Genomic DNA, 116,351 nt, shown 5'->3' with positions numbered 1-116,351 from the left:
ACTGGGATCGAGCCTGCACCCAGGCATGTGCCCTGTTGGGGAATCGAACCATGACTCCTGGTCATAGGTGACGCTCAACCACTGAGCCACGCCGGCTGGGCCTTTTTATGTTTTAAAAATTAATTTGTAGAAGTTCCTTGGATATTCTGGACACAAGCTCTTTGTCAGAATTATGTGCTGACATTATCTACTCAATCGTGGGTAATTTCTCTTTTATACCTTTCAGTGTTTTCCAATGTTTTTTCAATTTACATATATTACTTTTATATTTTAAAGTATCTTTGAAAACAAAGTTTTAGTGGCAGACGGACAGTGAGAGCGGTCTGCAGAGTTCAAGTATCAGTGGGTGTGAGGGAAGGAGACAGCCGGTGCCGGCAGGCAGCTAGTCACTGGGAATCAGTCACTGACCTGGACATTCCAAACTCTTGTTTCTTTGGGAACTTAAGAAGCCGTAATCAATCAGGTTCTACTTTCTGTCCCAGATTGTGGAGATGATCCCAAGGATAACCTATTATGTTCCCTCCCTTCCCAAAGAGGCTTCCCTCTTTCCCAGAGATGTAAAGACTTTCAGTTCTATTGTTCGCTTGCTCATAAAAAAGGCATAGCTCAGAGCAGCGGTCGCTAAATGGTGGTCCATGGACCACTGGTGGTCCGTGAGGTCGAAAGGTTGGCGACCACTGGCCTAGAGCTCAAGATGTGAGTAGGAGCACTGTATTTACCTGTAAGTAACTATATTTATTTGAGATCAGCAGAAACATCTCAATAATCTCTAATCAATGTCCCCTTTTCAGTGGTTTCTTTCAGAATTGGTTTATCTTTGTTGTTGTTAATTCTCACACGAGGATATTTTTCTGTTGATTCTTAGAGAGAGTGGAAGGGAGGGGGAGAGACACAGAGAGAGAAACATGGATGTGAGAGAGACACATTGATTGCTTGCCTCCGCACGTGATCCGACTGGATGGGGGATCCAGCCTGCAACCCAGGCATGTGCCCTTAACCAGAATCGAACTCAGGAGCCTTCAGTCAGTGGGCCAACACTCTATCCACTGAGCCAAACCAGCTAGGGCCAGAATGGGTTTAACTTTGTTATAGGAAAGCTTTGTCCATTATGAGCCCTTCACCAATTATCCTATCAGATAATAAAAATGTTTTCAGATATTTGAATTCTTGGTTCTTTGTGGTCCTTTAGGACTTAACCTAAAACTCTGTCCTGGTAGAATTCTTAATTTTTTCAAAGCCCCAAATAATGTGAACGAAATAATATTATTGTTGAGGTCAATGTACATTTTTAAACAGTTTAACAGGGGTAATAAATTAAAAAGCCTGCAGATTTTGTCTTTCCTACTTAGCGTCTCCTGGAACCCCACTGAACAATTTCTTTCCTAACCTCGCCCCTGACCTGGCCAGGATCGACGTTTCCAGCCACCACATGAAGAGGAAACCTTTTGATACTAAATGGGTCACAATGTGAGGTCTCCTCACAGCAGAGGGCCGCTTGCGCCATCTGCTGGGGACAGTGATAGACCCATTCCTTCATGAAGCAATTGGCCTGAGTCCTTAATTCACTACCTCATCAGCTTCAGTATTTCTGAGTGACAATTACATACCTTGAGACACTCTGTCTTTAATTTTTATTTATTTATTTATTTTAAAATATATTTTATTGATTTTTTACAGAGAGGAAGGGAGAGGGATAGAGAATTAGAAACATCGATGAGAGAGAAACGTTGATCAGTTGCCTCCTGCACACCCTGTACTGGGGATGTGCCCGCAGCCAAGGTACATGCCCTTGACCAGAATCGAACCTGGGACCCTTCAGTCTGCAGGCCGATGCTCTATCCACTGAGCCAAACCGGTTAGGGCGACACTCTGTCTTTGGGATTATGTTTCAGATAAAAGCAAAATATAATTTATCCTGGAGATAAAAATAAGTTTAACTCAAAATATGCAGTTATCCCAGCCATTGCCTGTTCTGATCCCCAAAGGATGCCCTAAGGAGGGGCTAAGATAGTAGGTATAGCTGGAAAAACAGCTAATTTCTTCAGAGCAATCGTAGAGGTGTATTCAAGTGTTTCCACCAAACCAACTTCTTTCCTTCCTCCCACTTTTTCCTTCCTTCCTCTCTTCCCCTCTTTCTCTCTCCCTCCCTCCCTCTCTCTCCCTCCTCCTCCTCCTCCTTCTTCTCTCTCTTTCCCTCCCTCCCTCCCTCTCTCCTTTCTCTTTTTCCCCCTCCCCTTAATTAAAAAAAATGATTTGAGCCTCTGCTATGCATCCAGAGCAAACACCATGAGTTAAATAGTTCTATGTATAGTCTCCTATTGGCAAACTTCCCAGGCTTCAAAATCATGGCAAGACTATGATATGCACTGAGGAAACACAACTGGCAATTAACTCGGTGATCTAGGGTGTTGGTGCTGGGCTCAGGAAACCCTGTTATTAGCCAAGCTGTTGGCCCTCCGCTCCCTAAAGAGACAGACAGGGCCAATCAAGGACCTGGCTTGGAGGTTCACAACGAGGCCCTGATGACTTGTTAACAATACCAACTATTTATCTAACCACTATTTAGCCTGCAGAAATACTGAGCCCCTGAACTCTATACTCTCAGCTGGATTCCTGCTGCCTCCTCACCCCAGCCCTTTGCCCCACATCTGCACTCCTCTCTGTCCCCACCCCTCCCCTGAGAGCACCCTTCCTGTGTGGGGGTCTGGATGGCTGGCCTTCTCAGCCTGGCCTTCTCCGTTCCCACTCGTGGGCCCTAGCCAGACCCTGCCCATGGGTGGACTCCATTTGCTCTGTGCTCCCTCTGACTCTGAAAGAGCTGGGAAAGTTCCTCAGCTTGTAAGAACCCAAGTGATTAAATTGGGCCCACTGGGATAATCCAGAATAATCTCACCTCAAGGTCCTGGACCTTCAGCACATGCACAAAGTCCCTTCTGCCATTTAAGGTGACTTATTCACAGGTCCAGAGATTAGGATGGGACAACATTTTGGCTTGCTGTCCCTCCAGGGAGCACGCTCACGCCTCTTCCTTCCCCCTCCTCACTTCCCCCCTCCCTGCCCAGGTGAGGTACCTTTGCCTTTCTCACTCCTAAGCTCCAAAGGTCCTTCTTTTGCCTCTGTAACTTGTTTCCTGAGCCTACACCCCCCAGCTGGTTCACTTCTACTACATCTATAACTTTAAGTAAACTTTCCCTTACCATTTGATTTCTGAGCTCTGAATTCTTTCTTTGCTGAACTCAAGAATTGAGGTCCAATTTTGCTGCCAACACCGCCGGTAACAATAGAACGTGTTGGAGACAGAACTATTTTGTTATACAGAGGTGCTGCTCATTCCTCTTAATGTCATAGTCTCTATGTAGTTCTCTACCGATGAACATGTTGGTCCGATTCTTTTAAACAAACAACACTGAACAAATACTCTTCTTAGGGTAAGTAACCGTAAGTGACATTTCTGAGTCATAGACTGTTCCCTTTTTTGGTTTCAATAGATAGAGACAGATCTCCCTTCAAAGTGGTGGTACCAATTTTCACTCACCCCCACAGCCTCAACAAGTTTTTTGGATTCCCCAACCCCACCCACTGCCCTTGTCCAGAGACCACTCACTCTGCCTTGTTGCAACGTCTTTTAACTGGGCTCCAATCCTCACCTGTGCATATCCACTCTGCAGTCAAAAGAGCTAATCCGGCCACTGGCTAATTAATATTTCTCAGGGGCATCCCATTGCTTTATGAATAAAATCCATGTCCTTAGAATAAACTTGAAGGCGTCTCTTGCTTTGGCCTCACCTCATTTCCAGTCCCTTCCCACATGCCCACGTGTACCATTGTCTCCAGGCATATTGCAAGCTTCCAGTTTGGTCTGGAATGTTCTTTCTGCTCCACATTCTTTCCCTATATCTGGGAAATTCCTTTCTCTCAAGGCTTAACAAACAAACAAGCCCACATATATTAACAACATTTTGCTAATATTGTGTTTTTTTTTCCTATTTTTTCCCTGGAGTATTAAAACAAATTTTAGAAATCATAATTTGCCTGTAAAGACTTTAGTATGTTTCTCTAATATTTAAAAAACAAAAAAATCCATGACCACAAGAGCATTATTATAGCAAAATTGCCATTCTTTAGTTCATCTAGTATCCATTCCATGTCCAAGTGTCCCAGGCTTTTAAAAAATGTTTTTCTTTCTTTAAAAAAACAAACACACACACACACACAAACAAAAAACTAGTTTATCTTAATTATAACCCAAACAAGGCCCACAATCTGCATTTGGCTAATGTGTCTGTCTCTCAAGCCTGCTTTATCACAGATCTCCTCCCACCCTCCTTCCTTTGCTTCTGATGCTATTTATTGAATAAAGAAATTGGGTCATTTGGTCTGTAGAATTTCCCACATTCTGGATCGGCTGATTGCTTCCTGGTGGGCTACCATAATATGTTCATTTGGTCACTACATTTCCTTAAGCTTGTAGTTAATTATAGGCTTAACTGGGCTTACCTTCCTTTTTCCTTTTCTTTTTTAGTTCGTGGGGATACATTAGAAGTGAGGCTGCATACTTCCTATTGCATATCAATGTGCACATCGAGTCTGGTTGTCCAAGTTTTGGTGATGTTAACATTGTTCATCTGGACATATTTGAAAATATTATGATATTCTTAATTAATAAAGAAATTACCTTTTACTGTTTACTCACCATATATCAGGCGTTTTGCTGGTTGCTTTCTGTATGATTTTCTCACATTGCATCTCAGTACATTAACTATACTCATAGATGTGCGAAAACATGCCAGCCCTGGTTGGTTGGAAGACTCTGAATTACTGCTCTGATCTGCAATTTACTCCTTGTAACACAATGATTCCTGCTGACTTACGGTAAGGCTTATTTTGAGGATTATTTGAGATAATGAATGTGAAAGAACTTTGAAAAGTAGATGGGGCTATGCTATACTGTTACACATTAGTAACATGAGTTAAAGGAAAACAGAAAGAAAACCCAGAATAGTCCCTGTGACCGTCTCATTTGTTCATCACACTTTTCTTGAAGGCACTTTGCCAGGCCCTGAAGTCGGACCTCCAGGAGCGCGGTGTAGCGGGCGGAAGGCAGAGGGAGCTCGCAGCCAGAGGGACAACGCCACAATGAGGCCGGAGCCACTCGCTTCCCGCGATCCGCTCCAGTGGGAGCCAGCGATCCCAGGGACAACGCCACAATGAGGCCAGAGCCACTCGCCTTCCCGGAGGGCTGCTCCCGGGGACCCGCACACAGTCCGCCAGGTGCGCCTTAGCCCGCGGTGGTTCTCAGCGCGCGGAGCCGGCCTGCCGGGGCTCTGCAGGGAGCGCGGCTCGGCCAGACGCGGAGGGCGGAGCGCACTGCCCGCGGGAGCCGCCTCTCTGGTCCGAGCCGAGGTCGTACATTAAAGAAAGGATCACTCCAGCCTCCGCGGCTGCCTGGCTAGATCGGGGGGCCGAGCGCGTGGCAGCCCCGCGCCCGCCGTTTCCCGGCCTGGCCGGAGGCAATCTTGCGTCCTAGCGGCCTTTCCGTGCCCAAGTGACCTCTCCTCCGTGCGCTCCCTGCGCTTTTCTGGGGGGGTTGCTCTTGTCCCGGGCCTGCACCCGTTTGCAGCGACTTCCCGGGGGTTCGGAGGAGCGGCAGGACTCAGGACTCCGCCTGGAAGACACAAGGATGGCAGCGGGGACCAGTCGTTGAGGAAGGAGCAGCCGTGTGTATGTTTTGGTTTTTTTTGGATCTATCGTTGGAGTTGCCAAAGGAGCCCGGACTGTGCTTCCCTTCCCGGGGTCGCAGGCCAGCCCGCTCTGTCTGCAAAGCTAGCGGGGTCCGGAGCCCCAGTTCCAGAACGTGGGTGCCGGGCGGGCGGGCCGGCCGGGCGGGTTTTTCCGCCTTTTGAGGTCGCAGGGGCGGGGTTCCAGGGCGCCCGTGACACGCCCGGCCACGTTGCGGAACAGGAAGCGTCGGGGATGCTCGGCGGGTTTCGGAGGACAGGGGAAATGTTGGGGTCCGGCTCACCTCGGGTGCTGGGCTTTCCGGTCTGCATTGTGTCGTGCTGAGCGCCGGTGCAAGTGGGATTTTACAGGTATCCTCGTAACCGTGTGATATAGTATTTATGCTTCTAGGCTAATTGCTATTTCTTGTTTCTGCAAACTGGAACCTCCCTGCCCTTTTAAGGTTGCAAGTTAATCTATTAGAAAAAAACACACCCACAGTATTAGTTATTTGCTGGGAAATCACTATTACTTAAGTAAGGCCCGTGTTATTAAATCGTAGGGGTTTCTCACTTCTTAGTTTATGATATAGATAGAAAAAACATTTGTTTTAAAATACCATTTAAGATAGAAATTTTAACCACAAATAGCCCTTGACGACATTGTGGTAATAATATACTTAAGATAACCAGCAAACACGAAAAAATTACAGGTCAGTGCATAGTAAACATTTAAAAAATATGTTTTTATTGAATTTTAGAGAGAGGGAGAGGGAGAGGAACTCGGATGGCTGCCTCCTGCCCGCCCGCTATCGGGGATTGAGCCCTTATCCCAGGCATGTGCCCAGACTGCAACCAGCAACTGCTTTGTGCACTGGAGGAAGCTCAACCAACTGAGCCACACCGGCCAGAATGTAAACATTTTTTTAATGCTTTGGAGTGGGTAGGGAAGGAATTTAAATATTCAACAATTTTGAAGTTAAAAATCAGTCAATAGATAAAATATTTTGCTCTCTAGTATGGATTGCAGCTACTATTCTTATGTGTTGGGCAGTACAGAACAATGCTGCACACGTGTCTTACAATTACAGGGTGGGGGGAAATTAGGTTTACAGTCCTGAGAATGGAAAACAGTTTATTCTTATATTATTATTTATAGGATTATTTTTCATATGAACAACTGTAAACCTACTTTTGCCCCATCCTGTAAAAAAAGTACATATAGTATTCTCTCAATATATAATTTAAAAGACCCATTCTTGAACAATAGCATAATATCAGTCATTTTTCTTTAGCTACGTGCTTCTCAGCTTTTTTTTTAAACTTTCATTGTTGGTTAGGCTCATTGTCTGTGTGCCACCGAGCAGCAGTCATGTACCTTCTAAGAAGTGGTGCATTTTCTACTTAAAAAAAATAAAAATCCTCGGCCTGCGGACTGAAAGGTCCCAGGTTCGATTCCGGTCAAGGGCATGTACCTTGGTTTCGGGCACATCCCCAGTAGGAGGTGTGCAAGAGGCAGCTGATTGATGTTTCTCTCTCATCATCTATGTTTCTAACTCTATCCCTCTCCCTTCCTCTCTGTAAAAAATCAATAAAATATATTTTTAAAAAAATCCTCACCTGAGGACATGTTTGGAGAGAGGAAGGGAGAGAGAAACATCCATGTGAGCTACACCGGCTGGGCTACATTCTATGGGTTTTAACAATGTATAATGACTATTATAACAATGTATATCCACTGTTATACTATCGTTCTAAAAATACTTTGTGTTCTACCTGTTCATCCCTCCTCTCTTCCCTCCCAATCCCCTACCCCTGCCCCCAATCCCTGGCAATCATTGATCTTTTTACTGTCTTCATAGTCTTGCTTTTTCCAGAATGTCATATAGGAGGAATCATACAGTATGCAGGCTTTTCTCATTAGCTTCTTTCCCTTAGTAATGTGTATTTAAGGGCCTTCCATGCTTCTTTCATGGCTTGATAGCTCTTTTTTTTTTTTTTAGCACTGAATAATAGTTTATTGTCTGGATGTAACAGTTTGTTTATCCATTCACCTGCTAAAGGACATCTTGGTTGCTTCCAAGTTTTGGCAATTATGAATAAACCTGCTGTACATATCTGTGTGCAGGTTTTTGTGTGGATAGAAGCTTTAAACTCATTTGGGTAAATATCAAGCAGCACAATTGCTGGGTCATAGGGTAAGTGTTTGTTTAGTTTTATAAGAAACTGCCGAATTGTGTTCCAAAGTGGCTGTACCATTTTTGCATTCCCACTAACAATGAATGAGAGTTGATGTTGCCAGTCTTTTGGATTTGGGCCATTCTAATAGGTATGTAGTGACATCTTATTTTAATTTACATTTCCCCGATGACATATCACGTGGAACATCTTTTCATGTACTTATTTGGAAAGGTGGCTGTTAAGGTCTTTGGCCCATTTTTAGTTTATTTTTAATTTTTATTTTTTACCCAGCTACATTGAGGGACAATTGACAAATAAAATTGTATATATTTAAAATATACAATGTGATGATTTGAGATTGTGAAATGATTACCACAATCAAGTTAATTAACACATCCATCATCTCACATAGTTAGCTTTTTGGATGTAGTGACAACGTTTAAGATTTATCCTCTTACTTTTGCCCAGACTTCTGGCACTGCTCGCAGAGCTGGAGTGTTCTGTAGCCTCCAGGTCACCGTCGATTTGAAAATGCTTGTCTTGAGCATTAGCTGAGCAACCTTCAGTAGAATGCCACCTCTATAGCCTATCCCAGGCCATCCTTTTATTAACCTTTCTCGTCAGAGGTGTCAAAAATAGATGCTTTCTTTATAGGATGCAAAGTCCATCTATGACTCAGATGAATCCATAAACATTTAAAGTTTCCCTTAGAGAACCACTGCACATACATGTCTTATTACAGAAGGCCACCCAGAGTTTCAAGGCTGATATGCAGATGAAAAGCCCATATTGTGAAAGTATGTATAATCTGAATGCAGTATTCAGAGATGGTGGCTCTGTCAGACCCTGTCCCCTGAGCCCAGAGCGAGGGAAAGGCATTGCTTGGGTCTCTGAAGCACACTGTGTGTGAATGGTCACTTTTTTGTGTGGAAAAGAGTGTAGAAAAATGATGAATTCACACCAACACATTACGAAGGGCTTATGACTTATTGGTTTAAGGTCCTGGAGGGGTGACTCCTTTTAGGAGTCAAATTACACTTCAATAATATCTGTGGACTTTCCGTTATGTCTGCTATCTAAAGCATCCATCTGACTGATTTTTGTTTAATGATTTCCAAAGTAGTGGTAAAGTTTCATCAGCTGAGTGGGCAGCAATTCTAATAGCGTTATTCCGGCCTACCTGGTTATCAGTAATCAGACATATTATCATTGTAAGAGTAGAGGACCATTTGTTCAGTTGGGAATGTAGATCGAATTCTGTGACTCCTTAGTTCATTAAAAAAAATTTCTTTTTATTGACTTCAGAGAGGAAGGGAGAAGGAGAGAGAGATAGAAACATCAATGATGAGAGAAAATCATTGATCGACAGCCTCCTGCAACCCGGGCGTGTGCCCTTGACCGGAATCAAACCTGGGACCCTTCAGTCTGCAGGCCGACGCTCTAACCACTTAGCCAAACCAGCCAGGGCTCATTAGTTCTTAATGCAGAACCATAACCCAATCCTTTCCCTTTTCCCTGTAGGTTCATGGCTAAGACCTGGACATCGTCTGCACCTTCCCCGGGATTCGATAGTTTCCTCATGGTGACTCCTTGTTGGGTCTGACTCGTGGTTGCTGGCAGCTCCTGGGCCAGAGACATGGCTGCTTTCCGATTTGGGTTTGGAAGGCTGAATTTTCATCTGTTGAAGAAAAGGAGTTTCTTGCTGTTGAAACTCATAGCTTTTGTATGTTCCGTGCTTCTGTTTTGTGAATTTTTAATCTATTACTTAGTGATCCTTCGGTGTAATTGGCCCGAGGTGAAAACTCCAGCCCATGGCGGGGAACAAGAGACTCTCGAACCTGTCCTGAAAGCCATGTTTTTGGCTGATACCCACTTGCTTGGGGAAGTAAGAGGCCACTGGCTAGACAAATTACGGAGGTAGGAGCTAACATCAGGAATCTTTCTGAAATTCTGTAGGCAAAAAGGTATAGTGCTCTCCCCACTGGCCAGGCTGAATAGCTTCAGGATTATTCATTATTTTCCTCTCAAAGGAAAACATGGGGCAGTTGACTTCTCCTTGAACTTACTATTTACTGAGCATCTGTTATATACAAGGACCCAGAGTTTGGAAGGGAGGTCTGGGTCTGAGTCTCATGACTTTGGACAAGTTACTAGGGCCTCTGAGCCTGTCTCTGCCTCCTCGTTTGTATCTGGGTTCACCTGAGAAACGCCTCAGGCTGTGTGAAGAGAACGCCCACAGCAACGCCCAGCACATGGCTGTGGTCAGCGAAGGTACGTTTCCTTTTCCCCTGGGCGGGGCGGACCCTCACAGGCACTGGAGTGCGTTTGAGCTCGCTTGGTTTTGGTCCACTCTGGCAGCAGGAGGAGCAGAGCGGCTGTGGCTGCCTCCTGGGGGAGGATCAGCTCCTGTCTCCACCTTAGACCTGCCCAGCTCCGTCTGTCTGTTTTCCCACAGGAGGCTTTTAAGAAATTTTTTTTTTAAATATATATTTTATTGATTTTTTACAGAGAGGAAGGGAGAGGGATAGAGAGTTAGAAACATCGATGAGAGAGAAACATCGATCAGCTGCCTCCTGCACACTCCCTACTGGGGATGTGCCCGCAACCAAGGTACATGCCCTTGACCGGAATTGAACCTGGGACCCCTCAGTCCGCAGGCCGACGCTCTATCCACTGAGCCAAACCAGTTAGGGCGCTTTTAAGAAATTTTAATGGTGGTGAAATACACATGACATAAAAGTTATCATCTTAAACATCTTTTGTTAAAATCCTCACCTGACAATTTGTTTTTATTCAGCTTTAGAGACAGAGGAAGGGGGTTTGGGGGGGAGAGACAGAGAGAGAGAGAGAGAGAGAGAGAGAGAGAGAGACATTCATGTAGAGAGAGAATCATTGATTGATTGCCTCCTGTACTTGTCCTGACTGGGGATCAAACCTGTAACCTAGGTATGTGCCCTGACCAGGAATCGAACCCGCAACCTCTTGGTGTATGGGATGACGTTCCAACCAACCGACGACAAAACTAGGAACCGGAGAGAGTAGGCAACATTCTCAGAGCTTCACAGCTGGCCGGTGGGTGGAGCTGGGATGCTAAGCCGTTGCTCCTCAGGTTCCAGCTCCAGGCTCTTTACTTTCACTTGCTCACCTAAAGGTGATACTGGCGAGTGTGCTTCTCTCATTGTCTCCCCCACGCAGAAGGCAAGAAGTTGAGGTTCCTTCTCGAAGTGGAAGTTAAGGCAGATGCTGTCATCTGCTCGGTGTCGTGCAGAATCAGTCTACACTGAGGAGCGTTGGCAGCGGCACTGAGCTCTCATCCCCGGGGCTCTCATGACTGAGTGTTGGCTTCGGGGTGCAGTGTGGGCCTGATCTGTGGGTACCATCGGAGGAGTCAGCCTTCGATAGGTGTGGGAGGGGCAGCCTGACTCCCCTTTGGTGCCTTTGCTCCCCACATTTAATCGGGATTCTTTCTTTGGTCCTTCTGGGCAGTGGGTGCGAATGCGAGGATGGTGCCAGAGAAGAAGGAGAATGGGACCATTTAGTTCCCCTTTTAAATGGCCCATAAGACAGCCTGATGCCTTTTCCCACTGGCCTCTAGGGAATGGCAGATGGAGAGAGCCTTCCAGACGGCTCTGTGGTTGTTGCAGCCGGAAGTCGTCTTCATTTTGGGAGATATCTTCGATGAAGGGAAGTGGAGCTCCCCCCAGGTAGGACCCTTCAGTCCTGGCACCCTAATCCTGCTTTCACGTCCTGTACAGGCAGCCCAGCAAATGCATGGAGCAATGTCAGTGAGGGTTGGAAGTTTGCTTAATACTAATATTAAAAATGTATACTCTGTCTTGAAGTTTATTAGGGTTTGAGTCTAATATCTCGAGTTAGGTTGACTAATCTTATAGTAGGAAATATGCCCATTAGCCAGACATTGTTGGAATGCACATTCCCATGAATCTCTTTTTTTAAAAAAATATATTTTATTGATTTTTTTTTTACAAAGAGAAAGGGAGAGGGGGATAGAGAGTTAGAAACATGGATAAGAGAGAAACATCAATTTAGCTGCCTCCTGCACACCCCCCACTGGGGATGTGCCTGCAACCAAGGTATATGCCCTTGACTGGAATCGAACCTGGGACCCTTCAGTCCGCAGGCCGATGCTCTATCCATTGAGCCAAACCAGTTAGGGCCCCATGAACCTCTTTCAAAAGGGGGAAATTAGCAAATGGATGCTATTTCAGTTGTCACCAAATGACAGAATACACAGTGAAATGTAATTTGGCTTCACACTCTTATTTAACCACTAACTTGTAAGAACTGTGCTACATAAGTTACTTGCTACCATCCTCTTATTTCCTTTCTTCTGAGGGAGAGGTGCCGAAGGAGCCCTGAGGGCTTAGTGAGCGGCTCCTCTGCCTTCAGGGGTCCTGAGGCCTCGTGGGGTGTTGAGGTGATGGTAAGAGAGGCTGTTCTCCCCTTAGCTGTCACTGCCTTGCTTTTTACATTTCTGGAATTAATAATTATTAAAACGAGCTCTCCTTGCTACTTAGTTAAAAAAGTTTAGTCACTAGTGGTTTTTGGAAGATATTAAAATCCATTGGTATTTCACAGGACAACCCAAAAGCTGTACAAAGAAAGTCTTGGTCCAGGTGTGATAGAAACCCAGTGTTTATAGGTTGCAATGTTTGCTATCATCTAGTTCAAAATTAAATATGAGCTAATGGAAATGCTATCTGTAAAAAGCAACTAGTTATAAAATGAGATTGGATATCATGTTGCTTTTCCAAATTAAGGGCAACATTTTATGTTTTTCTAATTTTATGTTATTCTGATTTTATATTATTCTAACTCTAAATATTATTTGTTGGAGTGGAGTCTTTGTAAATGCACTGAAGGATTCTATACAGCATATTTCCCTAGGTTGGGCCATACTTAAAACGTTTAGGATAAAGTTGATTTCTAGTCAACTAGGTATTGTCGACCCTAGAGATAACCACTTGATATTTTTAAGGTTAATAAAAATGAGAACTATATGAACATAATTCTCAAGATTTAATAGTTAGATTTTGTTTCTCCCCCATGTCATCAGGCCTCACTTCCTCAGCTGTGGCCACAGTGAAATGCTAAATGCTTGTCCTTGTCTTGGTGGAGATGCATGAATTTACTTAACATTTCCCAAGAGTTTGTTCTTAGAACATGTCCAGATCTGATGTGATTCCCAAGCTGGGGTCCATGTGTCACCTTCAGGGGATATTAACAAAATAGCTGAATAAACCAAATATTTGGGGGAGAGGGTTGCCAGTTAATTTTTTAAGATGAGTATAGCATTTAATTAAATTTTGGCATCAAATTAAATAATTAAAATATTAAGTTAGTTTTGGAAAAAGAAGTTTGACATAAAATTAGACATTCTAAGTTCTACATTAGCTTTATGGACATCGGATTTGGACAGGGGCACTAACTTCTCACCATCAAAATGGGGAGCCACAGAGAAGAGAAGGTTCTCTGGGCCTCACAGTGATTTTATCCCACAGGCCTGGGCGGATGATGTGAAGAGGTTTCAGAAAATGTTCAGACACCCAGGTCACGTGCAGCTGAAGGTAGTTGTTGGCAACCATGACATTGGCTTCCACTACCAGTAAGTAGCTCACGACAGCATGGCCACAGGAGCACTCTTGCTGACTGTAATTTCAAACCTGCTACAGTTTAGGTGAAAGCCTTATTTGGACTGTGTGGAGGGAATCTGTGTAAAGTGTAAGCTCTGGAGTGTAAGCTCCAGGAGGGCCAGGGTTTTTGCCTTGGTGCATCGTACACCCTCAACAGATCTCTTAAATGAATGATTTGTGTGTGCCTTTGGGTGATTCTCACTTGAAACTTGCCTTTAATGGCCAATTATTTTCTTTGGGACTCAGAAAACAAGATGATAAAAACTTGAATAGCTAATATTTATATAGTGTTTATTATGTGCCTGCCTGTGTTAAGCACTTTATTTCCACACATTTACTCATTTAATCTTTACCCTGGTCCTATTATTTTACCCATTGAACCAGTGAGGAAGCGGAAGCCCTTGGGACTAAGTCACTTGCCATAGGCCTGATGGTTATTCAGAAGTGCGGTAGTGGAGCTGAGAGTCCCTGGATAACCTGGGGCCAACTGGAGCTCTGAACTAACAATGCTTGTCTGGGGCTCAATTCCTGAAAGGTTTTTTGTGTGTGTGTGTGTTCATGATAACTCTTAAGAGGTTTTAAAATGCCTTGTTCTGCCCCTGCCGGGTGGCTCAGTTAGTTGGGGCCTTGTTCCCTACACCAAAAGGTTGCAGGTTCAATTCCCAGTCAGGGCATGTACCTAGGTTGCCGGTTTGATCCCTGGTCAGGGCGCATATGGGAGGCGACTGATATTTTTCTCTCACGTGGTTGTTTCTCTTTCTCTCTAAAAATCAATGAACATATCCTAAAAAGCTTAAAATGGCTTGTTCTGAAAAATGTTTCTTTTTACAATTGAATGCAGGATGAACAGATACAGGATAAAACGATTTGAGAAAGTTTTCAATCCTGAAAGGCTGTTTTCATGGAAAGGAATTAAGTGAGTATTTGTGAATTCTTATGTCCTTTAGTCCTTGGGAACTTCATTTTTCAAAGGTGACTGCCATGCTGGGTCAGACCCATGGTCTGTTGGGCCTGGTTTGCAGTCTCTGCTGAAGGTGCCTCATATCCTCCACCCCATCGGAGTCACCACCCTGACAATCCAGTGCATTGGTTAGTCTGTGACTTTGTCTGGCCACTGAGGGAATTTTATTCTTTCTGTCAGCACCATCTGTGGATGATAGAAATTTCACCAGTCCACTTTGTAAAGAAGTATTTTTTATTTGTTCAGAACTTACTTATTTCCTTTGTAAAGGATGTTCCTGTAGTTACGGTGTCCTCGGATTGGACGGCCAGTGTGCTGGCTGTGCTCCGTAGCTCTGTGCCTATCCCCCACTCCCCTCAGCCTTGAGTTTTAGATCACAGCTTCCTAACCCTTTGTCTGACCATCAGCACCAGCTCCCCCTCCACAGGGCAATCCCTTGACCCTTTCTGGTCTCTGTGTTTGAGCACAGTGGACCCGATGGTACATGCACATATTCTAGCTGCGGACTAGTGGGAAGAGAAAAGGCGGGAGAGGAAGTTTTCCTTGTTTTGACCACATCCTTCCTGTGGCATCCAGGACTCCGTTGGCTTTGGCCAGAGCAGCTCAGGGGCCCATCAAATGATCTGATCTGTGTGCAGCCCCCAGGGACCAGGGGTCAGTGGGCTCTCCACCGACGCCCTGGTTCCCTCCCTTTGCCTGGAGGGCAGAGTCTAGCTTCCTTTCCTGAGTCAGAATGGAGACTTGACACAGAGTTTTTTCTCCCTGAGCCTAGAGTTCAAGAAGTTTTCATTAAATACCCCGATCATATTTCAGGTCATTTGATCAGTCAGCTCATCTCTAAAATTCTTTACATTTCATGCAAGCTTTACGACAGGTACCTTCTTCATGCCCAGTTGCTGTGTGTGTAGGAAATAAAAACAAATGTAATGGGAGTTTATAGAGAACAGAACTAAAGCGGTTGCCAAGGAGAACCGTAGTTGGCTTGGTGTGGGATTATCCATACCAGTCAACTCTAACCAGCACCCAGCCCCACCCCCCAGCCCTGCCTGTTTGCTGAGTACACGGACGTCACTGAACATTGCCCATAGTTCACGTTAGGTAATAACAACGCCTAACATTCACTTTCCAGCGGCAGGCCCTATTTTGTTGTATTCTTTCATTTAATTCTCACAATAAGCCGATGGCGTGGGTGGACTATTCATATCCCTGTTTTGCAGGTAAGGCACCAGGAGGCTAAGTAACTTGCCCAGGGAAATGCTGAGCTTAGTGGTATCTGTCCTGAGAGCTCCTGTATGCTTGCATTTCTCCTAAGTTCTGGGTTACAGATCCTTTTACCACTTCTGGACTCCACTCCCGATAATGCCATTTTGTTTTCTTAATATCAACTCCCGCCTAAACACACAGACTAGTCGAGTTGAGATTTAAAGCTGCTCTGGGAGTTCCTTCATCCTGTGGCTGCCTCGCTCCATTTCCTGGGGATGATGTTGCAGGAAGACAGTACCCGGGAAGCCCCTGACTCTCCGCTTGCTCCCTCTGCCTCAGCTTTGTGATGGTCAACAGCGTCGCCCTGGAAGGGGATGGCTGCAACATTTGCTCTGAAGCAGAGGCTGAGCTCATGGACATTTCTCACAAGCTGAACTGCTCCCGAGAGGTAGGAGAGGACCTGAGGGACACAGGTGCCTTCAGTGCTGGGTGTCCTGTGGGCACGGCGAGCGGATCTCAGCTCCCTCTCCCCTTCCTGCCATGCACCCGACACTGGGCTTGCCAGGTCACTGACTGATTTCTGACCGGCAGGAGCAGCACCCCGGCCAGTGTGGGGAGGGGCCGCCGCTGCCGGCCTCGGCCCCCGTCCTCCTGCAGGTGAGGTGGGGAGAAACCGCTCCGGGTGCTGGGCAGGGCCACGCAAGGTCCCGGGAAGCCACGCTGACTCCTCTCTCAACCCCGGGCAGCATTTCCCGCTTTACCGGCGAAGCGACGCTAACTGTTCTGGGGAGGACGCAGCGCCCCCGGAAGAGAAGGGCATCCCCTTTAAGGAGCGCTATGATGTGCTTTCTCGGGAGGCCTCACAAAAGGTTGGGCAGCTCGCCAGGCTCTCACGGGAGGACAGGTGACCCTTGTAGTTTCGACGGAGGGACGGAGGGAGGGTTCTGGCGGTATTTTAGATTTCTATGTCATCATTTTGTTCCTCCCACCCCACCCCCAGTAAATCCACTTCTGTTTGCTAATATCCAGTTAATGACAGTCTCAGCTATTCTGTATTCAGAAATTTCCCACCAACTTAAATGTATTTGGAAATGTAAATGGACCTTAGAGTTAAATTTTTAGGGACTTAAAATGCTCTTCCCTAACTGTATATTTATATAATGTTATTGATAATAGCATATAAACATATTTATGAGGTAAATGTATTAAATATTTATACAAACAGTGACATCGGAGAGGAGAAGAACAGATTCTCTCTAGGAGCCAGAACTTACTTTGAATAGAATCTGAACCAAAGGATTTTAAGGGAAAATCAGAGCAGTCCCACGAAGTGGGAATTTCGGATCTAACTTGATGGTGTCAGCAGGGCGGGCCCGGCGGGGCTCTGGGCCAGCCCTAACCGCCTGTCGCTGTCCCCTGTGCGCAGCTGCTGTGGTGGCTCCGGCCGCGCCTGATCCTGAGCGGCCACACGCACAGCGGCTGCGAGGTGCTCCACGGGGCCGGGGTCCCCGAGCTCAGCGTGCCGTCTTTCAGTTGGAGGAACAGAAACAACCCCAGTTTCATCATGGTAACGTGAACATTTATTGTCGTCTCAAAGCTTTCATAAGTATTTAAATCAACACAGTAATCAACTATCGACTGCTGCAATCTGTAAAAATATACAAGAGCCATACAGAAACTTCCCCACCCCACATGCACACTTAGCTGGATGCACTGCCCCCTGCCTGCCCCCTGCCTGCCATTATTCCCGAGGGGCGAGGGGCGGCGGGAGGAGCCGCTTGCAGAGTGGTTTACCCTTCAGGGACGGCAGTGTCCTCGGTATGAGACTCTCTGTGTTTACTTTTTTAAGGGAACAGGGTCCTTACTTCATTAGCTGTGTGCAGCTTCCTTGTCTTATTTTCCAAACGGGCCCAGGTTCTCTGGCAGAAAAATGCTGCAGCTCTCACACGTCGATGAACACGGGAAGCGCCCAGTCAGTCACCGGTGGCTGACACTGTACTTTCCATCCGGGAGACAGAACTGGCTGGGCGCTTAACGTGCTGAGGTGGTTTCAATCAGCGACACCTGATGTTGCAGCTCCTTTCTTTTGCCCTCGGGTTGCCGCATCCAGTGCCTAATGCTTTTATGCCAGGGACTTGTACTTGATGAAAAGATGGGGAAAACCTCATGTTGTCAAATTCAAAGTCGTAAAGGAAAACATTCCCCACTGTCACCCCACATAGCAAATATGTCTACAAAAAAGAAAAAAAAAGAAAAAGAAAGCCACTGAGATGCCTCTGGCACATGTGTATCTAGGCGACAGATTGCTCATTTTAGCATCAAGAGGCATGAGAAACGGCCTCGCACTCCCGTTCCTCGATGACCGCTGCTCTAAGTCTCCGTGCCTCTCTGACTTCCTTCTCACCACTGCTTGTGTAGGCTGCAGATGTGCCTCCTTAAGTCCCAGGTGGGGAGGGCTGCTCCCTGCCTCACCTAAGGAAGCCAGGGAAGCTGCTGTGTGTGTAAGAAGAGACTGTCGTGTGGGAGCTGTGCATGGAGTGCTCACTGCAGCATAACCTTCTTGTTTCCTTTCCAGGGCAGCCTGACGCCCACAGAGTACGCCCTGGCCAAGTGCTACCTTCCCTTGGAGGACACGGTTCTGACCACGTACTGTGCAGCAGCGGGGTTCCTGGTGGTCCTCATGTTGGTTCACCTTGGCCTTGTAGCCTCACCTGTTCTTTTTGGTTATAAGCTGCTCAGAAAATTTAAGACAGTGTGAAGAGCAGGAGACTTTTTGCATTTAGTAATCGATACCAAAGCCAAAGAAACTGAACTTCAGGCAGTGCTCATGGGAGATGAGACCCAAGTAGACTGTCTTGATGCACATCGCAGAAATGCTATATCATGGATGCAAAGGACTGCAGAATAAATAGTTGATTGCACTGTTCTCATGCTATGAAAATGGAACATGTACTCTACGACAAGTCTGTTTTCTCATTTTTTTTAAATATATGTGGAATCAAAGATTGTATCTGTACAATATGTAAATGCTATTTATTAACGTCATCACTTGCATGCACTGGACAGGCCTTCCTTCCCCGGAGGGAGCCAGCAGCCCTGCGGCACAGGGGGCTTAGGTGCGCACACACCAAACACTGGGTTCGCTCCTGTCCTCCTACGACATTGTTCTCAGAGTCCTATATAGTATAAAGCTGTACAATGAAAATAAAAGTACAGACGACACGAGGAGGAATATACTGTCTACACAGACTTTTTAAAATCAGGGTAATTTTCTCTCTAGCAGACTGAGTTGTTAAATTGGAACTTAATGCCTGTCAATGATGAAAATAAATTTGAAAAATGGATGAGGAAGTGTTTTTTCTGTATTTTAAAAATAAATATCTAGGTAATTTTAAGCCAGATTTGTTTTTTTGTGTGTGTATTTTTTCAACCAAACTTTAAGAAGTTTAGTTACAGGAGGATTGTTGAGTAATAGTAATGCATGCAACAATATATGCCTTTATTTTTTTGTGGGGGCTTTTTCCGTCCAGTTTTCATGTTTTACTTTGAAAGTGCAATGGAAACTGAAAATAAGTTCTGCTTTAGATGTCTCAGTTCAACTGAGAGTTTTATCAAACAGTTAAGGATGAGAGGGGAGCAGGAATTCGGAGATAATGAAATAAAATGTTTGTTGCATTGATTGTCTATAAAGTAGTCATCCTGTCATGTTAAACTAGTAGTATTTAACATTGGATAAGTTTATAAAGGATTATAAAAATGCTAATTATATTATAGAGTAGACTTTAAAATACCAACAAATACTAGAAGACTAAAAAGGGAATTAATGAAGCAATGTAGGCTAGGCTGTCACTTCTCTGGGTTTGTACTGTTGAACTACAACTTTGGACACCGTTACAGAGTATCTCTGACCTACGGACACTACCCTCAAAGCTGTGGCTGCGGCCAGAATAGAAAACGCCTCTGCTACAGTGATTCTTGCTTTCTAGATACACTGTGCCAGAACTTTTGAGGCTGCATTTGCACATCTTTCAAGTTTGAGAAACAGCCATATATGTTGACTTTATATTTCAAACAAAAGGTCTGTCACGTTTCTTCTTCAAAAGGCAAGTGGAAGTGCCATCCTTGGATTCTCCTAGGAAGAATCCAAGACACAAACGTTGACACCCTCTTGTCTTTTTCTTCCTATTTGTTTAAGATGGAACCTGTGGTCAAGGAAGTGGCTCAAAAGCTTTGACAGTGGGAATGGTCAACCCATTTCCACGCAGGGAACATGCAAACATCCTTAAGTAGCAAAATAATCAAGGAACATACTATCTGGAGAGAAAAAACATCTTGGATCCCTGTGTTCCCTGAAGGGAGCTTGTGATGTTAGTAAGCATTATTTCTAAGATGTGGAAGATCGATGTGTATTATACATTTATATATATGTGTGTGTATATATATATATATATATATATATATATATATGTAATTTTTTAAAGTCAAGAAGTATTTTTCAAAGTCCTACCTTGATAAAATGTCCTAAATTCCACAGATACCACTCATTCCCTTCCTTAGAGAAGTGGCAGGTCACGTAGACACTTAGCTGTTCAGCACAATAAAAACACGTTGCTTTTACAGGTGTAGCCATAATCAAGGCACAGAGATCTACCAGGATTTTTCTTTAGAAGTTATACAAAATAATCTTATACGTTGTGGTCTGTACAGTGTAATAAACCAGCAATAAAACAACAAGAATATATGAGAGAAGACTGTTGCCCGAGCAGAGGGAAAGTCTAGAGCAGCGGTTCTCAACCTGTGGGTCGCGAGCCTTTTGGGGGTCGAACGACCCTTTCACAGGGGTCGCCTAAGACCATTGGAAAACATATATAATTACATATTGTTTTTGTGATTAATCACTATGCTTTAATTATGTTCAATTTGTAACAATGAAATTGGGGGTCACCACAACATGAGGAACTGTATTAAAGGGTCGCGGCATCAGGAAGGTTGAGAACCACTGGTCTAGAGACTCATTTTCAGACGGGACACACTTCGCAGTAGTGAAGGTGGTAGGTTTTCTGCCTAAAAAGCAAAGGCTCAAAGTAGCTCTAATTCAAATGCCTGAGGCTAGCAGAGGCTCAAAATATGACTGAGAAAAGGTGTTCTTGCCACTCTGTGGCCTGGGGCCTCCTGAGTCTTGGGCTAATGCAGATCAGAAGCGGTGGCCACTTGTCCGCCTGCAGCTTCATAGAGCTAGAACTGGAGAGCCGTGGCACCCTGCATCTCAGTCCTGCTGGATAACTGGGGGGGAAGAGCGCTTCTCCGCCATCTCTCAAGTTTTTAATGAATGAATGAATCAATCAATCAATCACTGACTAGATGAATAGAAGGGGCCCCACCTAGAGACATCTCACTGCAGTGTCACCCAAGTGAGAGCGGATGGTTGGCAGTGACACAAACTGGGGAGGGTGGGGAACGGCATGGTCCATGAAAACAAAAGCTTCAAACCAAACCTGAGGGGAGCAGAGGTAGCCAGAGGCTTGGTGGTCACGCCCGGGAGCCGACAGAGAGCAGGACAGACACTGGGCGTGGGGCTGGCGGGCAGTCTGGGAATGGGCTGTGGACAGGAGGGCGGGGGGAGAGGGCGCCAGGAGGCGGCCCACCCCGGCGCCTCACAAGAGTTCGTACTGCTTGAGGTGCATCCTCTGGATGATGTCGCGGCAGTCGTTGAAGACCCTGCGGATGTTCTCCGTGTCCACCGCGCAGGTGAAGTGCGGGTAGCAGTAGTGCTTGCCGTCCCCGGTCGCTGTGCTGATCCTCTGCAAAAACAGGGGTGTCTGTGCTGCGGGGCCTCCTGGCCACCTGCCCAGGGGCACATGGGACCGCAGCCCCACCCCTCATTCTCAGAGAAGAACCAGGGCAACACTTGGATCAAAGACTCAGGGCTTGGGGTGTTGTCTGACAGGGAACACAGCTGTAGGGAGTGTCCCACTACTGAACACGCAGCTGGAAACCAAGGCACCTTGCCTTGCTCGGGCCACGGAAGCTGAGGATTCAGTTGAGGCAGGGCACACACGTAAAAGGCAGCCACTGGCTGGTTGGCTCAGTGGTGGTCAGCATTTGCAAACTGCAGAGAACAATAACACTCGAAGGGGGTAGGAAAACAGAGTTAATAACACTGCTTACCAAAAACAGATCCCTTATAAAGAACTTGGCTCTGGTAACTTTGGGATCTTCTCCCGCGTCTGGTGTCGCTGTAGAAATTACAAGTGGAATTTTATTTAAATAACGTGAAACAGAACTACAACGCTATGAAAACTTAAAAGGAATTACAAAGTTGGACTGCGAGCCAGGCTGGTGTGGCCCTGTGGTTGAGCATCGACCCATGAACCAAGAGGGCACTAGTTCGATACCGGTCAGGGTTGTGGGCTAGATCCCCAGTATGGGGTGTGCAGGAGGCAGGCGATCAGTGATGTTTCTCTTTCATTGATGTTTCTATCTCTCTGTTCCTCCCCCTTCCTCTCTCTCTAAAAACCAATAAAAACATATTAAAGAAACAAGAACAAAGCTGGACTACGATATACTCATAGCATTAAAAGACACGTATGGCAACCTGGCCAGTGTGCTAAATGGTTAGAGCATTGGCCTGTGTACCAAAGGGTCATGGGCTTGATTCTCAGTCAAGGGCATGTACCTGGGTTGCTGGTTTGCTCCCCGGCCTGGGCCAGGGTGCATGTGGGAGGCAACCAATCGATGTCTCTCACACTGATTCATTCTCTCTCTCTCTCTCTCTCTCTCTCTGGCGGTAGGGGGATAACTTGCACTCAAATAAAATGACAGCATCTCACTGAACACTGGCCACGCCCGCAGCTGCCTTCACTGTCAGCGGTCTCTGGCGGAGAGAAGACCCCGGTCTCCAGGAGCTGGCACCAGGCCTGTGGCTGCGGCTGCAGGGGTGGATCTGCTCAGCCAGGCCACATTCCCATTCCACCAGCCTTGTTCTTAGAAAGACCCCCTCCTACTGTTCCTACCACAGACTACAGCATCTGCAGCCCCAATTAAAATCAGTGTGGCGCCCGGCCAGTGTGGTTCAGTGGTTGAGCATCGATCTATGAACCAGGAGGTCACAGGTTGATTCCTGGTCAGGGCACATGCGGGGTTGTGGGGCTCGATCCCCAGTGTGGGGCGTGCAGGAGGCAGCTGACCAATGATTCTCAGTCAAGGGCATGTACCTGGGTTTAGTAGTTATACAAATAATCTTACATGTTGTGGTCTGTACAGTGTAATAAACCAGAAATAAAACAAGAATATATGAGAGAAGACTGTTGCCCAAGCAGAGGGAAAGTCTAGAGAATCATTTTCAGACAGGACATGATGTTTCTCTCTCTCCCTATCCCTTCCTCTCAAAAAGATCAATGGAAAAAAAAAATCAACATGGCACCCACTCTGATCTAGGCCCTTCTGAGCCTTTCCCCCATTCGCATTCTGAGTTCATGGAACCAGTCGATAGCTCTGAGGCCCTGTGAAGTTTATTTTCCTAAACTCTAGGCTCCAAATCAGCGTGTTCTCGTCACTGTCTTCCCTTCTCTGTTATGGCCACTGTGGTCTGGGGAGCTCTGCAGGCGCTGAGTCAGCCCTGACCTGGAGGCCTGCCAGGCTTGGCCAGGGAGGTGCCAGGGCAGGCCCGGTGCAGAGGGGAGGGAGGAGTGAGCAGGGGAGGAGCACAGTGTGACTGAGGGTGTGGGGGAGGAGCGCAGTATTGCTCAGGGGTGTGGGGAGGTGCAGCTCTATTTCCTGGACAGGTCAGGACTGGCCTCAGTTTGTGGGAGATTAAGTCAATGTTGATAGGGATCTTACGCAGGTTTGTGAAGTGTTTCAGAAGTCCAAAGAGTTTTCTGAAAAGTTGAGTGACCAGAATCAGGGAGCCTGGGAGAGGAGCTGCACTGACCAGATCCATAGCTGAGATGAGGGTCAGGGCCAGGGCCCAAAGGAGGGGAAAGGAAGCGTGTGTCGTCCTGGGTGGACAGTGAGGTAAGCTCCACAGTGCTGACTGGATGGGTCAGGGAAGGGGGGGCTGGGGACTGGGGAAGTTAAGGCAGAGTCAGTTGTCAGGAGACAGGAAATCAGCAACAGAGAGGGCAGCACCAGGGGTGCTCTGAACACCCCCTGGGGCGGGGGTTAGCCACCTGAGCCCTGGGCAGCACACCCCTGGGCTGCCTGAGGTCCGTGCAAAGAGGCTGATGAATTGTCCCACCTTCTCAGCTGGAGTTTCTAGGAAAGTCCTTTTCATTCTGCTCAATCCAGTGTGGGATTCAAATGTAAGAAGTGGTGTGATTTTGCTGTAAACAAACCTGTCCTCCGGGACTCTGGTGGCCCAGGGTCTGCTCAGAACTGCAGAGCAGCAGCTGGAAACAGCTCTGCCGGGCAGGCCTCCTGCCTTCGCACTGGAGTCCCGTTCCCAGGAGCACCTTAATGGGAATCACCAACGTCGTAGCCAAAGTCACCCCTCAGATAAGAGACGTAAACACGGGGCAGAAAGCCCGGGCTCCGGAGGAAAGGTCCTCACAGGCTCCACCTGAGTGACCTTGAACAAGTGGCTTTACCTCTTTCAGCCTCACTTCCCACAAGAAAACAAACAACGAAAACTCCCACGTAGGGCTACTGGGAGGGTTCGGCGTGCAGGTCCATGTAAAGGGCTGACTGAGGCCCAGGTGAGGCACAACTTACCCCAACGGGTGACAGATTCACCCCCAAACTATCCTCTCTCCAACTGCACAGTTCAGGTGGAAAGTCCAACTGCAATTTTTACAAATGGAAGCCGACCCGGACGTCTTAGGCCGCTCCTACCTTAGGGAGGGGCAGTCGTCAACAGGAGTGATTTTCATTAACTGAGTGTCCTAGAGCCATCAGAACTGTTGGAACTATAGTTATTGGGCTACTGAACAATGAAGTCTTTTCCTTAATCGGGGGAAGCTTGTTTTGAAGCCTTACCATCCTCAGGAACAGTGTAATTTGCATACTCTGGGAAATAATCCTCAATTTTTGACTTCCCTGCCAAGACTTTCTCTGCCAGCATATCTTGTTTGTTCAAGAACAAGATGATAGAAATGGTCCGCAACCACCTGAAAAGGAGAAATAAATACACACATTGCACATCCACTCTGTGGGAAAGAACAGCGAGCGCAGGAGGAACTCAGTGACGAGGGGAGCACTGCGCCTTCCTGGCGGGGATCGGCCTGAGCACTGCCCCACAGACCGATATCTCCATCCCGCACTCGGTCGCCAAGAAAGACATTCTTAAAATGTAACTAAATATGACAGCTGACTCAGCAGTTTTAGCGCCTTCCACCTTATCTTCCCTGGGGACATACACGTACTGGCTAAGGATTACTTATGTAAGAAATACACTTGGATTATTTATGGTGGGTGTAACTTACTAAGAAAGTGTCAGAAAACTAGAAGTTACAGTGTTGTTAATAAGACACAGGACTCCTGAGCTAATCGCACAGAACATAGTTGCGGCTGGCTTGGTTTTTCCTGCCACCTCTGAGCAGGTCTGAGTTCTCCAGACTGGGCAGAATGTTCATCAGATCTAGATCTAGATCCCGGCGCTGGACAGGTCAGGCTGGGGGTGGGGTGGGGGGGCTCAGGCACCGTGGAGGTGCAGGCAGGAAAGTTCTCTGTCTCATTTCGATAGACGCTGGAAACTGGCTTAACACGAGTTCAGTGTGCACATCAGCAAAGCCTTTAGCAAGTCCATTCCTTCGCACAGGAATCTTACCAGGAATTAGAAACACAACCCATTCTTCCCCCACATGGAAATAGCCTTAAGGTTTCTTCCGGTTAAAAAATACACAGCCCTTGCCCTGGCTGGTGTGGTTCAGCTGGTTGGACGATTCTATTCCTGGTCAGGGCACACGCCTAGGTTACGGGTTTGATTCCCAGTTGGGGTGCGTGCGAGAGGCAACTGAGGTGTTTCTCTCTCTCTCTAAAATAAAAAAATATCCTCGGGTGAGGATTAAAAAGATACACAGTCCTTGTAAAAATGAATTTTTAATTATAGAAAACTTAGTAGATAGGAAAAAATAAAATGTAATTACACCCAGAGACAACTATTATGTTTTGACTTTTCATTTTTTTTCTATCCTCACACATATTTATCATGTTTATAAAAATAAGTTCAAGGTGTTTTTAGATCTGCCTTTTCATTTAACAACGTTGTGGTCATTTTCCCATGTGACTGTGTGTGTGTCTATATCTATATCTATAATTATCTCTATTTTAATGACTCCAACATTTCTGTGTATACCCAGTGTTTCTTGACTCGTTCTTTCCCACTGTCTTAATAGTATAAAAATAAGAACAGCTGTTGAGCACTTTATTAGAGAAATATTGGCCTGATAACCCATTGGCCTTTTGCAAGGACAGCTTATGTTTCTGACCTCCATGGTGCTATTTCTCCCCAAATATTTCAGAAGACACTGATTTTTAACTCCATGTGCAGTGTTTGGTGTGTGTGTGTGCCGTTCGCTGCCGTTCGCTCCTGTGTAGCAGTAGCACTTTCAGACAAGAACTGTAACTGATCGTAGGGGTCACCTAGCTGTATGTGGATGCTTAAAACTGGCACTTTCTAAATTCTGAAAACCAAACCAAACCAAACCAAACCAATTTTGTACCCTAGATAATAATCTTAGACTCTTAGGCTCTCAAAACAGAGATTTAAATTTTCTTCACCGCCCTGGCTGGTTGCTCAGTGGTTAGAGTGTTGGCCCTTGCACCTAAGGGTTGTGGGTTCGATTCCCCATCAAGGGCATGTACCTGGGTTGCAGGTGTGATCCCCCGCCCCAGCAACCAATTGATCTCTCTCTCTCTCCCTTCCTCCCCACCTCCTTCCACTCTCTCTAAAAATCAATGGGAAAAAAATGTCCTTAAGTGAGGAATAATGAATTTTCTTCACAAAGCACTAGCAGAGCTCCATCAAGGAACGGTCCATGTTAAGTATGTCTGTATGTGAGATGGACTAAAAAAGCTACTTCCTGCAGGTTTTGGATTTACCGGTAAGGAACGAATGGCTATGTCTGGAAACAATAATAAAAGTGAGCTGAGTGAAACTTTTAATGAAAGGAAATTTGCCATCCAGGGGTGAGACTGAACTTATTATCTTTATAACCTGTTGTTCCAGATGCTTTCGAAAAGGTCCAGGGACTCTCTCAGCCTGTTGGTGTTGTTATCCTCCCGAATCACCATGTTGTAGCTACTGCAGGCTGCCACGTAGATGATGGCGGTGACGTCTGAGGGGAGAAGAGAGGGAGTTAGATGTCACTGGGGGTGATGATAAAGCACACATCCAACTGCTACCCTGTGCAGGGTGACTGTCATTCCCTGACCGTGAGAGAGACCTGAACCAGCACCGTGTGTGCAACTGGTCCTTCAGCCACGTGCCCGGGCAGGAGTCCACCCATATTAGCAAATGGCAGCTGGGAGCTGGGGATACTTAAATTCCTTACTTATGAGAATCATATTTAAGGCATTTTATAGATGATCTCATGCAAAGCTACTTAAACATAGTGGCAGGAGTGAGGGGAGAATCCATCCCCTTTTCTTGAGGGTGCATAGAAATCACCGTTAAAGCACTGGATCCATTTTCTTCTCTCGTCCCTCTGGCCACCGACATCAAACATGCTGTGGAAGGAGAAGAGGACGGTAATTACTTGGGGTGTGAGGACGCACCCTGTACTCTGTGCTCTTCTTCACGCTGCCCGCCTGCAGCACAGCCTGTGCAGCCTCGGCCTGTGTCACCTCGGCCTGCGCGGCCTCGGCAGGCTGCTCGGGCAGCCCCGGGTCTGCACCAGGGAGCCAGCCTGGGCATCCACAGCCAGCTGTTTCTCGGGTCACAGCGCTGGCCCTGTGGTCACGGGGTGGCTTGGGCTCCTCTTCTCAGGGCGGCCTGTGCAGCGCATCCCTCTGCCCGAGTTTCTGGCAGCAGTTTCTCTCCACCTGCCCCACCAATGCCTGGGGTCTTTCTCACCTTCGCAGGCCTCTCCAGTCTTGGATCCCTCCCTTCCCTACACTCACTGCATGCACCTCAGGACCACACAGTCACATTTACTTCTCCGGAAGGATGGCAATCCATTTGGCACTCTGCGGGGTCTCCCGGGTCCATGCCCAGCAGGCCCCAGACGGCAGCAGGGCGGGCTTCCTGCCCACAGCCCCGAAGCAGGCCTGCTCCCAGCAACACACTTACTGAAAGTTCACTTTGTCCACTTGGAATCGGGTCTCAAAAATCCCTGATGTCAGAACTCTGCATCTGAGAAGGTCCTGGAGCAGGAAGAGAAAAGCAGACCAAGGGACACCATTGGTCTCCTTCAGAAGGGACGCCCGGGATGCAAGCATCACGGAGCTTTTCAAATAGCGGTTTCTTCCATTGTAAGAGCAACAGCAGTGCAGTCCTTAAAACTCAGACAGAGGTGCTCTGTCTCCCTCCCCGAGCCCCACCCCGAGAAAGTCACAGTTAATGCACTGGTTTGGTCTTAGAGACTTGATAGCTGTGCTTTTATTTTTTTCAGGATTTTTATTTTTAATCACCGAGGAGCGTAGTCACTGTTGTGCTCCTGACAACCACACCCCTCCCTTAAGGTTGTGGGCGAGATGCTGCCTGCACTCTCCTGATATAACCGATATAACGAGAGCCAGCTGTTCTGGGTTTAGAGCCATTTGGGCGAGAAAGCAAAGGAAGTGCAACTGCACTCACAGATCATGGATGCTTTGGACTGGGTGCTAACAGAGTTAAGATTTCCTCTCTCCCCCGCACACTTCTCTGCTAAGATGAAAGATGACTGTGGCCGGGAGGGGATGAGGAAGCCATAATTTTATAAGCTGACATCTCTTGTATGCTTGCCAGATGTCAGGGTATTTTTTCTGATCACAAATCCATTGTGGTGTTAATGAGGCAGACACTGCAATCTCTCCGGAAGCTGGGAGGTGGTCCTCCCCTCTCAGCCTGGAGAGAGGAGCCTCATGGGAATGCATGACTCAAGGCTGGGAAGGCTCCGTGGCTCTGCCAGGTAACTGAGTGCTCGCTCACAGTCAGCCCCAGAGACAGGTGGGCTTGAGGGATGGAGAGGAGCTCAGACCTCCAGGCCGTGCAGCGCAGAGAAGAGAAGAGCCTCCCTGAGATCCCACGGCAAGGGGGACGGGGAATGGGGGACGCAGACAGGGGAGTGTTGCAGAGGCAGTCTGAACGGAGCCCCCTAACTTCTTTGGAGCTCACTGAGCTCTAGAGGCGTCCAGAGGGCGCTTAAGCTGAACAATTCATGGTTCTCCAAGTCTCTACAGATGCCTGAGGGTCAAAGGTTTGGGGGCCACGGAAGGTCCCTCTCTGCTGCTTGCAAAGGGGTAATTTTCCTGGCTAAACCCCTGGAGAGTGTGCTGTGGTTTGTGACTCAGACCAGGGCCAGAAGCAGGATGGGCAGGGTTTATGAAGCGAGGGAGGCAAAGGTTTAGTTTTCTGTGGAGAGCTCCAAGAGGAATGGGATTGCTTAGTCCTATCCCACAGATAACATTATTTTGATATTGGGAATGGAGAAATTTAGTACATTTCAGAGAGCTAAGTCTATGGGCCATTAACAGGGCATAGCAAACATACCACCTGTACATGCAGGGACAACATAATTTGCAAGGAGTAGTTATTTGAAGAAAATTTTCCTTAATCCATTTAAAGACAATCACTGACTAATACTGACAATTTCTTTGACCTCACGAGGTTCCAACAGGTGGCTCAGCTCTGAGTTCACGTACCTGGTCTGTGGGGGTGTAGTCCACCAGGCTGACGCTGTCGATTCTCTCCAGGAAGCTGAAACGAGAGCCAGCAGTGCTCAGAAAGTCCTCAGATTCCCTTCTCCTGGGTTGTGGGTGACACTGGGACAGCCACACCAGCACAGGACAGGGCAGCAGGAGCCGAGGGAAGCTCCCATTTCCCTTCCCGCACATGTGTCTGCCCAAGTAGTGTAACAGTCCTGATTGACGTAGTCATGTCACCATAACTACCTTCTTCCCTCTGCCTTCCCTCTTCTCTCTTGTCCAATGTTGTAGGGTGGGGGGTGAGGGACCACTCAGAAATTGGAAGGGACACAGACTTCCTTCCAAGGCTAAGCTAGTAGAGGAAGGCCATGGTGGGATGTAAATACAAAATGGGGAGTGAGAGATGTTCCTTTAGCGTAGTAAGTTCCTGATGAGGTCTGAAACCTTAGGAGTGTGTGTGTGTGTGTGTGTGTGTGTGTGTGTGTGTTTAATCTGGGGGGCACACCTGGCGGAAGCTATAAGACTGGTCCCAGAGGTCTGATATGAGACACAACAGGAGGCAGGGAGGAGTAAGCGGCAGGAAAGGAGATCACACTGCACCTGCAGGTGGCAGAAGACAGGTGCGCGCCCTCCGCTGCACCGCCCGCTCACCCGGCAGAGGCACCCTGTGCATCTTGTCTAAGACAGCACCCTTGTCCACCTCCACGCCAACCTGGCTTTATTTTTCTACAAAGTGCTTAGCACGACCTGACATGTTTACATTCATTTGTTTATTGTCTGTTTCTTCCTACAAAACGCAAGCCGCCCAGAACAGGCCTTTGTCTGGCTGGCCCAGGTGTCCCCCGGCACCTCCGAAGACCTGACCCCTGATTACTTGTCTGATGAGTGACATTTGCTCCCCCCTCCTCCTGGAGCTGGAAGAGGTAAGCGAGCAGGTGGCTGAGAGGCCCAGCCCCCAAAGGACACGGGTGGTCAAGACCCAGGAGCTGGTGGGGACTGGTAGCTGGCGGTCAGAGGCCACCTGGGGAAAGAGTGGGCAGCGGGGCTTCAGAAGGGCAGGGGAGCGTGAGGAGAGGGAGTGGGCTCAGTGGCCCAGGTTCTCCTGGCCGAGGATGCCCCTGTGGCCAGGGCGAGGCTCCTACACTGAGGAGAGTGTATGTGACGTAGACAGGGACAGGGGCCGGCTCCCCTGCCTGTCCAACACTGGAAGGTTTGGGCACCATCACTGGGTATGTGAAGTAAAGCAAAGATCGGGCCTTCTCCTAAGCCCTTGTACTTGGGGCATTCTGCATAGCACAGAGGTGCTATCTCCCATCTCTGCTCGATGCCCCACCAGCACCCCACCAGCCTGCACTGCAGGTCTTAAGATGCTTTCAGCACGGGCAAGAGGGAGGCCACGGACACAGCAAGACCACTTAACTGTCGTGGCCACCTTCACTCCTCGCTAAGGACAGTCCCAGTGTCCTGCTGCGGGGATGGCATTTTGGTGCCCCTCCATCCATGTGCCCTTGATTTGGCACAAGGCCCGGCTGCTCCAGGACCAAGACCTACCTCAGAGCTGCAACAAGAGGCAACCAACTCTGCGGCAGGGGAGCCACCGGCAGGCTGTGGCGAGGGGCTAGGGTGGATCTGCTGGTGTTAGAGATATCCGTTCAGAGACAAAAGGCGGTGAGGGCAGTGTCCCAACTGAGGCCATTTCAGCTGGAAGCCAGGGCCAGGCCCACGCAAGGGGAAGCAGCTGTGGGGGGAGGTGCCTGTGACTGCACTGCCTGCTGCAGGAGGAGGTGGCAGTGCCTCTGAGAGGCCAGAGGGACCCTGATCTGCCTGTGGCCCTTCCGGGAGGTGCTGCTCCACGCATACCAGGGGTAGGTGAATTGGCCTGGCGTGCGGGGCTGGTGCCTGAGATGGAGCAGTTTGGACAGAGTACAAACTGAGGAAATGCCACAGGAGGGGACCGCCTGGGAGCTGGAGAATCAGGAAGGCCCCAGGTTTGAAAACCACAATGCCGTTTGGCTAAGTGCTTGCTGGTCTTGAATTGGGTGAAGTACGCACTGAGTGCCTGACCGTCTAGCAGGAAAGGAGCCAAAAGATTCTGTGATGGAGGAAGAGGTTTCTGCCCCTGGAAAGGGAGCTCTGGCCTGTAGCCCAGACCTCCAGGAGGGTCTCGGATGGGGAGCTGAGCTGCTCCCTGCCCCCAACCCCAACCCATGGGCTACAATAACTTGATTCAGAAAGGATCTGTTCTCCTGGCTGGAGATGGATAATCTGACATGTGACACAGAAACCAATAGTCTCTGATTAAAAGGGCTGGAAGGAACTGAAAATTAAACGAAACATGAAGTCTTTGGTTATAGAGTTTAGGAAGCAACCAATTTCTATCAGGATGCAGAGAGGGTGGAGGGAGGTGGGTGACTCAATTAACATGTTAATAAGTAGTATAAGTAGAAACAATGGGATATGGCTAAAAAAATACATGAAAAGGTTCTGATGGATGGGGGAGTACCTTCCTGAATGCTGCTAAAAATACATGGTTCTGAGATGTCGATGACAAAGGCAAAGATGTCAAGTTCTTTTCCCATCCTCAGACTCCAGGATGGGTATTCGAGTTTTTTCCAGCTCTGATGCTTAACCATCTAAGGGAGCTCTGAGAAGCATCAATGAACATTTCCAAGAGCATCTCCTGAATTGTTACTGGTGCTGACTGGTGTTCTGAGTGCATAGGTTTCAAGTTTGTGCAATAAAATAAAAAGTGAAAATTCCCCCAGCATGTGAATGCATCCCCAGTTCTTTGAGACACTCTCTGAGGAATAAAGGAATAAAATAAGAATCTATAAATTTCTGCCACATTTTGCCTAGGTCTTTGGTTCAACCCACATATTTCTCAGCATGTTGTAGAAGTACTTCATATCAGGGCTCCTAAGATAATACAGGGCGTCCCCAAAAATGTATACACACACTCTGAATAATTATAAAGGCAGTTTTATTAAAATACATTTCATTTTCAAAATTGAGCTATCAGCTGTTAAAGTGTGTATGCACTTCTGTGGGGCACCCTGTAAATAGAGATGAGTTTTAAGGGTCTTACTAATTATACACAGAATTTCACATGACTACATTTTAAAGCTTACATAGTCTTCTTAAATATGCCACCAGATTAAAGAATCCCCCGTATAGACCATCCATTCACAATAGATACATAGGTGTAAGGCAATACCGAATTACAACTGTAAAACATCACCCTCATATGGGCACTATGAAAAAGTAGTTAGCCCCAGCTGGTTTGGCTCAGTGGATAGAGCGTCGGTCTGCAGACTGAAGGGCCCCAGGTTCCATTCCCAAGGGCACATGCTGGGGTTGTGGGCTCAATCCCCCCCAGTAGGGGGCATGCAGGAGGCAGTCGGTCAACGATTCTCTCTCATCACTGATGTTTCTCTCTCTCCCTCTTCCTTCCTCTCTGAAATCAATAAAAATATATTCAAAAAAGTAGTTAAAAAGCATTTTATTTAGATTTTCTTCCATTTTCTGCTACAGCTGAGGATATTTATGTTTGCAGAAGCATTTTTATTCTCATCATTTAGATCTTCTTTCTGTTTGATATTGGTTCAAAATAGCAATTCATTGTTTATTTCTCATCTATTTCTGCTCCTCTTCTAAAATAACTTAAAAGTCACAGAGTTCTTATGCCCATGGAATTGATCATGAAAAGGGATACGGAAGGGATCATGAAGAGATGATTTATTTAAAAATCATTTACTTTTAACATATACATTTAAATATATTTAATATTATCTCTGTGAAAAATTTACCAAGTTGGAACTCTGTCGAGGTAAGTAAAAACCTTTTCTCAGTGTTACTGAAATTGATTTCAAGATACTTATTTTCATGATATAAAAATACTATGGAGTGACAAAGAGCAGCATGGTTAAGACCCACGCTGCTTGTATAACCACGCAGAAACCCTATTTTGTTTAATCTGACCTTTTTTCCTTTTTCCACCCCTTTTGATTAAAACTGGCCTCATCCAAAACTCTGACTTAGCCACCTCTCCCGTGAACAAGCCCCCCACCTCCCCCTTAATCATTGAGCCCTCAGAACAAGGCTCTGGTTGGCATCAAACAAAATGGAACATCCCACTGACTAAACCCTGGGGAAACCAGCCAGAATGATGCCATGGCTGACATCAGGACCAGATGCAATGACCAATTACCCACTACCCTAGCAGGAGCCAACTGAGCACACCAGGTCCAGCAATCGTGACCAAGAGAAACACTGTCTGTCCTGTTCCATATGGTTGTAGAGAAACCATCCAGCCATAGAAACAGGAACCTAGGTAAACCAGGCAGGCATTTTGTTAATGCCAGTCAGTTGATTAAAACAATGACAGGGGCTTGCCCATCAGTTTGTTCAATGCCAAATGGCTAGTGGCTTTTTGTCAAAAGTACTCAAAGTCTTGAGTTTTGGATTTTGGCTACAGAAATGCCTCCAAGAGGGTGTTGTGCATATTGCAAAGGAAGAATCTAGAACAGAAAGTCCCTCGCTTCTGCTTCACAATGTGAGATTGTCTGGCTGACCCTGAGACTACGCTCAGTTAATAAGGTTTAGACTGGTACTTATTTTAGGTGTCTCTTTTCCAAATCAAAGACAGCTGGGTAGGTACACAGTGTCCTACAGTCACAGCATGTCTCTATCTAAAAGGTACACATATACATTAACATTCCTTCAAGAAGAAATAGCTTTAGTAAGCAAGTTCTCCAATAGCGCACATGTAATTGAACTGAAATAATCTAAATTGTTCATAAATAAATGAAAAGTATATTCTAAATCCATGTTAGAAACTGTACATTGAAGGCAGAAAAGTAAAAAGGAGAAATAAAGAGTAAAAACTATTAGTAGTTGCATGGGAGATTAACTATTTCCTTAATGTTTGAGTTGGATCCTTTTGAAAATTGTATCTGTTGCCTGGAAAAGTTTCAATGTGAGGGAGAATCTTGTTGCCTTTAATAAACTATCATAATAAAGAAGTAATAGCTAGAAATAGGCTTCTAGAAACGTGCATGAAAATTCCATGCTACCTGAACAGACATTCAGGTAGTGAGTTTGGAAAAATACCAGGCTTTCTGAACCAAACCTACCTCTGAATTATTGTTCTTAAATACTCTTAAACAGAATGCACACTTACATGTAGTAACATGCAGTTTAAGATGATTTATTTGACAAACTTCTGTGGTTTACACTTCAATATTTCATCAACTGCAAAAATAAGGAAATTCATGGGTCTAATATGCTTTCGAAATAATACTTATGGTTCCTAAAAATTTACATCCATATAGTTTAAAATGAACATATTTTAAGAAAGTTCAAGCTTATTCAAGCATTGTTTAATCTCACAAAATAGATGAATATTGTTGGGAATATTTCTATTACAAAAGGGTCATCAATTTACCAAAGAACTCAACACTAAGCTATTTTCAAAGTTTTAATTATTTGTTCCAGTCTAAAGAGGGGTTACAACTCATGCTGAACTCACACAGTTGCCTCTGTGCAACCAGGTGGATGAGAGGAGACATCGAAAGGAGGGAGTTCTACAAGGATGTGGCACAGACAATGGACAGGTGTCCCTTAGAGAAGACTTCAGAACAACCACCAGTCAGATATAAAGACACTTAAATTTAAGGGGCGGTTCTCCTCTACATATACGTGCTGTTTTCTCCCCTTAACCACAGTCAGTTACACTGGAAAACATGTCATTAACAGTGAATCCTTCAAAGGGTCTGGGAGAGTCCCTATAGTTACCTTCTGAAACACTGGTTTTCTCTGTTGGAGAAATCTTCCAGTGAAGGAAAGGAGGGATTTAAAATATCTGTAAGTATTCAAGTTAGATTAACAGACTTGTCAAGGCAAAAGCAAACTGGTGTTCTTCATGTTTTGAGGCTAAGAAGGTTTTGGCTACAGGATTTCCTTTTCAGCTAGAAAATACACCCTGCTCTTCCAGAAGGATGGAAGGCAACACAGGTGAGTCCTAGCCTCAGAGGGTCAAGCACGCTGTCCCATCCTGCATCTCCTCCCCACCCCCCCAAACACACTTCGTTCTGGCTGCGTGGCTAAGTAAAACATTCCAACTTACATTTCCAAAGTTTTTAAGGAATTGTCTTAAGAACAACATAATAGATGCAAATAACTAGAACGTAAAATGCTGTTCTAATTTTAACTCTATTTTTGGTTGTTAAAATCAAAACAAAACCCACAAACACACAGTCTCAGGGTTTTCTCAAACCAATCAGCAGTTCTTTGGCAATGTTAGGGTAAGTAATGTGGCTGCTATGCTAATTAACATTTTATAAGAAATGTAATTAAAGCGTTGAGATAGGAAAATAACTAGAAATGTTAGAGAAGCTCATCTGAAAGAAACTGTCATATGTTAAACCTTGTAAATCTTAAAAAAAATTTACAGAATGTAAACAGTAAAAGTGTATTATGCAAGGATGTCCTAAGGTAATTTTAATATAAGTTATGAAACAGATTAATAGTCAACTGTAGTCTTATTTTGATGGCAAAAAAAAACAAAGGATACACAGAAATGGCACTGTTCATTAAATAAGTCGAATGAGGTGTTGATAACCCTGCCAAGTAATCACTCTCCTCTTTTCATGTACCGCATGTCAATTTTATATATTACCAACAATGACACTACATTCAAAATAAACTTCGATTTTGATAGTTCAGGCAGAAAACGGAATACACAGGAACTAGAGATTTGATCAGGTTTTTGAGGAAGACTCATCTACGCCAAGTTAACGAGTCCTGTTAAAAGGCAGCTATAAAAATACACATTATCACAAGATAGACAGAACTTTAAAATCCAGTTAAGGGTGGAGAGAGCCTGGAATTTCTTAATGTACCCGAGCGCGCTGTGAACCCGAAGGCGGAAGCATCGAAGAGCGTTCAGCATTCAAAGGCTGTAGTGTGCAACCTCTCTCTCCAGCAGACGGAGTGCGTTTCAGACGGGGCCGCCGACGGGAGACCCCAGGGGGAGCTCCGGGGTTACACCTGGTCTCGCAGGCGGGCCAGCCGCTGGGACAGCTCGTCCTGCTCCGCCGAGGCCACGCTCGTGCCCACCGAGTCGGTCTGGCCCTGCGGCAGCTCCATGTTGAGGTCCAGGCCGGCCTCGTCCGCCATCTCCTGGAGCAGCATGTCCACTTGGCCCTGGGGCGTGGTCAGCGTCGTCGTGCTGCTCATCGTGTCTTCCATCTGCTGCGTCTGGACGTCCAGCGTCTCAAACTGGTGCTCGAACTTGTCCATCAGGGCGGAGATCTTCTCCAGGTTCATGGTTTTCAACGTCGCGTCCATCGACTTCACCACCCCGGCCATGGACTTGGTCACCTTGCCCATCGTCACCGCCGTCTGGACCCTGGCGGCCACCGCGTCCACCCGCGCACTCATCCTCAGGAAGTTCACCCCCTGGTTCTTCTGGCGGATGGCGTTCTCCGCGTGGATCTTCGCGACTTCCATGTTGCCCTTCTGAATGGCCTTTTTGATTTTGGCCTTTTCGGCCTTCTCCTCTTTGTCGCATTTCTTGGCGCTGCGGCTCAGCTCCTTGGCCGCGAACTTCAGGTTGAACAGGTGCTTCTCCATGTTGGACATGGTCGGGCGGCTCCTCGGGGTGGGCGGCCGGGCGGGCGGGCGCGGAAGGGAGGCGGCGAGGAGGTCCGCTCGGGGTTGCCGCTCCTTTGTTTTGGTCCTACTTCCTGTTTTTGCTACGCGGCGCAGGCGATGACGTCAGAGCCCGGAGCCGGGAGGTGGGGCCCGCGGGGCGGAGGCACTGGGGGCGGGGCCTGTGGGAGGGACCTTAAGGCCGGACTCCCCCCAGCGGCGAGCTCAGACCTGACTCAGGGGACGGCCCGGCTGACTAGGGCACTTGCTTTCTGCGCTGAGTTCTGCACCCCCACGCACCCCCTTTTTAAAAAAATAATATATTTTATTGATTTTTTACAGAGAGGAAGGGAGAGGGATAGAGAGTTAGAAACATCCGATGAGAGAGAAACATCAGCTGTCTCCTGCACACTCCCCACTGGGGATGTGCCCGAAACCAAGGTACATGCCCTTGACTGGAATCGAACCTGGGACCCTTCAGTCCGCAGGCGGACGCTCTATCCACTGAGCCAAACCGGTTAGGGCTTTAAGTATATAAATAAGCAGATTCATGAAAAGCCATGTTCACACACCCACTTTCTTAGGCTATGTCTGCTGAAATGTGCAGAATGTGTCTAGAGCTGCCGGTAAAAAGTGTCCTAACTCTAAACGTGTCAGGCCTCCAGGTGTCTGGGCAGAGGGCTAAAAACCAGCCATCAGCTAGGTCTGCAGACCAAAGCTTTCTCTCTTTGCACGGGTAACTTCCACTTTCGGAGGGGAACCTGAAACCATGGATTGCTAATACATGAAACTATAAAACAAAAGATGTGTTATTGTCCCGCCTTGCAATCTCTGATTACGGTTTGGGCTGCGGTCCTGTGATATCATTTTTATTTATTTCACCAATGGCTGAAAATACCTTCAAAATCACAGACCACCACATTTTTACCATAGCTGGAAGTTCGGTTTATTGGTGAGTTGCCAGCAGCTATCATCCAAATATCTTTCTGTGATTTCATAATAAAAAACACACACACCATCATTTGCCAACACTATTCTATCTATTTGATGTTTCATAAATACCCAAGGAACTTCACTCATATTTAAGTTTGACAGGCTAAATTGTCGTTTTAAATTATGCAGGCAGAGAACAGTGAAGTATTGGGACCCACACCCACAGGCATACATCAAAAACTGTCACTATGTATTATACCCTTAAAAATGCAGGCTTTAAATGGCAGCAATGTGCTGTAGCTTTTTTCTTTTAGAAAGATTGCTCAGATACAGCAATAACAAAATATAAGAAGGTCCAACCTGCTGAATGAGCTAGGTTGAAAATGATTACTGAGAGCTCATTCTGTTTAGAGATCATTTTGATCCAGAGTCTCCCCATCCCCGTGTGCCTCCTGTGATAACTTGCCAAGTGTCTTGCACCACAAATTAAAGATGTGCTGGTGTTACGTGCATTTTCCTAAAACGGCTCTGATTAGATCACTCTCTTGCTCCAAACCTGGGCAGAAAGGCTGAACTCCTCTATGTGCCATATTGGGTCCCCATCCTCTCATTTCTTTCCCTCCCCTATGCTCCAGTTAAACCAGAATGAAGCTTGGAAATGGAGTATCATTTGATCAGGGTGGAGAATGAGAATTGAAGCTCCACCCTCTGCTGCCTGGGCTTCCATCCCATTCATCTCTGCCTATTGCCCCTCCTCAAAAGCCACCTTCTCCACGAAGCCTCCCAGGGCCCCTGCCTCTGTGGTGCCATTGTACCCGGCAGCTCTGCCAGAGCATACAGGGCAGACTGCAGAGACAGGGTACCTACTGTATCATGAACCTTCTCCCCTGTGGGCAGCAAGTTTTCTGCACACAGTAGGCACTGCATCCAATAAGGTTTTGCTGAATTGAATTGTGATTGGCAGGGATAGGGCATTACCCTCATTAGCAGCTTAGCCAAGATTACTTTTTTCCCTAAAGTAGACTCTTTCCTCACATGTGACATTTCTAGAAACAGAATAATAATAATAATAATAATAATAATAATAATAATACAATAAAGAGAAGAAATCTGTTTGAAGTGGGGCTAGAGGGCCTATGCCTCCTTCTCTGCTCAACCCCATCTTACCCTCTCTTTCTTTTGGGTCCCTGGCTTGCAGTTAGCAAACCAGTTCCTTAACCATGTTCCATGTTCTACAGTTTGCTTAATGACAAATTCTCATTAGGTGAGAGCGTTTACAATATAATCATGAGAGACTGTGATAGATTATGAGCATAATGACAACTAACATTTATTAAGTACTGATGAGCCAGGCATTATTCTGGACACTTTATATGAATTAACTCATCTCATCCCCATAAACCTAAGGAGATAGACACTATCAACACCTCCAATTTACAGGTTAGGAAACCGAAGCACAGAGAGCTAAGCAACTGGTCTGGGACCACCCACCTGCTGAGTGTTAGAAATAGGGTTTCATAGATATACTGGGGACCAATAATAAAAAACAATGGGGAATCCAATAAGTTAACAAAAACAATAGACTGGTCATCTTTGAATTAAAATAAGTCGATTTACCAGTTTTCTTCTGAGAAGATTGAGAAGTTGCATTGACTGCAAGGTTGATATGACCTAAGTAAGGTTGCTAAAAGAAGTTAACATCCCCTGAAACTACGTTCATTGAATAATGGAATAACCGCAAGTCTCCCCTTCAGCCTGGTCACAGTCTAGAGCAGGGTGGGGAAACTTTTTTCTGCCAAGGGTTATTTGGATAGTCATAACATCATCTGTGGGCCATACAAAATTATTAACTTAAAATTAGCTACTATATTTGGTCAAGCATTTAATTAACTCACCCCTAATGCCTTGGCAGGGCCAGACCAAATGATTTTGGGGGCTTTATACGGCCCTTGGGATGGATATTCCCACCCCTGGATTAGTGTGAGGATCAATTTGTTAACTCATATAAGGTGCATAGAATAGCACCCCCACATGGTAAGTTTCAATAATGATGAGCTATTTTGCAGCTACCATTTGAAGCTTAGAAATACAGGACACATCTCTTAAGGTATTCGCAAGCTGTCCACTTTGCTAATAGTAGTAGTGGTTCTCGATGAATTCCTGGGTTCCTTGTAAGTGTTTCAAAGAATTCAGCGAACACTGGAAAGAACTGTAAAAAAAAGCCCCTCATACACACCAATGTCTTAAATGCCATGTTGCAATTTGTGGGGAACCACCAATGGGTTAATTTGTGCTGCTGTTTCTGACTTTTCCTTAGACTTCTTATCACATCTCTACATATGTATATTTTCCTCCCCTCTACATTTTATTATGAAAAAGTTCAAACATGCAACACATTCGAAATCATTTTATAGTGAACGCTTGAATACCCACCATCTAGATTCTGCCATTACCATTTTACTATATTTAAAACCCCCCACATATCTATCCATGTATCTATCTTATTTTTGATGCATTTCAAGGAAATTGTAGACACTGGTATACTTCCTTCTACATATTTCAGCTTGCAGATCTTTATCTAGACGTCAATATTTGTTTATAGTTTTTTAAAATGTAAAATTTAGATCCAAATACACACAAATCGTAAGTGTACATTTGCTGAGTTTTGACACCTGCGTGTATCTGTGTAACCCAAACTGTCAAGATACTATGCACATATTTCGTCTTCTTGCAGATGTGCTGTCTGGAAGGAAGGTTGTAGCAGAGCACTGGCCACGGTTTAGATGGCGCAGCATCTGTCCCCAGTATAATCGGGAAGGGAGGTCCCTGAAGGCACAGAGGATGCAGCATGCTGCTTCACCAAAGGCCATCCCCAGCTCTCACCACACAGTACCTGTCATATCATCAAAGGTGAAAATGTGACACATTTCCACACTAGACAGTATTGTGTCTTTAAAAATGTAAGCATCTTTCAGACTTCACATTTATGTTAGCTACTGTAAGAAGTTGTTAGAGGCTATTAATTCAGCTTGGAAGAAAATTTCTTACAGTCTCCTTTTCACATTTCTGTATAATTTAACTTAAAATGGTTCCTGTGATTATAGGGCAAACAAAGAAAACAAACAAGCAAACCAGTTTTTGCTACCATTTGCTACTACTCATCTACATAAGCCAGAATATTTCCATACACCCAACCCCAGCAGGAAAAAACTGGATGTTGAGCCTACTGCAAAACTCAACTGTCACCTATGAATATTGAAATTCAATGTCATTTTATTCAAAATGGCTACACAGAACTTATAATAAGTACATGTGATTGATGTGAACACCTATAACATTTAATTCTAAAAAAATACTACTTTGGTATGATATATTTATTCTAAGAAAATATCACTTTGACTTGGGATTTGATGTAGACTGCATTTAGTCCTGTGGCTACAAACTTTGGAAACTGGCCCTAGTTTTTAAACTGGGCCCTACGGAGCCTGGTGTGTCTTGGGGCCAACTGAGGGGCCACAGAGGAGTCCGGGAGGGGCTAAGGGCCACTAGTTGGGCTTCTCACCACCACTGACCCCTCCTCACTATTGTTATTTGACACAGAATACTGTTTGACAAAGGGTCTCACTTCTAAGAAATAAGTGGAAAAATATAGCTCTAAGGTATAAAAATATTATTATTATTATTATTATTATTATTATTTTACCATGTATAGTTCAAGGGCCTGATTTTCACAGCCTTCAAAATGAACCTAACAATACCCAGTGAATGGGCAACAGCATCAGAAACTAGTGCGAGGGGCAAGGACTTAGAGCCCCAGCTAGTCCCAGGGTCCTGTCTTCTGTAGGAAGTCTGAGGATTCAATGAGGTGTCCCATAGGAAACCACTGGGATTTTCCACTCAAGGGAGTAGTTTTCTGAAAGATTTAAATAATCCACGTACACAGTGTGAGATAATAGAAAATATATATCTATCTGCCCCTGTCTCCTGGCACAGAGCTCCTGAAACCCTTGTAACCTCCAAAGTTATAAGAGCACTAGAAGCATCTTTTGTTCTACTGTTTGGCCTTTGACTGCAGTTCCTGACACAGAGCTCCTAAGTCCTTTGGAATGTCCTGAATAATAGAGGTCTTGTTTGTTCTGGTCAGGTGACTCTGGGTGGGCTCCTAGAGCCATCCAGGGCTGGTCACCAAAAGGACCAAGCCATGATTCCAGGCCCACCCCCAGTCTCCAGGTAGGAGAGAGGGGGGTGGAAATGGACGTAGTGAGGGATCATGTTTACATGACAAAGTGTCCATAAAAATTCCAACAGTACAGGGTTTGGAGAGCTTCCAGGTTGGTGAACGCACACATGCACCTGAAGGCTAATACACCCCAGCTCCTGGGCTCCAGACCCCCCATCCCCAGGCCTCCCCTATGTATCTCTTCTTCTGGCTGTTCATCTGTATCCTTTAATAAACTGGCAGACATAAGCAAGTGTTTTTCTGAGTTCTGTGAGCTGTTCTAGTAACTAATCAAACTCAAAGGGGAGGAGATCATGGGAACCTCTGATCTGTAGCCAAGTTGAACAGAAGCTGTGGGTAACCTGGGGACCTACTATGTGCAAGTGGCCTCTGAAGTGGGGCAACCAGATGGGACTGAGCCCTTAACCTCTGGGTCTGACCTTGTCTCCAGTAGATAGTGTCAGAATTGAGTTAAATTGCAGGACAACCAACTGGTGTCACAGAGAATTGCATGGTGGGGGAAAAATCCCCCCTCGCATCTGGAGTTAGAGTGCTATGAGCATGGCAGTCCTGGGAGAGTAAAGGAGAGACACACAGGAGGACAAGTGCAGGTTTCCTACTCACATAGAAACATTGGTGCTAAGCAAACCCTCTTAGAAATTCCTTCCGAGGACGAGGGTTTACAAACGAGCATAGGAGACACAGATAACCAGGGGCTGACCGACTTACACTGAGATAGCTGGTCTACCTACTTTGTCCTGCCACTAAGTTTATTCTTCATATCTATAAAAAGTATACGGCACTGCCCATAAACAGGAACATTTCCAACTCCACATATCGAGAAAATAAAACAGAAAATAAAGGTCAAACGAGAGTTCAGAAGAACGTGTATGTGTACCCAGACAGTTGATTATATATTTAATGAATTCAACAGTACATGGTAGTTTCTCTAATTTTAAAATGACCTGCAAAAAATAAAAGTCAACTTTGAAGTTCAAATTTCATTTTTGCTAATAATTTCCAGATTATCCTGAAAGCTTAGATTCAAGGACTTGAGAGCCATGAGCTCCAAGTCAGTACTAGAGAGAGGTTACACGTAGTTGCCAGGACTCCTGACCGATCGCAAAGGCAAACAGGAGACGGAGCAGAAAATCACGTTACCTTTCTCACTGCTCTTTTCTTTTTTCTAGGACATTCTCTGCCTTTGAGAATATTCTAAAAGCAATTATTCAAATGGATGTACCCCTAGAGAGGCTCTTAGCATGTACGTAAACACATTGGTGCAAAACATAAGAACCTATACTCTCAGCTGCAGAGCTTCAGGTTACATTAAGCAAAGTCTGATTTTATAAACCTGCTCTTAAGATCCAATTTTCTCTCTCCCAAAATAGCTGTTTCCATGGCTACATAATCATTTATTATTAGGACTTAGAGGAAATGCATTTTGGGGGATAATGCAGTAGAGATTGTTTTTAAGGTTTCCAGTGGAAAGTGGGGAACTGTGTATCAAATATAATCTCTGGTCATTTGCACAGCTTGCTTGATGCTTCAAATGCACCCATTTTTACCAAAAGTACAATACGTACTGAAAGCTTGGTTATAGTAACTGTTCCACACGCCTCTAGCCATGTCAGTCCTGGTGTGGGAGACTGCAGTCCAGCTGCCCTGGCCTTAACACAGCCTCTGGTCAGGGCCATGCAAATGGCCATTGACTGGGCCAGTGTGATGGGGTGGGGAACAAGGCTAGATGGGAACAGGCTGCCTGGCTGCTAACAAAACTGATCTCCTCTGCTTCCTCTGGGATCAGCAGCAAGGGATGAGAAGAGCAAACAGGAAAAGTGAAGTCAAAACACTTAGCCAGCAGGAACAGAAAAGCAGCTCCCTATAGTACCGCAGACTCACTAGTGGCTTCTGGGAGACTCAAAGCAAATTTCCCTTTCTCTGAAGCTTCCTGAGCAAGTGTCCACTCCTTGCATGCCAAATAGCACAACATAGGTCTTCATGGCCTTTTCATCTGCATAGCATAGACACTTCATCACCGGGGAGCTCCCACTCCCACGTGCATGTGTCTGCAGGCTTGGAGAGCGGCAAGTGTCTGGCTGGTTGAGGATGAAGAAGCAGGCCCTATCAATGCATGCTTAGGCTTTCATCTATAGATGACAAGAGGACCCCTGTTTCCACGAGGAGACTGCCCTGCTGGCCAGGCTTGACCAGTGTTCCCATTACTTTTCCTGCTCTGCTTCTTCCTTCCCTGTTATCTTTCTTTTTTCAGATTGAGATATAACTCACATAATACAATTTCACATAACATAACAATCACCATTTTGAAGTATACAATTCAGTGGTCTTTAGTAAATTCACAAGTTTGTGCAAACATCACTACTATCCAATTCCAGAACATTCTCCATTATCCCTAAAAGAAACCCTGTACTGTTAGTAGTCACTCTCAGTGATCCCACCCTCAAACCCCTGGCAACCACTAATCTACTTTCTCTTTTTTTTAAGATATGTTTTTATTGATTTCAATGAAGAGACGGGAAGGGAGAGGGAGAGAAAGACAGAAACATCAATGATAAGAGAAAAACATTGATCGGCTGCCTTCTGTACACCCCCTACTGGGGACTGAGCCCGCAACCTGGGCATGTGCCCTCACTGGGAATCCAACTGTCACCTCCTGGCTCATAGTTTGATGCTCAACCACTGAGCGCTCCCCTTAGATATCATGTTGGCGTCTCAAACTTAACTTTTTCCATCTCCATAAATGGCTCCATGCCCCACCGCTTTATCATCCTTTACCCCTGCCCCCTTTCCACTGCCGCCCCCACCCAATCTACCTCCTACCTCTGTCCCTTCAGCACTCAAGGCCCAAGGCTCACCTCTATGGCCACCACCTGACCCAAGGAACCCTATTCAGGTCTCTGCCTCCTTTTGTTAATTCTCCGTACAGCAGCCAGAGTGACCCTGAGAACCTCATTCATGGAGCTGCTGGGTACTCCTTGCATTTGGAAGATCCAAGTTCCTTGGCAAGCACTTGGAAGGGTCTGGCCACAGCGACCCCTCTCAGCTGTTTATGACCACCCTTCCATCACCTATCTGCTCCCAGACTGGCTTCCTGTCAGTGCCTGGGACACACCCAGTGCCTCCTCCTTAGGCCCTGCCATTGGCCCCTCTCAGTGCCTGTCACATGGTGATGGTGCCCGAACTCCTAAGGATGAGAAAGGGCTGCTGGTGGCCACACAACTGCTTTCTCCTTGAAATCTGTATTTACAGCATAGTTCCATTAGCTGGTTCCAAATACTGTGAATTCTCAGATTTTATGCTTATGGAATCCTTCAACATGTATGGATTTTTAAAGTTTACAGACTAAAAATATAAAAGTGCTGATTTCTTGCTGCCCAAAGAGTCATATAAAACGATTAGTTTAACACAGTTTTTGTTATCAAACTAGCAAACATATCTAGAACTTCTTGATTAACATTTTCCTGGGGGACCATTACTCTCTAATAGTCATAGAATGAATCTAAAATACCAAGGAATTCCAGGGAAAAGCAATCAGCCAGCCTCGGCACCAGAGTCTTTTCCTTATTTCTATTTCTCTTCATTACATTTCTCACCAAATATTTACTTATCATTGATTTCATCTACTCTCAGGGTCCTAATTCACTTCTGTGTATCACTTTTTGGGGTCCCTGCTACAAAATTAAACTATAATAATGAATATCCCATTACATTATAATTTACACTATGTCTGTAACCCTATAGAAGTCAACATAAATAGAACTGAAAACAATGGTCAGGATAAAAATAATACCACATGCTTCTGATTCTTCCCCAGAACACTGATTCCTACTGGATTTCAATTTCCCATCTCCTACATGTACCTCATTTTGAAAGCTGATTTCTGTAGTGAGACGTTAATATTTGTCCCTAGCATTCGAGAGACGCCAGTGACCCTGGGAGGGCAGCACCCCTGTGGTGCAATCCTAGCCTCGAAGAGGCCTGGGCCTGACTAGGCAGACTTACTATTGTGCACAGTCGATCAGTTGGTATTCGTTTGACCTCTCGAAGCACGCCTTCACGCCTTCATCATCCCAAAGTTTCTTCACATGATCAAAGAACTCCTAAAATTTGAAAAAGTTACAAATGAGAGAATGCATGTGTTATATAATCCTTCAAAAAGTTAGAAGTAAAAAGAAACTGCTCCCCAATGTTTGCAGGTAGCACATGAATTATTTTCCTTGTGGAAGTCTACTTGACACACGGGAAAATGCCCAGATCTTGAGTTCTGTGTGATGAAAAATGGATGCATGTGTGTCATCATCATGCAAATTAACCTGTCAAACAACCTTATCATTCCAGGAAGTTCTCCAAAATAAAAATTGCAAGTCAAAAGTTAATGACATTCATTAACCAGAAATACACTTAGCTAATAATTTTAAAGTTCTTAGTATTCAATAACTTTACTAGTGGCACTGCCACTTTAGTAATGAGAACACATGCCTATTATAAGTTCTGCTACTTAAGAAAAAGATTTAAAATCACACTTTTTGGGGATAGTAATTTATTGCTTTTTTTGCATTAAAAAAACAAAACTATGAGTTAATTGTGAACTGTGATTGTTGGTTCACTCAAATCTGTGTGGACACAAGTGCTCAATTACATCCACTGTGATAGCAGCATCCTTTGACACACTTTCCTTATCGCAAAGTAAAAGGTGGCTTTAGGAATTCATGTTGCTGAATTTACCCAAAGTAACTTAATACTGTCATGGAAGCAAATGGCTATATATTAGTTGCTAAATATAAGTTTTCATTAAAACACTTTGTTAGAATATTGACATCTCTTTCACACCAGTCTTTTGCCCCTCACGGCAACCACCCAAGTTCACAGTATAGTTATCAAAGTTGACTTCCTCTCATTGTGTTCACAACTGACTCTGGCTGCTCAAAAATTTCCTTCTGCATAAATGGACTGAAGTTGCCCTTCATGATCTGCTGGAGTTTGCACAGCCCTTCCAGGGCGATCCCCTGCCGTTCATTTAATTCAATGGGTAGAAAGACGGCCACCCACCACCTCGGCTACATCATCATCTTCAAGAAAGATGACACGACTGGTGTGTTCTATGACAGCACTTGCATCAGAAGCAAAGTAATACCCCACCGCCTTTTCTTCAACAGGGAAAAGGCAAGTTGTGCTGTCCACACTGGAGAGACTGCAGCTTCCTTTCTCATCTTTGCCTGTTCTGTTGAGTACTGGAATTTGATGAGCAGAGAGTTTATGTTCACTTCGTACACCAACCAACAGAGGGCTATCTCATCTCCTGCCAAGTGCTTGGCCAGGAAAATGAACACCTTTAAATACAAGTGCAAAAGCACCTTCCAATTGTTGGATAACTCTCTCCACCAAGGTAGTAAAACTGGTATCTCCCCTTTCCCGGTTGTCATACACGTATTTAAGGAGCTTGGCAATTGTCTTTGTATCTGTTTCAGCTTCAACGTCATAGCCTTTGCTTTCCAAAAAAACGGTTTCAAGTCTTTGTAGTTGGTGACGATTCCATTGCAAATAACAAGAAGTTCATTATTTTACCAGAGCGCTGGGGATGGCCATTGAGAGGACTGGGCTCACCATGTGCCGCCCAACGGGTATGAGCTATTCCAAGGTGCACATCGAATTCTATATCCAAATCCATAGCCTGTTTGTGAACTTCGTCACCCAGTGCTGTTGCTTTCCTTTCTTCTTAATGAGCTGGCTTTTGCAGGCATTGGCTTCCCAATCTTTGTCACTGCCTTCATCAGCTCCCACACTAGCAGAATCTTATCTGTACTCCAATATCCGAAGGCCTTTGATTAGGGCCTCCAAGATTTCTCCTCTTGTGTGAGGGACATGGTAGTTTAAGTAAGCAGGAGGCACGATCCTAAAGGCAAGTGGTGAGTGTCTGGCAAGGCCGGGAGTGCATGCAAACCTTTGGGGCTATCGGAGGGCTTAGGGGATAATTATTTATTCATTCACCAGTTGATGGACATTTGGGTTATTTCTAGGTTTTTTTCTTTTAATTCGTTAGAAACTACTTTTAAAAAATATGTATTTTTACTGATTTCAGAGAGGAAAGGAGAGGGAAAGAGAGATAGAAACATCAATGATGAGAAAGAATCATGATCAGCAGCCTCCTGCACGCTCCCTACTGGGGATTGATACCTGATGGGAATGAAACTGTGACCTCTTGGTTCATAGGTTGACACTCAACCTAGCTGGGAGGGTTATTTCTAGTTTTTGACTGTTATGAATAGTGCCGCTAGGAATATTTGTGCAACAGTCTTTGTATGGACTTTTATTTATTTCTCTTGGGTTTATACCTAGGAGTGGAATTGCTGGGTAAATGGTAAGTGAATGTTTAACTTTAAAAAACTGCTAAATTGTTTTCCAAATTGGCTATTCTATTTCACATGGTCAAGAGCAATGTCTAGGGGCTCTAATTTTTCTACATCCTCACCAATACTTGGTTTTTATCAGTCTTCTTAATTTTAATTACTCTAGTGGGTGTGTAGTGACATCTAATTATGGTTTCAGATCTGCATTTCTCTAATGAGGTTGGATATCTTTTCATGTAATTGTTGGCTGCTTGCATATCTTCTTTTGAAGTGTCTGTTCAAATATTTTGCCCATTTAAAAAATTGGGTTGTATGTCTTGTTAGTTTCAATTGTTTTTAAAAAAGTTAAATTACAGTTGACATTCACTATTATTTTATATTAGTTTCATAGTGGTTAAATATTTATATAATTTACTAAGTGATACTCCGGATAAGTCTAGTACCCACCTGACACCATACATAGTTATTACAATATTATTGACTATATTCCCTATGCTGTACTTTACATCTCCATTGAATTTTATTCTTTTATAAGAATGAGAGACTTAAAAAATTGTTTGATTCAATTCCTTTGTCAACTATAGGTCTTTGAAATATTTTCTCCCAAACTGTAGCTTGCATTTTAATTTTCTTAAGCATTTTTTTGTTGAGCAAAGTTTTTAATTTTGCTGATGTCCAATTAACCAATTTTTTCCTTTTAGCATTTATGCTTTTTTATGTTTTCTAAAAAATGTTTGCTTAACCCAAAGGCAAAAATATTCCTTAAAGTTTTCTTCTAAAAGTTTTATAGTACTTACATTTAGGTCTAAGATCCATTTGAGTTAATTTTGGGGGCTGGTATGAGAAAAAGGTCAAGTTTTACCTTTTTCCATAAAGATATGCAACTTCCTCAGCACATTTATTGAAAAGACTATTCTTTCTCCATTGAGTTACCTTAATACTGTTGTTGAAACTGACCATACACATGTGGGTCTGTTCCTGGACTCTTAATTCTGTCCCACTGATCTATGTTTATCCCTATGCCATACTGTCTTGATTATTAAAACTTGGTAGTATTTTTTTAATTAAATTTTTCAATTGATTTCAGAGAGGAAGGGAGAGGGAGAGAGAGATAGAAATATCAAGAGAGAATCATTGACTGGCTTCCTCTTGCACACCCCACACTGGGCATCGAGCCCGCAACCTGGGCATATGCCCTGACTGATACTTGATAAGTGACCCCCTGGTTTATAGATCAATACTCAACCATTGAGCTATGCTAGCCAGGTGGTAGTAAGTCTTAAAATTAGTAATGTTAAGTCCTCCAACTCTGTTCTTTTACAACATCATTTTGGCTGTTTTAGGTCTTTTGAATTTCCACATACATTTTAGGATTAGCCTGTCAATTTCTATTTAAAAAGGCTGCTGGTGTTTTGATTGAAATTGCCCATTTAAAAAATTTATAGATCAGTTTGGGGAGACTTGCCATCTTAAATGAGTTTTCTAATTCATTAACATGACACATCTAGTTATTTATGTCTTATTTAAATTCTCTCAATAATGTTTTGCCATTTTTAGTGTTAGGTATTTCACATAACTTGTTACATTTTTTTTCTAAGTAGCTTTTTTTGGATGTTATTTTAAATGTACATGTTTTTTAAATGTCATTTTTGGATTTTTTTCATTGTTAGTATATAGAAATACAGTTGATTTCTGCAGTTGAACTTGTGTCCTGCAACCTATTTCATCTCACTTATGAGTTCCAGTAGCTTTCAATTCCTTCCAGTGTAGCCGTGTATAGAAACAGTTACTGACATAGCTCTGGCCTCTCTCTGCTTCTCTCCCCGAAGCCCGCCCCACAAGGCCAGGGCAGGATCAGAATTCCCTGTAGTTTCAAAGGCAGGAGGATTGAGCCAAGGGACCTTCCCTGCCACCATGGCAAGGTTTCATGGTTTTTGTTGCGCTTACACTTTTCTTAAAGGTACAATAAGATTTATCTAGAGATTCTATCTTTTGTTTCTAAATTATAATCTCACGAAACAACTGGGATAAGTATTAAGTTTTAGTAATCAGATCCATCATGACCCAGAGCAGAGAATTAAGTAAATCTCCTCTATAGTGATGGGAACATAATTTTCCTTAAGTACTATTTTTCAAAATAAATTACTGTCTTAGCTTTTGCTTTCCCCCTCCACAATACGCCCACTCTTACACCGAAGATTCTTGCTGTAAAAGTCTAATTCCCTGAGGAAACTGTGCCCTTGGAGCATGCCAAAGACACTCCCCAGAGAAACTGATTTGTGTGGGAACAGAAACAAATAATTAGGTATTTTCATTAGGGATTCAAGGAATCACGACTTTAGCCTTTGCTTCCAGACAAGGCTCTGTCAAGTCATCTGACACAAATTCTCCTTGGAACATCAAGCTGGAGTTACGTAACACTTCACGGTGTTTTTCCTGGTCTTCTTAGTCACTCTGTCTTGCTTTATGTGCTGAGAGGTAAAATGGAGAGAGGAGCCCCTCTTTTTGGGAAGAAGTTTAGATGGAAAGCAAATGTCTTTAGAAGTGAGTTTGTTCTAGTCCCACTGACAATGACATATTTCTTTTGGAAAATTTTAGCGAAAAACATAATAAAGGTGTCTAAGAGGAGTCATACAACAGTATGTACGGTTTGGGCATGGGTGCTGGTATTTGAGTGCCTGGGCTCGGACCCGAGCTGGGGAAACCTGACTGCCGAGCTTCCCTTTTCTCCTTGCTCCACGGGGTGTAACTTCTTCCAGGCAGAGGCTGGCTGAGACTCATCAGTACTTGGTGGACGGGGAGAGGAGCACGTGTGAGGGGTAAGGGACGGAAGGACACAAAGAAAGGGTGGCTGGAAAGACAAAACAAGCAGGATGGGGTTGACATCAGGGAGGGCAAGCTCAGATTCAAGATGGTCAAGTCTGCGGTGACCAACAGTGTGATGTGCTGGTAGTGGTGGCGGTGGGGGAGGGTCTAGGGGCATCCTTCAGCTTTGGACCCGACTCAGTAGTTTTGGTACAACTGTGGCAAGGCCTGCAGGATGCCAACAGGCCAAGAGAGAAACACATGGTGAGGAAACAGAAGTCATGTGTAGGCTTGAGAACCAAGTTCTAGAAACATCTACAGAACACCTGGCGGCATAAGGCATTATGCTCGGTGCTGGGTATAGGAGAGAGGACGCAGGGTTTCTGAACCTGAGGACAGGGATGTGCTCCAGTCAGGCAGGTGGCGGTGTGGCTGTGCAAAGAACCCACAACTCGGACAGGCACGGAGGGACGCCGCTGTCAGTGGTTGACTTTTAGCAGCGTGCTTCCGGTTCCTGGACTTGCCCTGGCCTTTCAGACCTTTCCAGAAAGGCCCCCAAGCTCATGTGACTTGTCTAGACATACTCTTAACAGCTGGTGAGGGAGTGAAGCTGGCTGAATAAAATGCAGCAGATGACTATAAAAAAGGGAAGAGAGGCGCATAATACTTATATGTTTGCTACAACTTAAAAAAAAATCGCCTTGACAGCCATGTGCTATAAACTGAGCCTCCAAATCCTTTGCCCAGGGAGAGGGTGCCAAAGACTGTCACTGGGGCCGACAGCTCACCCCTTCAAGGCAGCTGGGAGGAGTGGGGGATGTGGAGGAGGGACAGGGAGAAGCCAGGAGTGATGATGGGGGGTGCAGGCCCACCATCCCTGTCGTATTAATGAACAGCTACACATATGGCCAGAACCTTAAAATTAGCTGATGATGTCCTCATGGGGATGGACATCGTGTGGGGTTTTGCTCTGTGAACTTGTAGCCCCACATTCTGCGTCACCAGATGGGCAAGAGCCTTTTCCAGAGAGTAACAAACAGCTACAGAGGCATGAGGTGATCAAATCTCCATGTAGATATAAAATAAAAGGCTGCAAAGGCAACCACTGAGTTCCTTAGCATTTCTGCAGCAGCCCTGAGTCTGGCAACAGGCAACTGACATAAAAGGGAGAGGAAATTGTCCAAAAGCCCCCAAACACTTGGCAGTTTCATACTTATGTGTTTGTATGAGATAATCTTTAAGGTTTCTCCCAGTTCTGAGACTCTCCAATTTTAAGTTTTATATCTTCTCTTTCTTTTCATTTTGTATGTAATGATTTAACAGAGATATAATTCATATGCCGTACAACTCGCCCATTTAAAGTGCACAGTTCAGTGGTGTTTAGCCTATTCGTGGAGTTGTGCACTCATCACACAATCACGTTGAGAACATCAGCCTCAGAGGAAACCCCACACCATCGGCAGTCCCTGCTCATCCTGCCCTCCCTCAGCCTCTGGCAACCACGAATCACTTTCTGGCTCTGCCTACTCTGGACATTTCACATAAATGAAGTCATATAATACCTGGCCTCTGTGTCTGGCTTCTTTCACTCAGCATGCTTACCCAGGCATCATTTGACGGACATGGGGTTGTTTGTACCGTTTGGTTATTGTAAACAGAGCTGCTATGAACATTTGTGTATGAGTTTTTGTGTGACATATGTTTTAGTTCTCTGGGCATATGCTAGGAATGGGCCTCCTTCATTTCCCAAGAGAAATGTCTGGAACTGTTTTATAAGAGTTGGAATTTCTGATTCAACATGCTTAATTCATTTCAACATTCAATAACTTTATTAAATACCTAGTTATTTATCCTAATGGACGGATCGTGTGGCAGATGGTTCATCTTATCTAGCTTTTGAATGCATTTCAGATTTAAATTTGAACACAGGTAGACCTGACATTCTTGGAATTCCAGACAAGTAAGAAAGCCTCAAAGACAACCTCGCGGCCTAACACCTCCTCCCCACCCACCCACCCACCCCCTTGCTCTTCTGCTCAAGCAAGAGACAACGGCCCTCTCCTGAGCTCACATCAGGCCGCCTGCGCTGGAACAAGAGATATGTATGAAAAGGCAGAGCTTATAGTGGCCAAGTGAATGTTTGGAAAAAGGTGTCTGGGGTGGTGGGAGTGGTTATTCCTTCCACACTTTCCACAGTGGACTCAATCAAAGCAAGGGGCCTCATTCATTGATTCACTCGCAAATACTGAGGGCGGGAGTGGGTAAGACTTGTGAGGGGGCAGTTAAAAAACTGGTTCTAGGACCCCTGTGGATAGCAAATCTGCAGATGCTCAAGTCCCTTATATAGCCTAAGCATATACTACTCTTATGTATTTAAATCATCTTTAGGTTACTTATACTACCTAACACAATGTGAATGCTAAGTAAATAGTTATACAGTGGGGCCTTGACTTACGAGTGTCCCGACTAACGAGTTTTTCGAGATACGAGCTGTCTCTCGAACGATTTTTTGCTTTGAGTTGCGAGCTAAAATTCGGGTTACAAGCCAGCTTCAGATACCCCACCGCTAGTTGGCGCAGCGAACGTCACAGTGAATGCCACAACATCAGCCCAGCATCATGTGTCTCACTCGTTCACTTTATGATTTGACATACGAGTAATTTGAGTTACGAGCTCCGTCACGGAACGAATTAAACTCGTAAGTCAAGGCCCCACTGTACTCTATTGTTTAGGGAATAATGACAAGAAAAACAAGTCTGTGCATGTCCAGTACAGATTCAACCTGACCACTGTAGGCCAAACTACATAGTACACATCAGCAACAATGAAATATTTTTTTCTATTTTTTATTCCTGGTTGGTTGAATCTGCAGGTAAGGAACCTATGGATATAGAGGGTCGACTGGACTAGTGATTCTCAAATTGATGTCTCCAACTCAGAACTCTCTCCTAAATTCTGGATTTGGATATCCAATTGCCTGCCTAACATGAATTCTAACAGGCAACTGCAACTTAGGAAGTCCAAAATGAAACTCCTAATTTTCTCCCTAAAACTAGCTCTACGTGGTCTTCTCCAGTCAATGGCAACACCACCACTCAGTTACTCAGCCGCAAAATCCTGGAGTCATCTTTGACCCCCCCCTTTCTCTCACACCCACCATGTGATCCATGAAGTCCTCTTGGCTGTACTTTCAGAGCACACCCAGATTTTGACCATGTTGAAGCCATCATCTAGGACTGGCAGTTGCTGCCACAGATGCCCAACTGGCCTCTGTTTCCACCTTTCATACCACAGTCTATTCAACTCGGGAGCCAGTAAATCTTTGAAAACTGAGTCAGATCACATTACAACTGGGCTCAGAACAATCCAGTGCTAACCACCACGTGTCCATTGATGGACGAGTGGATAAACAAGATATGGTACCTATATCCACACAAGGGATTATTATTCATCCCTAAGAAAGAAAGAAATTCTGATACATGCTGCTGTATGGATGCACCTTGAAGCCATTATACTCTGTGAAATAAGTCAGCCACAGAAGGACAAATACTGCATGACTTCACTTATATGAGGGACCTAGAGTAGTCAGGTCCACAGAGACAGAGAAAGTAGAATGATGGTGGCTAGGGGCTGGGGGGAGGAGGAATGGGGAGTTAGTGTTTAATGGATACAGAGTTCCAGTTTGGGATGATGAAAAATGTACTGAAGATGGACAACATGAATGCACTTAAGGCCACAGAATTATGCACCTAAAAATAGTTAAGAAGTTAAGTTTTATGTTATGCATATTGTACCACAATAAATAAGAGTTTCTTAGGAAAACAGCAATCCAATGCTTCCCATCTCAGAGTAAAATCCAAAGTCCCCCATTACCTGCCTCCCTGACACCCCCCCAAACCTCTCCCTGTCTTTGCCTGGCTCGCACTACTGCGGACACGCTGCCTGGGTGTCCCTGCAACATGGTCTCTTGGGGCACTGCTCCTGCTCCTGCTTCTGCCTGGCCACTCCTTCAGGTCTCTGCCCAAATGCCCATGTTATCCTTGACAACCATATAGAAAATAGTAATGCCAACTGCCACCCTTCGGTCCCTATTCCCCTTTATGCTTTTCACCCTCTCCCCCAGTCATCAATAAGTGGTATCCTTACCCATGCAGTGATAAGGTTGTGATCTTATTTGCCCCACAGAATATAAGCTCCGAGAGGGGCTTTGTCTCTTCTGTCTGCTGCTGTGTGCACAGCATCTAGAATTACACCTGGCAGGTAAACATTCAATGGCTAGCTATTTTTGGATTGGACGGATTCTGTGAATGGATGGGAAGTTATTGGGGGTTTTGATCAAGAGAATCCCAGGGCTCTGCTTTAGGAACGTGAATGTGGGTCAGGGACATAAGCCATTAACGCAGGGAGACCAGTCTGCAGGACACTGTGACGAGACGTGTTTTGAAGAGATGACAAATTAAATTTAGAGAAGCTGGGTGACTGGTGGGATGATCAGAGGCATGTCTGGGAGGGAGTTACAGATGGAGGACTGGAATTCAGTTCAGAGTTGAAATGAGACTGGGTACATTTTGGGAAGAATGGATAGGAGGCTGCTGATGAAAGTCACAGTACTGAATGAACTTGCCAAGGGTGAGAGGTAGTGAGAAAAGCGAAGAATGGCAAGGATGGGACCAGACAGAATAACTATATTGGGGGGATTAGAGGGTTGGAAGAAGAAGAGTGAGGAGAAGAAAAATGTACAGTGAGTGAAAATCCAGTACATGTGGGGGCAGGGGCAGCGGAGGTGGAATTCAGCCATATCATCGAGGTACAAGTAGAATCCACGAGAAACAAGGATAGAAAACATCCTTCAAACCAGTTTAGTTATTCCAATAAGAACTAAAAGCAACTTCTGGGGGCTACCCATACATAAAGAAACCCCATACACAGAATGGTTTCAGTTCTTACGCTCTCAATCTTTTAGGGCCAAATAATACAATCAGTGGGCAGCAACAGGATTTTAGGGGGAAGCCCATAAGAAGCATGATTTTTATTTATCAGTTTTTTGCTAACTTGACTTTAAATAATCAAGAAAATGAAATTTTCTTGGCAACTGACCTATTAAGAGGGAATAAATCAAGGGATCTGACAGATTACAGGAAGAAGAAATACTTTTCTTGTAATCTTTAGCCACAACCCAACTTTCTTCCTACCACAAGAAAAGTGTTCCTAAATTTTCAGGGAAACAGGTGACAAGTTCGTATTTGAAAAACCTTTGACAACATAAACCCTGTTATGCTGGTTATGTACCGCTCTGGTGATTACTGTGACGGTTCTAAGGACCTGCCTGGGACCCTCACCTGAGCAACGTCTCCTCTACCACAGAACACTTCCTCAAAAGCACCTGGTACTTAGAGAAGGTGGCGCAGGGCGCTCCGGCGTTTCTCGTCTAATGAGCATCCTAACTCAGCATGTCCAGAAGCGAACTCCTGATCCCTTCAAACCTGCCCTACCTATGACCTTCACATCTAGGCTGATGCCAACTTGGTTTTTCGAGTTGCACAGACCAAGCCATGAAGTCATCTTAACGCTTCTCTTTCTCTCTCAGGACACACCTAATCCATCAGGCATGTATCTAAACCAGTGGTTGCCACCCGGTGGTCCGTGAGGTCCGAAAGGTTGGCGACTGCTGGTCTGTATCCAGGGTTGACTCTCTCCCCACCTGCACAGTTCTCTCAGCACCCAGATGCCTGCACCAGTTTCCTAACTGGCCTCCCCGGTTCCACCCTGCAGTGCTCCTGGAACCGCTGCCAGGACGGTGCTTCGGTGGTGCAGGTGAGCACAGGCCATGCTGTGTTCAGCACCTCCTATGGGCCCTACTCACTCAGAGTCCCTGTAGTGACTACAGAACCCTCTTTCTGTGGGGCCCCTCTCTCCCTGACCTCGCTAGCACGATGTCATCATTCTCCTCCTACTCACTGCTCCAACCACACTGGCCTCCCGCTGTTCTCTGACCCCCCGGGGTGCCCCACCTGTGGCAGCGCCTGGGCACTGCTGTCCGGCTGCCTGAACTACCTGTTCTGATCCCGCTGTGCTCACTGCTTTACTCCTTCGGGCTCTCCTTAACCCCCTTCTCAGTGAGACCCTCTCTGGCCATCCCTGTAAAACTGCAGTCCCCTCCTCCATCGAGGCCCCTCTGCCTGCCCTGCATTTCCTAAAATACTCTGTATTTAATTTATTCACTCTGCTCCATGCCATCGCTATATTCCTCGATAGACCACAAGCCCCACAAGGGCAGGGATCTTCATGCTTTGTTCCCTGGAGTATATCAAAGCACTTACTAGACCTTAACACATTCTAAGAACCCAATAAATCTTTGTTTCATGAGCAAATGGATGAACGAACTTTTCTGGGAAGTCCTCTTTGCTCACTTTGCCTTCTGCCCACTTTATTGCCCTTGTTCACCTCCATGCCAAATGAATGCTCATTAACAGAGTTGAGCATTTGTACATGTTATTTGTTAGCAACTCTGAATCGATGGGAAACTGGTTTGTATCTACATGTGGGTTTTATATTTAAGCTAGAGGGCCAGTGCACGAATTGGGGGTGGGGTGGGGTGGGGGGGTCCCTCAGCCCGGCCTGTGCCCTCTCACAGTCCGGGAGCCCCGCAATCGATCACCCTAAAGAGGTAGGCCCTGCCCACCCACCTGGGGCTTCTCAATGGATTGCCCCAAAGAGGGAGGCCCTACCCACCCGGCCGGGTCTCTGTAATTGATTGCTGTGCAGAGGGAGGCCTGACCCTCCCTCTGCGGGGCCCCCCGACCCCCGACCAATCGCACTGCACCACCTTGGCTGGCCTGGTGCCAGTGCATGTCATAGTGTGGTCGTCCAGAAGGTCATCCGGACGGTCATTCTGCTGTTGGTCATTCGGTTAATTTGCATATTATGCTTTTATATAGATATTCAAAGGCAAGTTTGTTCTGGTTCTGCTCCATGAATATTTTAAAAAGTGACTTTTCTGGAGTCCAAGAACACCATTATCCTCAGAAAGTCATAACTAATCGTGTTATGGTTACTGTATTGACCAGCACATGCAAAAGAGCTTCCTTTTTGACAAACCCCTCCCACAGAAGAGCCTTGCCTCGCTGCACCCCTGGCCCTTTCCTAGTCTGACTTGTGACTGTCACCACTGTTGCTGATGCAGCTTCCTGTGTGCCCTGAGGATCTGAACCCATGGCCATGTAATTTGACAAAGAACAAGTTCTACATGGGTCTGCGGCCTGAGGGACACTCTACCAAGGCAGTAACCTCTTCCTTCCCTTAGCTTCTGCCAGGATTTATGCCTCTCCTTCCTCACCAAATGCTGTCTCTATTCGACTGCAAACTGCCTCCTGCCACTTACACACTTCCCCAGAATATTCATCAAGAACCCGTTATTTCCCAATGATGACTCAGGATCCAAGGATAATAAGCAACACAGATGTTCAAATATCCTCTCAATTTACACTTCCATGCGGCCGGTCACATTAGCCCCACACGATCCTTAAATAATCAGCCTCACTGAGGGGACTGGGGGACACCTGCTGTTTGTCATGTTTGTCATGTTATCCATCCATCCATCCATCCATCCGCCCACCCCCCACCTGCCTACCAATCTACCTCTCGTTTATTTATCATGTATATATTTATGTTTGAAATAAATATATGGAGATAAGAATGTACACACACACACACACACACACACTTTTAATAGTTGTTAAGGCTGTTGATCCACAAGGGAAAAATCAGAACATGGGATATTGGATTTGATTTTAAAAAGAAGGCAAATAATAATACATATGATAATACCACTTTAATTTCATGGTCTGTGGAGATACAGTGGGGCCTTGACCTACGAGTGTCCCAACTAATGAGTTTTTCGAGATACGAACCATCTCTCGGCCGATTTTTTGCTTTGAGTTGCGAGCTAAAATTCGGGTTACAAGCCAGCTTCAGATACCCCACCGCTAGTTGGTGCAGCGAACGGCACAGTGAACGCCACAACATCAGCCCAGCATCACATGTCTCACTCGTTCACTTTTTGATTTGACATATGAGTAATTTCAGTTACGAGCTCCGTCACGGAATGAATTAAACTCGTAAGTCAAGGCCCCACTGTACATGAAAAAAGAAAGGAAAGGGGACAGAGAGGGGAACAGAGACTCACATGGGGGAGAGAAAGACAGTGTCGAGTGAAGAAAAGGGGAAGACAGGAGAGAGGACAGAGGTAAAGAGAAAGACAGGGACACAAGAGAGACAGAGGGTCCCACATACCCAGCAACAAGGAAACAGTGGGACATTCTGTAAATTGTATCGTTTCAGACAATACTACTGAAACCTTAAAACTCCCCCCCCCTTTTTTTTTTTTTTACAAAAACTATGTGCAACAGTAATGACTTTGAGAGGTCAGTTGCTAACAACTGAAGGCTACAACCTGCCTGGGCTGGGTGGGGGCCTTAGTATTCACCGTGTCATTGTATGAAGCCAGTGAAACATTCTCATTGTGGAAATAACAGAACATTTATGTTTAAGACTGAGCAGTTAAAAGATGTCACACAAGACATTTAAAAACGATGCTGTTTGCACCTGTCCTAAGAAGACCCTAGTACTCAGAGCAAAGCCCTCCGGTGCTCTCGGCTGGAGCGATGGTATCTTTCCCTAAGCGCATGCTCAGGTGTACCGATCACCTGGGGCCTGGGGACACAGGCTTGGGATCTTGGGGCTCATTAGTTTGAGGAGTAATTTCCAAAGGTGATGTTACAAAGGGTATATTCATTTAAAACATGTTAAACTACTTAAGTGCTTAATAATCTGACATCCACATTTGATTTTAAACATTTCATTTTATGATATAAACATTGCTAAATAAGAGAGAATGCATCTCAAATCCATACAGGCATTTGGCAACTATCAAAGTTATAATCAAAATATAGTATTTATTTATTTAAGTATATTTGGTATGCAATACATTATTTTTGGGTGTACAATATAGTTATTTGACTTTGTGATCACCACACTAAGGCTAGTAATCATCTGTCATCATGCAAATTTATCACAATCAAAACATACAATTCTGAATGTCAGCAAATCATTATATATACATGTTGTAAATATAAACATAATTCGTACATCTTTGAGGAACTGGATTAGTGTTTGCCTTCCATTGTAAAGATAAGACTGGAGAAAACTTAAATACTAACTACTTTAAAGAAAGGATGGGCCTGGAGAGCATCATGCTAAGTGAAATAAGCCAGTAGGAGAAAGATAAATATCACACGATCTACTCATTTGTGGAATATAATGAACAACATAAACTGATGAACAAAAATAGAGCCAGAGGAAAAAAATATTTTAGAATATAATAGAAGTAATCCTGTTATTTGCAGATTTTTAATATTTTCTACAACTTTTGTGAGATTATACTATGTTAGTACAGTTTTGGTAATATATTTAAAATTTTTTTCTTGAGATATTAATGTTTATTGCATGTAACATTATTATATTTAAAATTGTTTTTCTTGAAATATTGTTTATTGCATATAACATTATTATATTTAAAATTGTTTTTCTTGAAATATTAATGTTTATTGCATATAACATTATTACATTTAAAATAGTTTTTCTTGAAATAGTAATGTTTATTGCATGGAAAAAAAATAAATAAAATTTGATTTACATTAAAAAAAAAGGAAGAGAATTATTGGCTGGTTAGGGGAAGGTCCTATTGAGGTCCAACTCAGAAAGCTGAACTTCCATCGGGTTTGCTGAATGAGAAGTGCAAGAAGCCCTCCTGTGACATTCTATCATCCACCCCAAAGGTCTCAGCCTCTCTCAGGAATGTCACACGGACCCAAAGGTGTGAGTGTCACAAGCCCGTTTTACATGTTTGTTGTTGAAGACTGTATTAGCTCATTATAGATTTGTTATAGGAAAGTATTTGTTATACTTTCCTATACAAATCATACAGGGTGGGGCAAAAGTAGGTTTAGAGTTGTAGTATTATTTATTTACTAGAGGCCCAGTGCACAAAAATTCGTGCACTCAGAGGAGTCACTCAGCCTGGCCTGTGCCCTCTCGCAGTCTGGGACCCCTCGGGGGATGTCCACCTGCTGGCTTAGGTCCCCTCCCTGGGGGATTGGGCCTAAGCTGGCAGTCAGACATCCCTCTGGCAGCCGGGGAGCCCTTGGGGGATGTCCGATTAATGGGGGAGCAGGCCTAAGCCATTAGTCTGACATCCTTAGCACTGCTGTAGAGGTGGGAGAGGCTCCTGTCACCGCCGCTGTGCTGGCCAGCCATGAGCCAGCTTCTGGCTGAGCAGTGCTCCCCCTGTGGAAGCACACTGACCACCAGGGGGCAGCTCCTGCGTTGAGTGTCTGCCCCTTGGTGGTCAATGCGCATCATAGCGACTGGTCATTCCTGGTCATTCTGCCGTAACGGTCAATTTGAATATTACCCTTTTATTGTATTATTTTCCATACAAACAACTGTAAGCCTACTTTTGCCCCACCCTGTATATTTCTTGTAGAAAATCTAACTTACTTGGGTTATAACGTTTACCCCAGTGCTGTGTGATTCATTCGCTAACTCTTTCTCTCCCTCCAGCTCTATGTAATATTTGTTCACAGCTGGTCCAAAACACTGGGCCTTTGTGCTTTGCCTTTCTCTGAGTGGGCCTGTTTCCAAAAACTATGTATCCGATTCTGACAGCATCAATTGTAAACTCCACAGGAAGCTTGTGTCTTTGACAGCACTGTCCAAAAGAGTTATGAAGCATAATAAACAATTAAGTCATTCAAGAAATGAAACCTTGTATACTGTAAAGAAAACATTTTTTGACTGCAAAGAGTTAAAATTAGGTCAGTCCAAAAAAGTGATGTAATATAAATCAAAAGCCTTAAGGATGATATCTCTTTAAGCAGTTCTAGTAGGAATTTATCTGAAGAGGAAAACAAAAGCCAGAGAGATGTAAAAAGCTACCATGTCTATGCAGTATTATATATAACTAGAGGCCTGGTGCATGAAATTCGTACACTGGTGGGGTCCCTAGGCCTGGCCAGCAATCAGAGCCTATCGGGGCTGTCTCAACCCAGTCCCAATCGAGGCCAGGCTGGCTGGGGCCTTCTGGCTGCCAGCTGCTAGCTGCCAGACAGGACCTGCCAGATGGGAGGAGGGATGGGGGGAGGGACCTTGGAGGTTTGCCGGCTGGGGGGAGGGACCAGGGGAGGTTGGCTGGCCATGGGAGATTGTCTGTGGGAGTGCACTAACCACCAGGAGGCAGCTCCTGCATTGAGTGTCTGCCCTCTGGTGGTCAGTGCACGTCATAGCGATTGGTCGACCAGTTGTTCCAATTGTTCTGGTCGTTTGGTTGTAATGGTCGCTTAGGCTTTTATATAGATAGATAGCAAAACCCTGAATGTCTACAATAGGCAGTTTGTTAAATGAGTAATAGGATACCATAGGATGAATACTATGTAGCCATTAAAACTCAGGTTTGTAGAAGCATATTTATTAAGTGCAAAAAATTTCGAGTAAGTTTAGAAGGCAGGGTGTAAATCAGTAGCTAAGATCCCAATGCAATAAAAATGGGTATGCTTGCCTAGACGATGCTGGAAGAATATCACCAACGGTTTGTAGTGTTTATCTCGGGGGTGTGGGACTACGGAAGGATTTTATTTTCTTTCATGATACTTTTCTATATTAAAAATAAAAAATTCTACAATTAAACCTGTGTACTGTTGTCACTTTAAGTAGCATGTTGTTGGTGCTGGGGGTCAGTTATCACTGGCTTCCTGCTTATATGCTCATCTCTAAATAGGTGACATGGCAGAATTAGTTAATGGGATAGAAGAAAATGGTTATTTTACCTCTGAGGCAATAATATTCTCCATTCAGGGGACTGATTTGGTGTCTGTTAGGTGATGCAGCTTAGAAGAACCTCATAGCTGAGGCCTCCATGCCTGCAGGAACCAGCTGCCACCATCCCTGGTCACCTGGAGCTAATGGAATGGAAACTGTTTTATTTTACCCCTCACCCACGGGTGAGACCATTTATCCTTAGAGAAGGCTGTTCTCCTCACTGAAACCTGATGAGATCCAAAGAATCCACGTGAAATTCAGGTCTTCAACAGAGGGCCATGCTTCTCGGCCATGGGACAAAGTGTCAGGAGCAATAGGCCAGGCCGGTAGCAGATTCAGCTGCTATCCAGGTGGCCAGATGCACAGACAGAGGGTCTAAGCATCATAGTTTCAAGGAAATAGCTAACAAAATCTAAACTTTTCTCATAATGGAATTGATATTATTTTAAGTACAAAGCCTTTCATTATATCTGCTCTTATGTCACTGTCCTTAAATCTGTAGTTTAGCATTAATGATACTTGGTAAAAATATGCACGTTATTGATAAATTATTTTAATCTATATTGCACTAAACATACATTTGAAAAAGTTATTTTTTCCTGAGATGGGCACAAGCATTGTTAGATGCCTCTTTATGTATGACTTAGAAATTTTTTAAAATTGAAATGAAATTCACTTAATACTAGAGGCCTGGTGCATGAAAATTCATGCACTGAAGGGGGGTCCCAGCCTGCCTCCTGTCACAGTCTGGGAGCCCTCAGGGGCAGGAGGCGACCCGGCGATCAGGGGAAGGTGACTCCCCCATCACACTTCTGCTGCTGCCACTGCCGGCAGTGCAAGCCTCGGCCGGCCCTGGTTACCTAAACTTCGGGCGGCCCTGGGCGGCTGGGCAGCCGCTATCTGAGGCTTGCCTGTGCCTTGGGCCAGCCCTGGGTGGCTGGGGGGCTGAGGGCGGGTCTGGTTGCACTGTGTGCCTGCTGCACCCCCTGGCTGGGCTGAAAGTATTGGGGGACTCCGGCAGGGCTGAGGGGACTGGGCGCCGCCATCTTTGTGATGGTGTGATGGTCAATTTGCATATTTCCTCTTTATTAGACAGGATAAAATTAATCACCTTAAAGTGTGCCAGCATCATGAATATAGTCACAGAATTGTAACCACCACTTCTACTTCATTCCAAAACATTTTCATTGGTCCAAGAGAAAATCTCATGCCCATTGAATAGTAAACCTCCATTCTTTCCTTCCTCAATAGTGGGTAACCACTGACCTGCTTTCTGTCTCCATGGATTTGCCTATCCTGAATATTTTACATAACTGGAATCACACAAAACTTTTTCTGTGTGTCTCGTTTCTTTCACTTTGCATAATGTCTTCAAGCTTCACCCATATTGTAGCACATAAGCACTTTATTCCTTTTTTGTGGCTGAGTAATATTCCATTGTATTATATACCACATTTTGTTTATCTATTCATCCGTTGGTGGACATTTGGATTTTTCCCACATTTTGGCTATTGTGAATAGTGCTGCTATCAATATCAGTTTACAGATATCTGTTCAATTCCCTGCTTTCAATGACTTTGGAACTGCTGAGTCATATGATAGTTTTATGTCTAACTTTTTGAGAAAACACCAAACTGTTTTCCACAGTGGTTGCACCATTTTATATTCCCACCAGCAGATGAGGCTTCTAATTTTTCCATATTCTTACCAACACTTTTTATTTTTAGTTTTTTAAAATAAAAATTATAGCCATCCTAGTAGGTGTAAAGTGATATTTGTGGTTTTGATTTGCATTTCCTTAATGGCTAATGATGCTCAGCATCTTTTCAAGTCCTTGTTGTCCAGCTGCATATCTTCTATGGAGAGTTTATCTATTCAAGCCCTTTGCTCATCTTTAAATTGAGCTGCTTGTCTCTCTGTTCTTCAGTTGTAAGAGTTCTTTATATATTCTGGATACTAGGCCTTTATCTGATACATGATTTGTAAATATTTCTCCCATTCTATGGGTTGTCTTTCACTTTCTTGATAATGTCCCTTGATGCATAAAAGTTTAAAATTTTGATGAAGTCCATTTTATTTGATTTTGTTCTTGTTGCTTAAGCTTTTGGTGTCATATCCAAGAAATCCAAGGTCATGAAGATTTATCCCTATTTTCTTCTAAGAGCTTTATAGTTTTAGTTCTTATATTTAGGTCACTGATCCATTTTGAGTTAATATTTTTATAGAGGGTGAGGGTATAAATGTTATTTAGAGTTAGTTTGGTCTATATTATTTTTCAAATTCACATGAATTTTTGTTGGAAAATGACTATTTCAATGCTAAAACAAGTTGTTACTACATACACATCAAACAGGGATCACTTGGCCCTGGCAAGGTAGCTCAGTTGGTTAGAATGTTGTCCTGATACCTAAGGTTGTGAATTCAATCCCCGGTCAGCACACACAAGAATCAACCAATGAAGGCATAAATAAGTAGAACAACAAACTGATGTCTGCCTGTCTGTCATCTCTCTCAAATAAATTAAATTTTTTTAAAATAAAATAAAACAAGTATTACCTCTCTCTCACAACTTGTTATCAATGCTCAAGTGTTCCTGAGTACCAACAACCAATAAATCAATCAATCAACAAATACACCAGCCTTGTGCTTGGTACCATGGAGGGATTGAGGAGACCTTAGTGAATGAGAAAAAGGTGGTCCCTGTCCTCAAGTAGTTTGTACTTTTCCAGATTTTGTGCCCAGGACAAGGCAAGGTGCTGGGGAGATGGGCCACAAGTATAAACAATTCCTGTTCTCAAAAAGTTAACACTTTAGTAAGGAGACCATGGCTAAGATAGACCAAGTATTAGAACATGCTAAAGGGCACTGAGTACTGAATATAATATGGTAACTAAAACTATGGTGCCAACTGGGGAAACCACAGGAAGTGAAAGCTGCAGGAATTTGAGAAAAGGCCAGATCAGTCCATTTCAAAACAGATTGGAAAGGTCTCCAAATGAGGGGACTTAAACTCAAAGAATCAGCAGGACACGGAGAATGAACACGATAACAATCAGGAGACTCTGAACAGACTGGCTTAACTGAGTGGGAGAGACCGATACCAGAAAGCCATGGGTGAGGCGATGGTGCCTCGGTGGAAGCCCTGGGAGCTCTGCACACTCGGGTTACTGTAGAGATGGTCACTGGAAAGCAACTTGAGCCCCAAGTCCTCTGTTTCACACATGCTTTTTTGTATCCTCGTAACTAACCCAGTGGAGCAGGAAGCTCCATAAACTACGTTGCTGCTGCAGGAGTCTGGGTGCTTGTAGGTGATTATACCTATCAGCCAACCTGCTATTCTCTAATGTTTTATCTGAATGTATCACATGCACTAGTAGGTTGCCTGTGTGTGTGTATGTGTGTGTACTATATGAGCTTAGTGTCTTAATATTAAATAGTGTGGAGTTGGTTACAGTTTCTTTGCTTTTTTAAATATATTTTTATTGATTTCAGAGAAGAAGGGAGAGGGAGAGAGAGATAGAAACATCAATGATGAGAGAGAATCATCGATCAGCTGCCTCCTGCACATCTCCCATTGGGGATCGAGCCTGCAACCCAAGCGTGTGCCCTTGACTGGAATCGAACCTGGGACCCTTCAGTCTGCAGGCTGACACTCTATTCACTGAGCCAAACCAACTAGGGCACAGTTTCTTTTTCCTTTTAAAAGCTTTTACAATGTTTTACTAAGAAAAACACCCAGGAGAGAAATCAGCTCATTTATTTCAAACAAACAAGCACGATCTCTTGATAATCAACCTTCTGTTTAGAAGGCAAAAAAGTCCCTATGGCTTCTCTGAGCTCCCCTCCCGCCTGGATGGCTCTATGGTGCAACAAGGGAGTGGTTCTGCTGTGGCTACAGAATAACACCCGGCTGTCCCGCTTCTGTGGCTGGCAACAACGGCACAAACGGACAGGGAATTTCAAAGTCACTGTGGCCACTAGATCTCTCTAGAATTGCAGCATCACTTTCACGGAAACCCGCATTAGGATCCTAGCTTATGAATCCATGCAAGTTCCCCAACAGGGAGCTGTCTCTCACGGCTACTCGAGACATCTCAGAGAATCTTGCCTTTCAGATCAGGATGTCTTGCTCTGGAAGTTCTGAGGAGTAGTTATTTCTTTTACTGAGCACTGAAATAGTTTTGATAGAAAAATCAACAGGGTGCAAGACACAGAATTTTACGCCATGTTAAATGCCAAAGGGTTCTCAGAGACAAAAAAAAAAAATCAAACATGTTAACAGACTCATCCCACCCCAGCATGTACCTGACCCCCACGATAATGTTAAGAATTAAAGTAGGTTTTGCAAACTCTTGGTGATCTGCAGAAACAATGAGGTCCCTCTCCAGTGTGAATGCAACACTATCATAAACAACAGCCCCCAAGGACACGGCGCTGTTAGAGTGTTGGGAGCTGGGGATCACATAAGCACTAATGAACGCCCTGGAGAATTCTCCTGTCACAGCAATGGTGTGGCGAGGTCCCAGGGAGGCACATGGCACAAGCCAGGGCTCCGGGCATTCCCATCCCACCCCCCCTACCCCGCCAAGACCCAGCACTCAGCTCCTCATCAGAGGAATGCTTGAGCGAATTATATTCAAACTGTTAAAATAATTCTTCCACTTTAATCTTTACCTTGAATATACCTGGTATCTCATAATTTTTAAAAAGAATACTTTTCCTGGGTCATTGAAAGGCTCTAGAAAACTGAAGCCTGGAACTTCCCTAGAATTTTCTTTTCATTTTCAAGATCAATGACCTGAGCCTCCCCCCCCTTTTTTTGAATTTATGTATTTATTTATGTACTTATTTAATTGAGGGATAATTGACATATAACATTATATTAATCTCAGGTGTACAGCATACTGATTCAATACTAATGTCCCTATTTCAAATAAGCCTTTCTTTCTCCATGCACTCCCACACAGCCCAAGTATTCAGGCTTGTAATGTACTTCAAACAAGATATTTACTTGGAAACATGGCAGCATCTGTGGGTTACAGGCCACATCTTCAAACACTGGCATTTCATAACAAGGCCATTTTCTAGCTTCTGGATCTAAACTTTTCATATATTTTCTCAAAGTCAGAAGAGCATTATTTGTATAAGTAGCATGTAAAACTCGGTGTCAATCTGATTGTTTCCAAATTACGGTAGCAACTGCCAACATAAAAGTGGGGGTAAAATATAAGTAAGATATAGGGAGAAACACAGATACTTTACTTAAAAAAATCTACTTAGAAAAGGATATTTTTGCTTATGTTTGGAAGCCATAGATGCATAATTATACTACTTGATGGGTGGGAAATTGGTTGTGTATAGTCTTCCCCACAAATATGCTTCGCAGGTGCCATAACTTTGCGTTACCTGTACGTGGAGCCCCCCAGGGGAGCTAAGAAGCTGTGAAAAGAAATGCAGAAAGTGGGACTGCAAACCATCTTCCGGCAATGCTGACATGGAGGGAATCCACCGCCCACGGTCTCTCACTTGGAAACCTCGCTGGTGCCAGAGTTTCTAACAATTTACGCTTCTGCTATCACCCACTGTGCACCCAGCTTCAAAGCATGTGAAAGAACAGGACAGTTGCTGTTTCTCATGGGTTCCTCAATTTTGCCTGGGACTAGTCTTGACCAACTTCTTGGCATTCCAAAGCAGTGCCCTAGGACTTATGCTGCTGGACTTATGCCCCTAGCACTTAACCGCTCTCCAACTGGCCCTCTGCGCTTCAGCAGGCCCGGCTGGCGTGAGAGCAAATGACTGGCTGACAAAAGCAGTGGGCCTGCTGCAGGGAGCTGGGGCCCAGCTCTTGGTGGGGCAGGGCCTGAACCCAGACAGGTCTACTGGTGGTATTTGTGGTATGGAGTCCTCTTGATAACCAATCCTTTACATTTAGTTTATCCTACACATTCTGGTTTTAGGTAATAATGCTATTGATGACTTAATGAATCAAGGTTTATTCTGAATTGTAAATATAGAAAAGTTCATTTATTACTATGACTGGGAACTGTAACTGTAGAGCAGGGGCTACGTTGTAAGCCAGGACGTTTGTCCTGGTGACCACTCACAGGTAACCAGAAAGTTCCAGCTCGCCTCAGCACTGACAGGCACAGCGGGTGTTCTGTCATTACTGCCAACCTTGAGGGCGCACAGAAACCTCTGGGAGCTTTTGAAACGGACGGATTCCTCAGAGCTCCCCCTAGAACTCCCGAGTGAAGCCTCCGAGGGCGGCTCAGGGCTCTTGCTCGAACAGCCTCCCAGGTGATGTTGAAGCGCAGCCCGACCTGGGAATAACCCACTGAGCCCTCGGCTGAGAAGCTCTCAGAGCTGCCCGAGATCTGAAAGACCCGACTGTGGGGATGGCTCCAGGTCCCATCACGGATTCGTTTATTGGGGACAGGAGGAAATAAAAAGGGAATTTCGCGGAAGGAAGTAGGAAATGGGCAATGTCAATGGAACCAGGTGCTAAATCCACTTTGTGCCTTTCTTTAGCTCAGTGGTTCTCAACCTTCTGGCCCTTTAAATACAGTTCCTCATGTTGTGACCCAACCATAAAATTGTTTTCGTTGCTACTTCATAACTGTAATGTTGCTACTGTTATGAATCGTAATGTAAATATCTGATATGCAGGATGGTCTTAGGCGACCGCTGTGAAAGGGTCGTTCGACTGCCAAAGGGGTCGCGACCCACAGGTTGAGAACCCCTGCTAGCTGGTCCAAAGCAGGTTGCCATGATCCTATTAAGCAGATACTCCCTAAATACACATGAAAACTTCATTTAGTAAAATTCACCAAGCCAGAGAGATCTCAAATACAGGCAATCCTCCATCCATCCAATCAGGTTTACGGTTTTTAGTTAAATGATGGCTGAAATGTTCTACATCTACCCCTTAGGTCAATGATGCAAAGATTCACTAGTGATACAATCAGATGATGCTGTAAATGCTGAGAACAGCTTCAGCTCATGGCACTGAAGGTCAGATTGTTGCTCCCAGGCACAAGAGCTGTTGCCAAAAAAGTGATGTTATTGGCAGAGACTTTAGCTCTAATATAGGTACATCTTAAGGAGAAATAAAATTCATTGTCTTGAAATTTGTACAGAATAGGCTTTTGCTATTGTCAGGTTCTTATTTTTCCTTTATATTGTTGTCAAGGGAAGTGGAGACAATTTTAAACTAGCATTTTGTTCAATCTTGTGGCCTCTTGATTTTTAGTTTTCCATGAGTGTTGGCCTGACCTTCCTAATTAGACCATCAGCCCTAGAGCAGGGATTATTCAAAAACCTTTTCCATCCCTCTGTGAACCCCTACCCCAAGTCCTTGAATATGGCTGAGCTAAGCGAACATATGTTGAATAGTTTCATAAGCGTGGGATGTACAAAGGTGAGGTAAATTAACAGAAAGTATGAAATGATGTTCATAAAAATATAAAAAGATTTAAATGAAATTTTGAGAAAACCTAGCCCACTACACTTCCTTCATCACAGGTGAAAGAATCATTACCACATACTATTTCTCATTCAGATCTGATCCCCGAATTGGATTTGTTTTCAGTGGAAGGAAGTTCTAGTGCCCAAAGGGATAGGAAAAATCAATGAGTTTTCATTCGCCTTTCATATTCTCCTCTGTATTTCAGTTACTTGGGGTCTTTGAGTAAAACTGCTCTGTGAGGACCGCATCCTAGTCAGCATGGTCTCTCCTCGAGCTGTATTCCACTTGAGAATGGGCACTGCATTCTAGCACACGGGATTTTAAGCTGAAGTAAGCGCACAAAAGGCCGATGAGGTAAACTACCTTTCCTCCTGATTTCTAAAAGTCAGAGTTCCTCACCCTGATTCTGATAATACACTTCACAGGCAGGAATAATAAAGGAGGGGCAGACCCACTTTTCTTCTCCCTCCTTTTCAGAACAGGGAACAGTCATTTTCTTTCACTTTAATAATTTTCTCCCTTCAGAGAGGAATTCAAATGTCGTTCACTTGCCAGGAGAGTGGGAGGAGGTGGGTGGAAATCGTTAAAGACCTTCAATAACAGCTTGACATAGAACGAGCTGGAGGAGCTGGCGCTGTAACCCATTCAGAGCCAAAGACAATTTTTCATATTTGACACAGAACGAGCTGGAGGGGGAGAATTAAATCAGGTCTCTGGTCAGAATGAGCCCTTATGGCCTCACACACACCAAGCTGGACCCAATTTAGGGTAGACACATTGCAAAAAAATACAAAACCCTGAACGGAGCAAAGCGATCTGCTTTTAAATTCATTGGCACTGACTTATTTTTATTTTTTTATTCTCTATTGTTGAAAGTTTTACATATGTCTCCTTTTCCCCCCATTGACCTCTACCCGGCCACTGACTTCTTTTAACCTAAGATAATTAATTGTAGGCCAGAGAGAGACAAGAACCCTTAGGAAGATGGATGGGGTGCTCTCCGGGACCACGTTCTGAGGGCCAGTCCTCACTGGAGGCGCTGGGCCCGGGCTAGGGGAGAGGTGCGCTCATCCTGGGCGCCAGCACTGGCAGACCCAGGCGCGGCTCAGCATCCGTGTTTCCTCTAATCCTTAGGGCTTTAAAATTTATATTTTCCATTTGTTCTCCTTGTTGGGAGGCTCGGGACATACAAGCTAACTACAAAGCAGCCCACACCCCATCTACCCTACGATACCCACCCCACGTCTCCAGTGGCTCCCTAAGGGATGCCATCATGGGGAATGGGCAGAACCCACGTCCACCCACCAACTTATTTTCAACTCTCAGGTACACTCTCACCTTTTGGCTCTCTAGACTAAATTTCTTAATTCCACGGGGGCAAAATCTTGCCAAAAAAAACCCCAAAATTGTCTAGAGGACTTTACTAGATTGAAGCAGGGGAAGAAATGGCAGAGAGGGGATGAAAACAAAAAGTATGAATCACAAGCATTCCATACTTTGGAGAAACTAAAAATGTTACGATAGCTAGAACTTTCTCCCTTCAAATACTATTGTGCTAATTGTCTTCTCACTCCTTGTTTTAAATAGTAGCGACTGAGTAATGCCCCCTGTTGATTAGCCTTTTCCATCTCGAATTCTTTGTATACCATGAATCACGTATTTCCTCCCACTTTTCTGACTTCCTGTGTACAGGACACCAAGGCCCACGCAGCCTTCTCTCAATTCAACATGCACAGTGAGTCCCTTTACGGCTCAGAAACCAGGTACTGGCTTTGCCCCCCAATTCCACTGAGGCTGAAAAAGAATTATTTTTTTCATGTAGCCTATTCAGATTCATAACACAGTGCTTTTAAACACACAGACCAGAGCCAATTCCTTGGCTCAGAGTAAAATGCTAATTTGTGTGTTTTCAGTGAATTACTAAATGCCCTAAAAAGTGCATGCAAAGAAGACAGCGAAAAGAACAAAGTTACTCAATCTGCCTCTTCGTGAGCAATACATAATCATGTGGCTCTTTTTGGACAAAGGTGTCAATAATGTTTAAAAAGCAGAGGGTTAGGCTTAGCACAGCTTTTGCTAACTCAGGATGTCTTTGTGAAGGGGAGGTGAGGTAAGGTCTTGCAGCTGCACCTCCTGCATCTCCTGTACACACGGAGAACACAGCCGTCTGCACCACCACCTATAAATGTGGGAAAAAGCCACGCGGTTGAATTCAGTCCCAATGTCAGGCCAAGGTGAACGACACAGGAGACTTAGATTCAGTCAGCTGGATAGGGTTCATGCCCATTCGCATGGACACCTTACCCAGTGACCTGAAGACAGAAAAGCATTGCAGAGAAGGTCCTATGAGAGCAAGAGGTTCTCGGGTTCTCGTCGGCACTGAGGGGGGGGGGTGGGGGGCGGGGAGGGGGAGGAGGGGGAGGGCAGAGACTAGTGTGCCTGGCCCCTTGAGGGGGAAGCACGGCTGGTAGGCCCAGGCAGTGGCCACTCCTCCGTGAATGCCTCCCTCCAGCTAACAGGGGCTGGGAGGGCCAGGTGGACAGGAGGATTCCAGTGGGGCTCAGAGAAGCACAATGAACAGCCACAAATAGTGCTTCTCACCTGGCCCTGCCCCTGTCAGTATCACTCACGCTGAGGCTGGTTAAGAAGAAATCTTATTTCCTTTGCCCACATCCTCTGCTTCAGCCCTGCCTGTCTGACACGGCAGCCATTAGCGACAGGTGGCTTTTGAGCAGCTGACACGCTGTTTGCTGGAATTGAGATGTGCTGTGTTTGTAGAATACACACTGGATTCAAAAACCAGTGATAAAAAGGATTATAGGATATCTCATTAATAATTTCTAGGAATTGCACATTGAAATAATATTTTGGATATACAGGGGTAGGCAAAAGTAGGTTTATAGTTATGAGTATTATAACTACACAATATGCCCACACAGTCCTTTCAATATCAATAAACAGAGTTTATTCTTGTATTATTACTTACTAATTACTGTATTATTTATTTGTATTACAATTGTGAACCTATTTTTGCCCATCCCTGTATTGTATTAAGTAAAATATATTATTAAATTTTACTTTTTTTTTTACTTTTCAAATACGTGACCACAAGAAAATATAAACTTATACTCGCATTTGTGGCTCACATACTGGTAGTTCTATTTTCTGTGCTTGGTCAGTGCTGGTCTAGAAAACGCATTCATTACAAAGGGCTGCCCCCAGCTCCATGAACGGATGCAGTCACTGTGAGGTCAGCAGATCTTGGCTTTGCAAACACACAACAAAGGTCCCACTACCATGCCCATCTCGAGAGGAACCGGCTGGCCCACTGAGGGCTGCTGCTTGGGAAGGACAGGGCTGCACTCTGCACTTGGGCAGCCCGGCCCCAGGAGCAGCCTTCCTTCCACCACCATTTCTGTGGAACAGGGAGAGTTTAAATAATACTTTAAAAACAACCGGGATATATACATTCATAATAAACAAGCAATGGGAGAGGCACCCACTTCTGGAATTCTAGTCTGATTAACGGCAAGATTAACTGCTGGAATGTGATAAAACCCACAGAATGACGGTTCGTTACTTTTACGGACATTGATTGATCTTCTATCATGTCTTCTGCATAATGGGAATCTGTCTTCATGGAGGTAATGCCCTCAGGAACTGTGTGCCAGCAAATCTTAAAGCACTGTCATCTATCACAATAAAGCTCAAAAAAATATTGTGCCTAACGCCCACACAGTCCTTTCACTATCACCTATGCAAAATCTTCCTTTAAGAGAGGGCAGAACACAAAGAAGAATATATGTTAATACATTAGAAAACTCGAATTTCTTTTTAATGGGGACTGCAGGTGGATAAAATTGGATAATGACCCATGGCCACCATTGGTCCTCTTCTGGTTTATTTTATTATTTATTTGTTTAATAATACAATGAACACCATGAACCCCCTCCTCCACTAGACATGGCCAATAACTGACTTTTACCTACGTGTTCCCTCTCTGCCTCCTCTCCTCTATCCTGTGACGATTGTTCTCTTCTCTTTAAGAAATTTTTTTTAATCAAAGATATATGTTTGCTGAAATAATACAGTGTTTAGTTTTGCTTGTTTTTGAACTGTACAGAAGGGTATTAGATTACATATACCTTTCCAACACTTGAGTTTTTTCATTCAACATTAAAATACTGAGAAATCCATCCATGTTGTGGTGTGGTATAATTCATTCCTTGTCACTGCTTATACCTCATTGTGTGGGTATTCTACATTTCTCTATCCATTGTCCTGTTAGTGGGCATTTGTGTTATTTCTAACACAATGTTACTCATCAACACAGCCTTCTGGTCCCCTTAATTATGTATACATCACAAAGCAGTCTATCATTCTCACAGAAGGCAAGGTTTATCTTCAAAGAACTCAATAATTAATTTGTTCATTATGTAAAATGATGTTTTTAAAGAATTATGCAATTAGTCAAGGAAATGTCTACAACTGCTCTTTTCTTTTTTGGAAGCAATATGATGTTTAATTTTCCATAAAATGCTGTGTTTTCTCCGTTCTTGATGTAGTACTGCTTTAAGAATAGATTTTTGAGGGTGTGGGGTGTATGGAAGGAGGATGCTATCACATTAAATGTGCATATCTATTATAAGATACATGGCAATTTCAGAAATTCTGTATTATTTAAGGTTGCATAGTAAGGCTTTCTCAATACTAGGCTGGGCTCCCTGACTGGAGACACGAAAGAATTTTGAGTCGTTCAGAGCTGTAGTTCAATGGTCAGGTGTTCCAAAACCCATGTTTTTATGAGTAAGTCAGGGAATGCTTTATTTGAATGACCACACACATGGCATGTTGAATATAGAGTAAAAGTTGATTAAAAAGTATTTCCCCTACATTTAAATTCTTAATTTGAAAAAGCTATAAAAACCACTGGTATGTTTTAGTCATTTACTGGTTGATATTTAAAATTTAACTTGTAGAATACAGAATATCAATCTTGTAGTCACAGGCTCTGAGTGGGTTAAAATGCAAAGACACCTGGTAGGGGTAGCTATTAGTAGACTGTGTTCAGTCATTTACACCTTGTTTATTTATGGCTTCCTAAGTAACAGGTTAGCAATGAAGTATGTCAAAGTCTGTGTTTTTTCCAATTTGCATTGTAATTCAAGTCCCTTTCTGTGTCTAGTATTTGAACTTGGCCAACACTAATAACTCACATTAAGCATGTTTTTTTTAACTTATCAAGTTTTTAGAATGCATTCTAATTCATTTTTCAGAGCAAGTCCTTTAGGAAGGCGTTACTATTCCTATTTTACAAAGGCAAGGTGGCAAAGGTTGTGTCTGGCTGAAACTGACTCAACTCTTTTGAATCTGGGGCTCATTCCACTGCACTACACTTTACTGGGGCCAATCAGAATGGTTTTGAAAAGCTGTTTGGATAGAGGACCCATCCTCCAATTTACAGCTGAAAGATTTTTATTTTAAAGAGGCGAACAGGTTCCTGCAACAAATCGGTAAGCACTTATTTTTCGAAGACCTTAAATATTTAAATATCCAGAGTTAACACATCTTAAATTTGACAAAAACTTATCCTTTTGTAAATATTAGGGGCATAAAGAAGGCCTTATGTATTACAATTCAAGTATATAAACAGAATTCACAAGAGACCATGAATGTGACAATGCAAAATTCCTTTCCTGCAGGGAGTGGTTTCAAATCCCTATAGAATAATTTTAAGTAACAGCACATGAAAAGAAATTAAAAGATTAAAAATAGAAGCTTAACACAGAGTTATGTTTATACCACACCCAAGAAATGTAACAAAAACCATCTGAGATCCTAAGAAAGAATCCTATACAATAAAAGCCTAATATGCAAATTGACCGAATGGTGGAGCGACTGGTTGCTATGAGGCACACTGACCACCAGGGGGCAGACTCTCACTGGTGGGGCTGCCCCCAGCCCGCAGGCCCCAGGCCAGTCAAGGCGGGTGCCAGCGGGGCCCCCAATTGCCCTGCTGGTTGCCCCACAAATTGGCCCTGATTGCCAGCCAGGCCTAGGTACCCTACCCATGCACGAATTTCGTGCATTGGGCCTCTAGTCTCTATATATAAAAGGTTAATATGCTAAGTGTCCAACTGTTTGACCATTAGACCAGTCACTATGATGTGCACTGACCACCAGGGGGCAGATACTCCAACTGCTGGGGTCCAGCGGATGGGGACTGGGCGAGAAGGGCCGGACATGCCCTGGAGACCTCTCATGGTCCCTCCCTGGCTGGCCAATCTCCTGCAGTCCCTCCCCAGCCTCTAAAATATTTCTTCTAATTAATTTCCTTCCAATGTGCACGAACCCGTGCACCGGGCCTCTAGTAATAATATAAAATCCAAAGCTGTAAAAAGGTACTAACTGAGCTAATGTACCAGGTTCTGATGGTATATATAGCACAACAGCAACAAATTACTAAAGACATCTCGCACTGGCTTAGTAAGCTGCACAACCCTTCTTCAGGGGAGTGGAAAAAATAATCCCAGGTTACTATTTTCCATCTTGATTTTTCTTAATGACACACAATTAGGTTTTTACAATATGATGCAAGGAAATGAATAACACTGCAAGAGTATTCAAGTGAAACTGGCCGACTTCAGCAAAAGTTTGGTGGATAAGCTATCCTTCGGGGCAGGGACTCTGGTTCACTGTCATTTTCCAGTTTCCTGGCTACCCTAAAGCTCACCTTTGAGGTGTTCAGAAAATTCTACTTGAATGAATGAATGATCCAATCATTCCCATACTTCTATTTCCAACTCCTGCATTTCTGCACCTGAAAGAAGTGAGTGACTACTAGATCTGATTGTTTGCACAATAGCTGGAGGAAGATCCCAGTGAACTAAAAGAACACCCTGATATTCCAGGTAATTTCCCTTTTCAGGCTGCTCCAGGAAGCTGAGCCTCTGCCTCACAAGCTCCTGCCAGCAGGTCCCTCTCTGTAAGGAAGTTTATCCATTAACTCATGGGATGACTGTTATTCCATCCTGCCGCCATCATCAATATCAACATAAGTGTAATGTGCAGTTATGATTTATAGTATGGATACCACATATTTGCAACCTATGGGAAGAAATCTAATGATGGCAATTTTCGGTGCAATGACAAACTACTAGGGAGGTACAGATTTGGTATCTAGAAAAGTTACGGTCATCATAACTACTCCTCGTAATCACTTGCCTTCTGTTTGGCAACACCAAGAGACCCATTCTCCAAGCCACAGTGTGCTTTTCTCCACTCCACTCACTGCACTGTGACTGGACCAGGAAGAGTTGGTTCCTCCATGACATCTACATACTGTCTCTAGTTTTTTCAGCAGTCTCCAATTGTTCCTACTGGTATATATCTCCCATGATGAGAACAGGTAAGAACAGGTTCTTGAGAAAAGCAATTTTTACTTCCTTTTCTTTCTTTCTTGTTAATCCTCACCTGAGGATATTTTTCCATTGATTTTTAGAGAGAGTGGAAGGAAGAGGGAGAGGCAGAGAAACATTGATGTGAGAGAGACACATTGATTGATTGGTTGCTTCCTGCACACACTCCGACCAGGGCCAGGGAACCTGCAACCAAAATACATGCCCCTGACTGGAACTGAACTCAGGACCCTTCCATCAGAGAGCCGATGCTCTATCCACTGAGCCAAACCAGCTAGGGCCGATTTTTACTTTCTATATGAATTTTATCAATGTACCTATTGCACCGATGAAATAATACTTCTGTCATAATTCTACTGGTTCTCTGGGCTGAACAGCCTTTCAGAGATCCCTTGCCTCATGATGCAATAACAGCCCCAGATACTGAGTGATGTTTCCCAAGGTTCTATTGCTGGTACACACCAACGGGAGGAGAAGCTAACTCTTTCTGCAGTGTTTCTCTGTAACATCATACTGCCTCTGCAGATGTGACTACAACCTCTGAGGACTTGAATATGATCTAGTGCAGGGGTCCTCAAACTTTTTAAACAGGGGGCCAGTTCACTGTCCCTCAGACATTCCACACATGCGCACTGCGGGCCCAGGACGAGTCGGCTGCTAAGCAGGACAGGCAGCGGCGGCAAAAACACCCGGCGGGCCGGATAAATGTTTTCGGCGGGCCGCATGTGGCCCGCGGGCCGCAGTTTGAGGACCCCTGATCTAGTGGATGCTCAATCAGTTTGCAGTTAGCATTATTTTTTAAGAAAAACACACACACAAAACAAGACAGAAAACAGAACTAAATAGGTCTTAACATGAACACATAAATAACCTTATCTATAAAACGATCAATGGGTTATGGTTCAGATATTCCAAAGAATTTAACTCTTCCTTGATATTCATCTATGGTCATCTGTTCCAAGGATGAAAATCATAGTGGGTCAAAAAGAAAACTTAAAAAAAAAAACTGATTTGTGAAAGAGAGAGAGAGGAAGAGGGAGAGAAAGAAACATTGATTTGTTGTTTCACTTATTTATGCATTCATTGGTTTATTCTTATATGAACCCTGACCAGGGATTGAACCCTCAACCTTGGTGTATCGGAATGTGCTCTAACCAACTGAGCTACCCAGCCAGGGCCAAAACTTCTTAAGGTTGAAAACGTCTTAACTGTCATTCCATTCGGCTTCAATAGTCACTATTCACTGAATATATGTGATGGGTGGTTATGAGATTCCCTTCCCAAATAGCATGTTTGTAGGCAACACAGTAACCTGTGGGAAGCAAGCTAGTAATGAGAACTTTAGGTACCAAACAAGGTGGCAGGAAGGTATAGAGATTTGGGGGCCCAGCGGGCAGCAGAGTGAGGGCATGAAAAGTGGAGCCCAGGGTCATATTCTGGACCGGAACCCACCATGACTAGCTGTGTGGCCTTCATCTCTGCATGCAGTCTCCTCATCTGTAAGACAAGGACACTAACGGTCTCCCCTGCTGGGGTGTTGTGAGGACTAAGTGAGCCCTCTGGGAAGGGGGAAATCCATGCCAACCTTGAGAACATATGTGGGTGCCCATCCAGCTTACCTACTTGATTTTGGTTAAAGAACTTGCAAAAAAGAGCGTGAAAAAGGCATTAAAAAAAGTCAAAGTGCTTATTATATCAAAGGCAGAGGGTAGGCTATTCTCTCATCTCATGACACTGTAGGAGGGAAGCCTCTTTTTCTCAGCATGCTCTGCAGTCCAACTGCACTGTTCAGATGAAGATGCAGCTTAGAAGATTACTCTCTCACTGCGTATAAGCCTTTTGTAAAGTTTTCATGACAGGCAGCATGTGTTTGCTGTATTCTGAACATACGGCACAATAACATGAAATCCTGTTACCCAGGCCTTTACAGGCAGGGAAGGCACAGTATTGGCACCGTTTCTGAAGTAGGTCAGCTGGAATAACAGTGGGAATTTACAATGATTTTAGGTTGTATGTTTGAAAGCGGGAAGTTCTCACTGAACTTCATGTCATGTGACACGTGAGTAGTAAGAATACTGGTCCTGGAAGAAAGGGATGTCGCTTCTAGTCATGATTGTGCCCTTAGTGTGCTGTGACCTTGGACAAGTCCCACCAACGCCCTGGGATTCTTGCTCCTCATTTGTAAAATCGCTCTAACATTCTCTGAACATATCCACACACATCATAAACTTATTTTTTTAAAATATATTTTATTGATTTTTTACAGAGAGGAAGGGAGAGAGACAGAGAGTTAGAAACATCGATGAGAGAGAAACATCGATCAGCTGCCTCCTGCACACCCCCACCGGGGATGCGCCGCAACCCAGGCACATGCCCCGACCGGAACCAAACCCGGGACCTTTCAGTCTGCAGGCCGACACCCCATCCACTGAGCCAAACCGGTTTCGGCATAAACTTATTTTTTAAAAGAGGCCCAAGTGAAAGAGAGTGATAAAAAATGTATTTGCGCCCCTAACCGGTTTGGCTCAGTGGATAGAGCGTCGGCCTGCGGACTCAAGAGTCCTAGGTTCGATTCTGGTCAAGGGCATGTACCTTGGTTGCAGGCACATCCCCAGTGGGGAGTGTGCAGGAGGCAGCTGATCGATGTTTCTCTCTCATCGATGTTTCTCTCTATCCCTCTTCCTTCCTCTCTGTAAAAAATCAATAAAATATATTAAAAAATGTATTTGGCCTTCTGATTCCTAATGTTGAGGAAGAGTAAAATAGCTTTTTATGTTGATACAACCTTTATGATTTATTTATGTTTGGGGCTACATTTTTGGGTTGATATCCTGGTATGCACAAATGACTATTTAGCATGAAGGGTAGAGAAGTTTAACAAATGGGAAACTGGTGCACAGAATGCAATAACAAATCCTAGTAATGAGTAGAAAGTAAATTTTCAACAAAAAAACTTTGAAGCCTGGCCGATGTGGCTCAGTGGTCCTTAGTTCTTATTGCTCTGCTGCTGAAAATAGTGAGTGCCCTCCCAGAAGCCCACTACCAGGTGTTATTACAAAGCCTTGGGTCTGAGCAGTATGATCCTTACAGATCTTCTCCTCTGAATGGCTACAGAGTTTCTAGTCTATCCCACACACGTTAGCATTAATAAAGTACATATTTTATTATTCATTAATTATATATTGCATATTATATATTACACATATCATGTTACATACAGCTTGTGTCTTCACTAACTCATAACTTTCTTAGTCTAGAATGCATAACTTAGACTTTCTTTGTCCTAAGTACTGGATAAATACCTGACTGTAGCACACATTTCTTGAGCACAACTGTACTCATGCATTGCTCAGTGATGGGGATACACTCTGAGAAATGCAATTTCGTCATTGTGAGGACATCAGAGTGTACACTTACACAAATCTAGGTGGTAGCCTACTGCACACCTAGGCTATACGGTTATAGCCTATTACTCCTAGGCTACAAACCTGTACAGCATGTTACTGTACTAATATTGTAGGCAACTGTAATGCAATGGTAAGTTTATGTATATCTGAACATATCTGAATATAGAAAAGGTACAGTAAAAATATGGAATAAAAGATAAGAAATGATATACCTGCATGGGGCACTGACCATGAATGGAGCTTGCAGGACTGCAAGTTATTCTGGGCGAGTCAGTGAGTGAGTGGTGAGCAAATGTGAAGGCCTAGGACATTACAGCCCACTACTGTAGATTTAATAATAAAGTCTTCTTTCTTCAATAAATTAACCTTAGCTTACCATAACTTTATAACTTTTAATTTTTTTTTAACTTTTTGACTCTTTTGTAATAATAGTTTAAATATAAACATATGGTGCAGCTATACAAACTATTTTTCTTTATATCCTTACTAGAGGCCCAGTGCATGAATTCATGCACAGGTGGGGCCTGGCCAGCCTGGTGGCTGGGGTACGAGGAAGGTTGGCCTGCTGGCCCCGCCCTTGATCAGGCTGGTTGGCCAGCTGCAGTGGGCGTCATAGTGACTGGTCGTTCTGGTGTTCTGGTCACAGGCTTTTTATATATATAGATTCTATAAGCTTTATTCTATTAAAAATTTTTTAACTTAAAAATCTTTTTGTTAAAAACTAACACCACCCCCCACCCCCACCCCCCATACACAATTAACCTAGACTGCACAGGGTCATCAGGATCCCTGTCTTTTACTTCCACGTCTTGTCCCACTGGAAGGTCTTCAGGGGCAGTGCATGCATGGAGCTGTCATCACCTATGATCACAATGCCTTCTTCTGGAACCTTCTGAAGGGCCTTCCGGAGGTTCTTGTTGAGGAGGTTTTGCTCTATTCAGAAATATGTCCATAGAGTTTGCTTGGTTTGTTTCACAGGTTTGTTTATAAGCAGATAATGCACCATGAACATTCCTCTTTATTAATGAAAACCTTTCAAACTTTTTTTTGATTAATCCTCATCCGAGGGTATTTTTCCATTGATTTTTAGGGAGAGTGGAAGAGAGAGGGAAAGACAGAGAGAAACATTGATGTGAGAGAAACACATTGATTGGTTGCTTCCTGCACACACCCCGACCAGGGCCCAGGCTGGGGAAGAGCCTGCAACTAAGGTACGTGTGCTTGACCGGAATTGAACCTAGTACCCTTTGGTCTGCAGGCTGATGCTCTATCCACTGAGCCAAACCGGCTAGGGCAACCTTTCGAACTTTTTAACGAGCTTGTTGAAGTCTGCAAAAGCTTCAGCTAAACCCTTCACTGTGAATTTTCTTGGTGGTGGTGGTGGTGGGGGTGGGTGTCTTCTTTTTCTTCTCTTAGTTTCCTTTTCTCTTGCCTCTTCTTCAGTTATGTGTTCCTATTCAGTTCCAATAACTTCTCATTCGTCAATTCCTCAGGAACCACTTCTAGGAGCTCGTCAATGTCACCTTTACCCATACCCAGGTTAGTTATTTGGCATCTCGCCCACAATACTGTTGATTTTTGAAACTTCTTCTTTCTGGGCAAATCCTTTGAAGTCATCAATGAACCTCTTGAGTTTCTACCAAATGCCATTCCTACACTCCTTGCTGACATCACCTGAAGCCCAAGCAAGGTAACTGATGCAGTCATAGATGTTGTAATCCTCCCAGAATTGCATCAGTATCTTCTCAGTGTCTTCCTCAGCTGTAGCAATAGACTGGGCAAAGGTCCTCCTTGGGTCGTAGGCCTTAACAGTTGCTATAACTCCTTGGTCCATTGATTGGAGCAAAGAGGTGGCATTTGGAGTGAGAAACACCACTTTGATATCAGGGGAAAAAACCACCAATAAAAGGAGGATTGTCCAGGAGGATTACCATCAATAAGCAACATCTTGAAAGGTGTGTTATTCTCCAAACAGTACTTCTCCATTTCGCTGGTCTTGCAATTTATTTTATTATTATTATTATTTTTAATCCTCACCCGAGGATATTTTTCCATTGATTTTTTAGAGAGAGTGGAAGAGAGAGGGAGAGACAGAAACATCGATGTGAGAGAAACACATTGATTGATTGCCTTCTGCACGCACCCCGACCAGTGCCCTTGACCTCAGTGGATAGAGTATCAGCCTGCAGACTGAAGGATCCACTGAGCCAAACCAGCCAGGGTTGGTCTTGCAATTCAGGAGGGCATCTTGAAAGAGGAGCTGGGTCATCCATGACCTCTTATTGCTCCTGTAGTGCACACTGCCAGTGTGTGCTCACTGATATACTTGAAGGGTCCGGGGTTCTCACTGTGTCAGATCACAAAGGGCTTTTATTTGTAGCCAGCAACACTGATCCAAAGCAAGACTGCTGTCCTGTCATTAAAGCCTTGAAACCTGGCATTGACTTAGCCTCCTTATGGATGAAGGTCCTTTCAGGCATCCATTTCCAGAACAGGGAGGTTTTATCCATACTGAATATTTGCTCTGGCAGGTAACATTCCTCCACAAACAGCTTATCTGGAGTTTCCAAAACTTCTTCAGCTGCCTTCACATCAGCACTCGTAGACTAAACCCTCACTCTCACGTTATATAATGAATAACGATTCTTGAATTGCTCAAACCACCCAGAACTATCAGGTAGTTCGCCATCATCGTTGGGTCCAACCTTTTCTTTCAAGATCACATACTTTTTGTTTAGGGTGTGATCGTCACGGTGCTGACAGGGACATACTTCTCTGTCTGGTCTTCAATCCAGGTCATTAGAAGTTTCTTCAGGTCTGATATACATCCTTCTCAAATTTCTGTTAGTATCATTCCCTCTAATGAAGTAGGTCCTTTAACAGCTTCCATCACTTTGATATTGTTCTTCAAGATCGTAGCTATGGTGGAATGGAACATGCCTGACTGGCGAGTAATAACCATTGCTTATTTTCCACCTTTTCAGTCCTTGATCACTTTTAATTTCGTTTCCAGGTCAATTACTCAACATGGCCTCTTGCTGGCAACATTAGCAGTGGATATTGTATTCTTAGGGGCCATGATGAGCAAAACAATACGAGATTAAATCAAGCACAAGAGGAATTATGCAATCAAGGGATGAGGTAACATGAGATGTATGAGGCTGCTGCTGGCATAACATGGCATACTATTTTACAGCAAACTTCTTTAATAAGTAGAAATAGTACATCTAATAGAGAGTATAGCATAGTAAATACATAAACCAGTAACATAATTGCACTTTTACACGACTGGTAGTACAGTAGGTTTGTTTACACCAGCATCACCGCAAACCAGCATTATGTGGGTAATGCGTTGTGCTACGGTGTTATGGCAGCAACGACATCACTAGGCGATAGGAAATTTTCAGCTCCATTATAATCTTATGGTACCACTGTCATATAAGCCGTCCACTGTTGACCAAAACATTGTTATGCAGATCATGACTGTACATGCCACGCAAGTAGGAGATGGTTTCTACCCTCAATAAATGTATGTTTACTGGCAAAACGCAACATGCCTAACCATGATGTGAGCTTTAAATAAAAGAACTGGCATAAAAGTTAAACATTTGAAATCATGACACATCATCTCCTTTTTAAGTAAGTCAAGCTTGTTAACTGGAGGGACTTAAACTCACTCAGTATTAATTGAGTACTTACCAAGTGCTGAAGATTGACATTAAGGACAAATATACAACATGCAAACTGTATTCTTGAGAATTTTAACTTTTTAGGTAGAGGACATTTTAAAAACCAGCAGGTAGGTTTTGCAGGTGGTAAGAGCAAGAACTGCTGGGAAGGAGGGGCAGCATATGATGTGCAGACGAAGGTAAGCATGTCACACGGCAGGGAAGCCAGGGTTTTTTTCTTGGGTAGAAATTTCAAACTACGTCTGTGAAAGAAAAATAAGTGTGGGAGGGGCAGAATGTCCTAAAGCCAAGACGGAAGAATGCAGGATGGGTATAGAATGACCAGGAAACTTGTGTGAGAAAGATGACATGTGGCACAGACCTAAGTGGTTAGCAGTGGTTCTCAACCTTCCTAATGCCGCGACCCTTATTACAGTTCCCACAAAAACAATATGTAATTATATATGTGTTTTCCGATGGTCTTAGGCGACCCCTGTGAAAGGATCGTTCAACCCCCAAAGGGGTTGCGACCCACAGGTTGAGAACCGCTGGGTTAGAGAAACAGATTATTAGCCATGCAGAACCAAAAGGACAAATGCCCTCCAAGGGTCCTGCTTGAGTTAACGGCATAATTTTGATTTCCCTCAGAGTGATGAAGTCTGTAGCTTCTATACTGCAAAACATCAATATTTAACGAGTGTCTCATACAATCTTTCTATAGTTTCATAATCAAGTACTCTGGCATTTGTCTAGGCACCAAAATGATTTCTATACAATTTATTTTAATGTAAAATTTTACTTGAAAAATGTTTACTTAGCAATTCAGGCTAGATATTTTCTCTATACTAATAAGATGAACTGTAATGGCATTTTATAATTGATGATTCATCATGAGCTAAAAATATGATTAAAAGATTGCTCGTATGCCACATTGATTGTCTCGGGGGACAAGATCTGGTGCCTGGGGTCAGGAGGAGTAAGAAAGAGACGTTTCACTCTTCTGTGTCTTTTGGATTTTGTGCCATAAACAAATACTTCTTATTCAAACAAATTCACAGACAAAGTTAAAATTCTCAAGAATACAGTTTGCATGTTGTATATTTGTCCTTAATGTCAATCTTCAGCACTTAGTAAGTACTCAATTAATACTGAGTGAGTTTAAGTCCCTCCAGTTAACAAGCTTGACTTACTTAGAAAGGAGATGATGTGTCATGATTTCAACCTTAAAAAAATAAAATTGCTTTGTGTTGTGAGAATGTTATGCACAAAGTTGATTTATTTCAATCTATATGCCACAATAAAGGACAGAATAAAAATAGTATGGAGGTTATTTTCAGAGGTGAAGAAAAAGCTCACACATTCATGGATGACATTCTCATGTAAAAGTCATTATTCTGCCTCTTAAAACCCCAGTGTACCTTTCTCACAAACCACATGTGTCAACTCATTTAAATCTTAATTTGACATAAGTAGCCTACTGCTCCTTCCATCATTTCCCAAGAGAGCCCTGTAAAATTCAAAATGCTTTCTCTCAGAGTCATGTAAAAATGGCAATGATAAGGACACAATGCTCTCATACTAAGGTATTTTTTGATGTCATATTCTTCTGAAGACAGCCACGTGTTCTTATAAGTGAACTTCTACTTTGGTAAACCACGTAATAAACTTTCGATACATCCAAATTTGAGGTGAACCATGACAACGAAAACCTTGACAACACACCTTCAAAGGATTTGAAGTTTCAATAACATCTTATCCAAGAAATTAAGAAAAAATATGTTGCCTTACGTTGTGACCATTCAAAAATATTTTCCATAAGGAAAAAACACTTTAGGGAAGAGGGTTGGCTCAGACTTCTCGGTGTGTTGGTGTAGACGAGAGGTTGCTGCTCTGGCTAATCCTCCAATGATGCTCTTTTTAGTATGTGAAAAGCAGCATCATGGTCCACCCTCTATTTAGTTTTCACTACAGTATTTAGAAATCGTCACAAGAATTGACAAGAGCTTCCCACCTTAAATATTTATTGTGGATAAAATTTATTAGTGTGCTAAAACAAAAGTGTAAATATTTTGATAAAAAAATACAGTCAGTCTCAAAAAAAAAAAAATACAGCCTCAATGGACATTCCTAAAATGCATTCATGAATTACAAAGGGGAAAAGAGAAGAGAAACATGGCAGACAGCACCTCACTAAGTGACCAGAGTTAACGCCCCCAATTCCCTAGGAAGGACACAGGCCATTTCTGTGTTTTTGATGCCAAAGTACTAACCAAATCTAGTCACGATGCATCAGATGAACCACAGTAAGCACATCCCACAAAATAAATGTTTGGTCAATATCATGAAAAAATAAAATAAAGAAAGGCTGAGGTATTGTTCTAGAGTAAAGGGGAAATAGAAATTAAATGTACTACTTGATTCTACATTGGATTACTGCCATGATCATCACCTGAGACTATTTTCACGGGTAGATGAGCTGGATGGAAAGACCTGGTGCCAACTAGTGAAGGGTGTCCTGGGTAGAGCCCAGTCCAGAGCCAAGACGTTCTGGATGGATACATGAGAAGAAACTATAAAGTGGCAACTAATTCATTCATGATACCACCCCATCCAAGCTGCTCCATTAACTTTCATCTGGATTGCTATCTACAGTGATAAACAGATTCCATATTTAATCATCTGGATTTCATCTAAAGGCTTCTCAGACCAGCACAGACCTGGCCTAAGAGGTCTGTGAAGCCTGGCGCCCTCTTGAACCTTCCCCAGCAACCCTTAGCTGGATAGGCACTCTCTATGCTGGCCTTCCTTCTGGTACAACTAAAGTTTCACAGAATTAAATTGAAATTCAAATGGAGAGCAAATGGGAGAGCGAAAGAACAAAAGAGAAATCTGACACCGAAGGACTTTCAAGGATTTGATCTCAAAAAGTACTAGATTTAGTAAATTAGTGCTATGTTTACCATAAAAAATTCTTGGTTTAGCTCTGCTGTTATGATTTTTACAATATATATTTTTTAAGTAAAAGTTAATTTTCTCCAAATGTAGCAAGTAATATGAATATATGTCAGAGATTTGTCTTAGGATCATCAAAATGTCAATCCAAGAGCTATTTAATAATATAAGTGAAATGAATATTTCAGAGCACCAGGTAATAAATGTTACTGAAAATGTATGCATATCCAATAAAAATAGCACTTCAGAAGCAAAGTTATATATTTATATATTAATTTCCTCATTTATATAAGTACTAGAGGCCTGGTGCACAAAAATTTGTGCACTCGGGGGGGGGGGGTCCCTCAGCCCGGCCTATGCCCTCTTGCAGTCTGGGATCCCTCAGAGGATGTCCACTTGCTGGCTTAGGCCCACTCCCTGGGGGATCGGGCCCAAGCTGACAGTCAGACATCCCTCTGGCAGCCTGGCAGCCCTCCGGGGATGTCCACTTACCAGCGGGGAGCAGACCTAAGCTACCTAAGCTGCAGTCGGACATCCTTAGCGCTGCTGAGGAGGCAGGAGAGGCTCCTGCCACCACCGCTGTGCTGGCAGCCATCAGCCTGGCTTGTGGCTGAGCAGAGCTCCCCATGTGGGAGCACACTGACCACCAGGGGACAGCTCCTGCATTGAGCATCTGCCCCCTGGTGGTCAGTATGTGTCATAGTGACCAGTCATTCCCAGTTGTTCTGCTGTTAGGGTCAATTTGCATATTACCCTTTTATTATATAGGATAGAGGCCTGGTGCACAGGTGGGGGCCGGCTGGTTTGCCCTGAAGGGTGTCCTGGATCAGGGTGGGGGTCCTGCTGGGGTGCCTGGCCAGCCTGGTTGAAGAGCTGATGGGTGTTTGCAGGCTGGTCACACTCCCTTCAGGGTGGGGGTCCCCATTGGGGTGCCTGGCCAGCCTGGGTGAGGGGCTGATGGCTGTTTGCAGGCTGGCCACACCCTCTTCAGGGTGGGGGTCCCCACTGGGGTGCCTGGCCAGCCTGGGTGAGGGGCTGATGGCTATTTTCAGGCTGACCACACCCCCTTTAGGGTGGGGGTTCCCCACTGGGGTGCCTGGCCAGTCTGGGTGAGAGGCTGAGGGCCGTTTTCAGGCTGGCCAAGCCCCCCGGCGACAGAAGCTCCCAGCCTCTCCTTTTTTTCTTTCTTTTTTTTAAATTCTGGGATTTATTTACCTTCTATAATTGAAACTTTGTATCTGAGTGGAGCTCAGAGCCGGCCAGGGTGGGCGGGAAGCTTGGCTTCCTCCATCGCCAGGGGCAACCCAAGCCTCCTGCTCGCTCCAGCTCCGTGGCCACAGCCAGCTGAAAGCAGGTATCTGGGGTTTATTTATCTTCTATAATTGAAACTTTGTTGCCTTGAGTGGAGCTCAGAGCCAGCCACAGCAGGTGGGAAGCTTGGCTTCCTCCATCGCCTGGGCAACCAAGCCTCCTGCTTGTTACAGCTCCGTGGCTGCCGGCCACCATCTTGGTTGGGTTAATTTGCAAATAGTTGCTCTGATTGGCTGGTGGGCGTGGCTTAGGGTGTAGCGAAGGTAAGGTCAATTAGCATCTCTGTCTTTTATTAGTGTAGATAGGCTCTTTTATCAACATAATCTCATTTGAAAAGGACAGAGACACAGATGACAACAGAATGTTAGGCTTAAAAACTACCAAAAAAATATTACCTCTGAAAGACCATTATAATTACACTAGAGGCCTGATGCACGAAATTCGTGCAAGGGGCTTGGCCCTCGCAGCCCTATCTTCTTCAGGAAGGTCGTTCGGCTGTCTGGTCTAATTAGCATATTACACTTTTATTATTATAGATTTGCATCTTCAGGTTCCCAATTCTCTTTTATTAATTTTGATTCTGATAACCATTTTTAAGTAGCCTTAACATATCTATATGAAAATACATGTGTGCAAAGGAAATGGTTTCTCAAGTTTATTTTTTAAAATTAATAATATGATTTAACTTAATCAACATGTTCACAAATTAGGTGCTTTGGATTCCATAGAAATCCACTTGAGAGTTACTGTTTCTGAATTTCAGATTAAATATGGAATATGTTTATCATGTGTGAGTTTGTCATGAACAAGAAAGAAAATGTGTGACTGATTAATACACCTTAGTTCTAATTTCTCATTATATGCCAAGAATAACTTTTTCCTACATCAGAACCATATATAAGATGTTTTATGATTACTTTTAGGTGAACACGACAGGGCAAAATTGAGAACATAAATATGTGTTTATAAATGTGTAAATCTGAAGCTGAATGGGCATGCCACTCCTGATTTCAGCTAGGACCTTGTGGTTTGGGGTGACGTGATTACGCATTACATAAAATGTCACAGGGTGCTGGAGGACATCCCACAGCTCTAGCTGGCTGAAGCATTGCTTTGGCGCTACCTATCCTCCTGACCCCCACATCATCCCCTTTATTCCCCCTCCAAGCCATCCAATCAATTAAAGACACAGTTCAGTGAAAAACAGTGGGCTCTGCTGTGCCAGATACCTTATCTCTTTTTCTAGCCATTTTGCTACCCCTGAATCCTTTTTAAAAATTCTAGAGATCTCACTGGCTACATTGGAATGCTTATCAGAAACAATAATCCCATTATAGGATGCAAATAAAAGCTAAAAAAAAGTAATTCTTATTTGCCATCCCAATCCAGAGCCCACAGGACAACAGTGTTGTGCTGAAGAGAAGGGCAGGGCTGAGCAGGTGCACGCTGCCCGAACTTCAGTAAGAGCAGGGCAGGACCTACCTATTGTACCTGCTGGTTTCTGCAACAGCTTCCCTTGGAAGAGAGGATTCTGAGAATGAAAAATGTCTCAAGACCACCATGCCAGGCAGTAAAAACTTTGAAATACTGCTATTGATGGATACACATACACAGCACAAACATATGCTTTTTTTTAGCACAACTGTAACAAAAATGATTTTCTGAGAAATTTAAATATATTTTTCTATGAAACATGCTTGATCTACTTGCCAAACAATATTATAAAGAAATGTTTATTCCAAAACAAGAGAAAACTAATATTCATATCATCCTTTTAAAGCAATACTACCATCCAAGTGATTAGGAAAGCAGTCCTAAATCTGCAGATGTAAAATGAACTACATTTTCCTATCATGTAGTAAACGTTCAGAAGTAATCCACGTTATTATTTACAGCATGCATTCTCTTCTCATTTGATCTGAAGGACACATCTCTTAAAAGTAAACTGAATTCTGTTCTAATTTTCCCTCAGAGGCAATCACATATCAGAGAGTACTTCTCTCTACTTGTGGAATTTCTACTTACTTATTCTCTTGGAAACTGTTAATTTAGAAATACAGATAAGAAAAAGTTCTATAGGTTTTTCTTAAAGGTATGCTGTCTTCCTGGTTATCAATCTCACCAATACATTCATAAAAGCATTTTTTATAATTGTATTGTTTTTAATATTTTTAACCAATGTTAATATTTTGATACAGAGGAAAACATTTCTTTTAAGCAGAGCTAGATTTTTGAAGTTAACCATGAATTAATGTTAATATTGATTCTCAGTAAGCCATTTCATTAAAAATGGTTCTGCCCTGGCCGGTGCGGCTCCATTGATTGGAGCCTCATCCTATACACCAAAAGGCTGTGGGTTCGATTCCTGGTCACGGCACATACCTAGGTTGAAGGCTTGCTCCCCCGTCGGGGCTCGTAAGGGAGGTAACCAGTTGATGTTTCTCTCTCACATCGATGTTTTTTGTCTCTCTCTCCCCCTGTCTCCCTGTCTCTGTTTCTCTCTAAAAATCAGTAAACATATCTTCAGGTGAGGTAAAAAAAAAAAAAAAAGGTTCCATCTTGCATCACTTAAATTATTTCAGGAAGGATTTACATACCTGGGAATATTCAAAGTCAGTGATAGGGGCTATACTCTTGATGTAGTCTGATCGAAATTGATTTTCTGGGTTGGCCAGTGGAACTGGAGGTATTATAGTACTCATCGCCGAAATAATTGTCTAAAACGAAATAAAGAACAATATATTTGTGGATGAATGTAACACAGGCTCCATGTATGATAAGCTAATGTATAATTTCTGTCTACTTAGTTGTAGAGAGCAGAGTACTTAACTTTTCTAGCAAACAACCATTAAGTAAAAGTCCTTACCACGATAGCATCTTTAACATTTTTCCGGATGTCCAGGATTTTCTGCTTCTTTTCCCTGTATTAAAAGAGAATTGTTATTAATTTAATTTGTCATCAGCACTGATTTGATTGAATTGGGTGGAACTTTAAATTTCCAGCTGCAGCCCCTGGCTAGACTGGTTTTCCTAGAGGTCAACACCAACCCCAAGAACAACAGTTTTTATCGGCAAAGTTTTTATCTGGGAAAGGAAAACATGCCCCTTTTCTAGTTTGTACTCTAAACAAACTTGGATGCACACAATACAATCTATAGCTTTACACAACCACACATGTCGCACAAAACATGGCAAGCTTGTCATGAACACTGCATATAAAAACTATACAGCTACACCTGCAAATATATTTGATTTGAATCTATCCATGTGTTGATAGGTATGAATTAAAATAGATGCAGACAAATGATATAGAGAAAAGTATAGATTGACATGTTGGTTAAGTGTGTTCAGAGCAGTACCAAGAATGCAGATCAATACCTCAAGAATGCTTAATAAATCATATTTTGTTAAGCAAGTTATTTTTTTTACCTAGAGAAAGGATTTACCTAAATATACCAAATTCAACAATACACTCTTACACTGAGTGGCCAGATTATTATGATCACCCCATCAGTACTTCATTGACACTTCCAAAAATACCGAATATTGAAAACTTCCTAAGCAAATACTCCCAAGGTTTTATTATTATTATTATTATTATTTGCATAACTAATTTACTTCATTGTACTGATGGGGTGGTCATAATAATCTGGCCACTCAGTGTGTATATTTTTCTCCCTAAAAGGTGTATTCGAAGCAAAACCGAAATTGATCATTTCTTACTCGGGATTAAATCCATTGACGTGCAGGATCCTCATTTGTTTGACGATAGTGCTTTTCCCAGACTCACCAGCCCCTGCAAAACAAACAGAAAGAATGCTGAGATCTGTAGCCGGATGCCCTTGCCATCGTTCACACCAACCCACACTGAGCAATTATCCTCTCCAAGGCAGGCATTTTCAAGTCCAGGCCAGCGCTGGGCTGGCCGAGCCGGCCGGTCGCGGGCTGTGCGCTCCGGGCCTGGCCGCCGCCGCCCCTCCCGCCTTACCCAGTAGAAGCAGGCGGTGGGTCGCTTTGTAAGCCAGGCGCTCCTTCTGCAACTGCTTCTCGATCTTTTTGTTGGCCTCGCGCCTTTCCTTTTCATCGACGCCCTGGTCTTCTGTTGTCTTGCTGTTGCCCAAACAGCCCATGCCTGCCCGCTCGACTGGACGTCAGGCACGGTTAGGAATTTGCCCCCAAAGCAATTAGGGAGCAGTGGATGTGCGTGGATTTTGCGGTGGCCTCTCTTCCCAGCTGCTGAAAGAGATGGCCCGGTCTCTCGGTGTGTCCGGATCGGAACCGGCGGTCTGCTCCCTCCCCGCTGCCCACCGCAAACTCCTAACCAGAAAGGATGCAGGGAAGACGCACGGAGTCCGACGCCTGTGGGGATGGTTTCGTTTTGGACGCGTGGCAGTGAACGGGTTAAAGATAACTATCCAGGACGATCTGCTGGGTAAACGGCACACAGGGAACGGAGAAAGGGGCACGGACCGCCGGGCTCCGCGGGAGCAGCCGGGTGGCTCGCCCAGGTTCCCTCGCCCAGCTCCGCTGAGCTCAGCCTCCGGACGGGACCCCCGAGGGCCGTGTGCTCAGCCCTGCGCACCCGCAGGCTGGTGGCCGCGCGCAGCGGGAGGGACGGAGTGCGCTGCGAGACCCCGCAGGGCGACTGTGCGCACCAACCCGCCACGCCGCCCCTGGGGGCACAGGGACCCGTGCTGCCTCGCGGTTTGAGCTCCTCCGCGCAGGGAAGGGAGGCTGGCCCGCGGGAGGGAAGGGGAGGGGAGGGCGGCAGGTAGGCTGGCCCGGGGTATGGGAGGGACGCTAGCGCTCACGGTGCTGCAGGGGCGGGAGCTGACCTCTCAGGGCCCGGCCGTGGGAGGCTCACCCTCGTGGGGTCCCGACCGCTGCCAGGTGGCTGTCTCGCACCCCGAGCCCAGGAGAGTGGGTGGACGAGCGCGCGCTCCCCTCAGACACTTCAGATGCCGCCTGCTCATAGGCAGGGAGGCCGCGGGATCATGCATATTCTATCAGGGAGGAGGATCTGCGAGGGCTCCCCGGGCACCGCCTTTGTTCCCCGCACTTTCTAGACGATTCCTGCACACCCACGCCGCCCCCCTGCCTCTCGTCCTTAGCCCCAGCCCCCGGCGCTCCTCGGCAGTCCTCTCATAGCTGTACTCCTTTCTAGAGGGCACTCTGGCCTCCAACTTGGCATTGTAGCCAAGGACCAAAGGAGGGCAGGAGGCAGGCTGTGTCCTCATGGACTGTGACGGTGAGATAGGCCCCTCCACTCCTGCTACAGCAGCTCCAGGGGCGCCAGCGCTCTGCACTAGCCTGGCTGCACTGGGGGGAGGAGGAAAAAGAGGTGACTGGGTGCTGTGGAGACCACTGCCCTGTGCGTTGCTGTTGCAAGCTGATGGCCTCCAGGCTCCAGGGGCCGGGGCACTGCACAGGATTCTTTCACTGCCTTCGATAGAGGGGGGTGGGGGTGGGAGTGGGGCACCCTGCCAGGCTGCCCCTGCGCCCAGGGGCATGGCAGTCTTCACCTGTCAATGTGTCCCCTCCCCTCTGAGCTCCCCTCTTTCTTCAAACTCTTTCCTATTGTCTTGTTCCCTTCAAGTGCACAAATACCTTCAACTCTGTCCCATGTAAAACCAACAGCACCTCCTTCATTGCAAGTCGCTGGTTAGTTCCACCACTTTCCTCCTGCCCACCACTGCCAAGAGTTAAAAGGGAATGTGCGGCCCTTGTCCGCCTCACCTGTTCATACCTCAGCCTCTGGCGGCCCACCCCCCTGCACTGGAAATACTCTCACCATGGTCACTCGTGGTGTCCCAGGGGCTAAACATCACCCGTGAACTTTGGTTTTTGAGTTTGTGTTTTAAAGTGTGGAACTCTTCGTGAATTTGCGAGTCATCCCTGCGCTGGGTCCATGCTAATCTTCTCTGTCGTCATGAACTTTGGTCTTGACTTCCTTGGACCTCTCTGTGGGGCTGGCTCTGTCTGTCCTTGAGAAGCTCCTGTCCTCCCGCTCCCACCAGATGGTCTTTTTGATTTCCCGCCTGCCCTGGGGCTGGTGAATCTCCGCTCCTCCACGGGGTGGAGGCACCTTGGACCCACAACAGCCTCTGCCCCCTGGTGGGGCTGACTGCATCCTGCATACTGTGTTCACACAGCTCTATGTCCACATCAGCTCTCCAGCCCAGCTCACACCCTGACTGTCCAACCAGAACCTGGAAGTCATTCCTGACTCATTTTCCTTCTTGTCAGCCCAAGTAGGATCTTGTTGATCTGTGTCCTGAATATCTGTCCTATCCCTTCCACCCCATCTGCCACTGCCATGGTCTTAGGTCCCTAATCTAACCTGGATTTCGGCAGAAGGTGAGAAAAGGTATATAAAAATAGCATAGTGTAGTGGAATGTTTATAAGGACTTGTCAGCTTTTTAAATGCCAAGATTTATATGAATTGTTAGTGGGAAGAGAAGGGGACAAAACAAATCTCATGAAAACTCTTATAGGGAGAATTAAGTTAGAACCCAGAAGCCACACTTTTAAGGCAGCCTGATATTTAGTTTCCCTATAAATATAGAAAAATTTTTTCCACCTGTTAAAAATTAGGAATTAGGGTTAAATGTAACTTTTTATATGTTGAATTTTATATGATTACATGAACAGACCTAATAGAACAGGTCTGCACTATACGACCTACAGTGTGTCCTAAAATATAGCCTGCTAAACACTCTAAAATATAAAAGCAATGTCCTTATACAGTGATACAGCATTTCTTAAAAGCAATGCAAAGTCGACTTTTTCCTAGTCCTATCTTTATCTGGGAAACTGACCCTCATTTGTGTTTCCAACCATGGGATCAGCATTCAAAATTCCAGATGGTTCACCTAGAGCAGGGGGAGCGGAGCTGTAGGTAGAGCACTAAGCGCAGCCAGGAGCTGCTGGCAATGCAAGCATCTGTTGCCAGGCAACGGCTGCAGTAGCAGCAGCAGCAGCAGCAGCAGCACCACCACCACCACCACCACCACCACCACCACCACACACCAGCACCCACCTGCAGAGATGAAGGGCTGCCCTGCAGCAGCCAGGTGCCAGCAGAGGGGCAGAGGTGCTGGTTCAAGGAAATGCTGGGGCTACAAAGTAGGTGAGGGAGGGAGAACTGGGAAGGTACAAAGTTTGGGGCAAAAAAGGGCAAAAGATAAAGTGATGTTTTCCTCACTCTTGTTGATGTTTAAGACAGGTAGGGTGTCCCTGAAATCTCAGTGCATTGGAAAGTTTAATTACTTACATTTCTTTTATATTGCTTAGTTTTGTGAATTTTGAATACTGTAATGATTTTTAAATTTGGTTTTGTTTCAGTCCCTCTGACTGGATAGCATATATATATATAAATTGCACCTGTTCTCTGGTCTGAACTCTAGTCTATGACGGCAATAAAAACAAAATTTGTTTCTCACCATAGAAGTTTAACAAGTGGATTAAATATTCAGAGAGACTGTTTGATTCATGACAGGCCTAGATCTAGGAGATGCTGAGCCGCTTTGAAAAAAGACTAGAGTGCTAGGTAGCACAAGATAGTGGAGAGTTGAATTTAATTTAAAAAAAATCAATACTTAAAAAGTTTAATAGTCCTTCAATAGCATTTTATACTTTAGAGATTGATAAAGGTTAAAACTGCACTAAGACTTTTGGAATAGTACATAAAAATTTTTAAAAGAAGAGGAACAAAATAGTTTAGGAAAGATGAAGCGTCATGAATTCCGTGCAATGGCAATGCTCCAAGAATCCAAAGCTGCAGCCAGTTTGCAGCGAACTTGGCGGCACCAGCTGGGTGACTGCTCCGCACAGGGCCCTCATTCCAGTTTGTGCCATTTTAGACAACTGCTGTTGTCCTATCTCTTTTCTTTCTCAGTATCTTGGTGGAACCAACCTGTGTAGATCAATTTCCATTCTTAACAGCAGAGCCCCCTCCATGACCTAATCACAATACACTTTAAAAGTACTGTGGTTAATTTTTTTCCATTTTTATAGAAAATCGGGGAAACATTTCCCCTTTTGTGCATAATACTCTGCAATCAAATGTCTTACCACTTATTGAAATATTTGTCTCCTTTTCCCCCCTCCTTACTCAGACAGCCAAAGTAATATTAAATAGCTTTTGGAAGTATCCATAAAGGGTAGTAATTCAGTCTTGTTCTTGACAAAAATGACAGCTTTAAAAACTAAAATAGCAGCCAATCATAAGGGAAGGTATGCTGCCTCTGATTCCACCCCGTGTCCCAAAACCCAGGACAGAAATATCCTCTCTGGCACACACAACTCAGTGTCACAGGCAGGAGTTCCTTACAGCATGAAAACAATAGGTGGGAGGCCACTGAATGATAAGACAACAAAACCCCCATGAAACAGAACAGGGAATCCACAAACAGAATGAAGCTCAAAAAAATCTGTGACAGCAACCAAACTGGGTCAGATTATGAGACAGAAATGAAATAATGGGCCCAAGGACCAGAGGAGTGAAAATTAGCATTTAACCTGTGAAGGTGAGCATCTCTATTTGTTTAATTCGGTTCTTTAACCTCAAATAGCCTAACAAAATATTGGACTACAGCAGAGATTCAAACACGTTTAATTCTTATGCCTCAAATGCTGACGTGAAGTTTCAAAAAGAGTCTAACCAATTTTAAAGATATTTATTTTTTTTACTAATTAAAAAACATCAGATGAAATGAAATGTAAAAACTGTGAACAAACCCTCCAAACATAAATGCAGTTTAAATCTTAGGGGAAATTTTATGATAAAAAATAGTTTCAGCGCTTAGTTCTAAATATCTTGAGTTTTATAGTCCCCAAATAACTACATTCACTAACATTTTCTTATAAAGCGAATCAGACTCGACAAAGTCCCCCAAGTTGGAGCAAAGAGAAAGACAAGCAACCTGGTATGCATTCTAAATGCTTAGCAATGTTCTCCTGGTATCACGGAGGTGCCCGTGTGGGATGGCAGAGCTTCCAGAAACGTGATGACAGAAATTCAGTCTTCACACACGGATTCGATGTTGGACTTCAGCAATGCCCGCCTGCCTCACATTATTTTCATATTTTAGGCAAATCATGTAGCAGTTTGCTGTAAGGATAGTTCAGAGAAACCCATTTTGTATCTACCCAATGTAGATCCATATCATTGAACATGTTTACTTCTACCCACTGGCCATCATCTAAGAGATATACTACAAAGCAGACAAGAAAACTCTAAAACCGATTTATAAAGCTCTCGAGCAGTTGGGGAAGTAAGAATAGCACACTGCAGTCATTCAGGGGACAATGTGTGAGACTGACTATGAGCCAAGGGCTGAAAGGTGTGGCAGGACCTCTAAGGGGGATGCGAGGGTTCACGGAATTGGGACAAGCTTCAACAAGGAGGTGGATGGAGGTGTGTCCTGAAGAATGAGGGGGGTTGGATCACGTAGAAAGAAGGAAGAACTGCAAGGTTAAAAGCGATGGAAAGGCAATTGGTATTGCACAGGAGGGAGACGGGCTGACAATAAGAACTGTCTCAGAGGTAGGGTGAAGCAAGTGAGCCAAGGGAAATATACATTCTTGGTTTGGAAGTTTTTCTCAAGCTATAAGCTCTCACACGAAGTGTGTAGCTTAGTAATTAACAGCGTGAGTTGTTGAGCAAGAGATGCATGTGCTCAAACCCCATGTTATTCTCAGTTTCTTTCTCTGTAAATGGGTGAGGATAATGGCACTCTCCTCATAGTAATGTGGTGAGAATTATTCAGAATCAATTCCTCTATCACAGTGCCTGGTGAGTAGCGAGCTCTCAAAAGATGTAGTAATTATTATTTTTATTCAACATTAATTTAACAAATACATATCCATTTTATTCCTCTACATTACCCCTTTTTGAGGAGCTTCTGATTTTTTCTACTAGGTGGGCACGTGAACAATGAGCTATAGTATAGGCAACAAAGATTTGTTCAATATCTACCTAATCTCAGCTGAGCAAAGGACTAGCTGCTAGCTGGGAACATAAAGGCAACGAGACATGTTAGAAAAACGACAAAAAACACACAATAGATGAATTGATAAACAAAGCGTGTTCTATACATCAATGGGCTATTATTCAGCGTTAAAAAGGAAATTCTGACACGTGCTAACACATGGATGAACTCTAAAACAATGTGCTAAGTGAAACAAGTCAGTCACAGAAGGACAAATACTGTACGATTCCACTTATATGAGGGACCTAGAGAAGTTAAATCCATAGAGACAGAGAGTAGAACGGTGGCTGCCAGGGGCTGTGGGTAGGAGGGAAGGAGGAGTTAGTGTTTAATGGGTACAGAGTTTCAGTTTGGGGAGGAACAAGTTCTGTGGATGGATGGAGGCAATGGTTGCACAACCCTGGGAATGTACTTAATGCCACAGAACTGTACACTTAAAAATGGTTCAAATGGTAAATTTTGTTTTGCATATTTTAGCACAATACAAACAAGAAAAAATTCATATGTCGATCACGGCAATTATAGTTTCCTGCCAGCAGGTGGCAATGTAAAGCCTGAGGGACAGATGAAGGGACTGAAGGATGTTTTCAAACCAGTGCATTTTCGAAGACTTTATAAAATAAGGAATCCGGCCCCTTATTTGTCATGTGTTGTACACATTCCCCTTCTTCCATTTGTTTAATTTCTTTAGGTCTTGTTTATAGCATTTCTTTCGATAAAAAAAGTTTTAAAAATTTAATGTAAACATGTTTAACACTATTTCTCTTTATGGTTTTTGGGTTTTATTATCTGACTGGAGAAGGTTTCCACATTTTATTTTTGATTTGGCAGTTTTGTTTCCCACATTTTAAAGAAATTTATTCATATTTGTTTAAAAATATCAGTGCATTTTCATTCATTCACCACAGAGCATTCTTTGAATACCCCCGTCCCTACCCAGCCTTGAGATGACAGTAATGAAGTAGACACCGTCCCTGTTCTCAAGAAGCTTAACCGTCTAGTAGGAAGGGTCAGACAAGCAATCTAGTTCTCTTGAGTTCAACAGAACACACAGTGGGAGCACACGAGGTGTGTGTGTAAAATTATAGAAGTGAAGAAAAGTATGTTTTTTTCCTTTCCTTTCCCAGAGAAATGTATGCTAACCTTGTAAGCTACTCCCCCCATCTTAATTTTAAGGCACCAAAAGGTGCTTTATTTTCAGCATCTCATTGAGCATCACTACAGCTACATGATGCACATTATTATCCACATTTTGAAGATAAGGCTGCTTGTCTGAAGGTCACATAGGGGCCTAAAAGGGGTGGAGTGTGTTGGATCTCAAAGCCCACGCCCTTTCCAGAAGGAACTTCAAGGCTCTTACAGATGGAAAAAAAAAATCACACCCTTCTCTCTTCCACTAGTTTCAAAAGGAAAAATCAAACAAGCTCACCTCTTTTCTAACTCAGTTAGGCAGATTAATCTGCATATAATGACTGATGAATTATATGTGTTCTGTTAATTCTTTGCCCAGTTGCCTTAGCAACTGGTTTCTTTTAGAATTTGGCTTAGTTACAGAGTTTAAAGCAACAGTGTGCCTTATAATAGAATGTCAAATTGTACGTGAAATTAAACAGAACCTAAATTTTATCACAGGTGGGAACTACGCACCTTTCTCAGGTTGGAGTGGCTCTTCCTAAAACGTGCAGGGCTGCTGACAAAACACAAGGGACACAGAGCCTAGTGTCTGTCTACCTTTGTCATTACATGGTTTGTTTAGACTTGTCATTAAGTAGGAACCATTTGATGGGTTTAAGTTACAGACAAATTAAAGATTGACATTCCATGGGGCATTTCTGATTGCAGGCAAATCCCACTCCATCTGAAATGTATTAGAGCCAGGAGAGCCACAGAGGAAGAAGGGGCATGCAAATACGGAAGGCAAGGAAGAGCCTGTTGGGTGGACTGAGATTGTAGTGACTGGTATAAACCCGTGATCTCTAAAACATGTCTGTATACGCTCACAATACGTGCACAGAGAAATGGCCCGTTCCAGGGCGGGGTCAGGGCAGCTCCAAGACCAACCTAGAACCCTGTTCTGCCAGAAAGTAAGAAAGCGCTTAAAGAATGTTGGAGGCCTGTCAGAAGGGGCTCTTATTTGGCCAACTCTGGGATGATTTGAGCGCCAGAATATTTTAGTATGGTAATTAATTCTACACCACTGAAAAATACAGGCATTGCACATGTCCATGCCAATCACAAATAGGTAAATGAATAAGTGGGGCAAAAGGGTGGCACCGAGCGCAGGATTCAGCGATGGAGGCTACATTTAGGGGAACACTTTCATGAGGAACAGGATATCCCCATGGTCTCCCCACTGACTGCATATCAGCTGCAAAGAAAAAAATAATAACCACACAGCGGAGGAACTGGACAAAAGTTTGGGTCATCAAAATAACAGCATTGCCAGGGGAGGGTCTGGACATTGCCTGCTTCAGATGGAGACCCTGAAAAGACACACATCATCCATGTAGTGTCCTGGCAAGGGAGGCATAACCTGAACTCAATCAGACGAAACATCGGGCAAACCTAAAATTTAAAAAACAAAAATGAGGGGACTATTCTTCAAAAATGGCTATATTACAAAAACAAACAAAAGACTGTGGAAATGCTTAGGTTAGGGGAACTAAAGAGAGACCAAACCCTAGACTGGATCCTGGACTGCAGGGGAAAATGCTAAAAAAGAAGTAATTGAGTCAATTTATAAAATTGGAAAACAGACGGTAAATTAATATATTTATTATATCAATGCTAAACTCACTGAAGCTACTAACTGTACCTTGGTTATGTAAGAGAATACCCCTATTCTTTTTTAAGAATCTATTTTTATTGATTTCAGAGAGGAAGAGAGGAGAGAGAGAGAAAGAGAGAGAGAGAGAGAGAGAGAGAGAGAGAGAGACATCAATGATAAGAATCACTGATTGGCTCCCTCCTGCACACCCCTGACTGGGAATCGAACTGCCACCCCTGGCTCATAGGCCGACACTCAACCACTGACCCACGCCGGCCGGGCCCAAATAAAGTGTTTTTAAAGTATCTTTCCTTGATTTTATAGGATCTTACAAACAAACAAACAAACAAACAAACAAAAAATGCTCAAAACTCTACATTCTCTCGTGTTGTTTTCTTTCATATGAGACTGAAATGTTCGCATGCAGGAGGCTTTATAAAAAAGAGATTGCATTATGGAAAGATTCAACCATATGCAAAAGTAGAGAGAACAGTGTAACGGACCCAGGGACCCTTCACCCAACGTCAGCAGTCAACTCGTGGCTCATCCTGTTTCATCAATTCCTCACCCCTCTGCCTTCTCCTGTATTATCCAAAGCATAGTGCAGACATCATACCACCCACACAGACATCACCCCACCCACACAGTATCTGAAAAATAGAGGCTCTTTTAAAATAATACAATTGCAATGCCATTATTGTACCTGAAATCACTGACAATGATTGCTTAGCATCATCAAATAGGCAGTCAGTGTGTGAGAAGGCTCCTGACAGCGGGCTCTAAAAGGGGGCCCGGTTGTAGTCAGAGGCCCCAAACTACTTTCAAGTTCTGATGTCTCAAGGACCTCTGCACATCGATCCCCTCACTAATCCCAAACTGGCAATTACTGCTACCAGATACTGACGAGGTACTGGCGATATGAAGAATGTGGCTCCTGATGGTCTCCGATTGGGTGTATTGGAACAGAAATGAAAAATACATCCAAGACTTAAAAAAAAACACCACCACCAAACTTCAGATGCACAGAGTAGGAGACTGACGGAATCTTGTTGATCTGATGCCAGGAATTTGGTCCTTTCTTTGTCATCACCCCTTTCCTTTAAAAGCTGAGCGTAGAATAAAGTAGGATAAAAAGAAACGTTTGATTACTTCCAATCTAGTTAATCATGCTTTTATTACGCATGCAAATGGTCAAGCCCTGGCTAAACTTACACAGAGCTTGCTGCCCCCTGAGGCATTTGGGCCACACCACCGCGCTTTCAGCCCTTGAGCTCTGGTGATGATGGTTTTAACCTAATCCAGTCTGTGGGATGTGATCCTTTCATGTAAAGGAAGGGTATTGTTCTTCCCTAACTCCCCAACTCTGCCAGGAAACCACTGATCCTCGGGAAGGACGGATTCATCTGAACTAAGAGCTGTCACCACGCACTTTAACCCGTGCATGGTGAGACAGGAAGCTCTAAAGTCCCCCAAAAACAATCGTGAAAACGATAAAATCAACACTCCTGCAAACCTCCCTGCAACACGGCACAGTAAAAGACACCCCCTAACACAGCAGTTAGCGAGAAATCAGAACCAGTTCTTCACCTTCAGTTCCTTCAGTCCCTCACCTTCTTACCGGCCTGGTAGCTGGATGTCATTTGTGTGGATTTTATCACCGAGCTCCCCCCGTGTTTACGGAGTGCGGATGACAGGCGGGACTGTCCCAAGGAGTCAAGGACTCACACAGATGGGCTGTGGCTTCTGTTAAGGATTCCACTCTTCATCTCAAGGACTCGAGAGGTTGAGGCATTGTCAGACGCAGGGCCGTGACACGGGGAGTTTTGGTTTCAAAGTAGTTCTGTTATGTGAACTGATTCCAGGCAGGACAAAACTAGAAATGGGTGGCAGTTGAGAAGCATTGAGCCTTCTTGGGGACAGAGATGATGGGAACAGTTTTGCAGAACAGACTCACGAACGGTGCATAACCTGTCCAGGAACGTACAGAATCACATGGACACACAAGTCCTGGGCTTGGGTTTTCTTTAACATGGAAAAACATATTCCCAGAGTAGAAAAAAAAAAGGACACACCAGAGAGGAAACAGGACTCTGGTGCGGCTTTAACTCCTACTGCGGAACGCTGCCGTGTGCTGCCCAGGCCCCATAGTGCCCCCCTCCCCACGCACACCCCTGGCATGGCTTTCATCAGAAGGACAGGTCCCTTCAACTTCCCTTTGAAACAAGGGGATAGAGGGGATTGCCCAGAAATCACCATTCACACCGAGGAGCTTAGTGAGTGCAAGTTTCCCTTCTAACAGTACAGGAGTCAGGGTGGCAGCCGCCTCCAGGTTTCCGGTACTCACTCTGTCCCTGGAGCACAGTTGGGCAATTACAAGAAGCCTCCCTTCTCATCCCCAGCAATGCAGAGTCAGCCCAGCTTTCCTGTGCGGCGGCACCCCCTGGTGGCTGGTTTGAGGAATAAACCCAACCAGAGCACAGCAGGATTCCCATGTTCCCATTTCTGTTTTGTGAATGATTATTTCCGATTTCTTTTAGGCCAGATTCTGCCAGGTGGTGCGGAGGATACAGAGAAGAATCAGAATGGACATGACCCTCATCTATAATAATAAACGCGTAATATGCAAATCGACCCAACGGCTGAACAGTGGAACGACCGTCAGGATGACCTTCCAGATGAAGCCGCTGCCTTGGTCGGCCGAGGCAGCCGGGGCTGTGAGGGCCTACTCTTGCATGAATTTCATACATCGGGCCTCTAGTAGAATATATAATCTGATAATAGATTTAAGCTAACCTTTAAGTATCTACGATATAAGATAAAAAGGTGTTATCTAATTTTGTAAGCATATTGCATATAGATATATACACACATCTAGAAAAACTTTATAGCCTTGTTATGTGCAATAGAAACCTAGTATTCTTTCAAGCCAAATTGTGAAATGCAGTGTTATTTGGATGGTGCATCATTAATGAACTTCAGAATGAGAGAGAGATGTGAACAGTTTCTTCTGGTTCTGTTGATACTACATCCCCATATAAGGTCCTTTGAAGAGTTTATATGCATATAAACATTATATGTATATACTAGAGGCCTGGTGCACAAAATTCGCACACTCGGGGGAGAGGATTGGGGGGGGGGAGTCCCTCAGCCCAGCCTCTTGCAGTCCTGGAGCCCTCAGGGGATGTCCGTCAGTCGGACATCCTTAGTGCTGCCGTGGAGGTAGGAAAGGATCCCATCACCACTGCTGCACTCGCCAGCCATGAGCTTGGCTTCTGGCTGAGGGGGAGCACACTGACCACCAGACGGCAGCTCCTGCAGTGAGTGTCTGCCCCCTGGTGGTCAGTGCACTTCATAGCGATCGGTCGTTCCGCTGTTCGGCCGATTTGCATATTAGCTTTTTATTATATAGGATCAATTGTGATGTCATAAGATAGAAATTATCTATATATATAAAAGCCTAAGTGACTGTCCAACTGTCCTACTGGTAGCTATGACGCGCACTGACCACCAGGGGGCAGACACTCAACGCAGAGCTGCTGAACTCTGGTGACCTGGCAGCTGTGGTTCTTGGGTGACGCACCAGAACCAGAGAGGAGAGAGCCCGATTCTGAGGTGTGTCACCTGAGAACCGCCCTCTCACAATTTGGGACCCCTTGGGGGATGTTGGAGAGCCGGTTCAGCCCAATCCCCACAGGCCAGGCCGAGGGACCCCACCGGTGCACGAATACATGCACCAGGCTTCTAGTATATATATATTTGTGCTAATAAGGTTTTTAATATACTCAACACCCAACATAGTGTCTGGCACATTATACATCTTTTTTTTTTAATTTAAATTCTTTATTGTTTAAAGTAATACATGAGTCTCCCTTTTCCCCCATTGACCTCTCCCCAGCCACCCCACCCCCCAGTACATGCCCTCACCCCCCCTATTGTCTGTGTCCATTGGTTATGCTCATATGCATGCATACAAGTCCTTTGGTTGGTCTCTTACCCCCTCACATTCCGCCTTCCCTCATAGGTTGGACAGTCTGTTTGATTCTTCTATGACTCTGGTTCTATTTTTGTTCATCAGTTTATGTTGTTCATTATATTCCACAAATGAGTGAGATCATGTGATATTTATCTTTCTCTGACTGGCTTATTTCGCTTAGCATAATGTTCTCCAATTCCATCAATGCTGCTGCAAATGGTAAGAATCCTTCTTTTTTTACAGCAGCGTAGTATTCCATCGTGTAGATGTACCAGTTTTCTAATCCATTCATCTACTGATGGGCACTTAGGCTGTTTCCAAATCTTAGCTATTGTAAATTGTGCTGCTATGAACATAGGGGTGTATATATCCTTTTTGATTGGTGTTTCTGGTTTCTTCGGATATATTCCTAGAAGTGGGATTACTGGGTCAAATGGGAGTTCCATTTTTATTTTTTTGAGGAAACGCCATAATGTTCTCCACAGTGGCTGCACCAGTCTGCATTCCCACCAGCAGTGCACGAGTGTTCCTTTTACTCCGCATCCTCGTCAGCACTTGTCGTTTGTTGATTTGTTGATGATAGCCAGTCTGACAGGTGTGAGATGGTATTTCATTGTTGTTTTGATTTCACAAAATAATATATTATGTTAAATAAAAATTAGCTTTACATTTAGTTTTATAGAAATGATGTAAAATATATTTCCTGAAGTAGAATTATTAGCATTTTAGGTTCTGATAGTAGAAGGAAGCTGCAGGGAAGGAAGAACAAGAGAAAGAGTATAATGGGCAAAGCTTTCTGGACGTCAAACCATCAGTTTACATTTCAAAGCTGACAGGTTTCCCATTGTGGTTTGCTGTCACTGAAGCTTTCGGATACACCTTGCCCATGGCTAGGTTATTTACAAAGATTAAAATGCTAAAATGGAAATAAGTGCAACTTAATTCCCAATTTAAATTTCCATTATTTGTGGAAAATTAAAAAACAAAAGACTAAAAGGTGTTATATGAGAAGTATATATAAGGTGAGAAGAGACCGCCAAGAGAGGGATCACGAAGGATTTCAAAGAGGAGATGACACTGGAGATGGCCTTTACAATATGGGCAGGACCTGGCCATTTAGGGACGCAGGGGGCAGGTTCCAGGGGCAGAGGACCAGGTGAGGCTGAGGAGCAGCAAGCAGAGGGCACAGAGAGGATGTCTGGCGGGTTCACAGGGGAGTGGTTCATGACAAGAGGGTCAAAACTTCCAGTTACAAAAGAAACAAGTCCTGAGCATGTAATGTACAGCACAGTGACCACGGTTAATAATGCTAAATTGTATATTGGAAAGTTGCTCAGAGAGTAAATTTAAAAATTCTTATCACAAGAAAAAAAATTTTCTTTGGTAACTGTGTGGTGACGAATGTTAACTAAACTTACTGTGGTGATCATTTTGTAATATGTACAAATATCGAACCATTATGCTGCACACCTGAATATAATAGAAAGTTATATGTCAATTATACTTCAATAAAAAAATCCACAAAACAAAGTAACCTCCAAAAAAAGAAGAGTTTGCCACCTTAACCCTGCGCCCTTGATCTAGAGCACCCACCCACCTGCGGGGACACAAAAGGGCAGGGTGGGCACCCCCAGCATGGACACTTGGTGGGGAGGACCCGCCTCGCTTATCACCATTCTGATCTTATTCTGACATCCATTTATGTACCGAAAAACTTTCCCTCACCAGCCATGCAGGACCCTGGCGACCGAGCGGAAAACACGAAGGATGAGGTCCTTGGATGCAGGAGCTTACTGGATTCAGACACTAAGCAAACACAGGAATGAAGACATGATTGCAAAATATGCTAAGTTTCATGAAGCAGAGAGGCAGTTACCCAGGGAAAGAGTAAAATGGGCATCAGGGAAGGCCTCTACGAAGAGAACGTGACAAGTGAGCTGAGATGTGAAGAATAAGATGGAGTTGGTGCAGGTAAACGGAAAGAGAAGTTCTCCAGGCAGAGGGGGAGAGGTACAGAAAGAGAGGGGCACACAGAGAGACAGAGAAAGTGCCCCTGGCCTGGCAGTTACGGGTGGCACCCCATCTAAGGAAAAAGGGGGGGAGGGGCAAACAATCAGCCGGTCAACAAGAGGCTTCAAACCACCCAGCTTCCGGCAGAGAGGCGTGCTTTCTGTCCAACCGCTCAGGGAAAACGTGTCATTCCTCTGGGTTAGATGACGAGATGGTCAACAAGAAGCAGGAATCTGCGATCCCACAAGCATCACACCTCAATGTCATTGCCAGGATATTAGAAATATGGCTTAACTATCTTCTCTGCTGGCAAACACCAAATTATGAACACAAAGACCAAATAAATGACAAATAAGAAATTTGACGCAGAGGTCTCTCCCATCAGTGGTTCTGACATTTCTCGATGATACTCTATCGATACTCTATCTGCCACGTGGCCCACCCACGCCGTGTTCCAGCTCCGAGAGCTTCACGTGACGCCTCTGATTACTCCCAGGGGAGGACCCAGTCCTTCATCCCCGGGCTCCCAGGGAAACGACCTGCCTTCAAAATGCATGTGCCTTGAGCCTGCAAGGTTGACTGGTGTTATGCATCATGCAATCACTGTCTCAGGCAGGAATACAGGGATATTTTCATTTGCTTGCATCGCTAAGGAACAAATATCTTTGTTTTTGTCTGTTTCACCACTGTAAGGAAAAACAATAAAAGCATGAAGAAATCAATAAAGATGAATGCTGAAATTAAGCTCAAATGATTTCAGAATATATTAAATAAATGTTTCTGAAAAAGCAACTTTGAGGTTTGGCGCAAGAACAAATACCAGTTAGGAACCATTTTAAGCGCTCACTTGAGCTGTCCAGCTCAGAACTGTTACGAGACGCCAAAGCCTCCTTCCACGGGGCTCCTGTGCACTGTTCTGCAGGATGCACAGCGGTCCACGCGGAGTTCCACGGCGCCCATGGGCTGGGAACACGGGAGTGCTCTGCACCCCTATGAGCCCATCAACACTGGCTCCCCCTCACCCCATTACGACATCAGTACTGCATCCAAGCCCAAATGGGAGCGGTTTCTTCTGAGAAAATACCATTAGACCACAAGAGGGAAGTGGATCTGAATATTGAATAAACATTCTCCATTAGGCGCGGCAAAGTCTTCAGACTAACTGTATCCCCGCATGCTTTTTAGTTGTACGCAGCACTTATCAATAGTTGATGTTCAGTATGTTGTTACATTAAAAAGTAATTCTAAAATAAAGTATTAGTTAAAGTAATTTCTGAGGTAAGGAATTACGGAACTGCCCCTTATTGGTACAGGAAGGAAAGAAAGACATGAAACAGCTGTTTTATCCCGTGGCATTTTACTGGTTCTTTTCAGCACACTGAATTTCTTTTTCTTTAATATTTATAATTTTAGAGAGAGAGGGGAAGGGAGAGAGAGGGAGAGGGAAAGAAGGAGGGAGGGAGGGAGGGAGACAGAGAGAGATTTGTTGTTCCACTTATTTATGCATTCATTGGTTGCTTATTGTATGTGCCCTGATCGGCAATGGAACCCACAATCTTGGTGTATCAGGACAATGTTTCAAGAACTGAGTTACCTGGCCAGGGCCACACTGAATTTCTTTGTACAATGAAAACTATAGTCACACACACACACACACACACTCCCCCCCCCCCCCCCCCCCGGCCCCACACACACACAGAAGGATACCCAGAATCCACAGGAAGGTCGCATAAGTCAATTAGGGCACATTTGGACTTTGAACAAATGGGCTTTCCTCAGATGCAGAATTTTGATGCAACTATGGAAAAAGTGCCGAGTGTGCCTCCTTTTGTTTGCTTTAAGTGGAACCTTAGAGCCAGGGATTAATGTTTTAGAGCATTTTTAGGGTCAGAGTAAAATTGAGCAGAAGGTATAGAGATTTCCCATCTACTCCGGGCCCCACTCCCATGCACTCCTATGATCAACTTCCCCAACCAGAGTGGTGCATTTGTTACCATCGACGACCCTACGCTGGCACATCATCATCACCCAGAGTTCACAGTTTACAGTCTGTTCACTCCTGGTGCTGTACGCTCTGTGGGTCTGGACAAATGTATAAAGACATGTATCTACCATTACAGTACAATACAGCGTAGGTTCACTGTCCCCCAGATTCCCTGGGCTTTGCCTGTTCATTCTTAGTAAGAGAATTTTAAAACAATAGGGGACAGTTTTCACCTGACTCCAAAACATAGAGTTACTGCTTTAGCTGATAGGGTCTAGTTTTCCTCTCTATTGCAGTTAAAGCGTTTGTTTCCCATTTGGAACAGGATTAGATTTTTTAAGATTGTGTGACCTCATGTTACCATTTAGTTTACAATTCGGAGTATTGGTATCAGAGTGAGAACTGTTTTAGCTGAATATAGGATTCAGAGATCATACCAATTTATTGAGTGGTTTCCATGTGCTAATCTCTATGTTAAGTAAATTTATATACATCATTTCCATTCATTTCACTTAATTCTCTCAGTAAGTATGAGGCTTTGGGGTTATGATTGAAACAGGAGCTGAAGCTCAGAAAGGTTTACTTATGTTCACAGAGCTGGTAAATGGGGGTGCTGGCATTTCAAACGAAGTCTACCTGACTCCAATGCCATTCATGTTCTTAACCACCATGCCTCTATACATCTTTACTGGGCCATAAATAGATCCCCAAATTTTGAGTATTTATAAAATGGTCATATATTCCAGTGACACCCTTAACCACCAATAGCTGACATCCAGCTTGAGCCCATTTTCAGGGCGAGTGCTAATCATCTGTATAAACGTAAATGAGCTTGCAAGTGCCAGGGACTGGACTGTGTCCCCTCAAAACCCATGTTGAAGTGCTGATCCCCAAGGTGACTGTATTTGGAGACGGTCTTTGGGAGGTAAAATTAAATGAGGCCATAAGGGTGGGGCCTCCTTGTGACTGGCTCTCAGACTATGATTGGCCTCCCCAACCCTAAGGAGTGATGTCCTAATAATAATGAGAGACCAGAGCTCCCTCTTTCTACTATGTGAGGACACACGAGAAGGTGGCTGTCTTCCATCTTAGACTTCCCAGGCTCTGGAACTGTGAGAAAGTAAATGTCTGCTGCTTAAGCCACACAGTGTGTGGTGCTGAGCTGACTAAGAGACAAGTCAAGGAGAACAGCTTTGAATAGGGCTCTGAACTTTGGATGCTTTGACAGGCCAAAGGACAACCTGAATTCCTGGGATGAAATTCGGCTTCATGGAAACAAAGGCAGCTTCAAGTCTATAAAACTGCATAAATAGTATATGCAATAGAGTGACACAGGAGTTTTGACTAAAACAACAACCACATAGTGCTTCCGAGGCTGGGAGGAAGCACTATGTTTCTGTGACTCTAGAAAAAACTACGGCTCGGCCAGAGTGCCTGGGATTTCTACGCATTTGAACAGCCATGATGCTTCAGCAGGCCGTGGCCCACGAGGGCAGCAGATTGGTGAGGATGTGTCCTGGACGTCACGTTCAAGTCTATCACACACCTCAACGACTGCCCTGGTACTGAATGCACTGCCACTCAGGAAAAAAAAGACAAAGAAAATTGAAAAATAAAATAAAGTGTTCAAAACCTCACAGTGGAGAATATTTTTTCTTTCTTTCTTTTTGTTGTTGACTGTACCAAGAACTTCCTCTTAGAGAAACTGAAGACACAAATGAAGGCCATGCCAGCATTCTGTTTTACAGGGTTGGGCAAAAGTAGGTTTACAGTTGTGAGTACACAAAATACAGTTGATTCTTTTGTTGTTGTTAATCCTCACTCTAGGATATTTTTTCCATTGATTCTTAGAGAGAGTAGAAGGGAGTGGGGAGGGAGAGAGAGAGAGAGAAACATTGATGTGAGAGAGGCACAGTGACTGCTGCCTCCTGCATGCACCCCAACTGGGGCTGGGGAACCTGCAACCCAGGTACATGCCATTGACTAGGAGTTAAATCCTGGACCCTTTGGTGCATGGGCCGGTGCTCCACCACTGAGCCAGGGCACAGTGGCCAGGGCAGAGTTTATTCTTGTATTTTTATTTATTAATTATTGTATTATTTTCCCTATAAACAGTTGTAAACCTACTTTTGCCTCACCTTGCATACTAATAGCCCAATACAGAAAAAAAGCAGTAACTGTTCCAAACAGATTTCTTCCTTTTCAAAACATGTACTGATGGCAGAGAAGTACCAAACACACAAATAAACAACAGGAAATAACTGAATGAAGCAAAAAACACAAACCCTACACACAACTGGCATTTTAAATTTGAATGATCTGGTGAAAGGATAATATCAAATGAACAGTTAGGGGGCACATGATGACTTTTCCCCAATTGGAAAGTGCTGAACAGGGAATTGACACCGTCGTCAACAAAAGATGTGGAAGAAAAATCAATGGCATCTACTATGAGCTCAGTGGCAGAAAATTCACTTGAAGACTGATGAATGTAGCTCTGCTTACAGTCTGTGTTTGGATAAATATTTTGATCTCACACCCAGCCTTGTCAATTGTGCTTTTAATGGGCGCTGACCCAGGGCCGCTGTCCCTGGAGCTCAGCCCACAGCCTGAAGCAATGTCCGTGTGGCTTAACACATTGAGGACAGATCAGGAGAATTCTTGCTTCATATTACACAGGGTTTTACAAAGTATCATACTTTAAAAAGATATTAGCTTGTAAGAACACGTAATAAATAACTTCAAAATGCAATGGGTATTTAATTTTAAAGCATCCCTTTAACATTTATGTAAAATGTTTTTTGTACTCGTTCAATAGAAACTTATCTGGCCACTAGGTAAAGATAGCAATAAAACTACTGGCCCACAATGTGTTTAAGATAGATCAGAATTAAGATGCGGCCTGTTGGACTGCATCAGTCACATAGATTGTCTTTCAGTAGTTTGAGTCAATGCTTAAGAATAAGTAGGTTTCAAATGAAAATGGGCATTTTTATCTTATTTTGGAAATCAGAAGACCTGACAACACTGGGCCTGTATCCTCACAAGGCAACAATGGGATGAAGTGAGGACGCACCGTCCCTTTTAGAACAGAGCATACAGTCTCTCATAAGAGTCTTGGACCGAATTGTGTCGAGAGACATCACCAGATACCAATCCCACTAGACCTCAATCTTGGACTTAAAAGCCTTCAGAACTGGGAGAAAACGAATATCTTGTTTAAGTCACTCAGACTGAGGCATTTTGTTATGGCAGCTGAAGCTGACCGATACACAACTCCTGCTCCGGATGTGAGAGTTATCTGAGAATTCCGCCCCATGCTCCACCCTCCACATGCACTGGCCTGCCATTTCTCCAAGCACATTCCCTCCCCGTTCCCACTGCACGGCTCTAGTTCCGACGTCACGATCCCTTCTGAACTGGCTGCCTTTCTAACTGGAACCTGCATTTTATCTCCACCCTAGTGGACTTTACCCGCCACCCCATGCCTGAAAGAATGCTCCTTCTGCAAGTTAAAATGGGGGACCATATTACTCTTGCCATGAAGCCCTCAGTGCCATGGTGGCTCAGACTCTTGTTCTCTTAGCCCTGTGTGGGGTACCCAGGTCTTAGTCCTGAGACACCGACTTGGAAGATGGGACTATTCTACGACTAATGGGGGTGGAGTTAGGAGGGACCTTGAAGCAAGTCTGTCCTTCCCGAACCTATGAGTTGTCTGTCCCCCAATGCACATTTCCAGATAAATGAGTGAATGGGATGAGTGAGCAAGATGGCAGCAGAAGCAAGCACTTAAGGTCTGTAAGTCAGGCTTCTGGCTCAGAGATTTGCAGCTAGACCTGTTCTAAATCCTAACAACAACCAAGAACCTTTCTGTGTTTAATTTTAAATAAGCACAAAAGCTAATAAATAATGTCCACCTGATATAACAGTATGTGTTTTACCGATGATGTCATTGGGTGGAAGATACAATCCCCCCCCCCCCACCAAAGTGTGAGCCATGTGATTCATTGTCATTTCAGCTATGATGTCGCTATACAAGGTATATTAGGCTATAAGATGTCTTTAAAGAGGAGAGTCTTCCAACATGTGTCATAAGAAGTTGGCTCTTTGGAGCTCACTGGTCCATTCTTTTTTTTAAAAAATTTAATTTTATTGATTGATTTTTAGAGAGACAGAGGGAGGGGGAGACAGAGAGAGGGAGGGAGAGAGAGAGGAACAACGATTTGTTGTTCCACTTATTTATGCATTCATTGGTTGCTTCTTGTATGTGCAACCAAGGATCGAACCTACAACCTTGGCATATCAGGACGATGCTCTAACCGACTGAGCTTCCCCAACAGGGCTCATGTGCCCCAGTTTGCTTTCACATTTCCTTTTTCTCTTTTAAAACACCTGCTGAACTGCACAATCCCATCAAAACATTATGTCACCGCAACTCGACCTTATTTACTTTATTCTCTTATTTCTGGAGACCACAATCCTCTCCTATTTGAGTCATTTTAATCTGAGGCATTTAAAAAATTTGGCTGGAATAATTTTCAATTAATTTCTTTTCAGAAAAATATGTGGGCAGGGATGTCTGAAAATCTATTTTACCCTCACACACAAACGGGGGTTCACTGAGGTATGAGATTCTAGGATGATAATTCTGTGTTTTCAGACCTCTGAGGACATTGCTCTGTCACATTCTAGACGTTAGCACTGCGGATGAGAGCTCTGCTTCTGATCGGATCTGCTGCCCTTTTCAGGCAACCTGCTTGTTTATTTTTGTCCCCCCCCAATTAATTTTATCTTAGAAATTCAGATATTTCATCAGGATACAGCAGCTAGGTTTGCTTTGTTTTAATCATAGCGTCTTGCTATGAGAGCCGTTTCAAACTGAAGACTCGTTTTCTAGATCTTAAATAAAAGTCACATTTATTTATAAGCAGGGATCTTACTCAAATCATGGAATAGCTTCTTTCCCTATACACAGCAGAGTACAGAACTGAATAATTCTTCTTCTTTATATCCACCTCACAAAATTCGGGCCAAAAGCCCACCTTATTTTTCATTTTTATTCTTTTGCCTTAAAACCTAAAAGGCAACAAGTAGCACCAGGAATTCAAGATTTTTTCTTCGACTCCCCAGTGGAGCGCATGCCAATGTTCTTCCGTTAACTTGTGGAGGGACTGTTACGCTTGCTGCGTAGAAGCTCTAAGAATACACTAGCGCACCATGGAGTTGAATACTTTAGGACGCTGGTGATTTGGTGCCCCCTTTCTCGCATGCAGGTAGCTCAGCGAGCAGCTGTGGGGGGCCTGCCCCTGGGAGGAGCAAACGTTGCCAGAGCGCCCGCCCGGGCTGGACTCATTCAATGAGACAGAGTGCCCTCCCTTCCGCGGCCAAAGTTATTGCTCCAAAGGGAGCAGGCCACGCCCACCGCGGACCCTGCTATTGGGCTGCGACTGGAGCAGAGGCTTTGCGGGAAGCTACACGGGCTTACACACCTCCCCGCCTTCGTGTCCTCAAAGTGCAGCATGACTGCACCGCTGCAGGAAAGGAGATGCTCGAGCCGGCCACCCCCGTGGGTCACGGAGCGTGGCGATCAGTCAATCCGGGGGAGAAAACCCCCAGCGGAGCTCATCAATGAGTAACAAGTGAACCGCTGGCCCCACCCGCACGGCGTAGAAAAGAGCAAAACCTCGGGGCAGGGTGCTCTCGGCCGAGTCGCCGAAGTAAATATTGTCGGGCAAGAATCGTTCCGCGCAGGATTTGAGGCTGACAAACCGCTCGGTATCCCACGTCACCGCCCCCCGGCGCGGGGAGGACGCCTCGCGAGCCCGGGGAGCCGCGCCGGTCCCCCCTTTCTTCCTCCCTCCACCCCCCCCCCTGCAGTCTATGGGGAGAGCCCCCTTTACTCAATAACTAGATATCGTAGCCCCACATAGCATGTGAAGGTGTCTTCTCCTGAGCCCCCGGAAAGTAAAGAGAACTTTCTCAGCTCTGTGCGAGGCTACTATTTTGGACATCTTAAGATCTGATCACCTCGGATTTTTAATTAGCATTTTTAGTTT

The 116,351-nt window shown here is 44.3% G+C and overlaps 3 protein-coding genes and 1 pseudogene across 9 annotated transcripts; 1 reads left to right on the top strand and 3 right to left on the bottom strand.

Moving 5' to 3' along the window:
* Window positions 1–4,642: 4,642 nt before the first annotated feature.
* On the top strand, window positions 4,643–19,117 carry MPPE1 (metallophosphoesterase 1). Of its 7 annotated transcripts, none has more exons than XM_014456322.2 (10): window positions 4,643–5,271; window positions 9,420–9,815; window positions 11,494–11,602; window positions 13,421–13,524; window positions 14,394–14,468; window positions 16,056–16,164; window positions 16,308–16,373; window positions 16,463–16,585; window positions 17,143–17,283; window positions 18,292–19,117. In XM_014456322.2, exons 2-10 carry the CDS (start codon window positions 9,535–9,537, stop codon window positions 18,472–18,474), a joined length of 1,191 nt encoding a protein of 396 aa, XP_014311808.1. In that variant the 5' UTR covers window positions 4,643–5,271; window positions 9,420–9,534; the 3' UTR covers window positions 18,475–19,117. The 7 variants fall into 7 exon arrangements, with proteins under 7 accessions (XP_014311808.1, XP_023610029.1, XP_014311807.1 ...); XM_023754261.1 differs by lacking the exon at window positions 4,643–5,271 and adding an exon at window positions 5,355–5,676; XM_014456321.2 differs by lacking the exon at window positions 4,643–5,271 and adding an exon at window positions 5,355–5,721.
* A 1,550-nt stretch (window positions 19,118–20,667) lies between these two features.
* On the bottom strand, window positions 20,668–93,808 carry GNAL (G protein subunit alpha L). The gene is made up of 12 exons (XM_023754260.1): window positions 93,557–93,808; window positions 93,292–93,364; window positions 92,435–92,489; window positions 92,166–92,285; window positions 46,324–46,421; window positions 29,496–29,550; window positions 27,943–28,016; window positions 27,322–27,380; window positions 26,869–26,989; window positions 24,690–24,820; window positions 21,885–21,952; window positions 20,668–21,517 (listed from the first exon to the last, which is right to left on the bottom strand). The coding sequence occupies exons 1-12, from the start codon at window positions 93,696–93,698 to the stop codon at window positions 21,371–21,373; spliced, it is 1,143 nt and encodes a 380-aa protein (XP_023610028.1). The 5' UTR covers window positions 93,699–93,808; the 3' UTR covers window positions 20,668–21,370.
* Window positions 33,233–37,264, bottom strand: CHMP1B (charged multivesicular body protein 1B). The gene has a single exon (XM_006089295.3). The coding sequence runs from the start codon at window positions 37,137–37,139 to the stop codon at window positions 36,540–36,542; it is 600 nt and encodes a 199-aa protein (XP_006089357.1). The 5' UTR covers window positions 37,140–37,264; the 3' UTR covers window positions 33,233–36,539.
* Window positions 93,809–95,426: 1,618 nt separating the features above from the next.
* Window positions 95,427–95,496, bottom strand: LOC111826162 (annotated as a pseudogene).
* Window positions 95,497–116,351: the final 20,855 nt, after the last annotated feature.

This window comes from Myotis lucifugus, unplaced genomic scaffold, assembly GCF_000147115.1.
Source record: "Myotis lucifugus unplaced genomic scaffold, Myoluc2.0 scaffold_58, whole genome shotgun sequence".
Classification (NCBI taxonomy): Eukaryota; Metazoa; Chordata; class Mammalia; order Chiroptera; family Vespertilionidae; genus Myotis; species Myotis lucifugus.
Note: the sequence above shows the minus strand (reverse complement) of the source record. Positions and strands in the feature narration are given on the sequence as shown.

Bases quoted from the DNA above. Each gene is read 5' to 3' on its own strand.
- MPPE1 (XM_014456322.2), top strand. From the start codon at position 9,535: ATGGCTGCTTTCCGATTTGGGTTTGGAAGGCTGAATTTTCATCTGTTG. The intron at 14,469-16,055 runs GTGAGTATTTGT...CCTCTGCCTCAG, and splicing joins TTTTCATGGAAAGGAATTAA to CTTTGTGATGGTCAACAGCG. The intron at 16,586-17,142 runs GTTGGGCAGCTC...CCCTGTGCGCAG, and splicing joins CTCGGGAGGCCTCACAAAAG to CTGCTGTGGTGGCTCCGGCC.
- CHMP1B (XM_006089295.3), bottom strand. From the start codon at position 37,139: ATGTCCAACATGGAGAAGCACCTGTTCAACCTGAAGTTCGCGGCCAAG.
- GNAL (XM_023754260.1), bottom strand. From the start codon at position 93,698: ATGGGCTGTTTGGGCAACAGCAAGACAACAGAAGACCAGGGCGTCGAT. The intron at 26,990-27,321 runs GTGATTTCTATG...TTCTCCCCTCAG, and splicing joins ATGGATCCAGTGCTTTAACG to ACGTCACCGCCATCATCTAC. The intron at 21,953-24,689 runs GTAAGGCTTCAA...TAATTTCTACAG, and splicing joins TTACACTGTTCCTGAGGATG to CGACACCAGACGCGGGAGAA.